Source organism: Pseudophryne corroboree, chromosome 1 (assembly GCF_028390025.1).
Source record: "Pseudophryne corroboree isolate aPseCor3 chromosome 1, aPseCor3.hap2, whole genome shotgun sequence".
Classification (NCBI taxonomy): domain Eukaryota; kingdom Metazoa; phylum Chordata; class Amphibia; order Anura; family Myobatrachidae; genus Pseudophryne; species Pseudophryne corroboree.
The window spans coordinates 549186039-549330217 of NC_086444.1; the positions used below are offsets into that span (position 1 = coordinate 549186039).

A 144179-nucleotide genomic window follows, 5' to 3' on the forward strand; every position below is an offset into this window, starting at 1 on the left:
ACTGGGCACAACTAAAGAAAGCTTTAGGACTACCTGGTGTGCACTGGCTCCTCCCTCTATGACCCTCCTCCAGACCTCAGTTAGGATACTGTGCCCGGAAGAGCTGACACAATAAGGAAAGGATTTTGAATCCCGGGTAAGACTCATACCAGCCACACCAAATAACTCGTGATACTATACCCAGTTAACAGTATGAAATATAACTGAGCCTCTCAACAGATGGCTCAACAATAACCCTTTAGTTAAACAATAACTATATACAAGTATTGCAGACAATCCGCACTTGGGACGGGCGCCCAGCATCCACTACGGACTACGAGAAATAGATTTACCGGTGAGTAAAATCTTATTTTCTCTGACGTCCTAGTGGATGCTGGGAACTCCGTAAGGACCATGGGGATTATACCAAAGCTCCCAAACGGGCGGGAGAGTGCGGATGACTCTGCAGCACCGAATGAGCGAACTCTAGATCCTCCTCAGCCAGGGTATCAAACTTGTAGAATTTAGCAAATGTGTTTGACCCCGACCAAGTAGCTGCACGGCAAAGTTGTAAAGCCGAGACCCCTCGGGCAGCCACCCAAGAAGAGCCCACCTTCCTCGTGGAATGGGCTTTTACAGATTTAGGATGCGGCAGTCCAGCCGCAGAATGTGCAAGTTGAATCGTGCTACAGATCCAGCGAACAATAGTCTGCTTTGAAGCAGGCGCACCCAACTTGTTGGGCGCATGCAGTATAAATAGCGAGTCAGTCTTTCTGACTCCAGCTGTCCTGGAAACATAGATTTTTAGGGCCCGGACTACGTCCAGCAACTTGGAGTCCTCCAAGTCACGAGTAGCCGCAGGCACCACAATAGGCTGGTTCAAATGAAACGCTGAAACCACCTTTGGGAGAAATTGGGGACGAGTCCTCAATTTCGCCCTATCCATATGGAAAATCAGATAAGGGCTTTTACAAGACAAAACCGCCAATTCTGACACACGCCTGGCCGAAGCCGAGGCCAACAGCATGACCACTTTCCACGTGAGATATTTTAGTTCCACGGTTTTAAGTGGTTCAAACCAATGCGACTTTAGGAAATCCAACACCACGTTGAGATCCCAAGGTGCCACTGGGGGCACAAAAGGGGGCTGAATATGCAGCACTCCCTTAACAAACGTCTGAACTGCAGGTAGTGAAGCCAGTTCTTTTTGGAAGAAAATCGATAGAGCCGAAATCTGAACCTTAATGGAACCCAATTTTAGGCCCATAGTCACCCCTGACTGTAGGAAGTGCAGAAATCGACCTAGCTGAAATTCCTCCGTTGGGGCCTTCCTGGCCTCACACCACGCAACATATTTCCGCCATATGCGGTGATAATGGTTTGCGGTCACTTCTTTCCTAGCTTTAATTAGCGTAGGGATAACTTCCTCCGGAATGCCCTTTTCCTTCAGGATCCGGCGATCAACCGCCATGCCGTCAAACGCAGCCGCGGTAAGTCTTGAAACAGACAGGGCCCCTGCTGCAGTAGGTCCTGTCTGAGCGACAGAGGCCATGGGTCCTCTGAGATCATTTCTTGAAGTTCTGGGTACCAAGCTCTTCTTGGCCAATCCGAAACAATGAGTATAGTTCTTACTCCTCTCCTTCTTATTATTCTCAGTACCTTGGGTATGAGAGGCAGAGGAGGGAACACATACACCGACTGGTACACCCACTGTGTTACCAGAGCGTCCACAGCTATCGCCTGAGGGTCCCTTGACCTGGCGCAATATCTTTTTAGCTTTTTGTTGAGGCGGGACGCCATCATGTCCACCTATGGCCTTTCCCACCGGTGTACAACCATTTGGAAGACTTCTGGATGAAGTCCCCACTCTCCCGGGTGGAGGTCGTGCCTGCTGAGAAAGTCTGCTTCCCAGTTGTCCACTCCGGGAATGAACACTGCTGACAGTGCTAACACATGATTTTCCGCCCATCGGAGAATCCTTGTGGCTTCTGCCATCGCAATCCTGCTTCTTGTGCCGCCCTGACGGTTTACATGGGCGACCGCCGTGATGTTGTCTGACTGGATCAGCACCGGCTGGTGTTGAAGCAGGGGTCTTGCCTGACTTAGGGCATTGTAAATGGCCCTTAGTTCCAGAATATTTATGTGTAGGGAAGTCTCCTGACTTGTCCATAGTCACTCTGCAGCCACCACAACAGCGACACCCTGGTCCTTGGATACAGGGTTATCAGCCGATGCATCTGAAGATGCGATCCGGACCACTTGTCCAACAGATCCCACTGAAAGATCCTTGCATGGAACCTTCCGAATGGAATTGCTTCGTAAGAAGCCACCATCTGTCCCAGGACTCGCGTGCAGTGGTGCACCGACACCTGTTTTGGTTTTAGGAGGTCTCTGACTAGAGATGACAACTCCTTGGCCTTCTCCTCCGGGAGAAATACTTTTTTCTGTTCTGTGTCCAGAACCATCCCCAGGAACAGTAGACGCGTTGTAGGAACCAGCTGCGACTTTGGAATATTCAGGATCCAGCCGTGCTGTTGTAGCACTTCCCGAGCTAGTGCTACACCGATCAACAACTGTTCCCTGGACCTCGCCTTTATAAGGAGATCGTCCAAGTACGGGATAATTAAAACTCCCTTTCTCCGAAGGAGTATCATCATTTCGGCCATTACCTTGGTAAATACCCGCGGTGCCGTGGACAGACCAAACGGCAACGTCTGGAATTGGTAATGACAGTCCTGTACCACAAATCTGAGGTACTCCTGGTGAGGAGGGTAAATGGGGACATGCAGGTAAGCATCCTTGATGTCCAGTGATACCATGTAATCCCCCTCGTCCAGGCTTGCAATCACCGCCCTGAGCGATTCTATCTTGAACTTGAACCTTCTTATATAAGTGTTCAAGGATTTTAAATTTAAAATGGGTCTCACCGAACCGTCCGGTTTCGGTACCACAAACATTGTGGAATAGTAACCCCGTCCTTGTTGAAGGAGGGGTACCTTGATTATCACCTGCTGCGAATACAGCTTGTGAATTGCCTCCAGCACTGCCTCCCTGTCCGAGGGAGCCGTCGGCAAGGCAGATTTGAGGAAACGGCGAGGGGGAGACGTCTCGAATTCCAGCTTGTACCCCTGAGATACTACCTGTAGAATCCAGGGATCCACCCGTGAGCGAGCCCACTGGTGGCTGAAGTTCTTGAGACGGGCCCCCACCGTACCTGGCTCCGCCTGTGGAGCCCCAGCGTCATGCGGTGGACTTAGAGGAAGCGGGGGAGGACTTTTGCTCCTGGGAACTGGCTGTATGCTGCAGCTTTTTCCCCCTACCTCTGCCTCTGGGCAGAAAGGACGCGCCTTTAACCCGCTTACCTTTCTGGGGCCGAAAGGACTGTACCTGATAATACGGTGCTTTCTTTGGCTGTGAGGGAACATGGGGTAAAAATGCTGATTTTCCAGCTGTAGCTGTGGAAACGAGGTCCGAGAGACCATCCCCAAACAACTCCTCACCCTTGTAAGGCAAAACTTCCATATGCCTTTTAGAATCAGCATCACCTGTCCACTGCCGAGTCCACAATCCTCTCCTGGCAGAAATGGACATTGCGTTTATTTTAGACGCCAGCCGGCAAATATCCCTCTGTGCATCTCTCATGTATAAGACTGCGTCTTTAATGTGCTCTACGGTTAGCAATATAGAGTCCCTGTCTAAGGTATCAATGTTTTCTGACAGGGAATCTGACCACGCAGCTGCAGCACTGCACATCCATGCAGAAGCAATAGCTGGTCTCAGTATAATGCCTGAGTGTGTATATACAGACTTCAGGATAGCCTCCTGCTTCCTATCTGCAGGTTCCTTTAAGGCGGCCGTGTCCGGAGACGGTAGTGCCACCTTCTTTGACAGACGTGTGAGCGCTTTATCAACCCTAGGGGATGTCTCCCAACGTGACCTGTCCTCTGGCGGGAAAGGGTACGCCATTAGTAACTTTTTAGAAATTACCAGTTTCTTATCGGGGGAAGCCCACGCTTCTTCACACACTTCATTTAATTCATCAGAAGGGGGAAAAACCACTGGTAGTTTTTTCTCCCCAAACATAATACCCTTTTTTGTGGTACCTGGGGTAATATCAGAAATATGCAACACATTTTTCATTGCCGTAATCATGTAACGGGTGGCTCTATTGGAATGTACACTAGTCTCATCATCGTCGACACTGGAGTCGGTATCCGTGTCGACATCTGTGTCTGCCATCTGAGGTAGTGGGCGTTTTAGAGCCCCTGATGGCTTTTGAGACGTCTGGGCAGGCACGGGCTGAGAAGCCGGCTGTCCCACATCTGTTATGTCGTCAAACCTTTTATGTAAGGAGTTGACACTGTCGCGTAATTCCTTCCACATAACCATCCACTCAGGTGTCGACCCCGCAGGGGGTGACATCACATTTATCGGCACCTGCTCCTCCTCCACATAAGCCTCCTCATCAAACATGTCGACACAGCCGTACCGACACACCGCACACACACAGGGAATGCTCTGACTGAGGACAGGACCCCACAAAGTCCTTTGGGGAGACAGAGAGAGAGTATGCCAGCACACACCAGAGCGCTATATATATATATATATATATATATATATATATATAGGGATTCACACTACCCACAGTGATTTTTCCCCTATAGCTGCTGATATTACACAGGTTGCGCCTAAATTTAGTGCCCCCCCTCTCTTTTTTACCCTATGTAGTCTGGAAACTGCAGGGGAGAGCCTGGTGAGCGTCCTTCCAGCGGAGCTGTGAGGGAAAATGGCACCAGTGTGCTGAGGGAGTTAGCCCCACCCCTTTTCCGGTGGACTTCTCCCGCTTTTTTATGGAATATATGGCAGGGGATTTTACACATATATAGTCTTAATGACTATATTATGTGTTGTTTTGCCAGTAAGGTACCCTTATTGCAGCCCCAGGGCGCGCCCCCCCCCAGCGCCCTGCACCCAGCAGTGACCGGAGTGTGTGGTGTGCATGGGGAGCAATGGCGCACAGCTGCAGTGATGTGCGCTACCTTAATGAAGACCGAAGTCTTCTGCCGCCGATTTTCAGGAACATCTTCTTGCTTCTGGCTTTGCAAGGGGGACAGCGGCGCGGCTCCGGACGACCGAGGCTGGGCCTGTGTTCGATCCCTCTGGAGCTAATGGTGTCCAGTAGCCTAAGAAGCCCAAGCTAGCTGCAAGCAGGTAGGTCCGCTTCTCTCCCCTAAGTCCCTCGTAGCAGTGAGTCTGTTGCCAGCAGATCTCACTGAAAATAAAAAACCTAAAATAAACTTTCTTTTTCTAAGAGCTCAGGAGAGCTCCTAGTGTGCATCCAGCTCAGCCGGGCACAAAATTCTAACTGAGGTCTGGAGGAGGGTCATAGAGGGAGGAGCCAGTGCACACCAGGTAGTCCTAAAGCTTTCTTTAGTTGTGCCCAGTCTCCTGCGGAGCCGCTATTCCCCATGGTCCTTACGGAGTTCCCAGCATCCACTAGGACATCAGAGAAAATATGATTTACATCAGGCATGTCCAAACTGCGGCCCTCCAGCTGTTGTGAAACTACATATCCCAGCATGCCCTGACACAGTTTTGCTGTCAGAGAATACTAAAGCTGTGTCAGGGCATGCTGGGATGTGTAGTTTCTCAACAGCTGGAGGGCCGCAGTTTGGACATGCCTGATTTACATGAAGACAGCCACAGAGTCGCCCTACCCGGCTCATGCCAAATTTGAGCCATCAACATAGGCCTAAGACTTAGCATTTTATAGTAAAAGGGGTAAATCTGAAATTTAAACCGGGTTAACAAGGGTTATAATAGACATGACTTACACATGACAAATGTATGCACATTCTTATGAAACACCCTAATCTTATAGATGGGGAAAAATGCTGGCACTGCTATACTTGAATTGTGGAAATGGTGTGTGTATATATGCGCATAATAGATGAAGAGGAGAAAAAACTAGGGAAAATCTCATGTGCAGTGTTTTCCCGCTGTGTTGCGCTTTTCATAGTATTTAAATGTTTTTGACATTTATTCACTACTGTAGACACTGATGTGTGGTTCATACTTAATCTATTGAAAAGCAAAGGCATGTATTGTAGTATTTGCTCTAAGCACAATAACAAATCGCAATGTACATACACCTGTATGCAAATGTAGCACAGTCCCCACAGAAACCAATATAAATAAACTCTGTCAAGTTCCTGCTCCCTAAATAGTTTCAAAGGACCAATAGATCCCTAATATGAAGTCAAACTATGTGCCCTCCTGATCTCAGGAATTGCATCAGCTGAGTGAATGGAATAAAAGGCACAAAGGGAAGAGTGATAGGTATCCCACACCTTTTACACACCCTATGAAAATAGCAGTGTAAAGTTATTTTTGCTTTGGAAGAGTTAAGAGAAATAGGACATTGTGAAAAAACTTTTTAGAAAGTATGTAAAGGTCCATTCGCTTACATACCACACTTAACTAAAACACACACCTGCACCTTCTGTGGTGACACACAACAAATACTCTGCAAACAAGACATTGTTTTAATGAAATCCATAATGTATTCGTCAGCATATGGATAATAAACAGTACTTTAGAGATGAAAGCAATAGGAAATAATATCTGGCCCACGGATCAGCGCCTCCTTCTGCACGCCTAGAGGTGTTTGTAGATTAGACACCTGGAAATTATGTCCCTCCATATCACAGGCATTGAACCGCTCAGCGCAAACTGTGACTCGCTGGTAGAGCGTAAAGGAGACTGGAAGACCTGCGGAAGCGAGAAGGCTGCGGAGGAAGAGCAGGCGGAGCATTGAACGGGTTTCCTGATGGGAATCTGGGCTGCAGTGGGCCAGAGCCCGTGGTGAGGATGGATCAAAACCCCTTCCAGAAGGAGAGGGTGGCCTAGGGAGGCGGATTATTGGTACCTGTGGAAGCAGGGGAGGGTCCTGGAAGAAAAACAAAAATTGTCAAGACATCTCTAGGCATATAACTATAACTGCACATAAAAAGTGAAATGGCTATTTGTGTTTGACAAACCAGTTGCAGGTGTGAGATAAAGATGCTCTGCTTGTGATACATTACAGTGTACAGCAACTTTTACCAAACTCTACTCAAAGCCTCCTTACAGTCCACATTTCAAAGAAATTCATGGTTGAGGACAGATGGCTAAATCACAATTCAGAAATACTAATTGTGACCTTCGCTACAACGTTTGAGGACAGAGTTTGGGAAACTGATCTAGAGCAGACCTGGCCAACAACTACATAGAGATGTAGCCACGCTCCACTTTTCCGCAACGCATCCTATTAGTGTGCCTACAACTATGCCACATGCGCATGCCATAGGAACACATGGGGCTGTGAATAGTTGGTGGCTATTAGTGGGTTAACCATCGATACTCGCCATCCGTCGTGATACTTGATGATACATAACCATTCAAAGGGAAACCATTGATGGTTTCATCCACCGATGGTCATCCCTGCTCTATGCTTACTAAGCTTCCGGACAATCAGAGCATGGGGGCGGGGCTAGGCTCCATACCTGGCCTTAAATAGAAAAATTACAAAACGTTGGGGGACTCGCTCCTATTGATGGTAGAGAACCAATAGTTCACTGTTATTGGTGGCAAAACTATTTGACATTGGCCATTTACCATCGATGGCTTGTATTCATTGATGACTGATGGTCATCCATACATGAAAGCTATATAACAGCAAATGGAAAAGTGATAAATAAAACTGGAATAGTTAGGAAAAATGACAGCAAAGATGGACAATGAATCTGAATATACAAAAAGATAAGCTAGCGAGAGATTAGTCTGAAAGGAGGCAGGATTATAAAGAGGTGGAATGTAGGTGAAGGCTAACATGGCATAGGGCCCGATTCAGACCTGATCGCTGTTGTGTGACATCGCGCAGGGGACAATTATCAACTGACTGTGCATGCACCGCAATGCACGGGTGCAACGCCAAATAGCAATACAGATACAATAACGAACAACATTTTTCCCAGTAAATTATGTATCAACTAGATTGCGGGGGTAACTTTACTGCTGCTTGAATTCAACATATAAATTTGTGCAGTAACCATTTGATCAATGGAGGGCGCAGTGCAATCAAGTCCTTTTTAGGACTAAAATATTGTTCCTGCTGCATATAAAGCATATAGCCTGTTAAAATATAATATATTTGAAGTGAATTAATGTTATAATATCACATATTTCTGATACATTTTGCTCCCTATATACACCCTAGAAAAAGTATATATATTACAGGGGGCATCATATTTTAACGATAATTCCAATAAAGGTTATGTTTTAAAAATTAAATAATTAATACATACAACAATTTTTTCTATTTAATGAGTGCGCCAGACAAGTCAGTTTGTTAACTGACTACCAGTAGGACACTACTGAAACCTTTTGGTGCACCGCCAACAATTTCTGAAACTTGACAATACAGTGAGTAGAATCTAATAGAGTTGGCTATGACAAATATATTTTTGTAGAATTTTTTCAGAATAATATATATTTTTTCTAGTGCGGAAACACATTCTCTTTGTTTTCTGCGATGCCAAATAGCGACAGAATGGTGCGAAAATTTTGATCGCTAGGCGTATGCAAGGTGATTGACAGGAAGCGGATGTTTGGGGTGGTAACTGGGCATTTTCTGGGAGTGTCAGGAAAAATACAGGTGTTCCCATGCGTTATCAGGGAGGGTGTGTCACGTCAGCTCCGGCCCCGAACAGCCTGATTCTATCGCACTATAGGAGTAACTCCTGGGCTGTGCACAGACTGGAAAAATAATTCGATGGGAAGTGAGTTGGGAACAGATTTGCAGCTGTCTGGAGAAGTTTTCGCATGGCGTAAGCATGCATTCGCACACTTGCATGGGGCGGGTTTTCACTCTCTATGGCCGGCGACTGTCTGATCGCAGCCCTCTGCAAATCAGGTCTGAATTAGGCCTCTAGTACGAAGGAACACAAAAAAACAAAGTAGGTCTCCAATATGGGAAGAAAAAAAAAAAGCTAAAACACAAACATCTATACATAAATTCACCACTCAAATCCATAATAAAGTATGTGTGAAATTTAGAAATGATATAAAATAAATCTAAGTGTATTTGGCCCCCCAAGAATAAAATAAATATCCATATAATGCATATTAAGACGAGTTTGTTGATCATGGTACGAACAAGCAACAATTGATAGCTCATTCCGTCTGGTCAATAAGATAAGTAGTAGTTAGTATAAGACCTCATTTAACATCAAGACATAACCCCTTTAGCACTCACTAAATGGGTTGTCCTCCTTTTAGTATTGAATAAACAGCAGTAAGTTATCTTAAGGTGGGTACATACTAGGTGATGTGCTCCATGAGCGGCATCGCCTAGTGTTTCTGGCCGGGCAATATCGCACAGTGACATCATGCCGCAGCCGGACCATGAATGCATCTCTGGACGTTGAATCCAAATTGTGCTGCCTGGACAGGCAATAGCGAGCGCGTGGGGCCACTCATTGTTCATCGTTTACTGAGTACACACTGGCCAATATAGTAAACAATATACTCAGGAAAGATCAAAATGAGTGACGTTGTTTACTTTGTCGACTAGTGTATATGGGCCTATACAGCTATTTGTCTCTGTACCGTTTACATTAGATTACACCATATATAGATAGTGATACGACTGGTCCCCTTGGGGACCCAGCAACATAATTTCTGGCTTCAACAAAACCTTGCAGCATTGCTAAGTCCCGGCTGAGTGAAAGTGGAATGCGCAGGCTTGCCAGCATGAATGTGCATGACACAACAGAGTGGAGGATGTCACTGAAGTAGGGATGGCCATCGGTGTGTTTGCCATCGATGGCGAAACTGTGAGTGTCCATCAATGGTCACCAACTATGCTATGGAAGACCATCAATGGATTCACTCATCGATGGTCATCTCTGTTATTTCAGTGAATGACCCGTGGGCCAAACACAGCCAGGGTGCAGGGCTTTGCCGGTGTCAGGGGCGGAGCTATGCTCCGAGTGCTGATTATTATGCTGTGCCAGCGATGGAGGGAAACCATCTGGTTCTCTCCCATCGATGGCAAATGCATTCAACATCGGCCACAAACCATCAATGAATAGGAATCATCGGTGGTCGATGGCCATCCTTACACTGAAGAGGGGGTGTTGCCGAATCTGAACAAGTGGTAAGTAACATTAAATACCAATGGCATATTTGTTAGTATAACTGATACTAAATAAAATATGCCACATTGTAAATGGCGCTCACAGTATGGATCTTTCTCTTCCTAGCATGAAGGTTTAGAGGTAATGTGACAGTGCAGCAACGTCGCTACATTTGGCAGCATAGTAACTGCGGGATGTCATGCCCAGGTGCCTCTCATCTTTTTAGCACATAAGAAAGGAACATTCCCCTAGAGGACAGGGGTTGGCCAGCTGCAGGTTAAACCACTTTAAAGCAAGAAATACGTGAAAAACCCACATTATACACAGCCTACAGCAGCGGTTCTCATCTCCAGTCCTCATGGGCCAATAGGGCATGTTTTGAGAATTTCTTCACTCATGCGCAACAGCACAGGTGAGTTAATGTATGTTGTTGGATCAGTAGTTACCACACCTGCTTCCATAGACAGAAATCCTCAACACCCGGCCTGGTAGGTGTAATGAAGACTTGAGTTGAGAGCCACTGGCCTCTGAGGACACATGTAGCATACCCTCCAACATTTTACACATAAAAATTGGTACAAATTAGAAAAGGGGCGTGGTCATGAGTAAAGTAGGCGTGCCCACATCCCTTTTCCTACAGTAGATGCTAGATTCAAGTGGCCTAAGGGACCTTTTACGTCAGGGGGAGGAGCTAGGCCAGCAGGATAATTTGTCTACTATCCAACTATTACCTTTAGTAACCCGGTGGCGAGCGAACCGTGGCTCCTTCCCCTGGTGACGTCAGAGGCCCCTTACCCCACTCTGATTTAGAACCAACCCTTTTCCTATACTTTCAATGGAAGTTTGGAGAGTGAAAAATCGGTACAGACCATAAAAAAAAAAAGGTCTTGTACCTGCCAAAAAGGTACAGTTGGAGAGTATGATGTAGCCTATGTGGTGAGCAATCTGCATAGGAAGTGCAGCCCCAGCCTGGCGCTATACAGGGAGCAGAGACACCCAGTGACGGTGGGAATAGGTGACAGACTCACGATTTCCGCGGCACTCATGCTCTCAGTGTGGATGCAGCTACAGAGACTCCGCCGCCACTACGCAATCGCTCCTGTTCGTACTTCGAAGCCCGATGTCACATGACTAGAACATCCAATAGTAGCTTCAGAAATACCGGTGTCACTTCGCTTGTTGTTCCCCGAACGTCAGTCCTCTAACCGCTGCGCATTACACAGTAACACATATGCAGACAGTTGTGGTTTACCCAGTGTATGATTGGCGGTGCTGCTTTACGGCAAGGACGTGGCTGCTGGGCTGGATGTGGCAGTCACGCTTCCCTTACCAGACATGGCTCCGCTGGCTTCAGTATGACGCGACGAGTGCGTCCGGTAACCTTGGAGACGGGTAGCAGTGGGGCTGCTGCGATAGGTTCCCTGGCCGCCTGGCGTTGTTGATTATGAGCGCCGTGCTGTGGCTGCTGGGAGCGCACTAGTCTTTCGCTTGGCCCGACTCCCTGAGGGCACCGCCGCCGCTGCTGCAGTACCTCAGTCCCCTGCCAGCCCGCTACACGCCGCTGTTCGGCCACAGGTGTCACCAGCAGCCTGTCGCCGCCATGACCGGGGGGAAGAAAAGTTCTAAAGAGAAGAAGAGACGGAGGAGGTCAGACTCGTGTGACACCGGACCCCAGACGGAGAGGAAGAGGAGGAGCACCGAGCTCAGCAGCAGCACCCAGGTAGCAGCTGCCTCTCTGCCCTATATCCTACTGCTGTGTAGTCTGCAGGGCTGATGACTGAATTGTTTTACAGTATCTTTATGTACCAGGCATTAGTCCCCCCCCCCCCCCAATAAAGCGGGTCCGATGGGGTTTTTTATTTACATATTTAATATGGATGGAATGATCTCTATGTAACATGAGCATTAAATATCCTGCTCTTACTCACCTGGAAGGTGTGCGTTAGAGCTTACTGTAACTAACAATTATTATTTCCATAAACTGACTTATTAAGTGTGGTGAAGTTAAAAGCATCAATGTATGTAACTATCTTAGTGAAGAAAAAATATTTCTAGGAGTGTCTACTCCAACCCCCCTCCCGTGTCCATATGCCTCCATTTTAAAGTCACAACTCCCCCAGAATGGTTTCCACCAACCAGTGGTGGAGGATTTATCACAAGACAACCACAGCGGCTGCTTATCCAGCGGACCACTAACGTCGCCTAAACTTTCCGAGAGCTGAGCTGGCAGGCTGTCACTGATTAGACAGCTGTTTGGTGCTGGCTCCAGTCCTGCAGTACTGTGCGTGTGGACAAACAATTTGGAAGCTGCTCAATCATACCTGGAAGTAATTGTATATCGGGTGCTGGAGTGGGGAGAGGTCACAGACAAACAAAGAGGAAGGGGGGTGCAAATCCCCACCCCCAAATCCCCTTCCGCACACTGAAAATTACCTGTAACCATCCCTGAATCTATCTGGTAATAAAATTCAGAGAATTCGTCACAAATGTTTGCAAACACATGTTTAGCTGCTGGCCACTTCACGGCTTCTCTGATACAGCAGTCCTAACTCTACTTGATAGCAGTGCCCACATAGGGCCATGTAATTTGTTACAGTACGCCTCATGATAAAGGCTATTACTAAAACACTTCCAGACAGAGAGCTAACTTACCCGGGAGCCACCCCCAGGATCTCTCATTGGCACTACAAGGAACAGCATGCCTTCCAAATGCTGCTCCCATTCAATGCCTCATGCACACAAGCAGACAAACAATTTGGAAGCTGCTCAATCATACCTGGAGATAATTATATATCAGGTGCTGGAAGGGGGAGGGGTCACAGACAAACAACAAACAAAGAGGAAGGGGGGTGCAAATCCCCACCCCCAAATTCCCTTCCGCACACTGAAAATTACCTGTAACCATCCCTGAATCTATCTGGTAATAAAATTCAGAGAATTCGTCACAAATGTTTGCAAACACATGTTTAGCTGCTGACCACTTCACTGCTTCTCTGATACAGCAGTCCTAACTACTTGATAGCAGTGCCCACATAGGGCCATGTAATTTGTCACAGTACGCCTCATGATAAAGGCTATTACTAAAACACTTCCAGACAGAGAGCTAACTTACCCGGGAGCCACCCCCAGGATCTCCCATTGGCACTACAAGGAACAGCATGCCTTCCAAATGCTGCTCCCATTCAATGCCTCATGCACACAAGCAGACAAACAATTTGGAAGCTGCTCAATCATACCTGGAGGTAATTATATATCAGGTGCTGGAAGGGGGAGGGGTCACAGACAAGCAAACAAAGAGGAAGGGCGGTGCAAATCCCCACCCCCAAATTCCCTTCCGCACACTGAAAATTACCTGTAACCATCCCTGAATCTATCTGGTAATAAAATTCAGAGAATTCGTCACATATGTTTGCAAACACATGTTTAGCTGCTGGCCACTTCACGGCTTCTCTGATACAGCAGTCCTAACCTACATAATAGCAGTGCCCACATCAAGTAGAGTTAGGACTGCTGTATCAGAGAAGCCGTGAAGTGGCCAGCAGCTAAACATGTGTTTGCAAACATATGTGACGAATTCTCTGAATTTTATTACCAGATAGATTCAGGGATGGTTACAGGTAATTTTCAGTGTGCGGAAGGGAATTTGGGGGTGGGGATTTGCACCCTCCTTCCTCTTTGTTTGTTGTTTTTACTGTGCGTGTGACCAGTCATGACACACGTGTATGACGTCAGATGCTTAGAGAGAGGAGCCGGGACGTGCACAGAAAAAAAAACATGAGGTCTTCCAGTGTACTTTAGTACAGAATTTTTTTCATTTTATATACTATCCACCTATTTTAAATTCCAATCAGGCGGGAGTGGGGGGGTGGGGGTGGACAGTGTTATCTTAAGTGCAGTGTCTAACATCCGCCTGCTACAGTCATGGCTGGGTGGGAGGCACACACTGACTGGTGATATACCATAAATAGGATATGCCTGCTACAATCAGTGGGGCACTGATATAGAATCAATACAGTCACACTGACTGAGGGGTGTAATAATGGGCATTTTAGGGGACCTGCTAGGCTGCTACAATCAGTAAGGGGGGGGGGCACACAGATTGTAAGATTGCGAACAGGGCCTTCCTACCTCTGACTGTTTGTTATTACCCAGTTTTGTCTTATCATTGTGTCTAGTTGTAAAGCGCAACGGAATTTGCTGCACTATATAAGAAACTGTTAATAAATAAAACAATAATAAATATATAATGCAATGAACACTAATGCATTGGGTGTAATAATAAGTATTCTAAGGTATGGGTGCTTGCATTATACTGTATATCAGTGTGGCCCCCCCACTGATTGCTGCAGGTCCCCCAACCCTTATAATAACCATTATTGCACCCCTCAGTCAATGAAGGTATTGACTATATATCGGTGCCTTTAGTGTGACTCAATTATGCGAGGTCTGACAATTAAGTTAGCAAACTCAGCACTGTGCAGTAGCAGATTTACCACTATGCAACCAAAGCAGCGGCAAGGGCCCGGCAGGTCCCAGAGGGCTTGCCGACAGATTATGTAATCGGGAGGGCATTTCTGATTTCCGCCGAAAATGTCAGAGTGCTGGGCTGGCTGAATACTCCCGGCAGGCTGTCAGTGGCTAGATAGCTACCAGGTGCCACTTGTCTGCACCGGCCTGTGTGCAGTGTCTACAGTGTGATTTTACGTGCACTAGTACAACTACCATCCACCTGCTGTAATCGGGCGGGGGGCAGATTGGGGAGAATACACTGACTTGGGGGCAGCATAATGAGTGGGGGATTGCTACAATTGGTGGGGGGATTATTATTATTATTATTATTATTATCCTTTATTTATATGGCACCACAAGGGATCTGCAGCGCCCAATTACACAGTACATAGTCAAATGAGCAAACAAGAAAACAGCACTTACAGTTCAAGACAATATAGGACAGGTATAGAAAACCAGGGGTTAGGTGCCATCAAAGGGAGTATAAGTGTAAGTAAGAAAAGGAAAGGCGCATGAGGAAAGAAGGCCCTGCTCTTACGAGCTTACAATCTAAAAGATGAAGGGCTGACAGACCAGGGTGACACAGAAGGGGTAGACAGTGAGCATAGATAAGAGGGGATCACACTGAAGATTGTTTGATGAAGGGGGGCCCCAAATTGGTGTCTTGCTTAGGGCCCCATGAGGTCTAAATCCTCCTCTGCCACCAACTCGCTGTGTTTAGGTAATTCCTGACGACTTTGAAATTGTAGATACAGCTGATCACTAGGGTGGGTGCTTCCTGATGAAGCAGTTCCCTGAGAATTGTGTAATCGTGCCTCTTCTCTCCCGTTTCACTAAGGCAGTGATTTTCAACCTTTTTTTTACTCGCGGCACACCGAACAATATTTTAAAATTGCCAAGGCATACCATCAGTTCACCCACAGGAAAAAACAAAACAAAAAAAACATACATTGGCCCTCATAGTAAAAAAACAAATCCACACATACATTGGTCTACACAGAAAAAACAATCACATTGCTCCCCACTTAAATCATGTTGATCCCTACATAAATCCTATTGCTTCCCACATGAATTATTCACATTGTTCCCCCCATATTTTCTATTGCTCCCGACAGGAGAAATAACATAACAAATATTAGTCCCTACCGGTCAACTGTCCCTCAGTCGCGGGGGTTGTTCATGGTGGAGTACTGCGAATATTGAGCAGTGAACGGTCGGGCAGGTGTGAATGTGGGTGGGCAAGGAAAGCTGTGTATGCAGGCGGGAACTGGAAGTTGTGTATGCAGGCGGGTGGGCTGGCTGAGTGGTGTGACGCGGTGGCCGTGACCTATGATATCACACCGCCGCGTCATCAAGGCATAGGTCATGGCTGGAGCATGACTGATCCTCTAAGAAGAGCCTGGGCCAACAGTTCACTCTGAAGGTGCAGGAAGCTGCTCTGGCTCCGCGGCACACTTTGCAACTGGTCGCGGCACACTGGTTGAAAAAGCCTGCACTAAGGGGTTCGAGGGGCATCTCAAATATTTGAGTCTCCTGGATGATTCAACAGACTATGGTTTAAGCGAATAAGGTTATGGCAGTAAACTTATTTCTCTATCGTCCTAGTGGATGCTGGGGTTCCTGAAAGGACCATGGGGAATAGCGGCTCCGCAGGAGACAGGGCACAAAAAGTAAAGCTTTAGGATCAGGTGGTGTGCACTGGCTCCTCCCCCTATGACCCTCCTCCAAGCCTCAGTTAGATTTTTGTGCCCGGCCGAGAAGGGTGCAATCTAGGTGGCTCTCCTAAAGAGCTGCTTAGAAAAGTTTAGCTTAGGTTTTTTATTTTACAGTGAGTCCTGCTGGCAACAGGATCACTGCAACGAGGGACTTAGGGGAGAAGAAGTGAACTCACCTGCGTGCAGGATGGATTGGCTTCTTTGGCTACTGGACATTAGCTCCAGAGGGACGATCACAGGTACAGCCTGGATGGTCACCGGAGCCTCGCCGCCGGCCCCCTTGCAGATGCTGAAAAGAGAAGAAGGTCCAGAATCGGCGGCAGAAGACTCCTCAGTCTTCTTAAGGTAGCGCACAGCACTGCAGCTGTGCGCCATTGCTCTCAGCACACTTCACACGGCAGTCACTGAGGGTGCAGGGCGCTGGGAGGGGGGCGCCCTGGGAGGCAATGTAAACCTATTTTTTGGCAAAAAATACCTCACATATAGCCTCCGGGGGCTATATGGAGATATTTAACCCCTGCCAGAATCCGTTGAAGAGCGGGAGACGAGCCCGCCGAAAAAGGGGCGGGGCCTATCTCCTCAGCACACAGCGCCATTTTCCCTCACAGAAAGGCTGGAGCGAAGGCTCCCAGGCTCTCCCCTGCACTGCACTACAGAAACAGGGTTAAAACAGAGAGGGGGGGCACTAATTTGGCGTTAGAAATATATAAAAAGATGCTATAAGGGAAAACACTTATATAAGGTTGTCCCTATATAATTATAGCGTTTTTTGGTGTGTGCTGGCAAACTCTCCCTCTGTCTCTCCAAAGGGCTAGTGGGTCCTGTCCTCTATCAGAGCATTCCCTGTGTGTGTGCTGTGTGTCGGTACGTGTGTGTCGACATGTATGAGGACGATGTTGGTGAGGAGGCGGAGCAATTGCCTGTAATGGTGATGTCACTCTCTAGGGAGTCGACACCGGAATGGATGGCTTATTTAGGGAATTACGTGATAATGTCAACACGCTGCAAGGTCGGTTGACGACATGAGACGGCCGACAAACAATTAGTACCGGTCCAGACGTCTCAAAAACACCGTCAGGGGTTTTAAAACGCCCGTTTACCTTAGTCGGTCGACACAGACACGGACACTGAATCCAGTGTCGACGGTGAATAAACAAACGTATTCCTTATTAGGGCCACACGTTAAGGGCAATGAAGGAGGTGTTACATATTTCTGATACTACAAGTACCACAAAAGAGGGTATTATGTGGGATGTGAAAAAACTACCTGTAGTTTTTCCTGAATCAGATAAATTAAATGAAGTGTGTGATGATGCGTGGGTTCCCCCCGATAGAAAATTATTGGCGGTATACCCTTTCCCGCCAGAAGTTAGGGCGCGTTGGGAAACACCCCTTAGGGTGGATAAGGCGCTCACACGCTTATCAAAACAAGTGGCGGTACCGTCTATAGATAGGGCCGTCCTCAAGGAGCCAGCTGACAGGAGGCTGGAAAATATCATATAAAAGTATATACACACATACTGGTGTTATACTGCGACCAGCGATCGCCTCAGCCTGGATGTGCAGAGCTGGGGTGGCTTGGTCGGATTCCCTGACTAAAAATATTGATACCCTTGACAGGGACAGTATTTTATTGACTATAGAGCATTTAAAGGATGCATTTCTATATATGCGAGATGCACAGAGGGATATTTGCACTCTGGCATCAAGAGTAAGTGCGATGTCCATATCTGCCAGAAGATGTTTATGGACACGACAGTGGTCAGGTGATGCAGATTCCAAACGGCACAAAGGTGTATTGCCGTATAAAGGAAGAGGAGTTATTTGGGGTCAGTCCATCGGACCTGGTGGCCACGGCAACTGCTGGAAAATCCACCGTTTTTACCCTAAGTCACATCTCTGCAGAAAAAGACACCGTCTTTTCAGCCTCAGTCCTTTCGTCCCTATAAGAGTCATATTTGCCCAGGGATAGAGGAAAGGGAAGAAGACTGCAGCAGGCAGCCCATTCCCAGGAACAGAAGCCTTCCACCGCTTCTGCCAAGCTCTCAGCATGACGCTGGGACCGTACAGGACCCCTGGATCCTACAAGTAGTATCCCAGGGGTACAGATTGGAATGTCGAAACGTTTCCCCCTCGCAGGCTCCTGAAGTCTGCTTTACCAAGGTATCCCTCCGACAAGGAGGCAGTATGGGAAAAAATTCACAAGCTGTATTCCCAGCAGGTGATAATCAAATTACCGTACCCCTCCTACAACAAGGAAAGGGGTATTATTCCACACTATATTGTGGTACTGAAGCCAGAAGGCTAGGTGAGACCTATTCTAAATCTAAAAAAATTTGAACACTTACAAAGGTTCAAATCAAGATGGAGTCACTCAGAGCAGTGATAACGAACCAGGAAGAAGGGGACTATATAGTGTCCCGGGACATCAGGGATGCTTACCTCCATGTCCCAAATTTGCCCTTCTCACTAAGGGTACCTCAGGTTCGTGGTATAGAACTGTCACTGTCAGTTTCAGACGCTGCCGTTTGGATTGTCCACGGCACCCCGGGTCTTTACCAAGGTAATGGCCGAAATGATGATTCTTCTTCGAAGAAAAGGCGTCTTAATTACCCCTTACTTGGACGATCTCCTGATAAGGGCAAAGTCCAGGGAACAGTTGGAGGTCGGAGTAGCACTATCTCGGATACTGCTACAACAGCACGGATGGATTCTAAATATTCCAAAATCGCAGCTGATCCTGACGACACGTCTGCTGTGCCTAGGGATGATTCTGGACACAGTCCAGAAAAAGGTGTTTCTCCCGGAAGAGAAAGCCAGGGAGTTATCCGAGCTAGTCAAGAACCTCCTAAAACCAGGAAAAGTGTCAGTGCATCATTGCACAAGGGTCCTGGTAAAAATGGTGGCTTCCTACGAAGAAATTCCATTCGGCAGATTTCACGCAAGAACTTTTCAGTGGGATCTGCTTGACAAATGGTCCGGATCGCATCTTCAGATGCATCAGCGGATAACCCTATATCCAATGACAAGGGTGTCTCTCCTGTGGTGGTTACAGAGTGCTCATCTTCTAGAGGGCCGCAGATTCGGCATTCAGGATTGGATGCTGGTGACCACGGAGGCCAGCCCGAGAGGCTGGGGAGCAGTCACACAAGGAAAAAATTTCCAGGGAGTGTGATCAAGTCTGGAGACTTTTCTCCACATAAATATACTGGAGCTAAGGGTAAATTTATAATGCTCTAAGCTTAGCAAGACCTCTGCTTCAAGGTCAGCCGGTATTGATCCAGTGGGAAAAACATCACGGCAGTCGCCCACGTAAACAGACAGGGCGGCACAAGAAGCAGGAGGGCAATGGCAAAAACTGCAAGGACTTTTCGCTGGGCGGAAAATCATGTGATAGCACTGTCAGCAGTGTTTCATTCCGGGAGTGGAAACTGGGAAGCAGACTTCCTCAGCAGGCACGACCTCCACCCGGGAGAGTGGAAACTTCATCGGGAAGTTTTTCCACATGATTGTGAACCGTTGGGAAATACCAAAGGTGGACATGATGGCGTCCCGTCTGAACAAAAAACGGGACAGGTATTGCGCCAGGTCAAGAGACCCTCAGGCAATAGCTGTGGACGTTCTGGTAACACCGTGGGTGTACCAGTCGGTGTATGTGTTCCCTCCTCTGCTTCTCATACCTAAGGTACTGAGAATTATAAGACGTAGAGGAGTAAGAACTATACTCATGGCTCCGGATTGGCCAAGAAGGACTTGGTACCCGGAACTTCAAGAGATGCTCACAGAGGACTTATGGCCTCTGCCGCTAAGAAGGGACTTGCTTCAGCAAGTACCATGTCTGTTCCAAGACTTACCGCAGCTGCGTTTGACGGCATGGCGGTGGAACGCCGGATCCTAAGGGAAAAAGGCATTCCGGAAGAGGTCATTCCTACCCTGGTCAAAGCCAGGAAGGAGGTGACCGCACAACATTATCACCACATGTGGCGGAAATATGTTGCGTGGTGTGAGGCCAGGAAGGCCCCACGAAGAAATTTCAACTCGGTCGATTCCTGCATTTCCTGCAAACAGGAGTGTCTATGGGCCTCAAATTGGGGCCCATTAAGGTTCAAATTTCGGCCCTGTCGATTTTCTTCCAGAAAGAATTGGCTTCAGTTCCTGAAGTCCAGAAGTTTGTCAAGGGAGTATTGCATATACAACCCCCTTTTGTGCCTCCAGTGGCACTGTGGGATCTCAACGTAGTTCTGGGATTCCTCAAATCACATTGGTTTAAAACCAGTCAAATCTGTGGATTTGAAGCATCTCACATGAAAAGTGACCATGCTCTTGGCTCTGGCCTGGGCCAGGCGAGTGTCAAATTGGTGGGTTTTTTCTCAAAAAAGCCCATATCTATTTGTCCATTCGGACAGGGCAGAGCTGCGGACTCGTCCCCAGTTCTCTCCCTAAGGTGGTGTCAGTGTTTCACCTGAACCAGCTTATTGTGGTGCCTTGCGCCTACTAGGGACTTGGAGGACTCCAAGTTGCTGGATGTTGTCAGGGCCCTGAAAGTATAGGTTCCAGGACGGCTGGAGTCAGGAAAACGTGTTATCCTGTATGCACCCAACAAACTGGGTGCTCTTGCTTCTAAGCAGACTATTGCTAGTTGGATGTGTAATACAATTCAGCTTGCACATTCTGTGGCAGGCCTGCCACAGCCAAAATATGTAAATGCCCATTCCACAAGGAAGGTGGGCTCATCTTGGGCGGCTGCCCGAGGGGTCTCGGCTTTACAACTTTGCCGAGCGGCTATTTAGTCTGGGGCAAACACGTTTGTAAAATCCTACAAGTTTGATACCCTGGCTAAGGAGGACCTGGAGCTCTCTCATTCGGTGCTGCAGAGTCATCCGCACTCTCCCGCCCGTTTGGGAGCTTTGGTATAATCCCCATGGTCCTTTCAGGAACCCCAGCATCCACTAGGACGATAGAGAAAATAAGAATTTACTTACCGATAATTCTATTTCTCGGAGTCCGTAGTGGATGCTGGGCGCCCATCCCAAGTGCGGATTATCTGCATTACTTGTACATAGTTACAAAAATCGGGTTATTATTGTTGTGAGCCATCTTTTCAGAGGCTCCGCTGTTATCATACTGTTAACTGGGTTCAGATCACAGGTTGTACAGTGTGATTGGTGTGGCTGGTATGAGTCTTACCCGGGATTCAAAATCCTTCCTTATTGTGTACGCTCGTCCGGGCACAGTATCCTAACTGAGGCTTGGAGGAGGGTCATAGGGGGAGGAGCCAGTGCACACCACCTGATCCTAAAGCTTTACTTTTTGTGCCCTGTCTCCTGCGGAGCCGCTATTCCCCATGGTCCTTTCAGGAACCCCAGCATCCACTACGGACTCCGAGAAATAGAATTATCGGTAAGTAAATTCTTATTTTCTGAAGCATTCTTTCTGTCTCCTAACCTTGATGTTAATATAATGAATACTAATTAATATATACTCCAGTATTCTTATGATTAAGATGTGTGCTTTTAATTCATGCTATGTAGGCCTAAATTTAATGGGGAAGGAAAATGTCTGTTACAGAATGCAAATTTTAATGAGCCTTCTTGTGCCCATGTGATGAGAATGAAATACATTCCTAGGCTATTATCCTGAGCTTTGCCACATGTGCCTCAGGCCCATATCACAAATAGCGGTTTAGTGCCAGGGGCATTGTGTACTTTGTCAAGGATGGAAGGAGAGTGAGGTTCTAGGCGAGGCTGTGTCTTCCCTAGCTGACTGGGCTGGGAGGGGGAGTGAGTTTTATGGCAGGAAGAAGAAAAGGTATGTTCACAAGGGAGGAGTCAGTCCAGGCGTAACTGCTGCTGAATTGCATACATCTATATATGTCTTGATTTTATAATAAAAGCTTAAAACTTTGGATCTCTGACTGTGCCAGTTGCTTGAGAATGGCACAACTGTTTGATAAGGGGTTAATGTATTTTATAGCAGACATATCTACTTCAGCAGCAATCTTTGTCATCGTACCATGATGGAACTCGTATGCCCTGTGTTAAAAATGAATGTTTCAGTTTTACTTTAACTCAGTTTCAAGTGTGCAGCAAAGGAGTATTGACATAAAGAAGGAATAATAACTAACAAGGGGGCATAATTATAACCCACAAAGTTAAATGTAAATTCCAGCTTTTACAGCGAGTGCAAGAAATCCCAGACAATATACCTAAATCTCTCTGAGGCCTTTATTGGAAGGGGTACAGGGCAATTGTAAAGTACAAAGCAGATATTTTAAAGTACTGCTAATGAGACTTGTATACTTCTAATGATGCGCTACTTTAAATGTACCATGTGTAAGCATTACATACACTGATGGATTGCAGCGGTACTGCTTAGTCAAATTTAATTTAATGCTTTTTTTGTTCGTTGACAAAGGAGGACGCAAAGGTGTATTGCTCCAATCACATACTGTACAAGGAGCATTTCTCTAACGTCCTAGTGGATGCTGGGGACTCCGAAAGGACCATGGGGAATAGCGGCTCCGCAGGAGACTGGGCACAAAAGTAAAAAGCTTTAGGACTACCTGGTGTGCACTGGCTCCTCCCCCTATGACCCTCCTCCAAGCCTCAGTTAAGATTTTGTGCCCGAACGAGAAGGGTGCAATCTAGGTGGCTCTCCTGAGCTGCTTAGAGTAAAAGTTTAAATAGGTTTCTCTAACGTCCTAAGTGGATGCTGGGGACTCCGTAAGGACCAAGGGGAGCAGCGGCCCCGCAGGAGACTGGGCACATCTAAAGAAAGCTTTAGGACTAACTGGTGTGCACTGGCTCCTCCCCCTATGACCCTCCTCCAAGCCTCAGTTAGATTTCTGTGCCCGACGAGAAGGGTGCACACTAGGGGCTCTCCTGAGCTTCTTAGTGAAAGTTTTAGTTTAGGTTTATTATTTTCAGTGAGACCTGCTGGCAACAGGCTCACTGCATCGAGGGACTAAGGGGAGAAGAAGCGAACTCACCTGCGTGCAGAGTGGATTGGGCTTCTTGGCTACTGGACATTAGCTCCAGAGGGACGATCACAGGTTCAGCCTGGATGGGTCCCGGAGCCGCGCCGCCGGCCCCCTTACAGAGCCAGAAGAGCGAAGAGGTCCGGAAAAATCGGCGGCAGAAGACGTTCCTGTCTTCAATAAGGTAGCGCACAGCACTGCAGCTGTGCGCCATTGCTCTCAGCACACTTCATACTCCGGTCACTGAGGGTGCAGGGCGCTGGGGGGGGGCGCCCTGAGACGCAATAAAACACAATAAAAATACCTTACATGGCAAAAAATGCATCACATATAGCTCCTGGGCTATATGGATGCATTTAACCCCTGCCAGAATATACAGAAAAACGGGTGATAAGGCCGCCGAAAAGGGGGCGGAGCCTATCTCCTCAGCACACTGGCGCCATTTTCCCTCACAGCTCAGTTGGAGGGAAGCTCCCTGGCTCTTCCCTGCACTACAGAAAGGGTTAAAAAAAAGAGAGGGGGGCACTAATTAGGCGCAATATTAAAACATACAGCAGCTATAAGGGGAAAAACACTTATATAAGGTTATCCCTGTATATATATATATATATAGCGCTCTGGTGTGTGCTGGCATACTCTCCCTCTGTCTCCCCAAAGGGCTAGTGGGGTCCTGTCCTCTATCAGAGCATTCCCTGTGTGTGTGCTGTGTGTCGGTACGTTTGTGTCGACATGTATGAGGAGAAAAATGATGTGGAGACGGAGCAGAGTGTCTGTAACAGTGATGCCACCACCTAGGGGGTCGACACCTGAGTGGATGTACTGTTGAAAATTACGTGACCGTGTCAGCTCTGTATAAAAAAACAGTGGTTGACATGAGACAGCCGGCTACTCAGCTTGTGCCTGTCCAGACGTCTCATAGGCCATCAGGGGCTCTAAAGCGCCCGTTACCTCAGATGGCAGATACAGACGCCGACACGGATACTGACTCCTGTGTCGACGGTGAAGAGACAACCGTGATTTCCAGTAGGGCCACACGTTACATGATTGAGACAATGGAAAATGTTTTATACATTTCTGATAATACGAGTACCACCAAAAAGGGGTATTATGATGAGGGAAAAACTACCTGTAGTTTTCCTGAATCTGAAAAATAAAATGAGGTGTGTGATGATACGTGGGTTTCCCCCCTATAACAATTGATAATTTCTTAAAAAGTATTGGCTGTATACCCTTTCCCGCCAGAGGTTAGGGTGCGTTGGGAAACACCCCCTAGGGGGGATAAGGCGCTCACACGCTTGTAAGAACAAGGGCTCTACCTTCTCATGAGATGGCCGCCCTTAAGGATCCTGCTGATAAAAAGCAGGAGGGTATCCAAAAATGTATTCACACACATACTGGTGTTATACTGCGACCAGCAATCGCCTCAGCCTGGAGGTGCAGTGCTGGGTTGGCATGGTCGGATTCCCTGACTGGAAATATTGATATCCTAGATAAGGATAGTATATTATTGCCTATAGAGCATTTAAAAGATGCATTTCTATATATGCATGATGCACAGCGGAATATTTGCCGACTGGCATCAAGTATAAGTGCGTTGTCCAATTCTACCAGTAAAATGGTCAGGTGATGCGGATTCCAAACGGCATTTGGAAGTATTGCCTTTAAAAGGGGACATTTGGGGTCGGTCTTTTAGACCTGGTGGCCACGGCAACAACTGGGAAATCCACGTTTGTACCCCAGGTCGCCTCTCAAAATAAGACGCCGTATTATCAGGCGCAGTCCTTTTGTTGGCAAGCGGACAAAAGGTTCCTCTTTTCTGCTCGTGACAGAGGGAGAGGAAAAAGGCTGAAGAGATTACCCAGTTCCCAGGAACAGAAATCCTTTCCCGCCTCTGCAAAAGCCCTCAGTATGACGCTAGGGCCTTACAAACTCAGGCACGGTGGGGGCCCGTTCTCAATGAATTTCAGTGCGCAGTGGGCTCACTCGCAAGTAGACCTCTGGATCCTTCAGGTAATATCTCAAGGGTACATATTGAAATTCGAGACGTCTCCCCCTCGCCGTTTCCAAAAGTCGGCTTTACCGACGTCTCCCTCTGACAGGGAGGCAGTTTTGGAAGCCATTCACCCAGCAGGTGATAATCAAGGTACCCCTCCTGCAACAGGAAACGGGGTATTATTCCACACTATTGTGGTACCGAAGCCAGACGGCCCGGTGAAACCGATTCTAAATCTAAAATCTTTGAACACTTACATACAGAGGTTCAAATTCAAGATTGAGTCACTCAGAGCAGTGATTGCGAACCTGGAAGAAGGGGACTACATGATGTCTTGGGACATCAAGGATGCTTACCTTCATGTCAAAGTTTACCCTTCTCACCAAGGGTACCTCAGGTTATGGTACAGAACTGTCACTATCAGTTCAGACGCTGCCGTAGGGATGGTCCACGGCACCCCGGGTCTTTACCAAGGTAATGGCCGAAATGATATCCCTTCGAAGGAAGGGAATTTTAGTTATCCCTTACTTGGACGATTCCCTGATAAGGGTAAGATCCAGGGAACAGTTGGAAGTCGGTGTAGCACTATCTCAGGTAGTGTTGCGGCAGCACGATTGGATTCTCAATATTCCAAAATCGCAGCTGGTTCCGACGACTTGTCTTCTGTTTCCTAGGGATGTTCCTGGACACAGTCCAGAAAAAAGGTGTTTCTCCCGGAAGAGAAAACCAGGGAGTTATCCGAACCAGGTCTCAGTGCATCAATGCACAAGGGTTCTGGGTAAAAATGGTGGCTTCCTACGAAGCAATCCCATTCGTTAGATTCCACGCAAGAACTTTCCAGTGGAACTTACTGGACAAATGGTCCGGGTCGCATTTTCAGATGCATCAGCGGATAACCCTGTCACCAAGGACAAGGGTATCCATCATGTGGTGGTTGCAGAGTGCTCATCTTCTAGAGGGCCGCAGATTCGGCATTCAGGACTGGGTCCTGGTGACCACGGATGCCAGCCTGCGAGGCTGGGGAGCAGTCACACAGGGAAGGAATATCCAGGGCTTAGGGTCAAGCCTGGATACATCACTTCACATAAATATCCTGAAGCTAAGGGCCATTTACAATGCTCTAAGCTTAGCAAGACCTCTGCTTCAAGGTCAGCCGGTGTTGATCCAGCGGACAACATCATGGCAGTCACCCACGTAAACAGACAGGGTGGCACAAGAAGCAGGAGGGCAATGGCAGAAGCTGCAGGAATTCTTCGCTGGGCGGAAAATCATGTGATAGCACTGTCAACAGTATTCATTCCGGGAGTGGACAACTGGGAAGCAGACTTCCTCAGCACGACCTCCACCCGGGAGAGTGGGGACTTCACCCAGAAGTCGTCCACATGATTAAAAAACTCGACAGGTATTGCGCCAGGTCAAGAGACCCTCAGGCAATAGTTGTAGACGCTCTGGTAACACCGTGGGTGTACCAGTCAGTGTATGTGTTCCCTCCTCTGCCACTCATACCCAAGGTACTGAGATTGATAAGATGGAGAGGAGAAAGCACTATATTCGTGGCTCCGGATTGGCCAAGAAGGACTTGGTAACCGGAACTTCAAGAGATGCTCACGGAGGATCCGTGGCCTCTACCTCTAAGAAGGGACCTGCTCCAGCAAGGACCCTGTCTGTTCCAAGACTTACCGCGGCTGCGTTTGACGGCATGGCGGTTGAACGCCGGATCCTGAAGGAAAAAAGGCTTTCCGGAGGAAGTCATCCCTATCCTGATCAAAGCCAGGAAGGATGTAACCGCAAAAACATTATCACCGCAATTGGCGAAAATATGTTGCGTGGTGCGAGGCCAGTAAGGCCCGACGGAGGAAATTCAACTGGGTCGATTCCTACATTTCCTGCAAACAGGAGTGTCTATGGGCCTGAAATTGGGGTCCATTAAGGTTCAAATTTGCGGCCCTGTCAATTTTCTTCCAAAAAGAACTAGCTTCAGTCCCTGAAGTTGACGTTTGTAAAAGGGGTACTACATATACAGCCTCCTTTTGTGCCTCCAGTGGCACTTTGGGATCTCAATGTAGTTTTGGGTTCCAAAAGTCACATTGGTTTGAACCACTTAAATCTGTGGAGTTAAAATATCTCACATGGAAAGTGGTCATGCTGTTGGCCCTGGCCTGGGCCAGGCGCGTGTCAGAATTGGCGGCTTTATCCTGAAAAAGCCCTTATCTGATTTTCCATTCGGACAGGGCGGAATTGAGGACTCGTCCTCCGTTTCTCCCCAAGGTGTTTTCAGCGTCTCACCTGAACCAACCTATTGGTGGTGCCTGCGGCTACTAGGGACTTGGAGGCCTCCAAGTTGCTAGACGTTGTCAGTGCCCTGAAAATATATGTTTCCAGGACGGCTGGAGTCAGGAAATCTGACTCGCTGTTTATCCTGTGTGCACCCAACAAGCTGGGTGCTCCTGCTTCTAAGCAGACTATTGCTCGTTGGATTTGTAGTACAATTCAGCTTGCACATTCTGTGGCAGGCCTGCCACAACCAAAATTCTGTAAATGCCCACTCCACAAGGAAGGTGGGCTCATCTTGGGCGGCTGCCCGAGGGGTCTCGGCTTTACAACTTTGCCGAGCAGCTACTTGGTCAGGAGCAAATACGTTTGTAAAATTCTACAAAATTAATATCCTGGCTGAGGAGGACCTGGAGTTCTCTCATTTGGTGCTGCAGAGTCATCCGCACTCTCCCGCCCGTTTGGGAGCTTTGGTATAATCCCCATGGTCCTTACGGAGTCCCCAGCATCCACTTAGGACGTTAGAGAAAATAAGAATTTACTTACCGATAATTCTATTTCTCATAGTCCGTAGTGGATGCTGGGCGCCCATCCCAAGTGCGGATTGTCTGCAATACTTGTACATAGTTATTGTTACAAAAATCGGGTTATTATTGTTGTGAGCCATCTTTCAGAGGCTCCTCTGTTATCATACTGTTAACTGGGTTCAGATCACAGGTTATACGGTGTGATTGGTGTGGCTGGTATGAGTCTTACCCGGGATTCAAAATCCTTCCTTATTGTGTACGCTCGTCCGGGCACAGTATCCTAACTGAGGCTTGGAGGAGGGTCATAGGGGGAGGAGCCAGTACACACCAGTTAGTCCTAAAGCTTTCTTTAGATGTGCCCAGTCTCCTGCGGGGCCGCTGCTCCCCTTGGTCCTTACGGAGTCCCCAGCATCCACTACGGACTATGAGAAATAGAATTATCGGTAAGTAAATTCTTATTTTTTTTATTTTCAGTGAGACCTGCTGGCAACAGGCTCACTGCATCGAGGGACTAAGGGGAGAAGAAGCAAACTCACCTGCGTGCAGAGTGGATTGGGCTTCTTAGGCTACTGGACATTAGCTCCAGAGGGACGATCACAGGCCCAGCCATGGATGGGTCCCGGAGCCGCGCCGCCGTCCCCCTTACAGAGCCAGAAGACTGAAGAGGTCCGGAAAATCGGCGGCAGAAGACGTTCTGTCTTCACTAAGGTAGCGCACAGCACCGCAGCTGTGCGCCATTGCTCTCAGCACACTTCACACTCCGGTCACTGAGGGTGCAGGGCGCTGGGGGGGGACGCCCTGAGACGCAATAAAAACACCTTTTTTGGCAAAAAATACATCACATATAGCTCCTGGGCTATATGGATGTATTTAACCCCTGCCTATTTTTACATAAAAAAGCGGGAGAAAGGCCGCCGAAAAAGGAGCGGAGCCTATCTCCTCAGCACACTGGCACCATTTTTTCCTCACAGCTCCGTTGGAGGAAGGCTCCCTGACTCTCCCCTGCAGTCCTGCACTACAGAAACAGGGTAAAACAAGAGAGGGGGGGGCACTAAATTGGCATATAAATATATACAGCAGCTATATTAGGGAAAAACACTTATATAAGGTTATCCCTGTATATATATAGCGCTCTGGTGTGTGCTGGCAAACTCTCCCTCTGTCTCCCCAAAGGGCTAGTGGGGTCCTGTCCTCTATCAGAGCATTCCCTGTGTGTGTGCTGTGTGTCGGTACGTTGTGTCGACATGTATGAGGAGGAAAATGGTGTGGAGGCGGAGCAATTGCCTCTGTTAGTGATGTCACCCCCTAGGGAGTCGACACCTGACTGGATGGTCTTATGGAAAGAATTACGTGATAGTGTCAGCACTTTACAAAAGACTGTTGACGACATGAGACAGCCGGCAAATCAGTTAATACCTGTACAGGCGTCTCAAACACCGTCAGGGGCTCTAAAGCGCCCGTTACCTCAGGTGGTCGACACAGACCCAGACACGGACACTGACTCCAGTGTCGACGGTGAGGAAACAAACGTATTTTCCAGTAGGGCCACACGTTACATGATCACGGCAATGAAGGAGGTTTTGAACATTTCTGATACTACAAGTACCACAAAAAAGGGTATTATGTGGGGTGTGAAAAAACTACCCGTAGTTTTTCCCGAATCAGATGAATTAAATGAGGTGTGTGATGAAGCGTGGGTTTCCCCCGATAAAAAACTGCTAATTTCTAAAAAGTTATTGGCATTATACCCTTTCCCGCCAGAGGTTAGGGCGCGTTGGGAAACACCCCCTAGCGTAGATAAGGCGCTCACACGCTTATCAAAACAAGTGGCGTTACCGTCCCCTGATACGGCCGCCCTCAAGGAACCAGCTGATAGGAAGCTGGAAAATATCCTTAAAAGTATATACACACATACTGGTATTATACTGCGACCAGCAATCGCCTCAGCCTGGATGTGCAGTGCTGGGGTGGCTTGGTCGGATTCCCTGACTGAAAATATTGATACCCTGGACAGGGACAACTATAGAGCATTTAAAGGATGCATTTCTATATATGCGAGATGCACAGAGGGATATTTGCACTCTGGCATCAAGAGTAAGTGCGATGTCCATTTCTGCCAGAAAAGGATTATGGACGCGACAGTGGTCAGGGGATGCGGATTCCAAACGGCATATGGAAGTATTGCCGTATAAAGGGGAGGAGTTATTTGGGGTCGGTCTATCGGACCTGGTGGCCACGGCAACGGCTGGAAAATCCACATTTTTATCCCAAGTCACCTCGCAGCAGAAAAAGATACCGTCTTTTCAGGCTCAGTCCTTTCGTCCCCATAAGGGCAAGCGGGCAAAAGGCCACTCATATCTGCCCCTGGGCAGAGGAAGGGGAAAAAGACTGCAGCAGACAGCCTCTTCCCACGAACAGAAGCCCTCCCCCGCTTCTGCCAAGTCCTCAGCATGACGCTGGGGCCTTACAAGCGGACTCAGGCACGGTGGGGGCCCGTCTCAAGAATTTCAGCGCGCAGTGGGCTCACTCGCGGACCCCTGGATCCTGCAGGTAGTATCTCAGGGGTACAAATTGGAATTCGAGACGTCTCCCCCTCGCCGGTTCCTGAAGTCTGCTTTACCAATGTCTCCCCCCGACAGGGAGGCGGTATTGGAAGCCATTCACAAGCTGTATTCCCAGCAGGTGATAATCAAGGTACCCCTCCTACAACAGGGAAAGGGGTATTATTCCACGCTGTTTGTGTTACCGAAGCCGGACGGCTCGGTGAGACCCATTTTAAATCTGAAATCCTTGAACACTTACATAAAAAGGTTCAAGTTCAAGATGGAGTCACTCAGAGCAGTGATAGCGAACCTGGAAGAAGGGGACTATATGGTGTCTCTGGACATCAAGGATGCTTACCTCCATGTCCCAATTTGCCCTTCTCACCAAGGGTACCTCAGGTTTGTGGTACAGAACTGTCACTATCAGTTTCAGACGCTGCCGTTTGGATTGTCCACGGCACCCCGGGTCTTTACCAAGGTAATGGCCGAAATGATGATTCTTCTTCGAAGAAAAGGCGTCTTAATTATCCCTTACTTGGACGATCTCCTGATAAGGGCAAGGTCCAGAGAACAGTTAGAGGTCGGAGTAGCACTATCTCAAGTAGTACTACGACAGCACGGATGGATTCTAAATATTCCAAAATCGCAGCTGATTCCGACGACACGTCTGCTGTTCCTAGGGATGATTCTGGACACAGTACAGAAAAAGGTGTTTCTCCCGGAGGAGAAGGCCAAGGAGTTATCCGACCTAGTCAGGAACCTCCTAAGACCAGGCCAAGTGTCAGTACATCAATGCACAAGGGTCCTGGGAAAGATGGTGGCTTCTTACGAAGCGATTCCATTCGGCAGATTCCACGCAAGAACTTTTCAGTGGGATCTGCTGGACAAATGGTCCGGATCGCATCTTCAAATGCATCAGCGGATAACCCTGTCTCCAAGGACAAGGGTGTCTCTCCTGTGGTGGTTACAGAGTGCTCATCTCCTAGAGGGCCGCAGATTCGGCATTCAGGATTGGGTCCTGGTGACCACGGATGCCAGCCTGAGAGGCTGGGGAGCAGTCACACAGGGAAGAAATTTCCAGGGCTTGTGGTCAAGCATGGAAACGTCACTTCACATAAATATCCTGGAACTAAGGGCCATTTACAATGCCCTAAGTCAGGCAAGACCTCTGCTTCAGGGTCAGCCGGTGTTGATCCAGTCGGACAACATCACGGCAGTCGCCCACGTAAACAGACAGGGCGGCACAAGAAGCAGGAGGGCAATGATGGAAGTGGCAAGGATTCTTCGCTGGGCGGAGAATCATGTGATAGCACTGTCAGCAGTGTTCATTCCGGGAGTGGACAACTGGGAAGCAGACTTCCTCAGCAGACACGATCTTCACCCGGGGGAGTGGGGACTTCACCCAGAAGTCTTCCACATGATTGTGAACCGTTGGGAAAAACCAAAGGTGGACATGATGGCGTCCCGCCTCAACAAAAAACTGGACAGATATTGCGCCAGGTCAAGGGACCCTCAGGCAATAGCTGTGGACGCTCTGGTAACACCGTGGGTGTACCAGTCAGTGTATGTGTTCCCTCCTCTTCCTCTCATACCAAAAGTACTGAGAATCATAAGAAGGAGAGGAGTAAAGACTATACTCGTGGCTCCGGATTGGCCAAGAAGGACTTGGTACCCGGAAATTCAAGAGATGCTCACGGAAGACCCGTGGCCTCTACCTCTAAGAAAGGACCTGCTCCAGCAGGGACCATGTCTGTTCCAAGACTTACCGCGGCTGCGTTTGACGGCATGGCGGTTGAACGCCGGATCCTGAAGGAAAAAGGCATTCCGGATGAAGTCATCCCTACCCTGATCAAAGCCAGGAAGGATGTAACCGTACAACATTATCACCGTATTTGGCGTAAATATGTTGCGTGGTGCGAGGCCAGGAAGGCCCCTACAGAGGAATTTCAACTGGGTCGTTTCCTGCATTTCCTGCAAACAGGACTGTCTATGGGCCTCAAATTAGGGTCCATTAAGGTTCAAATTTCGGCCCTGTCAATATTCTTCCAAAAAGAACTGGCTTCTGTTCCTGAAGTTCAGACGTTTGTCAAGGGAGTACTGCATATACAGCCTCCTTTTGTGCCTCCAGTGGCACCTTGGGATCTCAATGTAGTTTTGGGATTCCTAAAATCACATTGGTTTGAACCACTCACCACTGTGGACTTAAAATATCTCACATGGAAAGTGGTAATGCTGTTAGCCCTGGCTTCAGCCAGGCGTGTCTCAGAATTGGCGGCTTTATCCTATAAAAGCCCTTACCTAATTTTTCATACGGACAGGGCAGAATTGAGGACTCGTCCTCAATTTCTCCCTAAGGTGGTTTCAGCTTTTCACTTAAACCAGCCTATTGTGGTGCCTGCGGCTACTAGGGACTTGGAGGATTCCAAGTTGCTGGACGTAGTCAGGGCCCTGAAAATATATGTTTCCAGGACGGCTGGAGTCAGAAAATCTGATTCGCTGTTTGTCCTGTATGCACCCAACAAGCTGGGTGCTCCTGCTTTTAAGCAGACGATTGCTCGTTGGATTTGTAGTACAATTCAGCTTGCACATTCTGTGGCAGGCCTGCCACAGCCAAAATCTGTAAAAGCCCATTCCACACGGAAAGTGGGCTCATCTTGGGCGGCTGCCCGAGGGGTCTCGGCTTTACAACTTTGCCGAGCAGCTACTTGGTCAGGGGCAAACACGTTTGCTAAATTCTACAAATTTGATACCCTGGCTGAGGAGGACCTGGAGTTCTCTCATTCGGTGCTGCAGAGTCATCCGCACTCTCCCGCCCGTTTGGGAGCTTTGGTATAATCCCCATGGTCCTTTCGGAGTCCCCAGCATCCACTAGGACGTTAGAGAAAATAAGAATTTACTTACCGATAATTCTATTTCTCATAGTCCGTAGTGGATGCTGGGCGCCCATCCCAAGTGCGGATTGTCTGCATTACTTGTACATAGTTATTGTTACAAAAATCGGGTTATTGTTATTGTGAGCCATCTTTTCGGAGGCTCCTTCTGTTATCATGCTGTTAACTGGGTTCAGATCACAAGTTGTACGGTGTGATTGGTGTGGCTGGTATGAGTCTTACCCGGGATTCAAAATCCTTCCTTATTGTGTACGCTCGTCCGGGCAAAGTATCCTAACTGAGGCTTGGAGGAGGGTCATAGGGGGAGGAGCCAGTGCACACCAGGTAGTCCTAAAGCTATTTACTTTTGTGCCCAGTCTCCTGCGGAGCCGCTATTCCCCATGGTCCTTTCGGAGTCCCCAGCATCCACTACGGACTATGAGAAATAGAATTATCGGTAAGTAAATTCTTATTTTTAAGACTGTTTTATCTTGAAATGTAAGATCCCATTATGTTTTTAAGAAGTTTTCTCTGGGATCTTCCATTGTTGTTAAAGAAGAGAACACCATTGGATTCGGCAAAATGAATGCCTCCCGTTTCAATTATCAGTCGGTGCTTTTTCTCTTACGACCTAGAGGATGCTGGGGTCCACAATAGTACCATGGGGGTATAGACGGGTCCACTAGGAGCCATTGGCACTTTAAGAGTTTGAGAGTCGGGTCCACTAGGAGCCATTGGCACTTTAAGAGTTTGAGAGTGTGGGCTGGCTCCTCCCTCTATGCCCATCCTACCAGACTCAGTTTAGAAAATGTGCCCGGAGGAGCCGGTCACAGCTAGGGGAGCTCCATAGGAGTTTTTCTAGTTTTATTAGAGTCAGGCACAGGGAGGCTGCTGGCAACAGCCTCCCTGCTTCGTGGGACTTATGGGAGGATTAGTGTCCAACCCTGAGAGGTTAATGGCCACTATCTCCGCTGACAGGACACTGAGCTCCTGAGGGTGATGATCGTTAGCTGCCCCAGGCGACCGCTCACTCTCGCAGCATGCCGCCACCCCCTAACAGAGCCAGAAGATTCAGGTGGCCAGTGAGTCACCGGCGCCCTGACAAGCGGGGATCCGGTGTGAAGATGGCAGCAACAGGGTAGGAGCGCAGTACTAACTGCACTCCGGAGGCTCAGCGGTAAATCAGTGCGGCGTCAGGAGGGCGCCCTGAGCCAGCGACGAAATACCCTACACTGGTCACTACTGGGCTTTCAGGGCCTCGGTAATGCTGATTGCTACAAAACCTCCGGCCACTATAAAATTCAAAAGTGCGAGAAGATGCACCATCAGCAAGGGGGCGGAGCTTCTCCTCAGAGCGGACCCAGCGGCGTTCAGCGCCATTTTCTTCCCTGCAGTTCCAGTGACAGAGACGCTGACAGGGGAGTGCTGTCCCTCCACACGGCTCCAGCTACCATGTGCGGTACCAGGGGGTTGTAGAAGAGGGGAGGCTGTGTATATTACTGTGTAGTCGATTAGGTACACAGTCAGTGACAGGTATTTCTGTTATAATTACCTAAGTGAAGTGCTGTGGGTGTGCTGGCTCCAAACTCTGTGTTTCTCTGAAGGTACTTGGAAGGGAAACTGTGTCTGACATTTTCCTGTGTGTGTGTGTGTGGATGTATGTTTTTCACATAGCCATGTCCAGGGATTCTGTGTCTTATGCTGCGGAGGACATTTCTTCTCCTGAGGAATCCATTCCATGTACCCAATATTGTAATGTCTTGTCCCAGATCCCTATTAATGAGCCAGAATGGCTGACTTCTATTAAGGGAATGATCTCTCAGATATCTGCTAGGGTAGCTCATACTGAGACTGAAACTCAGGTTTTAAAGAGTTCTATGGCTGTTTAGTCAGGTTCTGCTCCTATTTCTTCTAAATCCTCTAACATATACTCACAGAAACGTGCACTTGCCCAGATTATGCAAGATGACACGGATACCGACTCTGACATGGTAGACGGTGATGGGGATGTGCTGAGGGGGGCGGCATCTGTGGCAAAGGGGCTGCAGCTCATGATTGAGGCCGTGAGAGATGTGTTAAACATTGCTGACATGCAACCTGTGCAGGTTGAGGAGGCTTTCTTCACAGACAATAAGAAAGCCTCGCTAACCTTCCCTGCGTCAAAAGAATTAAACGCTTTATTTGAAAAATCCTGGGAAGCCCCGGAGAATAAAATTCCAGATCCCCAAAAGGATTCTGGTTGATTTTCCCTTCCCTGAGGAGGATAGGAAAAAATGGGAAAACCCACCCATAGTTGACGCATCTGTTTCCAGACTGTCAAAAAAAGGTGGTTTTACCTGTCCCTGGAACTACAGCGTTACAAGAAACGGCTGATCGTAAAATTGACACTACACTCAAATCCATATACACTGCTTCAGGGGTGGCATTAAGGCCTACTATTGCCTGTGCATGGATGTCTAAAGCTATAGTAAAGTGGTCAGGCACGTTACTAGAGGACTTCGATACAATGGATAGAAGTGACATTGAACTGTTTTTTCGTAACATACAGGATTCTGCGGAGTTCATGGTGGAATCCATGAAGGACCTGGGTACGCTGAATGCACGGATTTCTTCCATGTCGGTCTCAGCTCACAGGGGACTCTGGCTACGCCAATGGTCTGCAGACGCGGAATCCAGGAGAAGTGTGGAGAACCTACCCTACACAGGTCAGGCTCTATTTGGGGAAGCGTTGGATGCGTGGCTCTCCACCGCAACCGCGGGTAAGTCACCCTTTCTTCCCTCAGCTACGCCTTCTATGAAGAAACCCTTTTTCTTCATCTGTATCGCAGTCCTTTCGGACCGCTAAAACAAAAAGTCCAAGTCCCCTACCACCTTTTTTAGAGGTGGGCATGCAAAATCCCAAAAACCTGCACCTGCGGGCTCCCAGGACCAGAAGCCTGTGTTTGGTACCTCAAAATCCTCAGCATGACGGTGAGCCGCAAAGCCTGGAAGACGGTTTGGTGGGTGCGAGACTCAGACATTTCAGCCACGTCTGGGTGTCGTCCGGCCTGGATCCATGGGTATAAGATATTATGTCCCAGGGATACAGACTGGAGTGTCAAGAACTTCTGCCTCACCGATTCTTCAAATCAGGCTTGCCAGCGTTGCTGACAGACAGGGCTGTCCTACAGGAAGCCATCCAAAAATTGGAAAAGTCACAGGTCATTATCCCAGTTCCAACTCGTATGCAAAACAAGGGTTACTATTCAAACCTGTTCGTGGTACCGAAACTGCATGGTTCAGTCAGACCGATTTTGAACTTGAAATCGTTAAACCCTTACCTGAGGGAGTTCAAATTCAAAATGGAATCTCTGAGAGCGGTGATCTCAGGGCTGGAGGAGGGAGAGTTTCTGATGTCCTTGGACATCAAGGATGCGTACCTCCACATTCCGATTTGGTCGCCACATCAGGCTTATCTCAGATTCGCACTGTTAGACAGTCACTATCAGTTCCAGGCACTGCCATTTGGTCTCTTCACGGCACCGAGGGTGTTCACCAAGGTGATGGCAGAGATGATGGTTCTCCTACGCAGACAGGGGGTGAACATAATTCCATATCTGGATGATCTGCTGATAAAGGCATCATCCAGGGAGAAGTTGTTGCTGTCCATTGCTGTCACGACTCATCTGCTCAGGGAACATGGTTGGATCCTGAACCTTCCAAAGTCACATTTGGAGCCGACAAGAAGATTGTCTTTCCTGGGGATGATCCTCGACACGGAAGTGCAGAGGGTATTTCTACCAGTGGAGAAAGCGTTGGTGATATAAACAATGGTCCGGGATGTCCTGAAGCCGGCTCGGATATCGGTTCATTCGCCTTCTGGGGAAGATGGTTGCCGCCTACAAGGCTCTTCAGTACGGAAGATTTCATGCACGGTCCTTTCAACTGGATCTCCTAGACAATTAGTCGGGATCTCACCTACACATGCACCAGTGGATACGTCTGTCGCCGAAAGCAAGGATTTCACTCCTCTGTTTGCGGCAAATGCCTCACCTTCTGGAGGGCCACAGGTTCGGGATTCAGGACTGGATCATTCTAACCATGGATGCAAGCCTCAGGGGTTGGGGCGCAGTCACTCAGGGGGAAACATTCCAAGGAAGGTGGTCAGGTCTGGAATCCAGTCTTCCAATAAACACTCTGGAACGAAGAGCCGTATACAACGGTCTCCTTCAAGCGGCGCACTTCCTGCGACATCAGTCCAGTCAAGTACAGTTGGACAATGTAACGACGGTGGCCTACATAAACCGACAGGGAGGGACAAAGAGCAGAGCTGCTATGTCAGAGGTATCAAGGGCAGAAAAGCTGGCGTTGTCAGCAATATTCCTTCCAGGAGTGGACAACTGGGAAGCGGACTTCCTCAGCAGGCACAATCTCCATCCAGGAGAATAGGGCCTCCATCCGGAGGTGTTCACAGACGTGACCAGTCGCTGGGTCGTGCCTCAAATAGACATGATGGCCTCACGTCTTAACAAGAAACTTCGGAGGTACTGCTCCAGGTCGATAGACCCACAAGCAATGGCTGTGGATGCCCTGGTAACTCCGTGTGTGTTCAGGTCAGTGTATGCGTTCCCTCCACTTCCACTTATTCCAAGAATCCTAAAACTCATAAAGAGAACAAGGGTTCAGGCAATTCTGATTGCTCCGTACTGGCCAATGCGAGCTTGGTACGCGGATCTTCTGGATTTACTGATGGAGGATCCAAGGCCCCTTCCTCTTCGCAAAGGATCTTCTGCAACAGGGGCCGTTCGCTTATCAAGACTTACAGCGGCTACGTTTGACGGCATGGATGTTGAACGCCAGATCTTAGCCCGGAAGGGTATTCCGAGCAAGGTTATTCTTACCCTGGTATAGGCTAGGAAAGGAGTAATGTCTAAACATTATCATTGCATTTGGAAAATTGTGTCTTGGTGTGAATCCAAGAAGTTTCCTACGGTGGAGTTTCAACTTGGATGGTTTCTCCTCTTCCTGCAAGCAGGTCTGGATATGGGCCTGCGGTTGGGATCCATTAAGGTCCAGATTTCGGCTTTATCCATTTTCTTCCAGAAACAATTGGCTGCCCTCCCTGAGGTTCAGACTTTTCTGAAAGGGGTTCTGCACATCCAACCTTCCTTTGTGGCGCCGACGGCACCCTGGGATCTTAACGTGGTGTTGCATTTCCTGCCATCGGATTGGTTTGAGCCTCTACAAGAGGCTGAGGTCAAGTTTCTCACGTGAAAGGCTGTCACTTTGTTTGCCTTAGCTTCTGCTCGACGTGTGTCAGAATTGGGGGCTTTGTCCTGTAAAAGCCCCTCCTTAATCTTCCATGAAGATAGAGCTGAGCTCAGGACGCGTCAGCAGTTCCTTCCAAAGGTTGTGTCGTCTTTTCATATCAACCTACCTATTGTGCAGTTAGAAATTTTACTCACGGTTTTTTCTTTGTTCTGGTGATCGTAATGTGATTGACAGGAAGTGGGTGTTTCTGGGCGGAAACTGGCCGTTTTATGGGTGTGTGTGAAAAAACGCTACCGTTTCTGGGAAAAACGCGGGAGTGGCTGCAGAAACGGAGGAGTGTCTGGGCGAACGCTGGGTGTGTTTGTGACGTCAAACCAGGAACGACAAGCACTGAACTGATCGCACTGGCAGAGTAAGTCTCGAGTTACTCAGAAACTGCACAGAGATGTCTTATCGCAATATTGCGAATCTTTCGTTCGCAATTTTAAGAAGCTAAGATTCACTCCCAGTAGGCGGCGGCTTAGCGTGTGCAAAGCTGCTAAAAGCAGCTTGCGAGCGAACAACTCGGAATGACCCCCATAGTCCGTAGAGGATGCTGGGCGCCCGCTCAGCGCTTCGTGATCCTGCAGTGGTTTCTTAGTTCAGTACTGCTTAGTTCTTGGTTTAGTACTGTTTTGTTACTTAGTTAAGTAATCTTGTTCAGCTGTTGCTGAGTTTTCAGGCTGGTTAGCTTGGTTTGCCTTGTATGTGTGAGCTGGTGTGAATCTCTCGCCACTATCTGTGTAAAATCCTTCTCTCGAAGTTGTCAGTCTCCTCGGGCACAGTTTCTAGACTGAGTCTGGTAGGAGGGGCGTAGAGGGAGGAGCCAGCCCACACTGTTAAACTCTTAAAGTGCTAATGGCTCCTAGTGGACCCGTCTATACCCCATGGTACTAAAGTGGACCCCAGCATCCTCTACGGACTATGAGAAAAGGATTTACCGGTAAGTAATTAAAAACCTATAGTCAAAACTAGTGATAATCTGTGTTTTATGCTGTGATGATTTTATTTACGTGCAGTAATTTCCTGCCCCCCCAGTAGTTATGCCCCTTAGTGGTACTGGGTGTGCGTGCGCGCCAAAAAATGGGTGTGGCCAATTAAAATAGGACGTGATACACATATACCCCCAATAGTGCATTGCCAGATACACAAATGCCCCACAGTGGCAGATACACATGTGCCGCCACAGTGGCAGATACACGTGCCGCCACAGTGGCAGATACACATGTGCCCCACACATGCGTCCACCCCCACCCCACTGTGCTGCTCACCGCTGCTGCTGTGTGTCAGGGGAGGAGAGCGCAGCATGCACCTCTCCTGCCCCTTAGTGCTCTGTCCGGCGGCGGCGTCTTAGCTGTCAGGGCAGGGAGGAGAACTCAGCTATGTCGGGCGGCGGCGTGTAGGACCTCAAACCAGCCGCCGGTTCGTGAGCCACTCAAAGCTCGCGGACCGGCATCTCCTGATTGCCTGCCGGTCCGCGAGTTCTGATTGGCTCACGAACCGGCGGCTGGTTTGAGATCCTACCCATAGCTGCGCTCTCCTCCCTGCCCTGACAGCTGAGACACACCGCCGCTGGACTGAGAGGCGGCATGTCTCGCTGAGTGGGCTGGAACAAACTGCTTTGCGAGCCTTATATTGCCTGCGGGCCGGAGGCTCCCCACCCCTGCTTTACAGTAATAGCAGTTTGTCATGTTAGCTGCGGTATTGTCCCTTTCTCATACGTCCTAGAGGATGCTGGGGTCCACTTCAGTACCATGGGGTATAGACGGTTCCGCAGGAGCCATGGGCACTTTAAGACTTTTCTAAAGTGTGAACTGGCTCCTCCCTCTATGCCTCTCCTCCAGATCTCAGTTTAGAAAATGTGCCCAGGCAGACTGGTCACACTCCAGTGGAACTCTACTGAGTTTCACTGAAAGACTTTGTTAGGTTTTTTTTATTTTCAGGGAGACTGCTGGCAACAGTCTCCCTGCTTCGTGGGACTTAGGGGGAAGACGTAGGAACCAACTTTCTGAATAGTTTCATGGCTCTGCTTCTTGCTGACAGGACACCATTAGCTCCTGAAGGGTACTGATCACTAGCTGCGGCTATGCGCTCACTCCCACAGCACGCCGTCACCCCCCTAACAGAGCCAGAAGTCAGAAGACGCGTGAGTATTATTACCGGAGATCTGCAAGAGGGACCTCCGGTCATCGTGACGGCTCAAGGTACCGCGCAGCGAGCGGGAACGCTGCGCGGACATGCTATCCATACACAGCGCACAGCAGGGCGCGGGCGCCCTGGAAAGCATGAAAACCTACTCTGACTGGCAAAAAGGTAGCATATTGGCCCGTGGCACAATCCTACACCCCTGCCAGTATAAATATTACCGCATGTTTGCTGAGGAAAAACGCGCCATTGCAGGGGGCGGGGCTTCTTCCTCAGGCAGCCAGCACACTGTTCAGCGCCATTTTCTTCCAGCAAAAAGCAAGGGAAGAAATGCTGATCCTCCTCTCAACTTATGATTTTTGTATCAGAGTGAAAAAAGGGGGGGAAAGTGTATATTGTGGTATTATAACCTATTATTGACAATATATAGAGAGCGGAAAGTCTCTGTGTACAAAGTACACGACACAGGGATTTTTTATTTAAGCGCTGTTTTGTGGACTGGCAATTCCTTTCTGTGTCCCTCTGACAGATTTTACTGTGGGTCTGTCCCCTATAAGCCCCGGAGTGTCTGTGGTGTGATTGTGCACGTGTGTGACATGTCTGAGGCAGGGAGCTCTTCCTCTGTGGGAGCCATGTTAGGGACACAGAGTTGTAATGTGACACCAAGAGCCTGACTGGGTGAAAGATTTACGTGATAGTGTGAATCATATCAGTAAGAGATTGGATAAGTCTGAGTCTCATGCAGAAAAATGAAAATAATCTGTTGAAGATGTGATTTTTAATAGTTCTGCCTTTCATCCACAGGGGACCCCTCTGGGTCACATAAACATTTGCACAAGTAGTATGAACTGATACCGACACGGACGCTGATTCCTGTGTCGACAATAGTGATTCCAGGGGAATAGGTCCTAAGTTAGCGAAAAACATTAAAAACATGTTTTTAGCTATAAAGGAGGTATTAGAAGTTACGGGGCCCCCTCCTTTACCACAGGAGCAGGCTTACTTTAGTAAAGAAGTAATGTAACTTTCCCTCCACCTCATGAGCTGAACAGTCTCTTGGAGGGAGTCTGGTTTAATCCAAAAAGAAATTTTCAGATTCCCAAAAGATGTCAGACAGCTTAGCGTTTTCCATGCAGAGGACAGGAAAAGGTGGGAGTCACCCCCCATTTTAGACAGTGCCCTGTCACGGTTAAAGAAAAAAGGTGTTTCTCCCTGCGCCTGGGACGGTTTCACTTAAGGAGCCGGCAGACCGCAAGTTGGAGACTACGTTGTAATCTATTGATGTGGCCAATGGGACACTACTCAGGCCTACCATTGCTTGTGCGTGGGTGAGTGGTGCTATTGAAAAGTGGTCAGAAAACTTGTCATCAGACATTGACACAATAGAGACGAGATATTCCTAAATTAAGGTCATATCAAAGACGCTGCTGCGTACATGCTAGAAACCATGAAAGATATTGGTCTCTTGGGATCAAGAGCTTCTACAATGGCAATCTCAGCATGGAGGGCGTTGTGGATTCGCCAATGGAATGCTGACGCAGATTCCAAAAGGAATATGGAGGCTCTCCCGTATTAAGGTGAGTCCTTATTTGGAGATGGGCTGGATGCTTTAGTTTGTGCGGCTACCGCATGTAAGTCGACATTCTTGCCTATTGCTCCTACGCCGGCGAAAAAGACACATCAATCTCAGATACAGTAATTTCGGCCCAAAAATTACAAAAAAGGGTAAAGGTTCCCCTTTTTTTGTGGGGAAAAGGAAGGGGAAAAGGAAATAAAGTCCACAGTGTCTCCAGGATCACAGGAGCAGAAATCAACCTCTGCTTCTGCCAAATCTTCAGCATGAAGCTAGGTCTGCCTTGCGGGAGTCCGCTCAGGTGGGGGCACGTCTGAAACTCTTCAGTCAGTTCTGAGTTCAATTTGGCCTAGACCCGTGGGTCATACAAATAGAGTCCCACTGGTACAAACTGGAGTTTCAAGACATTTCCCCAGGCCGTATTTTCAAATCGACCTCACCAGCTTCTATCCCAGACAGGGAAGTGGTGGCAGCAGCAATACAAAAATTGTGTCGGGATCAAGTTTTTGTCCTGGTTCCCTTGTTACAACAAGGAGAAGGGTTTTATTGCAACCCTATTCGTGGTTCCGAAGCCGGACGGCTCGGTCATACCGATTCTAAACCTGTATACTCTGAATATCTACCTGCAAAGGTTCTAGTTCAAGATGGAATCTCTGAGGGCAGTGGTTTCCAGTCTGGAGGAGGGGGACTTCATGGTGTCAATAGACATAAAAGATGCCTACTTACACGTTCCCATTTATCCTCCACATCAAGCTTATCTGGGATTCGCAATACAGAATTGTTATTACCAATTTCAGGCGTTGCCGTTCGGACCTTCCACGGCACCGAGGGTTTTCACCAAGGTGATGGCAGGAGATGATGGTCCTCCTTCGACAACAAGGAGTCAATATAATTCCTGTCCTGGAAGATCTCCTGATAAAATCGAGATCCAGGGAAAAGTTGATGCAGAACATGGCACTCTCCCTGACAGTACTTCAACATCACGGTTGGATCATAAGTTTTCCAAAGTTGCAATTGGAACCGACGACAAGATTGTCCTTTCTGGGGATGATACTGGACACAGAAGTACAGAGGGTATTTCTTCCAGTAGAAAAGGCTCTGGAAATCCAGAGAATGGTCAAACAAATTCTGAAACCAACAAGAGTGTTGATTCATCAATGCATTCGGGTGTTGGGGAAGATGGTAGCGGCCTACAAGGCCATACAGTTTGGCCGATTCCATGCCAGAGTGTTCCAGTGGGACCTATTGGACAAGAGGTCCGGATCCCATCTACACATGCATCAGAGGGTAATCCTGTCATCCAAAGCCAGAATCTCGCTCCGGTGGTGGCTACACGGTTCTCAACTCCTAGAGGGATGCAGGTTCGGGAGTCAAGACTGGATCCTGGTGAACACGGATGCAAGTCTCCAAGGCTGGGGAGCAGTCACACAGGGGGAATGCTTCCAAGGAAGACGGTCAAGTCAAGAAACTTGTCTTCACATAAACGTTCTGGAGTGGAAAGCCACTTACAATGGCCTTCTACAAGCGGGTTATATTCTTCAAGATCACCCCGTACAGATCCAGTCGGACAATGTAACCGCAGTCGCGTACATAACCCGTCAGGGTGGAACGAAAAACAGAGCGGCTATGCCAGAGGTGTCAAAGAATCTCCACTGGACAGAAAGACATGCAAGAGCTCTGTCGGCAGTTTTCATTCCGGGAGTGGATAACTGGGAAGCAGACTACCTCAGCAGACACGATCTCTATCCAGGAGAATGGGGCCTCCGCCAAGAAGTCTTCGTGGAGGTGACAAGTCTTTGGGGAGTTCCTCAAGTAGACATGATGGCATCTCGTCTCAACAAGAAGCTTCAGTGATATTGTTCCAGGTCAAGAGACCCTCAAACAATAGCAGTGGATGCACTGGTGACCCAGTGGGTGTTTCGGTCGGTGTATGTCTTCCCTTCACTTCCACTGATGCCAAAAGTTCTCAAAATCATAAGAACAGGAGTTCGAGCGATCCTCATTGTCCCAGACTGGCCAAGGAGGGCTTGGTATCCAGATCTTCAGGAGTTACTCATAGAAGATCCTTGGCCTCTTCCTCTTCGCGAGGACCTGCTGCAGCAGGGGCCGTTCGTGTATCAAGACTTACCGCGGCTACGTTTGACGGCATGGCTGTTGAGCGCCGAATCCTAGTTAAAAGAGTATTCCCAAAGAAGTCATTCCCACTCTTATTCAGGCCAGGAAAGGCGTAACGTCTAAACATTACACCTTATGTGGAGAAAATATGTATCTTGGTGTGAATCCAAGAAGGCTCCAATGGAACGGTTTCAGTTAGGACATTTTCTCCATTTTCTCCAGGCGGGTGTGGATGTAGGCCTACGGTTGAGTTCAATCAAGGTCCAGATTTCGGCCTTGTCTGTTTTCTTTCAGGAAAAATTGTCTCCCTTCCAGAAGTTCAGACATTCGTGAAAGGGTTTCTGCACATCAAACCTCCTTTTGTGCCTCCTGTGGCACCATGGGATCTTGACGTGGTGTTGCAGTTCCTTCAATCGGATTGGTTTGAACCTCTCCAGGAGATAGAGTTGAAGTTTCTCACTTGAAAAGTGGTCATTCTGTTGGCCTTGGCATCCGCAAGGAGGGTGTCAGAGTTATGGGCCTTGTCTCACAAGAACCGTTACTTGATTTTCCATGAAGATAGGGTGGAGTAAAGAACTCGTCAGAAATTTCTTCCAAGGGTGGTTCCTTCTTTCCATATAGACCAAACTATTGTGGTGTCAGTGGCTACTGGCACTTTCGCTGCTTCAAATTCTCTGAATGTGGTCAGGGCTTTGAGAATTTATGTCACAAGAACAGCTCGGATACAGAAAACAGAGGCTCTGTTTGTCCTGTATGCTTCCAACAAGATTAGGTGTCCTGCTTCTAAGCAGACTATTGCGCGCTGGATCAGTGGTACGATTCAGCACGTTCATTCCACGGCAGGATTGCCGGTACCGAATTCGGTGAATGCCCATTCTACTAGAAAGGTGGGCTCATCCTGGGCGGCTGCCCGGGGGGGTCTCGGCATTGCAACTTTGCAGAGCAGTTACTTGGTCAGGGGCAAACACACGTTTGCTAAGTTTTACAAGTTTGCCACCTTGGCCGATGAGGACCTACAGTTTGGTCAATCGGTGCTGCAGGGTCATCCGCACTCTCCCGCCCGTACTGGAGCTTTGGTATAACCCCATGGTACTGAAGTGGACCCCAGCATCCTCTAGGACCTATGCAAAAACAGGATTTTAATACCTACTGGTAAATCCTTTTCTCCTAGTCCGTAGAGGATGCTGGGCACCCAGCCCAGTGCGTACTTTACCTGCAGTTGTTATTTTGTTTGAAAATGTTTTCAGCATGTTTGCTGTAATGTTCATGCTGTTGGCATGTGTTTTGTTGAATACCATGTTGTGCGGCATGGTTGAAGTGTGAGCTGGTGTAAATCTCACCGTTAACTTTAAAGTAAATCCTTTCCTCGAAATGTCCGTCTCCCTGGGCACATTTCCTATACTGAGGTCTGGAGGAGGGGCATAGAGGGAGGAGCCAGTTCACACTCTAGAAAAGTCTTAAAGTGCCCATGGCTCCTGCGGAACCGTCTATACCCCATGGTACTGAAGTGGACCCCAGCATCCTCTACGGACTAGGAGAAAAGGATTTACCGGTAGGTATTAAAATCCTGTTTTTTATTTGCACTTGGCTGTAGCATTGTACGAGATGTGTGTTCATTTTGTATGTGGAATAATTAATTAAGAGATCACTACACTGTACAGAAGCATAATTTAATTTAGGGTTCTATATATGCAAATATACTATTCTTGAATAAAGGGCTCCCCTTCAGAACTCAATGGCAGTCCTAGATCCTTTCTAACTTAGGTAGAGACAGTGGGTAAAGGAATTATAGGTAATTATAATCTTCTGTTATCCTAGTGTTAACAGTAATCATATATGGGGTTTGACATTTCTATAGTTATGATAGTGCAATTGTTCAATACTCCAGCTGTTTATTGCATTTTGTTACTTCAGTTCCGTTGTGCTTGTTAAATGATTCGTATATGGGCCCTCATTCCGAGTTGATCGGTCGCAAGGCGAATTTAGCAGAGTTACACACGCTAAGCCGCCGCCTACTGGGAGTGAATCTTAGCTTCTTAAAATTGCGACCGATGTATTCGCAATATTGCGATTACTAACTACTTAGCAGTTTCAGAGTAGCTTCAGACTTACTCTGCCTGTGCGATCAGTTCAGTGCTTGTCGTTCCTGGTTGACGTCACAAACACACCCAGCGTTCGCCCAGGCACTCCCACCGTTTCTCCGGCCACTCCTGCGTTTTTTCCGGAAACGGTAGCGTTTTCAGCCACACGCCCCTGAAACGCCGTGTTTCCGCCCAGTAACACCCATTTCCTGTCAATCACATTACGATCGCCGGAGCGATGAAAAAGCCGTGAGTAAAAATACTATCTCCATTGTAAAATTACTTGGCGCAGTCGCAGTGCGAATATTGCGCATGCGTACTAAGCGGATTTTCATTGCGATGCGATGAAAAATACCGAGCGAACAACTCGGAATGAGGGCCATGGTTTCTGCTAATATTTTGTAGAGGTATATTTCCTTAGAGCAGGCCTTGCCAACCCGTGTCTCTCCAGTTGTTGTGAAACTACACATCCCAGCATGCCATGCCACAGTTTAGCATTCACTAATAGCAAAATTGTAGCAGTGCATGCTGGGACTTCGTTTCATGACAGCTGGCGGGCCACAGGTTAGTCAGGTCTGCCTTAGAGCATTATCCCAGGTTAAGAAGACTTACTACTGCTGTTAAACAACATTCTTATTTTCAGGAACCAGAAACCTCCGTTCCATGTGCTATAGTTAAAGAAGAAGAAGAAGAAGAAGAAGAAGAAACAGAAGAGCTAACTGATATAGAAGAGGGAGGACTAGACTTGAATATACCACTGCAGCCTATTAGCTTCTATATCGCGGACAGGATGGAGATGCTCCAGCAATGCTTTCGGGTACTTGGGGATAAGAAACTAAAGAAAATGCTCCCTGATATGCTAAAGGTGAGGATATTTATTACACACAGTTTGTAGAAAGTAATAAGATAAATCTGCAACACTGATAATGCACAGGTGGAAAGCAGAGCTGTTCCTCACAGTAGGAGAGCTGACAACCTCTTCTTTGTAAGCATTCTGCTTGCCTTTAGGCGCTTAACGTTTCTCTCTCCACGTGTTTTGTTTCTTCACTTGCTGCATGTGGAAATATTAGGATTCATCTGTGAGCAGAGTAAAGACAGAAGTACCTTTCCTCTTCTAGTCCTACTCCTGTCATTGTGTCTAGTCCCCAACTCTTGCTTGTGCAGTGAACTGTTGACCGATTGTCATTGGATTGACTGCAAGGGACAATCTGAGTGACATAGGGGTTCCTCAGATGGCCGATGGTCTCACAGATGACCTGATGCTGCATCTTAGGACGTAGCCCTTGGACCTGTGATGCCGGCAGGAGGCATCTTATTTTCCCTCGGACGCCTCCTGCTGCATTAGCATATTTTCACATTTCTGCTACCTCCACCCCCGATATACACAATGACAACATAATTATCCACTTTTAGCTGCGTTTTCAGTCTTCTGTAAAGACATTATTGTTGATTAGTGTTCACAATATTTTCCCCTAATATGCTACTATATATATATATATATATATATATACACAGGTTGAGTATCCCTTATCCAAAATGCTTGGGACTAGAGGTATTTTGGATATCGGATTTTTCCGTATTTTGGAATAATTGCACACCATATTGAGATATCATGGTGATGGGACCTAAATCTAAGCACAGAATGCATTTATGTTTCATATACACCTTATACACACAGCCTGAAGTTAATTTTAGCCAATATTTTTAATAACTTTGTGCATTAAACAAAGTGTGTGTACGTTCACACAATTCATTTATGTTTCATATACACCTTATACACACAGCCTGAAGGTCATTTAATACAATATTTTATATAACTTTATGTATTAAACAAAGTTTGTGTACATTGAGCATCAAAAAACAAAGGTTTCACTATCTCACTCAAAAAAGTCCGTATTTCGGAATATTCCGTATTTCGGAGTATTTGGATATGGGATACTCAACCTGTATATATGTGTGTGTGTGTGTGTATATATATATATATATATATATATAATGTGTGTGTATAATAAAATTTCTCTGACGTCCTAAGTGGATGCTGGGACTCCGTAAGGACCATGGGGATTAGCGGCTCCGCAGGAGACTGGGCACAACTAAAGAAAGCTTTAGGACTACCTGGTGTGCACTGGCTCCTCCCACTAAGACCCTCCTCCAGACCTCCGTTAGATTCTTGTGCCCGGCTGAGCTGGATGCACACTAGGGGCTCTCCTGAGCTCCTAGAAAGAAAGTATATTTTAGGTTTTTTATTTTACAGTGAGATCTGCTGGCAACAGACTCACTGCAGCGAGGGACTAAAGGGAGAAGAAGCGAACCTACCTAACTGGTGGTAGCTTGGGCTTCTTAGGCTACTGGACACCATTAGCTCCAGAGGGATCGACCGCATGGAACCGGCCATTGATGTTCGGTCCCGGAGCCGCGCCTCCGGCCCCCTTACAGAGCCAGAAGCAAGAAGTGTTCCGGAAAATCGGCGGCAGAAGACTTCAGTCTTCACCAAAGTAGCGCACAGCACTGCAGCTGTGCGCCATTGCTCCTCATGCACACCTCACACTCCAGTCACTGATGGGTGCAGGGCGCTGGGGAAGGGGGGGGGGGGGGCGCCATGAGCAGCAATATAAACACCTTGCCTGGCAAAATCATCACAATATATAGCCCCAGAGGCTATATATGTGATAAATACCCCTGCAATCCATAAAAAAGCGGGAGAAAAGTCAGCGAAAAAGGGGCGGAGCTATCTCCCTCAGCACACTGGCGCCATTTTCTCTTCACAGTGCAGCTGGAAGACAGCTCCCCAGGCTCTCCCCTGTAGTTTTCAGGCTCAAAGGGTTAAAAAGAGAGGGGGGGCACTAAATTTAGGCGCAATATTGTTTATACAAGCAGCTATTGGGGGAAAAATCACTCAGTTATAGTGTTAATCCCTGCATTATATAGCGCTCTGGTGTGTGCTGGCATACTCTCTCTCTGTCTCCCCAAAGGACTTTGTGGGGTCCTGTCCTCAGTCAGAGCATTCCCTGTGTGTGTGCGGTGTGTCGGTACGGCTGTGTCGACATGTTGGATGAGGAAGGTTACGTGGAGGCGGAGCAGAGGCCGATAAATGGGATGTCGCCCCCTGTGGGGCCGACACCAGAGTGGATGGATAGGTGGAAGGTATTAACCGACAATTTCAACTCCTTACATAAAAGGTTGGATGACGTAACAGCTGTGGGACAGCCGGCTTCTCAGCCCGCGCCTGCCCAGGCGTCTCAAAGGCCATCAGGGGCTCAAAAAACGCCCGTTACCTCAGATGGCAGACACAGATGTCGACACGGAGTCTGACTCCAGTGTCGACGAGGTTGAGACATATACACAATCCACTAGGAACATCCGTTACATGATCTCGGCAATGAAAAATGTGTTACGCATTTCTGACATGAACCCAAGTACCACATAGAAGGGGTTTTATTTTTGGGGAGAAAAAGCAGCCAGTGTTTTGTTCCCCCATCAAATGAATGAATGAAGTGTGTAAAGTAGCGTGGGTTCCCCCGATAAGAAACTGGTAATTTCTAAAAAGTTACTGAGGGCGTACCCTTTCCCGCCAGAGGATAGGTCACGTTGGGAGATATCCCTTAGGGTGGATAAGGCGCTCACACGTTTGTCAAAAAAGGTGGCACTGCCGTCTTAGGATACGGCCACCTTGAAGGAGCCTGCTGATAAAAAGCAGGAGGCTATCCTGAAGTCTGTATATACACACTCAGGTTATATACTGAGACCTGCAATTGCCTCAGCATAAATAGTGCTGCTGCAGCGTGGTCTGATACCCAGTCAGATAATATTAATACTCTAAGACAGGGATAATAGTTTGCTAACATAGAGCATATTAAAGACGTCGTCTTAGATATAAAGGATGCACAGAGGGATATTTGCCGGTTGGCATCCAGAAGTAATGCAATGTCCATTCTGCCAGGAGGGTATTAGAAACCCGGCAGTGGACAGGTGATGCTGCCTATAAAAGGCACATGGAGATTCTGCCTTATAAGGGTGAGGAATTGTTTGGGGATGGTCTCTGGGACCTCGTATCCACAGCAACAGCTGGGAAGAAACATTTTTACCTCAGGTTTCCTCACAGCCTAAGAAAGCACTGTATTTTCAGGTACAGTCCTTTCTGCTTCAGAAAAGCAAGCGGGTCAAAGGCGCTTCCTTTCTGCACAGAGACAAGGGAAGAAGGAAAAAGCTGCACCAGCAGCCAGTTCCCAGGATCAAAAATCTTCCCCCGCTTCCTCTGAGTCCACCGCATGACGTTGGGGCTCCACAGGTGGAGACAGGTGCGGTAGGGGCGCGTCTCGGGAACTTCAGGGACCAGTGGGCTTGCCCACAGGTGGATCCCTAGGTTCTGCAAATAGTATCACAGGGATACAGGCTGGAGTTCGAGGCGACTCCCCCTCGCCGTTACCTCACATCAGCCTTGCCTGCTGCCCTCGGAGAAAGGTAGTACTGGCGGCAATTCACAAGCTGTACTTCCAGTAGGTGAAATCAAGGTACCCCTCCTTCAACAAGGCCGGGGTTACTATTCCAAAATGTTGTGGTACCGAAACCAGACGGTTCAGTGAGACCCATTCTAAAATTGAAAGCCTTGAACACTTATATACGAAGGTTCAAGTTCAAAATGGAATCGCTCAGGGCGATTATTGCAAGCCTGGAGAATTTCATGGTATCACTGGACATCAAGGATGCTTACCTGCATGTCCCTATTTACCCTCTTCACCAGGAGTACCTCAAAATTGTGGTACAGGATTGTCATTACCAATTCCAGACGTTGCCGTTGGTCTGTCCCCGGCACCGAGGTATTTACCAAGGTAATGGCCGAAATAATTATCCCGTACTTGGACTTATAAAGGCGAGGTCCAGGGAGCAGTTGTTCGGTGGAGTAGCACTATCTCGGGAAGTGCTACAACAGCACGGCTGGATTCTGAATGTTCCAAAGTCGCAGCTGGTACCTACGACGCATCTACTGTTCCTGGGTATGGTTCTGGACACAGAACAGGATAAAAAGGGTTTCTCCCGGAGGAGAAGTCCAAGGAGTTGTCGTCTCTAGACAGAGACCTCCTAATACGTATACAGGTGTCGGTGCATCAATGCACGCGAGCCCTGGGAAGGATGGTAGCTTCTTACGAAGAAATTCCATTCGCCAGGTCCCATGCAAGGATTTTCCAGTGGGTTCTGTTGGACAAGTGGTCCGGGTCGCATCTTCAGATGCATCGGCGGATAACCCTGTCTCCAAGGGCCAGGGTGTCGCTGTTGTGGTGGCTGCAGAGTGCTCATCTTCTAGGGGGCCGCAGATTCGGCATACAGGACTGGGTCCTGGTGACCACGGATGCCAGCCTTCGAGGCTAGGGCAGTCGCACAGGGAAGTAACTTCCAAGGCTATGGAAAAGTCAGGAGACTTCCCTACACATAAATATTCTGGAACTAAGGGCCATTTACAATGCCCTAAGTCAGGCTAGACCCCTGCTTCAACACCGGCCGGTGCTGATCCAGTCAGATAACATCACGGCGGTCGCTCATGTAAACCGACAGGGCGGCACAAGAAGCAGGATGGCGATGGCAGAAGCCACAAGGATTCTCCGATGGGCGGAAAATCATGTGTTAGCACTGTCAGCAGTGTTCATTCCCGGAGTGGACAACTGAGAAGCAGACTTTCTCAGAAGACACGACCTCCACCCGGGAGAGTGGGGACTTCATCCAGAAGTTTTCCAAATGATTGTACACCGTTGGGAAAGGCCACAGGTGGACATGATGGCGTCCCGCCTCAACAAAAAGCTACAAAGATATTGCGCCAGGTCAAGGGACCCTCAGGCGATAGCTGTGGACGCTCTGGTAACACCGTGGGTGTACCAGTCGGTGTATGTGTTCCCTTCTCTGCCTCTCTTACCCAGGGTAATGAGAATAATAAGAAGGAGAGGAGTAAGAACTATACTCATTGTTCCGGGTTGGCCAAGAAGAGCTTGGTAACCAGAACTCCAAGAAATGATCTCAGAGGACCCATGGCCTCTGCCGCTCAGATAGGACCTGCTGCAGCAAGGGGCCTGTCTGTTCCAAGACGTACCGCGGCTGCGTTTGACGGCATGGCGGTTGAACGCCGGATCCTGAAGGAAAAGGGCATTCCGGAGGAAGTTATCCCTACGCTATTTAAAGCTAGGAAAGAAGTGAACGCAAACCATTATCACCGCATATGGTGGAAATATGTTGCGTGCTGTGAGGCCAGGAAGGCCCCAAAGGAGAAATTTCAGCTAGGTCGATTTCTGCACTTCCTACAGTCAGAGGTGACTATGGGCCTAAAATTGGGTTCCATGAAGGTCCAGATTTCGGCTCTATCGATTTTCTTCCAAAATAGAACTGGCTTCACTGCCTGAAGTTCGGACTTTTGTTAAGGGAGTGCTGCATAGTCAGCCCCCGTTTGTGCCTCAAGTGGCACCGTGGGATCTCAACGTGGTGTTGGATTTCCTGAAGTTGCATTGGGTTGAGCCACTTAAATCCGTGGAGCTACAATACCTCACGTGGAAAGTGGTCATGCTGTGGGCCGTGGCGTCGGCCAGGCGTGTATCAGAATTGGCGGCTTTGTCATACAAAAGCCCTTATCTGTATTTTATATGGATAAGGCGGAATTGAGGACTCGTTCCCAATTCCTTCCTAAGGTGGTATCAGTTTTTCATGTGAACCAACCTATTGTGGTGCCTGCGGCTACTTGGGACTTGGAGGATTCCAAGTTACTGGACGTAGTCAGGGCCCTGAAAAGTATATGTTTCAAGGACGGCTGGAGTCAGGAAAACTGACTCGCTATTTATCCTGTATGCACCCAACAAGCTGGGTGCTCCTGCTTCTAAGCAGACTATTGCTCGCTGAATCTGTAGCACGATTCAACTTGCACATGCTGCGGCTGGACTGCCGCACCCTAAATCTGTAAAAGCCCATTCCACGAGGAAAGTGGGCTCTTCATGGGCGGCTGCCCGAGGGGTCTCGGCTTTACAACTTTGCCGAGCTGTTACTTGGTCGGGTTCAAACATTTTTGCAACAGTATCCAAGTTTGATACCCTGGCTGAGGAGGACCTAGAGTTTGCTCATTCGGTGCTGCAGAGTCATCCGCACTCTCCCGTCCGTTTGGGAGCTTTGGTATAATCCCCATGGTCCTTACGGAGTCCCAGCATCCACTTAGGACGTCAGAGAAAATAAGATTTTACTCACCGGTAAATCTATTTCTCGTAGTCCGTAGTGGATGCTGGGTGCCCATCCCAAGTGCGGATTGTCTGCAATACTTGTTTATAGTTATTGCCTAACTAAAGGGTTATTGTTGAGCCATCTGTTGAGAGGCTCAGTTATATTTCATACTGTTAACTGGGTATAGTATCACGAGTTATGCGGTGTGATTGGTGTGGCTGGTATGAGTCTTACCCGGGATTCAAAATCCTTCCTATTTGTGTCAGCTCTTCCGGGCACAGTATCCTAACTGAGGTCTGGAGGAGGGTCTTAGTGGGAGGAGCCAGTGCACACCAGGTAGTCCTAAAGCTTTCTTTAGTTGTGCCCAGTCTCCTGCGGAGCCGCTAATCCCCATGGTCCTTACGGAGTCCCAGCATCCACTACGGACTACGAGAAATAGATTTACCGTTGAGTAAAATCTTATTTTATTTAATCACGCTACAAGATGCTTTTTACAATGCTACTCTGGGGGGGGGGGGGGGGGGGTATTCAGTTGGACGAGGGGTTTGCTCTGCAACAAATTGCCTGCAATAAATAGCCTTTGTTCCGCTCCAAACCCCCCCACCCCCCCCAAAAAAAAACGGGATTCACGCACACAAAAAACACTGATTCTGTGTAAACTGGTGAATTAGTGGGGGGTTTTGAGCGCGTAACCAGATTTTTAGGGTTTTTACGAGGACTTTACCTTGCACCTGCACAGTTCAGTGTGTCTGCGGGTCTCTCATGGGGTAAACCTTCTTAATTGAAAAAGGCCGGCGCCTGCAATTAGCGGCTAGGGTAAACCCCACCACTAACTGAATCCCCATCTATAGCTGCCAAAGTGTCTAAATATTTTATCTTTCCGAGTCTGGGACTTTAGGTATGGTACATATTACCTGGAATGTTTTCGATGTAAAATTTACTAGATGAGAGGTTTGGCCAAAATATACTAAATGACTTTGAAAAATAATTCATGTCACTCTTTGGTATTTATTAACATTTAAATTAGATCAATCAATCTTTGGAACAGTTGCTCTTAAGAAGGTGTTCATTGTGCAAGTAAGCAACGCTTCAGGCACAAATGGCCCGTTCTTAAGCTAATAACAGCGCGGGAAAGGGCCATTTGTGCCTGAAACTTGCTGAAAATAGAGGACTCTTTTTATCCAACATAGAGATGTATAATGACCGCCTGGCAGTATTCATTTCTATCTTAATCTAGCCCCATGATGATAGCTAAGATTTAATACATACACACACTATTGTAAATATTTTTCTCACTGAATTCTTTTTTCTGATACAAGCAGTACCTTGTCTGCCTTTCCTGAATTTTGACATTCATTCTTTCTCTGAAATGGCATTTACTTTAAAATAACACCAATTGTCTCTTATCTTTATCTTTTTTTGTTAATACAGTAGCTTTTCCTCTGTTTAACTTTGCATTTTACATTTTAATAAAGGTCCTTTTAAATTTGCTGTGCTTTGGTTTAGGAAAATTATTATTGTTTTTGTATGTTGATCATTTGTACTGCAGGACCTACCTCTTGATGAGATCAAACAGCTTTGCCTGGAGCAGGTAGAAATGGAAAGCGATGAATGTTTGCTGAGTATTCTTCAGGGTAAGCCAGAAAGATCATTTCCGTTTTATAGTAAATTTGTAATATTTTTGTTCTACTAGCATAACTCATATGTGGTTCCACATGGAGTATCTGCGTTCCATCATTCTGTTGCTGGAGCTGGGGAATATTATGGTCTCTTTGGACATCCAGGATGCCTATTTGGATGTTCCTGTCCTCCTCCGTCACCTGCGCTTCCTCAGGTTTGTTGTCTGGGAGGAACATTTTCGGTTTCAGGCATTGCCATTTGGTCTTTCCACAGCTCATTGTGTCTTCACGAAAGTCATAGCGGTCATGGCAGCTCATTTCAAGTGCAGGGGTTTCAGGATTCTACCTTATCTGGATGAGCTACTTATCCTGGCAGAGTCACTGGATGTCCTCAGGGAACACCTCTGGCTCAAGATAGATCTCCTCCAGTACCATGGATTGATCATCAATTGGCAGAAATACTCCTTAACTCCTTTAACTCCCTCCATGCTGTCAAACTTCAGGACCTACAGGCCAACATTTGCAAGTTCTTACATTGCCGCCTAGTGTCAATGTACTCTTGTATGCAGATCCTGGGCTCTCTCGTCTCCACTTTCGACATGGTGGAGTTTGCCCAGTTTCACTCCCGGCCTCAATAGCTGGAATTTCTGACACTGTGGAACAAATATCATCATCTGCATTTTTGGATTCTGGACTGGGTCCTTCTCACCACCGATGCAAGTTTTTGTGGGTGTGGGGCAGTAACCTGTCGACAGACCTTACAGGGCCGGTGATGGCTCAGAATCCAGCATTACCTTAAGTACAATATATAGCTGCACGTATTTGTACTCACAAGTTAATTGCAGCTAAATAGATTGACCCCTTAAAATGGTTTCATCTTGATCAGTGGTAAATTTTCATGAGTAAACCCGTTTTCCTTCCATGGTATCAAAAGATCCCAAAGAGGATAAATACTGTACATTTTATAGCTACTGTATATTAACATAATTTCTCTGACGTCCTAGTGGATGCTGGGACTTCCGTAAGGACCATGGGGAATAGCGGCTCCGCAGGAGACTGGGCACAAAGTAAAAGCTTTAGGACTAGCTGGTATGCACTGGCTCCTCCCCCTATGACCCTCCTCCAAGCCTCAGTTAAGATTTTGTGCCCGGCCGAGAAGGGTGCAATCTAGGTGGCTCTCCTGAGCTGCTTAGAAGTAAAAGTATACTTAGGTTTTTTATTTTCAGTGAGTCCTGCTGGCAACAGGCTCACTGCAGCGCGGGACTAAGGGGAGAAGAAGCGAACTCACCTGCGTGCAGAGTGGATTGGGCTTCTTGGCTACTGGACATTAGCTCCAGAGGGACGATCACAGGTTCAGCCTGGATGGGTCCCGGAGCCGCGCCGCCGGCCCCCTTACAGAGCCAGAAGAGCGAAGAGGTCCGGAGAAAGCGGCGGCAGAAGACGTTCCTGTCTTCAGATAAGGTAGCGCACAGCACTGCAGCTGTGCGCCATTGCTCTCAGCACACTTCACACTCCGGTCACTGAGGGTGCAGGGCGCTGGGGGGGAGCGCCCTGAGACGCAATAAAACTTGATAAAAACCTTATGTGGCTAAAGAAATGCATCACATATAGCTCCTGGGCTATATGGATGCATTTAACCCCTGCCAGTTTTCCAGAAAAAAGCGGGAGAAAAGGCCGCCGTGAAGGGGGCGGAGCCTATCTCCTCAGCACACAAGCGCCATTTTCTTTCACAGCTCCGCTGGAAGGACGGCTCCATGACTCTCCCCTGCAGACTACACTACAGAAACAGGGTAAAACAAGAGAGGGGGGCACTATTGGCAGCTAATATATAATACAGCAGCTATAAAGGGAGTAACACTTATATAAGGTTATCCCTGAATATATATAGCGCTCTGGTGTGTGCTGGCAAACTCTCCCTCTGTCTCCCCAAAGGGCTAGTGGGGTCCTATCCTCTGTCAGAGCATTCCATGTGTGTGTGCTGGGTGTCGGTACGATTGTGTCGACATGTATGAGGAGGAAAATGATGTGGAAGCAGAGCAATTGCCTGTGTTAGTGATGTCACCCCCTAGGGAGTCGACACCTGACTGGATGGTTGTATTTAAAGAATTACGTGACAATGTCAGCACTTTGCAAAAAACTGTTGACGACATGAGACAGCCGGCAAATCAGTTAGTGCCTATTCAGGCGTCTCAGACACCGTCAGGGGCGCTAAAACGCCCGTTACCTCAGATGGTCGACACAGACCCAGACACGGATACTGAATCCAGTGTCGACAGTGAGGAGACGAACGTAATGTCCAGTAGGGCCACACGTTACATGATCACGGCGATGAAGGAGGCATTGAACATTTCTGACACTACAAGTACCACAAAAAAGGGTATTATGTGGGGTGTGAAAAAACTACCAGTAGTTTTTCCTGAATCAGATGAATTAAATGAGGTGTGTGATAAGGCGTGGGTTTCCCCCGATAAAAAACTGCTGATTTCTAACAAATTATTGGCACTATACCCTTTCCCGCCAGAGGTTAGGGCACGTTGGGAAACACCCCCTAGGGTAGATAAGGCGCTCACACGCTTATCAAAACAAGTGGCGTTACCGTCTCCTGATACGGCCGCCCTCAAGGAACCAGCTGATAGAAGGCTGGAAAATATCCTAAAAGGTATATACACACATACTGGTGTTATACTGCGACCAGCAATCGCCTCAGCCTGGATGTGCAGCGCTGGAGTGGCTTGGTCGGATTCCCTGACTGAAAATATTGATACCCTGGATAGGGACAGTATATTATTAACTATAGAGCATTTAAAGGATGCATTACTATATATGCGTGATGCACAGAGGGATATTTGCACCCTGGCATCAAGAGTGAGTGCGATGTCCATTTCTGCCAGAAGGGCGTTATGGACGCGACAGTGGTCAGGTGATGCAGATTCCAAACGACATATGGAAGTATTGCCGTATAAAGGGGAGGAGTTATTTGGGGTCGGTCTATCAGACCTGGTGGCCACGGCAACGGCTGGAAAGTCCACCTTTTTACCCCAGGTCACCTCTCAGCAGAAAAAGACACCGTCTTTTCAAACTCAGTCCTTTCGTTCCCATAAGAACAAGCGGGCAAAAGGCCACTCATTTCTGCCCCGGGGCAGAGGAAGAGGAAAAAGACTGCACCAGGCAGCCTCTTCCCAGGAGCAGAAGCCCTCCCCCGCTTCTGCCAAGTCTTCAGCATGACGCTGGGGCTTTACAAGCGGACTCAGGCACGGTGGGGGCCCGTCTCAAAAATTTCAACGCGCAGTGGGCTCACTCGCAAGTGGACCCCTGGATCCTGCAGGTAGTATCACAGGGGTACAAATTGGAATTCGAGACGTCTCCCCCTCGAAGATTCCTGAAGTCTGCTCTACCAACGTCTCCCTCCGACAGGGAGGCAGTATTGGAAGCTATTCACAAGCTGTATTCCCAGCAGGTGATAATCAAGTTACCCCTCCTACTACAGGGAAAGGGGTATTATTCCACGCTGTTTGTGGTACCAAAGCCGGACGGCTCGGTGAGACCAATTTTAAATCTAAAATCCTTGAACACTTACATAAAAAGGTTCAAGTTCAAGATGGAATCACTCAGAGCAGTGAAAGCGAATCTGGAAGAAGGGGACTATATGGTATCTCTGGACATCAAAGATGCTTATCTCCATGTCCCAATCTTCCCTTCTCACCAAGGGTACCTCAGGTTTGTGGTACAAGACTGTCATTATCAGTTTCAGACGCTGCCGTTTGGATTGTCCACGGCACCCTGGGTCTTTACCAAGGTAATGGCCGAAATTATGATTCTTCTTCGAAGAAAAGGCGTCTTAATTATCCCTTACTTGGACGATCTCCTGATAAGGGCAAGGTCCAGGGAACAGTTAGAGTTCGGAGTAGCACTGTCTCAGGTAGTGTTACGTCAGCACGGGTGGATTCTAAATATCCCAAAATCACAGCTGATTCCAACAACACGTCTACTGTTCCTGGGGATGATTCTGGACACAGTCCAGAAAAAGGTGTTTCTCCCGGAGGAGAAGGCCAGGGAGTTATCCGAGCTAGTCAGGAACCTCCTAAAACCAGGCCAGGTGTCAGTGCATCAATGCACGAGAGTCCTGGGAAAAATGGTGGCTTCTTACGAAGCGATTCCATTCGGAAGATTCCATGCAAGAACGTTTCAGTGGGATCTGCTGGACAAATGGTCCGGATCGCATCTTCAGATGCATCAGCAGATTACCCTATCTCCAAGGACAAGGGTGTCTCTCCTGTGGTGGTTACAGAGGGCTCATCTTCTAGAGGGCCGCAGATTCGACATTCAGGATTGGATGCTGGTGACCACGGATGCCAGCCTGAGAGGCTGGGGAGCAGTCACACAGGGAAGAAATTTCCAGGGCTTGTGGTCAAGCATGGAAACGTCTCTTCACATAAATATCCTGGAACTAAGGGCCATTTACAATGCCCTAAGTCAAGCAAGGCCTCTGCTTCAGGGTCAGTCGGTATTGATCAAATCGGACAACATCACGGCAGTCGCCCACGTCAACAGACAGGGCGGCACAAGAAGCAGGAGGGCAATGGCAGAAGCTGCAAGGATTCTCCGCTGGGCGGAAAATCATGTGGTAGCACTGTCAGCAGTGTTCATTCCGGGAGTGGACAACTGGGAAGCAGACTTCCTCAGCAGACTGGTAACACCGTGGGTGTACCAGTCGGTGTATGTGTTCCCTCCTCTGCCTCTCATACCAAAGGTACTGAGAATCATAAGAAAGAGAGGAGTAAGAACTATACTCGTGGCTCCGGATTGGCCAAGAAGAACTTGGTACCCGGAACTGCAAGAGATGCTCACGGAGGATCCGTGGCCTCTACCTCTAAGAAAGGACCTGCTCCAGCAGGGACCTTGTCTGTTCCAAGACTTACCGTGGCTGCGTTTGACGGCATGGCGGTTGAACGCCGGATCCTGATGGAAAAAGGCATTCCAGATGAAGTCATCCCTACCCTGATCAAAGCCAGGAAGGATGTAACCGCGAAACATCACCGCATTTGGCGAAAATATGTTGCGTGGTGTGAGGCCAAGAAGGCCCCCACAGAGGAATTTCAACTGGGTCGTTTCTTACATTTCCTGCAAGCAGGACTGTCTATGGGCCTAAAATTAGGATCCATTAAGGTTCAAATTTCGGCCCTGTCGATCTTCTTCCAGAAAGAACTGGCTTCAGTGCCTGAAGTTCAGACGTTTGTCAAGGGGGTACTGCATATACAGCCTCCTTTTGTGCCACCAGTGGCACCTTGGGATCTCAATGTAGTTTTAGGGTTCCTAAAATCACATTGGTTTGAACCACTCACCACTGTGGACTTGAAATATCTCACATGGAAAGTGGTAATGCTGTTAGCCCTGGCTTCAGCCAGGCGTGTCTCAGAATTGGCGGCTTTATCATATAAAAGCCCTTACCTAATTTTTCATTCAGACAGGGCAGAATTGAGGACTCGTCCTCAATTTCTCCCTAAGGTGGTTTCAGCGTTTCACATGAACCAACCTATTGTGGTACCTGCGGCTACTAGGAACTTGGAGGACTCCAAGTTACTGGACGTAGTCAGGGCCCTGAAAATATATGTTTCCAGGACGGCTGGAGTCAGAAAATCTGACTCGCTGTTTATCCTGTATGCACCCAACAAGCTGGGTGCTCCTGCTTCTAAGCAGACGATTGCTCGTTGGATTTGTAGTACAATTCAGCTTGCACATTCTGTGGCAGGACTGCCACAGCCAAAATCTGTTAAAGCCCATTCCACAAGGAAAGTGGGCTCATCTTGGGCGGCTGCCCGAGGGGTCTCGGCTTTACAACTTTGCCGAGCAGCTACTTGGTCAGGGGCAAACACGTTTGCAAAATTTTACAAATTCGATACCCTGGCTGAGGAGGACCTGGAGTTCTCTCATTCGGTGCTGCAGAGTCATCCGCACTCTCCCGCCCGTTTGGGAGCTTTGGTATAATCCCCATGGTCCTTACGGAAGTCCCAGCATCCACTAGGACGTCAGAGAAAATAAGAATTTACTTACCGATAATTCTATTTCTCGTAGTCCGTAGTGGATGCTGGGCGCCCATCCCAAGTGCGGATTGTCTGCAATACTTGTATATAGTTATTGTTACAAAAAATCGGGTTGTTTATTGTTGTGAGCCATCTTTTTAGAGGCTCCTAAGTTTTATCATACTGTTAACTGGGTTCAGATCACAGGTTGTACGGTGTGATTGGTGTGGCTGGTATGAGTCTTACCCGGGATTCAAAATCCTTCCTTATTGTGTACGCTCGTCCGGGCACAGTATCCTAACTGAGGCTTGGAGGAGGGTCATAGGGGGAGGAGCCAGTGCACACCAGCTAGTCCTAAAGCTTTTACTTTGTGCCCAGTCTCCTGCGGAGCCGCTATTCCCCATGGTCCTTACGGAAGTCCCAGCATCCACTACGGACTACGAGAAATAGAATTATCGGTAAGTAAATTCTTATTTTTTTGTTTGTTTGTTTATATTTGATGATGATTTTTTATCTCAAGGTATATGGCCAGCAGCTTCATATTTTGTTGTAATTTAACTACCTTATACATTTTGGAATCCCAGTATTTGCTTTATTACTACTAGAGTGGAGAAATATGTTCTGTGTTAGTTTATTGTCCTAATGCTTTGTAAGCATCGAAAACTAGGTTCATTATAGTTAATAGACATTGATATAAACCATGGTATACTATATTTGGTCCTTGCTGACCCATTTATATGCCCTCTTTTGCATACTTTATTAAAAAATTAGTTTCTATATAACTAGGAGACTAATTTCTGTCTTTTTTTTTTTTTTTTTTAATCTCCTTTGTCTAGGTGACCATGGTGTAGATTCTGCCACAGAAGAGGAAACTGTAGGACATGTTACACAATCCAGAGCAGGTCTAAGCAGTCAGTAAGTGTAGTTTACATTACTCTTATATATATAAATATATATAGGGCGGTATCCTATTAGCACTGGTACTTTACCGCTGTTAATAGGATGGCCGGGGGCTATCCTATTAGCCCCAATGCCAGCATTTATCGGGGATTATGCTCGTAATCCACGATAAGTGGCTGCCAGAGCTGTGATAACACATGGAATTGGAGTTTTAACCCCAATCCCATGTGTTTTTGTGCGATCGGGAGTTAAATTTCGGCCGATCAAAACAGCCTCTAATTGCGTGAAGTTTAAATATTAATGTATGTAAGTCACTTCTTGTTATGACCCACTACAACACAGGAATTACTTCTCACCTATTTTCATTGTTTAAACATATATACATTGGGTTCGGTATGTATTACCGCCACATGGGATGCCAAATGTCAGTATACTGGCATAGGCATCCCGAGCTGTAGAATGGCGGCAGGGGGCGAGCGCAACAAAGCCACTTGTGGGCTCGCCACGCTGCGTGCTTAGAGGGCTAATCGGATTCCTCGCCGGTATACCGACTGCATACCTATACATTGTAGTGATATTTTCTGCATCTAAAATCTGTAAGATGTGTTATGTTTTGTTATCTTTAACAAACTACCAATATTGAATAATGTTCGAGCATGTTATAATATACAGGGTGTCCCTAAAGTCTAGACGCAGAGTTATTGCTCCGAGTTCATGTGAATCTTGAAAAACGCATCAACCTTGGTATAATAATCAGCTCTCCTTTGGCCTTAATAACCGCTAACTGACATTGCATGTTAACAACTTGTCTGGCTACCAAAACAAGTGTACTTATTCTGGGAAAAATTGTATGTGTGTTTTCTGTATTATTGTTTATTGTTAATTTGTTCTGCTCATGTGCACAAAAAAATTCTTAATTCATATGAATATTTGTATGCTTTTTGTGCTTATGCTGCCTTACGCTTAGGGAAGCCGGAGTGCAAGTGTTGGCTGAGTACTGTGAGGACGTTTTCATCAAATCACATCTGATGCAGACTGCAACAAAAATGCCCCATAAGGAGGGGCAAAATATGTACTATGAAGTGACCTACTGACACTTTTGTTGCCTGAGTACATCTTTATTTCCCCTACTAGTACTATTACTACTTTTAGAGCTTGCTTGTGGTTTGTACGTAAACCGATGGTTTACATACAAATGGTGGGGGATTTGCGCTTGCACACGAGTACTGCATGATTGCTCGCAGTCCTCCCTTAGCTGCAGCATTATTGACATCCTATGGCGTTTGGGGTGCAGAGTGAGGATGGCAACTGGGGCCGTTCTACAAAACAGGTGTGTGTTGCTCAGTTTGGTAGGTGTGTCGAGCAGATACAGACTTTCTGGACCTGGCAGAGAAGTTCCGACAGCAAGACTGAACAAGCTTCATCTTACGCAGATTGACAATAGTGGTGATGGTGATCTGATGCTGCATCTTCGGACACAGCACTCGGATTGCAGATGCTAGGAGGAGGCGTCTTTTCCCCACAGATGTCTCCTGTAGCATCAGAGTATTAGTACGTAGTATCGTACGTATCCGTATCAGGACCTTATTGTATTTGCATTTGTTTTTTTTACTGTATTTTACATGGACAATGTTTATTTAGTTACAACTGTTCATCTCCAGACGCTCTAAAAAAATAACACTTTGTTTAAATTATTATGCGTGCTAGTATTGTACTGTAACTTTCGTTCACTCCTAACACTGCCAGGCCACATCTCCTAGCGTAAACCAGCAATGTACAGATCTAGCCACGCTCATCTGCATGCAGTTTGCCATATTCACAGCAATCCAGGGCTGGTAAGTGTGCCCACGGCTAGGATGCGCGCATTTCTAAGTACGTGTGCCCATAGGAATACATGCCCTGCGTACTAAGTCGCACCCACGCCTTGGCGCAGGGCGTGTGTCTGAGCTGCAGGCTGGATGAGCATGGCTATTTCTGCATATACCACATAGTCCCCTTGTAGAGCTGGATGCATAGTGAGATTTGTACAGGTCTGCATTCTGGGCCTGATTGAGATCCAATTGCACCTGCTGTTTTAGTCGCAGAGTACCAGTGTTCGTCACTTTGTACTTATGCAGTAGGGGTCCTGCATCATTGGAAGCAGAACGGCTGCAGACTGTCAAGTGATCACAAATGCATGCTTCTACTTATACCAGACGCCTCCTGCTGCATTACCATATCTGTGCATTGCTGCTGCTTCCGAGTACGCAGCAGCGATGCTCACTCCAACCATATCTCAATCAGGCCCCCTTTGTAGAATTACTACTTTTATTATTGTTCCTCTAGTAAACTGTATGACGCCAACTCCAGCAGGGCCCCCATCATGCTGAATGATCAGGGCTAGTGGTGAATCGCGTGAGCGTTTCAGTTTTCAGAGTAGATCACCAACTCTAAAAGTCTGGCCACCCCTGGTATATACAGTTTCCTATATTTACAGATACGCGTAGCCTCAACTTACGGTAAATAGACTTGTTTGATGATCCACCAATTTTGCAACTCACCTGCGCCATGCAATTTTTTCTTAATATATCTTAATCGGCTACTGTATACCAGTACATTTGAAACAAAAATACTAATCCTGAATTCTTAGTACACTGTTAACAACTTAGGGCCTAATTCAGACTTGCACGCTAACCCGATGGTTAGCATACAGGATCAATGGTGCGGACACTGCGCGTGTGTAGAACGGCTACTGCGTCCTCGCACGCAGTGCCCCCTAAGCCTCAGCCTGATTGACAGGATGAGGGAGTTTGAGGGTGGGGAAGAGGCGGCGACCGGCTCCGTTTCTCAAAACAGAGGTCTTCTACAAGTGACTCGCAGCACAAATCATTATGCTTCATCTACTACTATACTGATTCCTTTGTGACAAGCAAACTAATCTCCAAGTACATTCCTTAGTACAGTACAGGTTGAGTATCCCATATCCAAATATTCCGAAATACGGAATATTCCGAAATACGGAATTTTTTGAGTGAGAGTGAGATAGTGAAACCTTTGTTTTCCGATGGCTCAATGTACACAAACTTTGTTTAATACACAAAGTTATTCAAAATATTGTATTAAATGACCTTTAGGCTGTGTGTATAAGGTGTATATGAAACATAAATGAATTGTGTGAATGTAGACACATTTGTTTAATACACAAAGTTATTAAAAATATTGACTAAAATGACCTTCAGGCTGTGTGTATAAGGTGTATATGTAACATAAATGCATTCTGTGCTTAGATTTAGGTCCCGTCGCCATGATATCTCAGTATGGTATGCAATTATTCCAAAATACGAAATAATCCGATATCCAAAATACCTCTGGTCCCAAGCATTTTGGATAAGGGATACTCAACCTGTATTAGCGAATTAAGATGCAAAGTTTAGGAAAAAACTACTCAAGCACGGGAGGAGCATGTAAGTGATGTCAGGTGTCTCATGCCATACAGTATGTAAGATAGGTGTATGAGGACACATCTTTATATGCTGTACTGCTCTCACTGTATCATTGGGAACGTGTGTATTAAAACTGCCACGAGATGGCTCTGCAAGCCTGTTTTTAATATTCAATGTTTGTTCTACAGTACTTTAATTTATATGTCTACTGCAAGCTTTAAAGCACGGAGTAGTGTGCAGAAAATAACAGTCAAGGGACCTGAAAAGCAGATGGTTATGTTTCTCCTATTCCATTTCACATTGTGTGCAAGTAATAGCATCTTGTGTAAGTTATTGCCTATTGTACCTATAATAGAAATGATGGTCCTTATAATGGCAGAGCCAAAGAGTGTGCATTGAAAAAAGGCAAATTACATATCGCCGCCTCACAAGCTTCTTCCAGAACATACTGAGAAGATATGCTGTGCTCTTAGAAATTGTTTTAATTTTTTTACCGTAGGCCATGCAAACAGCATTGTGTTATCTTCAGACACAGGGGGCGATGTATGATATAGTGGTATGTGTTATGTGCACTAGATCTAACACAGACAGTAAATGCACAGAACCCTGCAGCTCTCTCCAGTCACTGTATGTGTCAACTCTTGCGTTGTAGTGCAAGCATGCATCTTACTGTGTTATAGAAATTGCATTAAAACTCAAGTGAAATAATCTTTCTGGAATTGTCAAAAGTTATTGCCACTCTACCAGATCAACGCGTGCCCCACTTTAAGATCCATACACTCTGTTTCATCTTGGCCATTCACATACTGGCGGAAATGTATTAAAGGGGCACATGCCCATGTATCGGCTCTTGCTTTAATGAATTTAGATGTGAGGCAGGCAGCGTTAACACCTGAATGCACCTGTCCCTAATTGAAACAGGCAAAAGATTACATACCCCTCCAGTAATATAATCCTGTGAAGTAGCACATAAGCCATAAGTCATCTCCCAATATACCTAAACTGTCCTTGCATGAGATTTATGGGCGACGCATGCACAGAAAGCTTGCGACAAATTAAGAAAAAATGCAATCATTTCATTGAGAACAAACAGAAGACAGAGGACCACCACCATTGGAGTCACTAAACATACTCTGAGCTTATCAATATTTTTATTAAGAGCTGCTGGATTGTATTGTGACGGCCATAGCATTACTTTTCTCTATAGTCTCTGTATACACCTAATAACACATATGGAAGATCAATATAAGTGTCAAATTGTGGTGGATCTAGCACATTTGACACTTATCTACTGATAGCACATCTTCCCCACTGAGCTCAGGTCAGACATCTGGACTGTATGATGCTTGTCTGATGGTGATTACACAGCTGACCAGCTGCAGTTTCAGCAATGAACTGTTAGGTACCAGGTGTACATTCTTTGACATTTTTGTGGATGTTACAGCCCCTTACTGCGTTAGAGTGTTCTAATATGTCAATATTATAATAACCAATACAATTATTGCTTGTGTGATAAGTTCCCCTTCCACTGGTTAAGAGTCCGGTTTGTCTCTCTCTCTCTCTCTCTCTCTCTCTCTCTCTCGCTACCCGCACGTGAACTGGTTATAGGGGTCAGATCTCACCAAGGGGTATATTTACATACAATAAGTTAATGCAGTGGCAAATGTTTTATGCTGCAGCGATACAAAACAAGTTACCACCTCAGTTCACAGAAAGAGCCACCTACTGCAATAAACTGCTAATAAATAAAAAACCTCTACTGGGAGAGTTTACATACTAATGAAATATGGAGAATGGTTATTACATTTCCATGATCCTTACTGACAGTTTGGAATAGAAATGTATTACAAACCAGCGCTTAAAGGAATTATAAGTATCTCCAATATACCGCAACGTGACCATTTATTAAAACTGCACATAATAAAATATATTGTATAAATTCAACCCTGACAGTAGAGTTTCAGCAGCAGCAGAATGTAAAAATACATTTTCCATTGGGAAATATTTATGATTAAATGTAAAGAGAGGTATAAGCGATAGTCTGTGAAAGTGTTCTTATGTAACACTGTGGCCCAGATACCCCCTTTCAGGTTTCTGGGTCCCTCTGGCATCTCCGTTCCATGGGTGCAGGATTGTACCGTCACAGAAAGCATTCCGAGGAGAAAACAGGAGTATATAGTGCAGCTGAATCGCTGCACTGTCAGTAAAAGCAGGGAATGGTTTTTACATCTTTTTGCATTTAACCATGAATATTTCCGATTGGAGACTTCATTTTACATTCTGTTGATCTGTGACTGCACTTATAAACTGAAATTCTTTGTTCACCACATAATCCACATATTTTCTGAAAGTTACGCAAATGAATCTATATTGCTTTTATGTGTTTTCAGTTCAAAGAGTTTTTCCCACTTGTCAGTATTGGTTTTATTTTTTATTATGTTACTTTATGTTCTGCTTTAATAAATTGTCACTGGCGGTACATTGGACATACTTATAATTTATTCCAAGGCTTATTATTTATTTCTGCTGCGGGGTACACTGGGCTCCACAGGGAATGACATTGGGGGTGTAGAGTAGGATCTTGATCCGAGGCACCAACAGACTCAAAGCTTTGACTGTTCCCAGAATGCATAGCGCTGCCTCCTCTATAACCCCGCCTCCATGCACAGGAGCTCAGTTTTGTAGTTGGTGCAATGCAGTAAGTAGGCATACAACAGGGGGGCTGCTCTAGCAGCCCTGAGAAGAAGCTTTAAATGAAAAATTAAGACTTCAAGGGCTGCAGCAGAGACACTGTCTGTGTTAGATGTCAGTCAGACATCTCCTGCTGCAGCTCCATCACCTCCCCCAGCGGCGCTGTATACTCCAGCGCCCTGGTTGCTGGGTACTTACAGTGGAGGCTCCGTTTTTTCTTCCAGTTAGTCACACACACTGCCGCTGTTCTGGATCGCGTGGCCACACTCAGGGAGGAGGTAAGTGGGTCCCCCCGCGGGATCAGCTGTAAATCGCGATCCCGCGAGGCCGGTGGGAGGCGGGCCGCGCACGCTGGCGTGGACACTGTGGCAGTACAGGGACCCCACTAGACCACCAGGGCAAGGGCACAGGTCGGTTTTCTCTCATAAACCGTTTATATAAGCCCACAGTACCCGATGGTGAAGTCCAGCAGGGGGATAAGGCTTTGACCTGTAACCCTTCCCCCAGCCCCAGGGCGCCATTTAGAGTAAATGTTCCCGCCCTGGAGCTGCATATCTCTCTCCCTCACTCCCTGTCGTCGTTTGGGCGCCATTAGGACAAGCTGAGCTGATCCTGGGACTGTAAAGCCGCCTGCATGTCAGCGCTGTGCATTTTACAGGACACGTAAGTATTCTACATGCCTGCTGACAGTGTTAGTTAAAAAAGAGTGCATTTAGTCAGGGTTATATAGTACAAGTACCCTGTGATATACATCCAGTATTTACTGTGCATTGTTATATCTATTGAGTGTATAGCTATACTTAGTATTACTCTGTGTTGCTAGTCCAGTGCAGTTTTATTGCATGTCATAATTTCTGCATTGTACAATGTGACTATGTGTGTGTGCATATAGCTGCTGTGTGACCTCCATTCCGTGTATCTCAGATTGCTATCCCTATATTCTATAACCTGAGCGGGTTAAGTGCGTCAGGTTTGTCAGTTAATATAGGTGTTTAACAAGATATACTCAGTGTGTATTTTTCTCTGTGATTTTTAGTCCCCATATACCACTTGAGTCCCCTGTTTGTGCTAATACACTGCACAGGGGGTTCTTGTCTGGGTTGTGCTGCTGTTATTGTACTGGGTTGCCCTGTATTGAGCTTTCAGATATGTCCGTTACAAGGGGCGACGGTGCTGGGGCTGATCCCACATTGCGTGGTGGTGACGCTGCAGACACATTTGAGGAAAACATTGCAGCCAAGGGTTCAGGTTCGGAGAGTTCCTTACCCCCCAGTGGGACCGTAGCAACGGGGGTTCATAATGACCCACCTTGGGCTACTTTCTTCACGTTATTGAATACGCTAGTAACTAGACTTGTGCTCCCTATGGGACCTCCTGTGCCTGTACAACCGCTTATGGCCCCTGCGGTTAACCCGTCATAGGCAGATCAGCTGTCTGCTCAGTTACAGCAATTGAACCAATCACTGACTACACAGAAAACTAACTCTCGCTCGCCTAAGACCTAGGGGTCCTCTAAGCAGGCCATTACTTCCTCACAATCCACCAACGTCCCAGACACTTCGTCTGATGAGGATGGCGTATATACTGACCCCACAGATTCTGACCCTGATACTTCTGATGGGGAGTCTGTTTCACAGGTGGATGTCCCTGACTTGCTGGAGGCTATCAGGTTAATTCTCTGAATTACTGATGAACCGGAGCCTGATGCTGCCCCTAAGAAACCGGACAGGGTTAAACGTCAGAAAGTGATTAAACCGGTTTTACCTCACTCTGACCATCTAGTTGACATACGTCAGGAATCCTGGGAAAATCCAGGAAAGAAATTCACACCTCACAAGAAGATGCTGGCTCGCTACCCCCTCGCGGCGTAGCTAAGTAAAAATTGGGAGACACCCCTGCCAGTGGATTCGCAAGTGGCGCGGCTGGTTGTATCCTCAGCTCTGCCTGTAACCACCGTCACTTCGCTGAAAGAACTGACGGATAAGCGTGTGGAGGATTGTTTAAAGGTGATTTACACCCTAACTGGTGCAGCGCATAGGCCCACTATTGCAGCGACATGGGCTGCAGAGGCTGTCGAAGCGTGGGCTCAGGAGCTGGAGGCGGAGCTGCCTTCCAATGCTTCTGATCATGCCAGACAATGTCTGTCGTATATTGTCACAGCTTCTCATTACATTAAGGAGGCGGCTTCTGATGCCGGTATTCTGGTGGCCAAGGCTTCTACTACGTCCATATTGGCTCGCCGGATTCTCTGGTTGCAGTCCTGGTCGGTGGATCTGGACTCTTAAGAAAACCCTGGAGGTGCTCCCTTTTGAGGGAGACATTCTTTTTGGAGAAGACCTCAAGAAGATAGTGGCTGACTTAGCTTCTGCTAAGACGGCATGTCTACCTAGTACTGCTCTTTCAGTGCCGAAGGCTAAGAGTACTCCCTTTCACTCCTTTCGTCCTTCAGGGAAAGCAAAAGGTCAGGCGTACCCAAAACAGGTTTGCACTTCCAAACCCAATAGGCCCAAACCCAAACGGGCCTGGGCTGCCCGTCAGCCTGCTTCCAAAACTGACAAGCCTGCCGCATGACGGGGCAGGCCTCCCTCTGGGGGATCTCAGGGTAGGGGGCCGACTTCTAGGGTTTACCCAGGAATGGTTGAAGACCACTTCCGATGCCTGGGTACGGGAAGTCGTCACTCGAGGTTACGCCGTATCCTTCAGAAATCGCCCCCCTCATCGATTTTGCCTGAAAAGACAGTCCTTCAGATCAGGTGAAGGCAAAAACTCTTCATTCGATGGTACAGTCCCTCCTGGACACAGGAGTGGTAGTACAGGTTCCTCTGGCTCAGAAGGGCAAGGGGTACTATTCATCGCTGTTCCTAGTCCCGAAACCGAATGGGTCCTCTCTGCGCATTCTCAACCTCAAGTCCTTGAACAAATTTGTGAGGGTCTCCAAGTTTCGTATGGAAACTCTTCGCTCTATTGTTCTGGCCTTGGAACATGGGGATTATATGGTCTCCCTGGACATACAAGATGCTTACCTGCATGTTCCCATTGCAATGTCACATCAGCAGTACCTGAGGTTTGCGGTTGGCAACCACCATTACCAATTTCGGGAGTTACCTTTTGGTTTGACCACGGCTCCGCGAGTCTTCACCAAGGTTATGGCGGTAATGACGGCTGTACTCCGTTGTCAAGGGGTCAGGATCCTGCCGTATCTGGACGACTTATTGATCCTGGGAAATTCCCCAGAAATTCTCCTACGCCATCTAGATCTGACTGTCCAGTTTCTGCAAGCCCAGGGGTGTCTCATCAACTGGAAGAAATCTTCCCTGGTCCCTGCTCAGAGCATGGTGCACCTGGGGGCATTGTTGGACACTCGCAACCAACGGTTGTTCTTGTCTCAGGAGAAAGTCCTGAAGCTTCAGGACAGGATTCGTTGCTTCCTGTCTCGTCCGCAAGTGTCGATACATTCGACAATCCAAGTGCTAGGTCTCATGGTGTCGGCTTTTGACATGGTAGAGTACGCTCAATTCCATTCCCGCTCTCTGCAGAAGTTGATTCTTGCCAAGTGGGATGGCCTGCCTCACCGGATCAGGTCTCACATGATCTCCTTGACTCCGGAGGTCTGTCTGTCACTGAGCTGGTGGCTTCAGGACCAACGATTGAGCAGGGGTCGTCCCTTCTGGATCTCCAACTGGGTCCTTCTGACGACGAATGCCAGTCTGAGAGGTTTGGGCGCCGCGTTTGAGCAACACTCTCTTCAGGATCATTGGACCAAGGAGGAGTCTCTCCTCCCGATAAACATTCTGGAATTGCGGGCGGTGTTCAACTCACTAAACTTGGCTCAGTATTTAATACAGAACAGACCTGTGGCGGTGGCATACATCAATCATCAAAGCGGCACTCAAAGCCGCATGGCAATGAGGGAAGTATCCAGAATTCTTCAGTGGGCAAAACGCCATCTGCCAGCCATATTGGCAGTGTTCATTCCGAGAGTCCTAAACTAGGAAGCGGACTTTCTCAGTCGACAAGACTTATACGCCGGAGAGTGGAGCCTCCATTCAAAAGTGGTTTCAACTCCTCGTGGACAGGTGGGGCCATCCAGATGTGGACCTGATGGCGTCTCGACACAAAGGTTCCGGTCTTCGGAGCAAGGACGAGGGATCCTCAAGCAGCGTTCGTGGACGCACTGGCAATTCCATGGAACTTTCAGCAGCCATACGTGTTCCCTCCGGTGTCACTCCTGCCCACAGTAATAAGGAAAATCAAGCAAGAAGGAGGAATCCCACTTCTGATCGCTCCCCCGTGACCCAGACGGCATTGGTTCTCAGACCTTCAGGGTCTCTCGATAAAGCGCCCCCTTCTACTTCCACATCGCCCAGATCGCCTTGTTCAGGGCCCCTGTGTATATCAGGATTTAGCCCGGTTGGCTTTGACGGTGTGTGTCTTGAAGCTTACGTCTTGAGGGCCAAAGGATTTTCTGAGGCGGTCATTCAAAAGATGTTTAAGGCCCGTAAGCCGGCTTCTGCTCAGATTCACCATAGGGTCTGGAACTCTTGCTTTGCTTGGTACGCATCTAACGATTATGACGATTACAAGTTTAGTATGGCCAAACTTGTGGCCTTTCAACAACAGGGCCTGGACTTGGGCCTTTGTCTGGCCTCCATCAGGGTTCATATTTCTGTCTTGCTGGTTTGGTTCCAGAGAGAGATTGCGACTTTACCTGATGGGCATACGTTCACTCAGGGTGTGTTTTGGATTCAACCTCCCGCCTGTGGCTGCTTGGGACCTGTCGGTGGTTCTGGAGGCGTTGCAAGGGTCTCCGTTTGAGCCTCTTGAATCTGCAGACCTTAAGTGGCTTTCTCTTAAGGTATTGTTTCTGCTGGCTATTGCCTCTGCTAGATGGGTGTCGGATTTGGGTGCCTTGTCTTGTAGGTCACCTTATCTGATTTTTCATCATGATTGGGCGGTTCTTAGAACACGTCCCGGGTGTTTACCGAAGGTGGTGTCTTCTTTCCACCTTAATCAGGAGATCGTGGTTCCGGCCTTTGCCACTCCTGACTTGTCTTCCAAAGAGAGGTCTTTGGATGTGGTATGGGCTCTCCGTATCTACGTGAAGAGAACTGCCTCCATCAGGAAGTCGGATTCTCTCTTTATTCTGTTTGGTTTTCACAAACGTGGCTGGCCTGCTCACAAGCAGACCCTGGCCAGATGGATTAGAATGGTGATTGCACATGCTTATGTACAGGCTGGCCTTCCAGTTCCTGCTACCATAAAGGCCCATTCCACTCGGTCGGTTGGACCTTCTTGGGTGGCCCGCCGTGGTGCGACCCTTGAACAATTGTGCAAGGCGGCTACGTGGTCCTCAGTGAACACGTTCATAAGGTTCTATGCCTTCGATACTTCCGCCTCCCAGGATGCTTCCTTTGGACGCTGGGTTCTTGTGCCCGCTACAGTGCGTCCCCTCCCATAAGGAACTGCTTTAGGACATCCCCAATGTCATTCCCTGTGGAGCCCAGTGTACCCCGCAGCAGAAAACGAGATTTATGGTAAGAACTTACCATTGTTAAATCTCTTTCTGCGAGGTACACTGGGCTCCACAGAGCGCCCACCCTGACGCACTTAGCTTCTTTGGGTTGGTATGGCATTAGCTGTTGACAATTTCTCCTGTCGTGAGAATGTGGTGTATGTGGCTACTAACAGTTGTCGTCTCTTTTGCCTGCTACTACATAGGACTGGTTAACAAAAACTGAGCTCCTGTGCACGAGGTGGGGTTATAGAGGAGGCGGCGGTATGCATTCTGGGAACAGTCAAAGCTTTGAGTCTGTTGGTGCCTCGGATCAAGATCCTACTCTACACCCCCAATGTCATTCCCTGTGGAGCCCAGTGTACCTCGCAGAAAGAGATTTAACAACTGTAAGTTATTACCATAAATCTCGTTTTTTGTTCCAAGTTTAGAAGCTTCCGCTGTTTCTTTAGACTTGCAGCTATAGTGCACATCACATACGGTATGCTTAGCATGTAAACCTTGTGTCCCAATGGCAAGTTTTGTTGTTTCTATATTTACTGACAGTTTATCTTATATGGGCTTATCAGGATGTGACAATCAGAAGAATTGTGCATTGCAAAGAGTACTAGTGTGGAGCGTCATATACTTCCTGCTGGGGGATGGAGTGAAAATGCGCTTTCTTTTCTTTTCCGGCACCTACATCACAGACGTAACGTCAGCTTCTGCTGTTGTACTTTTGGGAAAAGCTAAGCATTTCACAGTTTACTAAACTGACCATTCGCCACTATCCCTGTGATTTTCTACGAGTACACAGATTTCTCTGTTTATTGCCAACAGCAGTGCTGTGTACTATGATTTCTCTGCGGAAGCCCAATTTGTAGATTAATACTATGGCAATAACCTCTATTTCCACTGAAAAAAGGATTATTGTAATGTAAAAAGCCCCCAAATATGATCACATCATGAAAAAACATTTGTACAGTATGTTGGCACAGCAATTTTTAGATATTAGGCATAAGGATCAGCAGGCTGGAAAAATAGTGTTAAAGGGAGGGGGAATTACAAGCGGAAATCAATTTAATGAGAACAAGTCGTGAGGGTTTTTTTGGACTGTAAAGGTCATTTGTATTTTAAAGGATTATACTTAACCGACTTCGGTCCTGATTTGCCGTGGATGAGGGGTGGAGTAAGAGAGGTATTTAACGCCATGCTGATTTGGAGGCTGTCAGTCTCCTTCCTGCATGCAACCGTCACTATAAAACGTAGTCGTATCAAATTACCCCAGAAGCAGTTTTTTACATTTCCATTGTAATTAAATGTAATTCTTTTGTTTTTTACATTATTTACTCTTTTAAAAATATACACACATCCTCCATTTGACAACTTTTTAAACGCATCTAGTATTTTCCTTATGCCCACTAACAGCCTTCTATATGATTCTGGCCACTTTTTAATGCACTTCTCCCAGATCACATTTTGTCAAGAATTTGCACCCCCTTGCCACGAGTGCTGCAAATATGCATTTCTAATTGGATCTTGTATATCTCGGATGTGCACATTCGTGAGACGTCTGCATGTTTCATGAAACAAAAGCTCATTTGCAGACTCACACCTAATTGGATTTCCCCCACTGTGTCCATTCACGAAGAAGCAGGTCATGTAATGCCTCTGAAATAACTGCGTCCTCTCCTGTATAAAATCCAGTTAGGACACTGCCGGAAAGATTCAGCATCCAGTAATGGAATGGGTGGGAAGTATTTTTCTTTTTAAAAGAGCTGCAGTGGGATTCAAGAATAGCATGTACTGTATGTATTTTAGCTTAATGGGCAATAGCTGAGGATTTGCATTTTGAGGTATGGTGCTGTTAATGATTATATATTGAATACCATGTAGAAAATATCATTTTGAAATTTACATTGCATTATTTTAAAATCACCTTGAACATATTCTATTCAGAATGTACAGCCGTACTTCTAACTTCTTAAAACTGCACCTGGCCACTAACGATACATACTGCACCTATTCTTGCATTATCCCCGTTCATGTTTACAGTGCAGCTGAACTTGCAGTGATTGGCATGGCCTTCCGACAGAACTGCCAGCCAGTCTTGCCTGTGATGTTTTAAAATGCAGTCCCATTACTGTTTATTAATATGTATTCTTAATGTACCGTTTACTTTACAGACATGACAGCATGGTAGATTCCTCTTCTTCCATGAGGGATAATGCAGGACTGGAAGAAGCAGATGCGAAAGTGGGTATGTAGAGCTAGGTCATCTGCAGCTGAACAAGATTTGTTTTTAGTTTTAATTATTTAGATTTTGAGTTTTATAGATACTATCAAGGGAAGTAGGTACAGAGGATACAGGCAGTGGGAATACACATTGGAAATTATATTTTGAATACTTTATTGAACTCTTATTTAAAATTATTTCGGTGTTACTTCAATTTTGATTAGATTTTAAAGTCATATTCATCTAATATCGATGTGAGTCTTCCTGAAAAGCCAGTAGAAAATACAAGTGAGGAAAGATGGGAGGGGGTTGCGTGATAAGCGGAGTATAGCAATCATCAGAAAAGGAATGAAGGAGGGTTGGAGTCCTCCAGTCAGGCAGGGTATATAAACGAGGTCAGGACAAGGTTAGGCTGTAGAGTAGGAGGAGCCTCCTGAGTATATGTTCCTAGTCCTAGCAAATGCATTTGCGGTTTAATGAATAAAACCAAATATATTACATTCAGTAAACCTGTCATATAGTGTTGGAAAGAGAGGGGATTAATGGTAGTTTTTTTGTTTTTCCAATTTTTATTTTTATTTTTTTGCATTTAAAACAGATTTAATTAGGTACTGGGTGCACTTGGAGATTTATCATGGTAAGAGAGTGGGAGAGAAATTTAGGCATACATATTTATGATAGGGCATTCTCACCGATAAGATCTCCACCATGGGGATTGAGGCTGGAAAAGTTTGGAGACATAATAATCATATGTAATCAATCTCAAGTAAACTAGCCTTTCGATTATATCAGAGGGGAGATCTCCGCATTTTAGAGCTTTGCGGTGGTTATGCAATCAATTAGCATTAAATCTATACAGACATAAGTTTTGAGGATTTAGTAGTGAGAATTGCCTGTACAGTACTTGTGACTTAAAAAATAAATGTAATCATATTGATTATGAGTTAAAAAGATTGGGGCTTGTTTTTTGGTTTGCAGGGAGGGCCTTATTTGGGGGATTAGATACGCTATATGGACAAAAGTATTTGGACCTCTGACCATTACGCCAACAGGGACTGTAGTGACATTGTATTCAAATACATATACTTTAATATGGAGTTGGTCCCCTTTTTGCCGCTATAACAGCTTCCACTCTTCTTGGAAGGCTTTCCACAAGATTTGGAGTGTTTCTGTGGGAATCTGTGCCCATCCATTCTGTAGAGCTTTTATGAGTTCAGGCACTGATGTTAGATGGGTAGGCCTGGCTCGCAATCTCCGTGCCAGCTCATCCCAAAGGTTCTCGATGGGGTTGAGGTCAGGGCTCTGTGGAACAGTCAAGTTCTTCCACACCAAACTCATCAAACCATGTCTTTATAGTCCTTGCTTTGTGCACTGGGGCACAGTCATGTTGGAATAGAAAAGGGCCTTCCCCAAACTGTTGCCACAAAGTTGGAAGCATAGCATTTTTCAGAATGTCTTGGTATGCTGAAGCATTAAGATTGCCCTTCACTGGAGATAAGGGGTCTAGCCCAAACTCTTAAAAACAGGCCCATACCATTATCCCTCCTCCACCAAACTTCACAGATGCAGTCAGGCAGGTAACGTTCTCCCGTTCTTCCGCCACACCCAGATTCGCCCATCTGACAAACAGAGAATCGTGATTTGTCACTCCACAGAACACGTTTCCACTGCTTCACAGTCCAGTGTTGATGTGCTTTACACCATTCGATCCGATGCTTGCCATTGGATTTGGTGATGTGAGGCTTGCATGCAGCTGCTCGGCCATGGAAACCCAGTGGAAGTACGGAACTCTTCAGCTATGTAATCAGCAGAGTGTTGGTGACTTTTACGCACCATGCAGTCGTTTGACACCACTCTCTGATGTTACGTGGACTTCCGATTCGCGGCTCAGTTGTTGTTCCTAAATGCTTCCACTTTCTAGTAATATCACTTACAGTTGACTGTGGAATTTCCAGCAGCGATGAGATTTCACAAACTGTCTTATTGCAAAGGAGGCATCCTATCACAGTACTTAAAGTCATTGAGATCTTCAGAACGACCCAGTGATAGTGGCCCAGCCTAGCCAATTATGATGATATATATATTTTCTCTATCATCCATAAGGGATACTGGGGACATATATTACGATGGGTATAGAAGGGGTCCATAGGAGCCGGTGCACTTCAGTTTTCTTCCACAGGGTGTGCTGACTCCTCCCCTCTATGCCCTCCCTCACAGCTCAATTTAGCAAAAAGTGTCAGTAGTACGTCAATCCGAAATTCTGACAAGGACATTTATGGATGATCCTGGACACGGTGGCTCAGAAGTACTTCCTCCCTATGGACTAGGCGAACGCAATTCAGGAGTTGGTTCAGGCCGTTCTGCAGAAGGACCGGGTCTCAGCACATCTCTGCACCCGTCTGTTGGGGAAGATGGTGGCCTCCTTCGAGGCCATTCAATTTGGTAGATTCCATACGAGGATATTCCAACTGGATCTCCTGAAGACATAGTCGGGTTCACATCTGCAGATGAACCAGGTCATACGTCTCTCAGCACAGGCCAGGATCTCCCTCCTGTGGTGGTTGCAATCCTCCAACCTCTTGGAGGGGTGGAGCTTCGGGATCCAGGATTGGATTCTCTTGACCACAGATGCCAGCCTTCGGGGCTGGGGAGCGGTAACCCAGGGACAACAGTTCCAGGGCCGGTTGTCACTCCTCGAAAGCTGCCTCCCTATTAACATACTGAAACTCAGAGTGATCTACAATGCTCTGCTACAGGCAGCTCATCTGCTCCAAGGCCTGGCCATTCAGGTACAGTCGGACAATGCCACGGCTGTGGCTTACGTTTATCGGCACGGTGAAACAAAGAGCAGGGCCTGCATGAGGGAGGTATCCGAGATTCTCCGCTGGGCCGAACAGAATGCAAAGGTGGTGTTGGCCATATTTATTCCAGGAGTCGACAACTGGGAAGCATACTTCCGTAGCCATCACAACCTCCACCCAGGAGAGTGGAGTCTTCACCTCAGGTGTTTCAACTGAACACAGATCAGTGGGGCTGCTCACAGATCGATCTGATGGCCTCTTAGCTCAACAACAAGCTTCAGTGCTATTGTTGCAGAACGAGGGACCCCCTGGAAATTGGCAGTGGATGCGCTGACAACTACATGGGGTTACCAACTGGTTTACCTGTTTCCTCTGATTCTGTTGCTCCCCAAGATTCTAAAACTAATCAGAAGAGAGGGAGCTCAGGCGATTCTCATCTCCCCCGACTGGCCTCTGAGGGTTTGGTACGTGGATCTTCTAGCCGTGGCCATAGAAGACACCTGGCCCCTGCCGCTAAGGGAATATCTTCTTTAGCAAGGACCGTAAGTCTACCCGGACTTACGCCGGCTTGGCGGTTGAGCGGAACCTTCTAGCGCTAGAAGGGCATTCCGGGAAAAAGGTTATTACCTCAATGATTCAAGCCAGGAAAGCGGTCATGTCGAAGCATTACCACCACATCTGGAAACGATACGTCTCCTGGTGTGAGGGCCGAAATTATCCTCCTGCGGATTTCAACCTGGGCTGCTTTTTGCGCTTTTTACAGGCTGGGGTGGATATGGGCCTAAGATTGGGCTCCATAAAGGTTCAGATCTTGGCCTTGTCCATTTTCTTTCAGAATAAATTGGCTGTTTTACCTGAAGTTCAGACATTCCTGCAAGGTGTCTGCACATCCAACCTCCTTTTGTGCCACCCACGGCACCATGGGATTTAAACGTGGTTTTGTCCTTTCTACAGTCATCTTGGTTTGAACCTCTGATGTCGGTGGAGGACAAATATCTTACGTGGAAGACTGTTATGCTCTTAGCCTTGGCTTCCGCTAGGCACGTTTCAGAACTTGGCACTTTGTCCTGTCAAAGCCCTTACCTGGTCTTTTATGAGAACTCCGGACTCGACAACAGTTCCTTTCTAAGGTGGTATCTGCATTCCACTTGAATCAGCCTCTTGTGGTTCCAGCGGCTTCAAACTCTTCCTCGATTCCTGAGTCATTGGATATGGTGCGAGCCCTTAAGATTTATGTCAAGAGAACTGCCACTGTCAGGAAATCGGATTCCCTTTTTGTGCTGTATGATGCTCTCAAAAAGGGTCGTCCTGCTTCAAAGCAGTCCAGTGCCTGTTGGATTGGGCTTACTGCTCAACAGGCCTACACTTTAGCGGCCTTGTCTATTCCTCGGTCTATCAAGGCTGACTCCACCAGGTCTGTGGGTTCTTCCTGGGCGGCAGACCCGGGTTGTATCGGCCCTACAACTGTGTCGGGCCACTACCTGGTCAGGGACAAACACGTTGGTCAAGTTTTTACGGGTTTGATGCCTTTGCTGCAGAGGACGTCCAGTTTGGTCGTACGGTGTTACAGGCGTCTCGGCACGTTCCCACCCGTTTTGTTAGCTTTAGGACGTCCCCATCATAATTAGTGTCCCTAGTATCCCTTATGGATGATAGAGAGAAGAGGATTTTAATTACCTACCGGTAAATCCTTTTTTCGTAGTCCATAAGGGATACTGGCCGCCCGCCTCTGTGCTGCAACATTCCTGCAAGTTATAATTCTTCTGTGCAGTTGTTTACAGCAGCTGTTGCTGTTTATGTTTCGTTAGCTGTTACTAGTTGGTTGTTTTGATGTGTGCTGGTTCATTACCTCACCACTCGTTTATCTTGTATCCTCCTCTCAAGTATGTCCATCTCCTTCGGGCACGGGTATCCTAGACTAAGCTGTGAGGGAGGGCATAGAGGAGAGGAGCCAGCACACCCTGTGTAAGAAATTTGAAGTGCACCGGCACCTATGGACCCCTTCTATACCCATCGTAATAAGTGTCCCCAGTATCCTTTATGGACTACGAGAAAAGGATTTACGGTAGGTAATTAAAATCCTCTTATCTATCACGCAGGTGTAACGTAATTTTTGGATAGTGATTCATCATTTGTAAAAGGAACTCTATTTTAGATCAATATATTTTTGTATACAATCAGCAAAAACTGCAGTGTAAACGGTAGCCAGGATCTCCAAGTGCCGCCCCTGCTGCATCATCTGCTACGTCACCAACCCGGCAATAAGCCGGGTTGGAGATGGCAGTGGGAAAGGGGGCTGATGCGGATCGCAGCTGGGTAGCACCCGTGTCAGGCTCCCGGCTGCAACCCACGATCACGGTATAAATGAGGTATAATATACTGAACCTAATAAATGATATGCAGGGTGGGAGCATGAGTGAGATTTGGCTCTCAAGGTTTTTGTTCTTAGTGGCATTTGCGGTAGTGAGGTGGCTTTGTAATAAATATATATCTTGAAAAATTCAAATGCAAATAAAACCTTGTGTTCGAAGTGATCAAGGCAGGGCTATTTGTGTGAGTCTGTGTATTGCTAAGGTATAAACGCCTCTGTGTGTCATAGTCTAAGCCAATGGTTTTAAACTCCAGTCTTCAAGTGAAACAGCAGGTCACGTTTGTGGATTTCTTTAACCATGCATAGATGAGTTCATCTATTTTATTGTATCGTTATCATATCTGCTCTACAGGCAGAAATTCTGAAAACAGGACCTGTTGGGAAAACTTGATTATTGAGGTTGAGAACCACTGGACTAGGCAAATCAGTGCACATAAAATATTCTTGCAACTTCTACTTCTCAGGAGTGCTGACAGTTGAGAATTGAGTCATTGAATTGCCTTGCTTTATACTGTAGAACTTTAGTCTTGCACATATTCTGTTAGTTGTAATACACTTGGAAATGAGTAGTATAAACTTAAGATCCTTTTAGTAGACTTTGTCACAGTACAGAGGGTCAGTATCGATAATCAGTGAGACCGGTTGTTGTAGGCTTAAATAGCAGTGCTACAAAAATGTATCTAGACTTTAGGTTGGTATATAATCAACTGACTCTACAGAATAATTAATGAACAGATAAAAGAAGTCGTAATTGCGAGACTAGAAGAGGCAATCAAAATTGATTGATAAATACATATAAGCCTTCAGTAAGCAATTTATGTTGCCTATAGTTATGCAACAGGAAAACTATTAAACAAACATGACCAAAAAAAGTAATCTTGTTTCCAGTAAAGATTTACAGAGTGTAAATGGAGAATGATGAGACTAACCAAAGTAAATGCAGTTATATACTTGAATATCCAGTGAAGACATGAAGAATGTTCACTGTTGTTGCAGGTGATCAGTTTGGTGTAGTTTGAGCTAACTGAGATGTAAAGCTATAGATCAAGCTTGTGTGTATTCTGGGGAGAGATTTTTTCTGTTTTGCTTTTAGATTCCCAGATTCTAAGGATCTTGGTTAAATTGATGAGGCCACACTTTTCCCAAAGGAGCTAGGGCCCGGAACCTGAGGTGATGGAATCCATGATATGAGAATTATGGCGTATTTCTTTTTCATCCACTAGGGGTCACTGGAGTACTCTTGGGATATGGACGGCTTCCACCGGAAGAAGGCACTGAATAAATTAATTTTTGAGACTACTCCTCCCCTCCATATCCTCGAGCACTTCAGTGTTTTTTCTGTGCTCGACACAGTTAGAAGGCATAGTGGAGCTCGTCCACAAAGTATTGGAATTTTTTCTAAGTTTTTTTTTTTTCCTTTCAAGGATTTCCACGTCCTTTCCCCCCTTCTAACAGGCGTGGGTCAGGGACAGTGGAAGCGGCTGAGAACAGCCGTGAGTGTCGGACCTCTCTGTAAAGAGCTCCCTCACTCCACCTGCAGGCTGCCTGCAAAAAGCTGGACGGAGCTTGGATGAGAAGCCCCGTCATAGACTTTTGTTACGGTCCAGGTATGTTGGGTAGGGGCGGTCAGCTTATGCTGCCGCCCCACTATTGGGGATTGTATTGGGCATGTTTTACTCACTAACGACCGCTGCCCGGAGCGCGTGTGCATAGGCCGCTTCACGGCTCTATGCAGCGCGCTCTCACTCTCCGCCGCTCCCAGCACCTTAAGTTACCTAGCAGACCGCTGCTCCCTGCGCCGCAGCAGCCGATATGTTCCCCGCTGCCTGGCTACACAGGAGGCCACTCCACTCTATGCTGTGTGTGGCGGGCCGGGAGCGCGTGTGCATAGGCCGCTCCACGGCTCTATGCAGTACGCTCTCTGCTCCCGCTGACCGCCCGCATCAGCCGAGGAGTTCCCCGCTGCCTTGGCATACAGGTACAGGCCGCTCACACGGCCCTATGCAAAGTTCCACAGGCCCCGACCCGGTGCTGTACACGGAGGTCGTGGGGGTGGGGGGAGACATTAGCAGTATTGGCAGTGTTAAGCTTTGTAGAAAAACTTGGTACTTAACATGTTTAATGTTCTCCTGTCTGTTCCAGGATTCCTATATTACATCTCGGCTTAAGAGTGGTACTAGGGGAATTTGGGGGTCAGTTTTCTTATTGCTGGCAGGCACTGCACTTGCCTGATATATACAAGGAACTTTGGTGTTATTACTGAGTCGTGCAGACTGTCTGTGTGTAGTTTGTATTGTCTGTCTTTATAATGAGTAAGACACCAGCAAAATCTAAGAAACATTTTTCATGTCATGTCTGTAAGAGTGTGTTGCCTGATGGATCCACCACATGTACAGCATGTGTTGTTAATACAGCCACAAATACGATTTCCACAGAAGTAAAGCCAGCATCTCTGGACCCTCCATGGGCTTTACTTGCAGATGTATTAGTTGGTTTACAATCAGAGCTGGCCGCCTCTCGTGAAGAAAGAGAGGCGGCAAGATCTGAGTTTAAAATGAGACCATTTGAGTTACCAGGGGAGTCTCAATCTGGTCAGAGGTCCACCTTGAGTGGAAAAGATAAGTTTCCTTTTCCTAATAATTTTCCAGTCTCTGGGATACTAGACCTCACTGAACATGAGTATGAGGAGGGCGAAATAGACCAACAGTCAGATAGTGACGATTTTGACAGCCCAGGTATTGATAATCTCATCAGAGCAGTACGTCAGTCGCTGGAGTTTACGGAAACTGAGGAGCCCCTGACGAATGATGAGGTAGTCTTTACTAAACGACAGAGATCTCCGATGTGTTTCCCTATTTCGGAATCTCTTAATAAAATGTTACTGGAAACACGGAAGAATCCGGATAAACGGTTTTCTATACCTCGTAGATTTAAATCGAGTTACCCGTTTCCAGAGTCCATGACAGCTACATGGGAGAACCCACCATCGGTGGATTCATCCGTATCTAAACTTACAAGGAAGTTAACCATACCAGTACCAACTGCTACTACGCTTAAAGACCCTGCAGATCGTAAAATAGAGGCTATGCTAAGGTCCATGTATACAGCAGCTGGAGTGCTGCTGAGACCTGGGTTGGTTGGCATTTGGGTTACTAAAGCATTAATGGTATGGATAAAAGAGCTCAAGTCGGCTCTGCAAGATGACCATCTTATACTTCTCGCGGATCAAATCTGGGAAGCTGCTGAATATCTATGTACAGCTTCTACTGACGTCTGTCAGCTTACTTCTCGCCTGTCCTCATCGCTAGTCATAGTACGACGAGCACTTTGGCTGCGTTCTTGGCAGGCGGAGACGGAGGTTAAAAAAGGTATAGAGGCATTGCCTTATGATGGCGAGAAGCTTTTCGGTCCTGAATTGGACAAATGGATTTCTGAGGCTACTGGAGGAAAGTCTGTGTTTCTTCCATCGCCTACAACTATACCTAAACGGAAATATTCTGGTCCGGCGTTCAAATCCTTTAGAACTCAGCCCTTTCGTGGGCAGGGCACAGGAGCAGTCACGCCTGGTAGAAGAGGTCGGGGACGTAGTGCCCGACAATCCAATGCACGTCGTCAAGACACTAAGACCACTAACAAACCAGTGGCATGACGGGCTCCCAGCCCATCTCGGATCTCCAATTGTGGGAGCACGCCTTCAGAGCTTTCAGGGGGCGTGGCTGCAGACGTCCACAGATGGGTGGATCCGCAATTTAGTATTAGAGGGTTACAAAATAGAGTTCGATTATCTTCCGACAGGAAGATTTTTCACGACAGGACTGCCTGTGTCGGACGACAAGAAAGCAGTTCTGCAGGTTGCCATTCAGTCTCTGCTGAATGCTGCAGTTGTAATTCCGGTCCCCGTGCAGGAACAGGGGCAGGGTTATTATTCCAGTCTGTTTCTGGTACCAAAACCAGATGGCTCAGTCAGGCCAATATTGAACCTAAAAGGTCTCAATCATTACGTCACTTACCACAGATTCAAGATGGAATCTCTCAGGTCAGTAATTGCAGGGTTAGAGCCACAGGAATTCATGATTGCACTGGATCTCAAAGATGCGTACTTACACATTCCGATTTGGCCACCTCACCAGAGTTTCTTAAGGTTTGCAATAAGGCGAGACCATTACCAGTTTCAGGCTCTGCCGTTTGGCCTCTCATCAGCGCCTCGGGTATTCACCAAGGTAATGTCCGTGATGATAGCTCATCTCAGGTCCCTAGGAGTAATAATTGTTCCGTATTTGGACGATCTACTCATAAAGGCTCCGTCTCAACAATTGCTTCTCCAGCATGCTTTGCTAACGTACAATGTACTAGTTCAGCACGGTTGGATAGTCAGTTTAAAGAAATCACATCTAATTCCGTGTCAACGACTTCAATTCCTAGGGATGATTCTCGATACAGTAAATCAAAAGGTTTACCTGCCACAACAGAAAGTACAGGTCATTCGTCATCTGGTGCAATTAGTGCTCAAGCCACGCACAGTCTCAGTACATTTGTGCATTCGCCTTTTAGGCACAATGGTGGCGGCTTTCGAAGCACTTCAGTTCGGAAGATTTCACTCACGTCCGTTTCAACTGGAGGTGTTAGCGCAATGGTCGGGATCACATCTGCAGATGCACCACAGGGTGAGATTGTCGCCACAAGTCAGGGTGTCTCTTCTCTGGTGGTTAAAAATACACAATCTATCTGCAGGGAGACGATTCGGCGTCGTGAATTGGATAATTCTGTCAACAGACGCAAGTCTCAGAGGTTGGGGAGCTGTAGTTCAGAGTTATCGGCTCCAGGGCCTCTGGGCAGATCACGAAAGATCGCTATCCATAAATGTTCTGGAACTCAGGGCGATTTACAATGCTCTAAAACAAGCAGTGTACATGTTTCGTTTTCAGACTGTTCAGGTGCAGTCAGACAATGCGACGGCAGTCGCATACATAAACAAACAAGGAGGAACGAGAAGCCGCATGGCAATGCGGGAAGTAGCTCGGATCCTCAGATGGGCCGAATATCACCAGGTGATATTGTCGGCAGTGTTCATTCCGGGAGTGGACAACTGGGAGGCAGATTTTCTCAGTCGTCGGGATTTTCATCCAGGAGAGTGGGCATTAAATCCAGAAGTGTTTCAGATGTTGATCCAGAGGTGGGGTTACCCTCAGGTGGATCTGATGGCATCCCGCCACAATCATCAGGTGTCACGATATGTGTCCAGAACAAGAGATCCAAGGGCAGTGGCGGTGGATGCTCTCACAGCCGCGTGGCCGTACAGCCTCGTGTATCTGTTTCCACCGTTTCCGCTGCTCCCGCTGTTGCTAAAACGGATCAAGAGAGGGTCCGTCACAGTCATACTAATAGCGCCTCATTGGCCTCGGAGAACTTGGTTCTCGGATCTCCTCGGTTTACTCGCAGACGATCCGTGGCCACTCCCACTACGTCCGGACCTGTTACAACAGGGTCCGTTCCTTTACCCCGATTTAGCGCGGCTGCGTTTGACGGGGTGGCTGTTGAAAAGGCCATCTTGAGAAGAGAGGGCATTCCGGAGTCTGTTATACCAACCATGGTACGAGCTAGGAAGCCGGTTACGGCAGCTCATTATTACAGAATCTGGCGTACTTATATAGGTTGGTGTGAAGCTCGGAAGTTTCCGACATCATCTTTTAATTTATCCCGTCTTTTGTTATTTTTACAGATGGGGTTAGATGGAGGACTACGTCTTTCCACTCTAAAGGTGCAGGTATCTGCGTTGTCAATTTACTTTCAAAGGAAATTGGCCTCGTTGCCATCAATACATACGTTTCTACAGGGTGTAATGAGGATACAGCCTCCTTTCATTCCACCTACAGCACCATGGGACTTGAATCTGGTTTTAGATTTCTTACAGTCCGATTACTTTGAACCCTTACAACAAGTGGATATTAAATTTCTCACTTGGAAAACGATTTTTCTTTTAGCCTTAGCTTCGGCTAGGCGAGTTTCAGATCTGGGTGCCTTGTCGTGCAAGTCACCGTATTTAGTTTTTCATGATGACAGAGCGGAACTTCGGACGAATCCCGCTTTTCTACCAAAGGTAGTGTCGTCTTTTCACATCAATCAACCAATAGTAGTTCCGGTATTAATAGAGAATGCTGAAACGTTGGATGTGGTTCGCGCATTACGCGTCTATGTATCCCGAACGTCTACGGTTCGTAAGACGGATACGTTGTTTGTTCTCTATGATGCGGCTAAGAGGGGTTGGCCAGCCTCTAAGCAGACCTTATCCAGATGGATCAAACTGACCATACGTCAGGCTTACCTTCATGCTAGGTTACAGCCACCTACATCAGTAACAGCTCATTCCACACGTTCTGTGGGAACGTCATGGGCAGCGAGTCGTGGGGCTTCTACGACACAGCTTTGCCGTGCGGCTACTTGGTCTTCAGTGCACACGTTTGTGCGCTTTTACAAGTTTGATACGTTCGCGGCATCAGCATCTAGCTTTGGCCGTTTAGTGTTACAAGTGCCAAACAGCTCTCCCGCCACGGAGGAAACTTTGGTACATCCCAAGAGTACTCCAGTGACCCCTAGTGGATGAAAAAGAAAGTAGGATTTTGGTACTTACCAGGTAAATCCTTTTCTTTGAATCCATAGGGGGCACTGGACGCCCACCCAGAGCAGTTTATCTGTTTTAGGAAGTTCAGTGGTTCTTATGGTAACACACTTTCACGACTGGTTTAAATTTAACAAAGGTTAATCAGTTAGGGTGTCAACTGTTTAGTTGTCTGTTACGTTTTGTGTCAACTTTATTGTTGTCCGTGAGATTATAGGTAATTCTCCTTTTGTCAATCTCTCTATCGATCCTGTTCGGCTCAGTAAAAAACACTGAAGTGCTCGAGGATATGGAGGGGAGGAGTAGTCTCAAAAATTAATTTATTCAGTGCCTTCTTCCGGTGGAAGCCGTCCATATCCCAAGAGTACTCCAGTGCCCCCTATGGATTCAAAGAAAAGGATTTACCTGGTAAGTACCAAAATCCTACTTTCTGATTTTCTTAAAATCATGTTTTATTTTACCTTGTAATAATGGTACCAATTCATTATACCACAGGGAGAATCTATTTTTTTTTCTTTTTTTTTTCTTTGAAGATAAGAAAATGAAAGATAGTATCTGGTTCCTAGGAATAATGCGGGGTATACACCATACAGTTATCTGGCAGACCTATCCTATCTGGCTGGTAGGAATGGAAATCTAGTAATGTAAGGGAGCAAATGACAATCAACCATTTGCTCCCAAACACTGTAAACAGCCATTCATACAAAATTAGTTAAATCTGTGATTTAACCAATTTGTCTGAACAACCATTTTTGGCCGTTTTCCAGTATTTCAGAGCAAATGGTTGATTTGCCATTTGCTCCCATATGTTACCAGATTTTCAGTCCAACCAGACAGATTGGACAGATGGTCTGCCAGATAATTGTATAGCGTATGCCCAGATTTACTTTTTCAAATATGTTCTTTTATTGATAATTTATATCACTGATTCCATGCGTATTCAGTATGCCAAGTATATACTAATATTGGAAGGGCCTGTTAAATTTTTTTGTCTGGGCATTTATATCTTCTTTACTATACACTCTTCATCATTGCATGGCTTGTCCAGCCGCACCCTTCATTATCCTCTCTCTGTGTGTGCACATTGGCTGGGCTTTTTTGTTGCACCAACAACTACACAACCCAACTGTGTAGTAGAACATTGTTGACATTTTCTGTGATGTCTTTGAGAAGGGAGGCCAAACCGTTTGTATCCTGGCTTTTTCCAGATGGATAGTTATTTATGTCATGTATAAAGTGGAATTAGCTTGTTTTTTCCAGTATCCGGAAGTGCATGCTGAATTTAATTGTTGTAGACTTTTGAGCGACTAAAACTGGCAGTGAATTTTTTTAACGTCAAAATTAGTAAAATAGTTGAATCACAGGAACATCCCCAGAAATATAGGAGCAATCTTGAAAATCTACTTAATTCAGATTTTGGCAGCACACGCAAATGAGCATACCTGTTTTTTATTGTAGGAATTCTGTCTGCATACAGCTTGCAGTATTCTCTATCTGTATCAAATCTATTTTCTTTTGAGCATGGCTATCCAAAACTTTGCTTTTATGCATGTAACTGGGTTAAATAATGATGAGTCTGCAATTTGTAGATTTACAAAAAGATGAGTAAAACCAAAATATTAATTAGTGTCCATTCTTATAATTTGATACTAAAGAAATAATCAGGAGGCATAAGTATCTAATAAACAGGGAAGTTTTAATGATATTTTATAAAATTGTCAATACGAGACTGCTTTTTAGAACACCATACAAATATATGGAAACATTTTACATTACATGTGTAATGGAATATTATTCAGTAGCACATTAATTGATCACCTTACCTCCTCACATTACTGTATACTAACCGACCCCAGTTGCCCCCTCATTAATAATAATCTAGTTTAAATATGGAAAATAGGTTAGGTCTGCGGAAGGGATGGCAGTGGGTGGTAAGGGAAGGGCTGCTGGGGACAGGGGTGTTGGGTTTAGGCAGCACTGGGAAGGGTTAGGTTTAGGCTGCAGGGCGGGTGGTTTAGGGTTAGGCTGTGGGGAAAAGGAGGAGGGTCAGGCTGCGGTGCGGGGAGGGGTAGAGGGTTAATGTTAGTATACTTACAGAACAGGTGTCTGGATCCTGCGCGTCGGGATGCCGCTGTCAGTATTATGACCACCAGGGTCCCAAACGCTGGGATCCCGATACCAACCCCTTTTAAATGGCTTAGTAATCCATGGCAACAGTGTTCAAAAGATAATTCTTCAATTTACTGATTTAAAAGTTATAATTAATCCTGTATCCAAAGCTAACATTGCACTGTTTAAGTACAGTTACTTCTCATGTAAGATTTTTGTCTTGTATAGCTTAGAGTTATCATCCCCTTGGAATTAGGAGGGAATTTCTAGGGAGAATACATTTAAAATCTTATATTACTATGTCTCAGAAAATGGATTACTTATTTCAAGCAGTTTTTCGTATGTGTCAGGCTTCTGTTTATTTTACTATGTAAGTAATTTAATCTGACACAGAAGAGAAAACTAGAGAGATTAAATCAGATTTTCCTGTTCCTATGTGAAGGTAAATGGCAGTGTTTCTTGTATTGGCTAGGCAAATTAAATGAATGTTTAGGAAACAAGATGGCTTCAGGAGGATTGGTGCTATGTTCTCCATTCCGATATACAGTATTGCGGCGTTTGCTAATCCTTGTATATCTGGAAACTTAGAACTAAGACACTATCATAAATTCAGAAGAATAGTTGGCAATTTGCAAGTAATTATGGATTGATATGATTTCTTCATAATTAAAAGAGGAGCATTAAATATAGGACACAGGAGGTTAGACAAACAAATGCAATTTACTATTAGCAATAAGTGGCTTGACACAATTCCATCTTGGATGCTAATTTCTTATGAATAGCAAAAGTTGTCTTGATTTATGTGCTAATAATTATATGTTGCTACTGTTTATTATTATTATGTTTAACTTGATAATATTGATGAGCCGAGAACTGGGTGGAATAATTATTCAAATTAATCTGTGTGAATAATCTGAGATCTCATCTCCTGCATGTAAATAATGTCTTAATATTAGCAGTTTGCAGGAGTTCAGAAGAGAAGACAAGAATGTCTGTTTGATGTATTAACTTAAACAGATTACATTTTATGATCAAATTTATCAAATGGAACTTTGTATTATTTATTGCTATTTCTTAACTTTATATTAGATTTTGTAATGTATTGCTCATCCAAATTTAGGAAACTTTTGCTAAGAGAGCTGCTAAGACTATAATATAAGTTGTAACACTACAGAATTTGAAACAAGGAGTTCTGTTGGATGAGTAAGTTTAAAGCTTTATGGGTGGAATTCAGTTACCCATGGTAAGTAACCTACCGCAGGCTAATTGATCCTCCAGGGCTATCCAATTAGCCCCGAATGCAACCCAACGCCAGTGCTTAATGGGGATTTTCTTTCACGAACTGCTGAGGTCTGATAAGTACCCTGTTTTTGCAGTATGTGCAGGGAAAACACACAGGTCCGAGAACTTAATGCTGATCATATGTGGTTTCGCCCCAAGCACACGTTATTTTTTCAGACTGGGCAAACAAAAATTATTCTGGTTAAGTCCTGTTTTTATGGCCAAAAATATTACTACGGGCGATTGAATCCTCTCTGTGTTCGTAAGTATTTGGTGACCTTTACCAAAAAGTTAAAGTAGTCTTTTATTGTAATTAATATTTGCATACTTAACCTCCTTTTCCTACTTGGTTCAAAATAAGGGTTTTACAGTGTCATTACCTTTTTTTCTCTGACGTCCTAAGTGGATGCTGGGGACTCCGTCAGGACCATGGGGATTAGCGGCTCCGCAGGAGACAGGGCACAAAACTAAAGCTTTAGGATCAGGTGGTGTGTACTGGCTCCTCCCCCCATGACCCTCCTCCAAGCCTCTGTTAGGTTTTTGTGCCCGTCCGAGCAGGGTGCAATCTAGGTGGCTCTCTTAAGGAGCTGCTTAGAAAAAGTTTTTAGGTTTCTTATTTTCAGTGAGTCCTGCTGGCAACAGGCTCACTGCATCGAGGGACTTAGGGGAGAGAAGTTCAACTCACCTGCGTGCAGGATGGATTGACTTCTTAGGCTACTGGACACCATTAGCTCCAGAGGGAGTCGGAACACAGGTCTCACCCTGGGGTTCGTCCCGGAGCTGCGCCGCCGACCCCCCTTGCAGATGCTGAAGATTGAAGGTCCAGAAACCGGCGGCAGAAGGCTTATCAGTCTTCATGAAGGTAGCGCACAGCACTGCAGCTGTGCGCCATTGTTGTCACACACTTCACACCAACGGTCACGGAGGGTGCAGGGCGTTGCTGGGGGCGCCCTGGGCAGCAATGTATAATACCTTATTCTGGCTAAAAATACATCACATATAGCCCCTGGAGGCTATATGGATGTATTTAACCCCTGCCAGGTCTCAGAAAAACGGGAGAAGAAGCCCGCCGAAAAGGGGGCGGGGCCTATTCTCCTCAGCACACAGCGCCATTTTCCCTCACAGAAAGGCTGGTGGGAAGGCTCCCAGGCTCTCCCCTGCACTGTACTACAGAAACAGGGTTAAAACAGAGAGGGGGGGCACTTATTTGGCGATATGTATATATATATTAAAATGCTATAAGGGAAAAACACTTATATAAAGGTTGTCCCTGTATAATATAGCGTTTTTGGTGTGTGCTGGCAAACTCTCCCTCTGTCTCCCCAAAGGGCTAGTGGGGTCCTGTCCTCTATCAGAGCATTCCCTGTGTGTGTGCTGTGTGTCGGTACTTGTGTGTCGACATGTATGAGGACGATGTTGGTGAGGAGGCGGAGCAATTGCCGGTAATGGTGATGTCACTCTCTAGGGAGTCGACACCGGAATGGATGGCTTATTTAAGGAATTACGTGATAATGTCAACACGCTCCAAGGTCGGTTGACGACATGAGACGGCCGGCAAACCAATTAGTACCTGTCCAGGCGTCTAAAACACCGTCAGGGGCGTTAAAACGTCCTTTTACCTCAGTCGGTCGACACAGACACAGACACGGACACTGACTCCAGTGTCGACGGTGAAGAAAAAAACGTATTTTCCTTTAGGGCCACACGTTACTTGTTAAGGGCAATGAAGGAGATGTTACATATTTCTGATACTACAAGTACCACAAAAAAGGGTATTATGTGGAGTGTGAAAAAACTACATGTGGTTTTTCCTGAATCAGATAAATTAAATGAAGTGTGTGATGATGCGTGGGTTTCCCCCGATAGAAAATTATTGGCGGTATACCCTTTCCCGCCAGAAGTTATGGCGCGTTGGGAAACACACCTTAGGGTGGATAAGGCGCTCACACGCTTATAAAAACAAGTGGCGTTACCGTCTCCAGATACGGACGCCCTCAAGGAGCCAACTGATAGGAGGTTGGAAAATATCCTAAAAAGTATATACACACATACTGGTGTTATACTGCGACCAGCGATCGCCTCAGCCTGGATGGGCAGCGCTGGGGTGGCTTGGTCGGATTCCCTGACTGGAAATATTGATACCCTTGACAGGGACAGTATTTTATTGACTATAGAGCATTTAAAAGATGCATTTCTATATATGCGAAACTCTGGCATCAAGAGTAAGTGCGATGTCCATATCTGCCAGACGATGTTTATGGACACGACAGTGGTCAGGTGATGCAGATTCCAAACGGCACATGGAAGTATTGCCGTATAAAGGGGAGGAGTTATTTGGGGTCGGTCCATCGGACCTGGTGGCCACGGCAACAGCTAGAAAATCCACCTTTTTTACCCCAAGTCACATCTCAGCAGAAAAAGACATAGTCTTTTCAGCCTCAGTCCTTTCGTCCCCATAATATCTGCCCAGGGATAGAGGTAAGGGAAGAAGACTGCAGCAGGCAGCCCATTCCCAGGAACAGAAGCCTTCCACCGCTTCTGCCAAGTCCTCAGCATGACGCTGGGGCCGTACAAACAGGTGCGGTGGGGGGTCGTCTCAAGAGTTTCAGCACGCAGTGGGCTCACTCGCAAGTGGACCCCTGGATCCTACAAGTAGTATCCCAGGGGTACAGATTGGAAATTCGAGACGTCTCCCCCTCGCAAGTTCCTGAAGTTTGCTTTACCAACGTCTACCTCCGACAGGGAGGCAGTATTGGAAACAATTCACAAGCTGTATTCCCAGCAGGTGATAATCAAAGTACCCCTCCTACAACAAGTAAAGGGGTATTATTCCACACTATATTGTGGTACTGAAGCCAGACGGCTCGGTGAGACCTATTCTAAATGGAGTCACTCAGAGCAGTGATAGCGAACCAGGAAGGGGACTATATGGTGTCCCTGGACATCAAGGATGCTTACCTCCATGTCCAAATTTGCCCTTCTCACAAAGGGTACCTCAGGTTCGTGGTACAAAACTGTCACTATCAGTTTCAGACGCTGCCGTTTGGATTGTCCACGGCACCCCGGGTCTTTACCAAGGTAATGGCCGAAATGATGATTCTTCTTCAAAGAAAAGGCGTCTTAATTATCCCTTACTTGGACGATCTCCTGATAAGGGCAAGGTCCAGAGAACAGTTGGAGGTCGGAGTAGCACTATCTCAAGTAGTTCTACGACAGCACGGGTGGATTCTAAATATTCCAAAATCGCAGCTGTCTCCGACGACACGTCTGCTGTCCCTAGGGATGATTCTGGACACAGTCCAGAAAAAGGTGTTTCTCCCGGAGGAGAAAGCCAGGGAGTTATCCGAGCTAGTCAGGAACCTCCAAAAACCAGGAAAAGTGTCAGTGCATCATTGCACAAGGGTCCTGGGAAAAATGGTGGCTTCTTACGAAGCGATTCCATTCGGCAGATTTCACGCAAGAACTTTTCAGTGGGATCTGCTGGACAATCGCATCTTCAGATGCATCAGCGGATAACCCTGTCTCCAAGGACAAGGGTGTCTCTTCTGTGGTGGCTGCAGAGTGCTCATCTACTAAAGGGCCACAGTTATGCATTCAGGACTGGGTCCTGGTGACCACGGATTCCAGCTTGAAAGGCTGGGGAGCAGTCACACAGGGAAAAAATTTCCAGGGAGTGTGATCAAGTCTGGGGACTTCTCTCCGCATAAATATACTGGAGCTAAGAGCAATTTACAATGCTCTAAGCTTAGCAAGACCTCTGCTTCAAGGTCAGCCGGTATTGATCCAGTGGGACAACATCACGGCAGTCGCCCACGTAAACAGACAGGGCGGCACAAGAAGCAGGAGGACAATGGCAGAAACTGCAAGGATTCTTCGCTGGGCGGAAAATCATGTGATAGCACTGTCAGCAGTTTTCATTCCGGGAGTGGACAACTGGGAAGCAGACTTCCTCAGCACGACCTCCCCCCGGGAGAGTGGGGACTTCATCGAGAAGTTTTTTCCACATGATTGTGCACCGTTGGGAAAGACCAAAGGTGGACATGATGGCGTCGCGCCTGAACAAAAAACTGGACAGGTATTGCGCCAGGTCAAGAGACCCTCAGGCAATAGCTGTGGACGTTCTGGTAACACCAGGGGTGTACCAGTCGGTGTATGTGTTCCCTCCTCTGCTTCTCATACCAAAGGTACTGAGAATTATAAGACGTAGAGGAGTAAGAACTATACTCGTGGCTCCGGATGGGCCAAGAAGGACTTGGTACCCGGAACTTCAAGAGATGCTCACAGAGGACTCAGGGCCTCTGCCGATAAGAAGGGACTTGTTTCAGCAAGTACCATGTCTGTTCCAAGACTTACCGCGGCTGCGTTTGACGGCATGGCGGTTGAACGCCGGATCCTAAGGGAAAAAGGCATTCCGGAAGAGGTCATTCCTACCCTGGTCAAAGCCAGGAAGGAGGTGACCGCACAACATTATCACCACATGTGGCGAAAATATGTTGCGTGGTGTGAGGCCAGGAAGGCCCCACGAAGAAATTTCAACTCTGTCGATTCCTGCATTTCCTGCAAACAGGAGTGTCTATGGGCCTCAAATTGGGGTCCATTAAGGTTCAAATTTCGGCCCTGTCGATTTTCTTCCAGAAAGAATTGGCTTCAGTTCCTGAAGTCCAGAAATTTGACAAGGGAGTACTGCATATACAACCCCCTTTTGTGCCTCCAGTGGCACTGTGGGATCTCAACGTAGTCCTGGGATTCCTCAAATCACGTTGGTTTAAACCGCTCAAATCTGTGGATTTGAAATATCTCACATGGAAAGTGACCATGATGTTGGCCCTGGCCTCGGCCAGGCGAGTGTCAGAATTGGCGGCTTTGTCTCACAAAAGCCCATATCTGATTGTCCATTCGGACAGGGCAGAGCTGCGGACTCGTCCCCAGTTTCTCCCTAAGTTGGTGTCAGCGTTTCATCTGAACCAGCTTATTGTGGTACCTGCGGCTACTAGGGACTTGGAGGACTCCAAGTTGCTGGATGTTGTCAGGGCCCTGAAAATATAGATTTCCAGGACGGCTGGAGTCAGGAAAACTGACTTGCTGTTATCCTGTATGCACCCAAAAAACTGGGTGCTCTTGCTTCTAAGCAGACGATTGCTAGTTGAATGTGTAGTACAATTCAGCTTGCACATTCTGTGGCAGGACTGCCACAGCCAAAATATCTAAATGCCCATTCCACAAGGAAGGTGGGCTCATCTTGGGCGACTGCCCGAGGGGTCTCGGCTTTACAACTTTGCCGAGCTGCTACTTGGTCAGGGGCACACCCTGGCTGAGGAGGACCTGGAGTTCTCTCATTCGGTGCTGCAGAGTCATCCGCACTCTCCCGCCCGTTTGGGAGCTTTGGTATAATCCCCATGGTCCTGACGGAGTCCCCAGCATCCACTTAGGACGTCAGAGAAAATAAGATTTTACTTACCGATAAATCTATTTCTCGTAGTCCGTAGTGGATGCTGGGCGCCCATCCCAAGTGCGGATTGTCTGCAATACTTGTACATAGTTGTTGTTACAAAAAAATCGGGTTGTTATTGTTGTGAGCCGTCTGTTCAGAGGCTCCTACGTTTGTCATACTGTTAACTGGGTTCAGATCACAAGTTATACGGTGTGATTGGTGTGGCTGGTATGAGTCTTACCCGGGATTCAATATCCTTCCTTATTGTGTACGCTCGTCCGGGCACAGTATCCTAACTGAGGCTTGGAGGAGGGTCATGGGGGGAGGAGCCAGTACACACCACCTGATCCTAAAGCTTTAGTTTTGTGCCCTGTCTCCTGCGGAGCCGCTAATCCCCATGGTCCTGACGGAGTCCCCAGCATCCACTACGGACTACGAGAAATAGATTTATCGGTAAGTAAAATCTTATTTTTTTATTTGACCTTTCTTATTTTAAAATAAACAGGAACATTTTTCATATGTAACAGTGGTTTAACCATGAACAAGAAATTAGTATTCAAGCAGAATAAATATTTTAACTATATGGTAGGTAATATGATCGAAAAACATTGGGAATTAAATTAGTTTGTACCCAGCCTTAAGATGGATACAACCAATAGTGTGTATTTAGCTTTAGGCTGGGTACATACCTGAACAATATTGGGCTGATTTGCCTATTTGGAACAACAAATGACAATTGACCATTTGCTCCCAAAAACTGGAAAACAGGAAAAAAATTTACAAATTGGTTAAATCCGTTTGATTTAACCAATTTATCCAAACGACTATTTTTGACTATTTTGGGAGCAAATGGTTGATTTATTATTTGTTCCTATACATTATCAGAATTTTGCTTCAACCAATAGTTTGTATCCAGCTTAAGGCTGGGTACACACCTGAAGAATATTGGTCCGATTTGCCGTATTGGAACAACAAATCGTCGACTTGGTCTAGTGTGTACGCACAATCGCGCGCTACCATGGGTCGTATGCAACATCATCTGGTTGGCCATGCTGCATGGCCAACCGGAAGATATTGCCTGCAACCCGGCTCTTTGTAATGAAGGACAAAACAGTGATAATTCCGTCCTTCATGTTACAATGGGACTGGTGTGTACAGGCAATCGTGCATGGTACGTGCTGAATTTGCTCTGACCATTGGCCTGATTTCCCATCGTTCAGGTGTGTACCCAGCCTGAGGCCCAAATGTATTAAGCCTTAACAAGATAAAGTGGAGAGAGATAAAGGGTGGATTTCAAATATTCTGTCCCACCCCCATCGCTCCCGCCGGCAGTATTCAAATGTTGCTGCTGATGGGTGCAATATCAGCATTTCAGCTCACCACCCCCAGGGGTGGTGAGCTGAAATGCGTGAAAAGTTACCTGTTTGGACTTTCCGCAATCACGCCCATGACTTTAGTCTGGTTTAGCCGCTTTACACGGCTCAACCCGTCTCTTATGGGCGCGATCAGCGCGATAACGGGGGTCAAAAGAATATCGCCCCACGATCTCCCTTCACTTTAGACGGGAGATCGGGGGCAATAAAACATTTGAATCCCGCCCTAAGAGTGATAAAGTACCAGCCAACCATCTCCTGTCATTTTTCAAACACAGCCTGTGACATGGAAGTTAGGAAGCTGATTAGATGGTCATTTATCACTTTTTATCCATCTCCAATGTATCTCTTGTTAAGGCTTAATACATTTGGGCCTAAGACATTGCTGAATGGAATTGTTAATAGAAAGCCAAAGTCTAGGGATGTGTTTTTATAGGATTTCAGATGCTGTCATGTGAAAGCAATTTCTGGAGATTCCTGTTGAAAGATTAGCCTTCAACATGTGGACCTATGTATCGAAGACATGTTTTAGGCTTAAATAAAATGAGGTTGCCAGTGCAGAGGAAATAATAGTAACAGTAGTAATTCATATTTTAGAATTGACAACCATATAACATGAGAAAAGTCATGAATCGTGATCGTGTAAACACACGCTGGACACCATAGGATACGTGTAATAAATATGTTGCATAATCCCTGAATATAAAGATAAATTAAATCATACAGTCCCTACGGTGTGGACATTTTTAATAAAACTCAGAGTAGAATGCAAAACTTTTGTGTTTAGCCCCTGGGGAGTGTTATCGCTAGGATATAGGCAGGGCTCAGAGGCACGGGATCACTGTGTGATCCCAAAAAGAGGGTAAGGCTGGCCATGGAGAGGGGCATGGCCTTGTCAGCGTCACTTTTGGTGGTGTGCTGGGCTTCCCCCAAGCTCTGCCCTCACTAAATAGATGCTGCACATGCCATTTATTCATCAGTGGTGATTACTACACCACAACTTAAACCACCAGCTGGACACTGCAGCCCGTGGGTGGGGACAGCATCGGGCAGACTGCATTAGCATAGTGCCGTGATTAAGGCAAGGCACCTTTTGCCACATTAAATTAGGGCAGGGCATTGCTAAAACAGCCTAGCATGAACACTACCAGAGCCTGTATTTCACTTAATTTGCTAATATTATCCTTCATCTATTTCTTTGTAGGTGCATATGATTAGGGTAAGAGTATCTATTAGCATTATTATTTTGTCCTACTCTGTGTAGACAGTTTTGAAGTTTGCATAGCTTCAGTTAAAACGCGCAATGAAAAGCCAGTTTATCAAATTAGCTGCTTTCATGGTTTTTGTACTCCTTACTGTTTTTGTATTCCTTACTGTTCTCTGCCCTACTTGCACCTTGCCAGACTCGCCAAGAAGGAGCATTTTCTCCCTCATCTCCTTATTTTGTAGTTCAGTGAAACAATAATATTACTGAAAACCTGTCCTACTGAGGACCAAACACAATTACAGTATCCATTCGAGATTATACTTCTATGTATCATTATGAAACAATCTGTTACTCTATCCTATCATATTGGTGGATTGATTTGGCACTGTTACACATTGCCATATCAATACATCCAAAATTTGTGCAAAAAATACTTCACAATATTTTTGATTTGATTCTTCCTTTGTATATCCACAATCTTAAATGGTCTGTAGTTGCTGTTCACTTACAGTATATGCATCTTGTCTTATTTTCCTTCCTTCCAGGTAAGGGAGAGGACTATGATGCGCTCAGTATTAATGCAGATACATATGACAGCGACATAGAAGGTGCGAGCTGTGAAGATCGTGTCCATGAGACACCTGTTGCAACTGTTCCTAAGGTGCCAGGACAGCCTGACGATCTTGTGATGGACATTGAGAAAAGTGTTAATGAAATCCTGGGTCTGGCTGAGCCAGTAGCAGAAGTGCCCTCAGCCACCGTTGCTGTGCTCCCTGAGGACGCTCAACCATCGGCTCAGCAGCTTGAACTGCTTGAACTGGAGATGAGAGCTCGTGCAATTAAAGCCCTGATGAAGGCTGGCGATGTGAAGAAGTCCTGACTTAATGAAAGGCAAACCTTATTTAATAGGATTTTTTAATCTGTATTGCATTGTACTGTAGATAAGTTACAGTAACTGAAAGTCCAAGTTGAATTTTTACTTACAGAAATTTTTTAATTTAATTAGACTTTATTGTAAAATTATTTTCAAATTGTTTTTGACTTGTGGACACTACTTTTAGAAATGAGCTTTTCACATGAATATCACACTCGGTTACTAAAAGAAATCTATATAGTTCTGGCTAATAAAGTTAGACAAAGTTTACCCAGTTGCCATTTTAAAAAAATGTCTACTTGTGTTTTATAGTGAAATACTACGGTCATACAAATTGCATGTATGGTGCTTGCTATATACCATAAACCAACTACTAATTCATCTTTCCACAATGTATGTTATTACTTGTGATATAACAAGGTAGCTAAGAGTTAGTGAACGTTTCTGTATTGTGGGTTTACGTTTTTGCCTTTACTTATTACAAATTTTAAGCCAGTGCCTTACAGTACATGTAAAAGTTCCAATCCATAACGAATTATGTATATGTATATTTTAAGGTATTTCTGTTGATGCATTTATGGTGTAAACATGGTGTCAGATGCAATTACTACTAATACATTTACAGAAGAACTCTGTGCCAATAAAGCATTTTATTGGTATTATTATGATGATTCTTTTATTTATATGGTTCCACAAGGGATCCGCAGCGCCCATTACACAGTACATAATCAAATGAGCAAACAAGAAAACAGCACTTACAGTTCAATACAATATAGTACAGGTATGGAAAACCAGAAGAGTATGGAGAACAAGAAGATAGTGTAAGTAGGAAAAGGAATGGCACATGAGGAAAGAAGGCCCTGCTCTCGTTTGCTTACAATCTAAAAATTTCCTCAATAAACACTCTTCATCCCCAATTGTAGAACCAATATTCACAATCAATGCATGTTACCCACTAGCTCCCGCAACATAAATGTTTTAAGGTGTAAAAACACATACTTTACATTCACAATATTTGCGGTCTATCATTAGCTAATTTTGCTTGTTGCACCATTGTTTACTTAAAATTTTATATTGGGTAATTGTTTAATTATAAGTTCTGTTATTTCCTGCAGTCTTTTATCATGCTACTTATTTTTTTTCACTGTCACAAATCTAACCAGAACAAAATGGGATGAAAGCAGCATGTTAAATAATATGAGTAATCTCACACTTCTCTTAACACTTGGAAAATAAAATTTCATTAGACCATACAATTATTTTGTTTTAAAGCTCTTTATCCTATGAAATATATTAAATGAATATCAAGATAATAATGGTCAAAATTACAGTACAACGGTAAAGGACCATTACACGAAAATAATGAAAAAAATGTCCCATACATGTGACACGGTAAAAAAAATATATCTATGGCTGTGTATCTATTGAGGTTTTTTTTTTACATAGGTTGACGTGTTCAATTATAGCACTTATAGGTTTAATTAAAAAAATCAACCTGGCTCTAAATTCGGAATTGATGGGAATTATCAAGTTGTTGTGTTGGGTATAACGGAGACTATTTTTTTTTCAACCTTTTTAAACTTATTCGTGTTAAGTTTTAACAAAAATGTATATGTTGAAACTTGTACAAATTTCCCGTACGTGACAGATGAATGGCCCCAAAGTGATCAAACTAATTATTGGAAATATACTGTATTGTATAGAATAATTGGATTTGTGGGGATGAAGACAAATGTCAAACATCCGTGCACTAGCACGGAACAATTTTCTATTTAGTTATTAAAAGTACCAAGTAATGTTCCAAAAAATGACAGGCTAATGCCTGGAAGTGTTGAAAGGGTGTGCACAAGGATATAATCTGGGCTCCTTTATAAAGCACACAATTTGGGCATATTCAGTTTGGAGTGAATTTTAAAAAAAATCTTGCACTTGATTTTTGGTATACAATTGGGTGCCAAGTGTCACTGACCTAGGTTGGGGGTGTTGTGAACTCGGGGGTTCTCCCGATGGTAGGGGAGAGGAACTACAGTTAGGTCGGAACAGGGATGGCTTAATATAGGTCTTCCTCATACCGTAAAGCTTGGTGAAAATATTAAGGAACTTTATTGCAGGAACAATGTCACATAGCAGAGAAGGAACGTATAGGGTTTGTCCAGGCCTATAGGAGAACTTGTAAGCAATGCTAAGGATTCCAGGAAAAGAAGTACTTGTGAGTGTTGGTACAAGATAATAATGACTGAAGAACTTGTAAGTGATGTTTTTAAAGATACTGGTGATTTGAAGAACTGGTGAACGGTGGTTAAAGACTCTGACGATTTGAAACACTTGTGAGCGGTGGTTAAAGACACTGATGATTTGTATGACTTGAGAGCGGTGACTAAAGACACTGATGATTTATAAAACTTGAGAGCGGTGGTTAAAGACACTGATGATTTGTAGAACTTGAGAACGGTGGTTAAAGACACTGATGATTTGTAGAACTTGAGAACGGTGGTTAAAGACACTGATGATTTGTATGACTTAAGAGCGGTGATTAAAGACACTGATGATTTGTAGAACTTGAGAGCGGTGGTTAAAGACACTGGCAACTTGCAAAACTTGGGAGCGGTGATTAAAGACACTGGTGATTTGTATGACTTGAGAGCGGTGACTAAAGACACTGATGATTTGTAGAACTTGAGAGCGGTGATTAAAGACACTGATGATTTGTATGACTTGAGAGCGGTGATTAGCCCGCAGCACACGCTGACTCCAAGAAGCACTGGTGACCGGATTGCAGGGAAACACACCAGCCGCAGTATACGTTGAACTGTGCAGCAACTGGCACCTGGAAGTGCCGGAGACACTGGGGTACGACTGCAGAGAGATACGTCGAGAACAAGAGCACTGGCATCCACATCAGGGGAAAAGACGATACTCAGGTGCTGAGGCTCTGCCCGGCGTCTGACTTTGAATCTCGCGCCTCCGCTGGATTGGCGGAACAGTCTGATGACGTCACCTGCTCCCCGCCCACATGATGCCGGGTGTCATGGCGGCGCCCCTGCCCCGGGGAACCGCCGGGAGCCTCGCCAGCCAGACGCCGGAGCCCGTGGACCACCGAAGGCGGAGGCCGCAACACAGACCAGCAGGCACGCAGGGGTAAGCATGGTGAACGCCGCCTATGCCGTGTGACAGTACCCCCTCCTCCAGGAGTGGCCCCCGGACACTTTCCAGGTTTTGTTGGATGTCTGGAATGGAAAATCCGCACCAGTCAGGGAGCCATAACTTCAGTAGCATTGACCCAGCTCCTCTCCTCGGGGCCAAAACCTTTCCACTCCACTAAATACTGTAGATTCTTGTGAAGATAAAGAGAGTCAAGAATAGCTTTGATTTCAAAGTCTGTTCCAGCTTCAGACTCTGCAGAGGTTGGCCTCGGGGACTTTAAATGGAACCGGTTTAAAATAAGGGGGCGAAGGAGAGAAACATGAAAGGAGTTCGGTATCCAGAGGTGGGAAGGCAATCCCAATTTGCAGACAACCGGATTCAGGACTTGTAACACGGGATAAGGACCAATAAACTTTGGGGCGAACTTCATAATGGGCACTCTTAACCGGAGGTTGCGGGTGGAGAGCCATACCCTATCACCAACCTTGTATTGGGGAGCTGCTCGTCGCTTCCTATCCGCAAAGAACTTATAGCGGCCGGAGACTCTCTTGAGATTAGCATGAACTCGACTCCAAATTTGACTGAAGTGCCGAAGAGTAGAGGCTGCAGCAGGAACATCCTCCGGAGGACAAATGGGTAATTCAGGAACTTGAGGATGGAACCCATAATTAATGAAAAATGGGGACTCACCAGTCGAAGAGTGGTACAGATGATTATGGGCAAACTCGGCCCATGGCAACAGTTCCACCCAATCATCTTGCGAGGGGGAGAGATAAACACGGAGAAAAGTCTCTAAATCTTGATTGACGCGTTCAGTTTGCCCGTTGGTCTGTGGATGGTAAGCGGATGAAAACTTGAGTTTTATTTGTAAGGCCGTACAGAGAACTCTCCAGAATCTTGCAGTGAATTGTACCCCTCGGTCAGAGACGATTTCCTGAGGTAAACCGTGCAGGCGGAAGTGTTCTCGGATAAATAACAAAGCCAACTTGGGCGCAGATGGTAACCCGGTCAAAGGTACAAAATGTGCCATCTTAGAGAAATGGTCGATAATTACCCAGACAGTATTGTGACCCTTGGAGAGGGGCAATTCAGTGACAAAGTCCATAGAGATATGGGTCCAAGGCCTCTGAGGAATGGACAGTGGATGCAACAACCCCGCAGGAGGCAAACGAGGAATTTTGTGCTGAGCACACCGAGGACATGAGTTGACATAATCTTGAATATCCTTCTTCATAGTGTCCCACCAGTAAGACCTTCGTAGAAACTCCCACATCTTTTGGACTCCAGGATGACCGGAAAACTTGGAAATATGAGCCCACTGCAACAACCTTGGTCAAAATTTAGCTGGCACAGACATTCTCCCAGGAGGAGGACCCAGAGCGGTGGGAGCCGCCGACATAGAAACTGGACTGAGAATCAAAGCCTTCTCAACTGAATTCTCCTCATCCGAAGCTGTTAAGGAACGGGATAAAGCATCAGCCTTGGTGTTAAAAGTCCCAGCTCGGTACTTAATGACAAACGAAAACCGAGTAAAGAAGAGCGCCCATCTAGCTTGACGTGGATTCAAGCACTGGGCCGTCTTGAGGTACAGCAAATTCTTATGATCAGTGAAAATTGTAATTAGGTGTTTAGCACCTTCCAAAAGATATCTCCATTCCTCCAAGGCAGATTTTATTGCCAAAAGTTCTTTGTCTCCAATGGTGTAATTCTGTTCCACAGGAGAGAATTTGCGAGAATGGTAAAACCACATGGATGTAACCTCCCATCTGGAGCGTATTGCGAAAGCACGGCACCTATGCCTACCGTGGAATCATCAACATCCAAAAAGAATGGTTTTGAAAAATCTGGTTGCTGAAGTACTGGAGCGGACATAAAGGCTGCCTTTAACTGAGTGAACGCTGCTATAGCTTCGGAGGACCAATGACTTGGGTCAGAACCCTTCTTGGTTAGGGCAGTAATAGGTGCCACGATGGTAGAGAATCCCTTTATGAATTTCCGGTAGTAATTTGCAAAGCCCAGAAATCGTTGTACCGCTTTCAAAGAAAGAGGCTGAGTGCAGTCCTGGATGGCAGTGAGTTTCTCTGGATCCATACGAAGCTCCGTGCCCGAAATGATGTAACCAAGAAATGGAATAGAAGAAACCTCAAAGGTACATTTGGAAATCTTGCCATAAAGATGATTCTCTCATAATCGAAGAAGTACCTCTTTGACCTGTATTCTGTGCTCTGTGAGATTTTTATAAAATATCAGAATGTCATCCAAATATACCACGACACTTAGGTATAGCATATCCCGAAAGACTTCGTTAATGAATCCCTGGAAGACGGCAGGAGCGTTGCTGAAGCCAAACGGCATTACCAGGTACTCGTAATGCCCGTCCCTGGTATTGAAGGCCGTCTTCCATTCGTCTCCCTGTCGGATACGTATCAAATTTATAAGCTCCCCTTAAATCAAGTTTGGTGAAAACTCGGGCTCCGCGAACTCTATCAAAGAGCTCCGTAATGAGCGGCAAAGGATACTTATTCTTAATGGTGACATCATTTAGACCACGATAGTCAATACATGGTCTTAGCCCTCCATCCTTCTTCTTCACAAAAAAGAAACCCGCCCCTGCCGGGGAGGTAGAGGGGCGGATGAATCCTTTCTGCAGATTAGACTTGATATAGTCTGACATAGCTTGGGTCTCGGGTAATGATAAGGGATAACTGCGACCCGAGATGGCATTTTCCCCGGAATGAGCTCAATGGGACAGTCCCAGGGTCTATGCGGTGGTAGCAGATCGGCCGCTTGCTCCGAGAACACGTCCGAAAACTCCCGATAGGCCTCCGGAATGAGCCCTTCATCTGACTTGGAAGATACACGGAGCGGATAGACAGGGGTGAGACAATTTGAATGACAAAAAGGACTCCAAGATGTTGTCAAAGTCAGAAAAATATCATGCTACACGTTGCCATATATTCACCTCATGCGCGTGCCTGCTGCACGTGCACATTCACTCCCGTGCGTGCGGATACTCACAGCCGCGTGATGGCGCCTCGGCCATGCGCTCGTGCGCGTGGTATGTGCATTTACGGTAGAGTTTGTGTGCGTCTAGCGGGCGACTCAATCGTTAAATAATAACACCAAATAGTATGTTTTATAGATAATGTTCCCCTTAATAATGACTGTAAGTTTGTTTAATGTAAATGGTCGCTGGACAGAGGAATTCCTCTTTGTATGGTACGAAGGGTCAGACAGGGTTTGAACAGCTGTGTCTGGTACCTAACTAAAGAACATTTTATTAGAAACAATCCGGTGCTGGTTAGGTAAAGATTAATCGCTCCTGCGTATAGATATGGCCATTAGTATTTTCTGGACATTTACTATATTTGCGATTCATTACCCATGCGGCGGGAATCTTCAGATTCCCTCCCACCTGAGCAGTTTGATATAGTCACAGCCCACCTGTTCAAACTAACCTATGGCCTTTTGTTATGATACGAGGAGACATTCCTGTGTCCAATGAACAATGAGATTATAGGTCCCTTTGTAGTATACTGTACTCAGTGTATATAAGATCAGCCAGCCTGGGCAGCTCTCTCACTCTCCACAAACGGTTTTCATCTTGACTAACTCGGAGCTGGTACCAGAAAGCTGCGCAGCGATCATTCCCAGTGTGTGTAAGTAATTCTCTGTAATCATCTCGCTCTTTGCTTGTATTGGCCATATTCTCTCTCTCTCTGTTATAGTATAAGATTGTAAAGTTATTGTATATTTTTGTCTAGATATTCTGTTAGAATTATATGTTAGTTTGTAGTGTATGACTTGTGAACTGTTTTACCTTTTTCGATATAACTTAAAAGCTTGTTAGTAAAGGTGTTGGAACCTTAGCACGGTATCGTGTGTTCATTACATTGCAGTGGGTAATAGGAGCGTCTCGATCGCTCAAACAGCTTTAGTATTAACAAGGTTAAGCAGCGTTATATCGCTACAGTGTTTCAGTACAAGGTTTACAGTATAAGAGTATCCTTTCTGTGTATTACATTCAAGGTTTACTGATTGTCATCTTGTGAGCCTCTGCACCGCTCGTGATCTCCTCGTGGTCTCGAGCGTCCGCTACGCTGGTAGCGTAGCATTACGGTAGTCGCCCGCCTATAGCGTGCTCGACACCACGCATTAAGCTGTGAGCGAGCGTGCCGCATGTGCGTCTCGATCATGGCCGAGCGTATGCTACGCTAAGTGCGTACCCTTACGGTACCCCATATGCCAATTGCGTACTGAGTCTCTTACCCATATAATGAAAGTTATAAGGTAATCAAATCGGCATTATCAATTGAGGGCTCGTCCGTCCTCCACATATCCGCACTAACGAAAACAAACGTTATCTGTCAGCAAGGGCAGGAAGGCAGTATCCCTTCGTATCGGGATACAGTAGTGCTGGCTAGATAAGCGTCTGTTTCGCTACGTTGAAGGAGTGCTGGTGGAATCCGGAACCGGAGGTAAGAACAATACGCTAGTGTCTTTTAAAACTGTTTTATTTCTGTTTCTTTTCATTTGTGTATTTTCACATATCACTTTCCTGGTTGCCATTTCACAATTGATAACGTGCTGAGAAAGATTTGTTGCTATTGGTAGTTAAAGAGTAAAAATAATACGTTAAGGAGTAATTTGTAATACACGCGCACGGCTTGCCTAAGATACAAGGAAGTTTGGTGTGGTGTTCAGTAGATGATTACAGTTAAAGATCATCTACATTGATATAAACGTGTTAAATTGTATTTCTGTGGATATACCTGGCTGGCGTACACGTGTCTCTAACAAAGGGCGGGACTAGTGTACGCGACGCAAGGGCCGACGCACGGAGCGTATATTACGCAACGGAGCGTCTGGGTACGCCCACATAATACAAATCACACGATAGTATTGTTTTAATTAGGCGATAAGGAGGCAACGCGAAAATAGCGCAAATCGATCTCAGTGTCTAAAATTTTAAGCTAATAGATCCTTCTCTAGTTGTAACTCCTCGGGTTTAGCCTGCGATACTGAATGAAAGGGATTTCTGCGCAGAAACTAAAGTAAAGAGTACATGAGGTGAAAGAGTGTGTATACATATATATAAGTTTCTAATTTTTGGGGTTGAACCAAAGGAAATCATCGAGTTCTCGTGAAGGTACATACGTGTAAGTGACTGCATGGTGGCTTGGGAGGCATCCCTTGTTAAACATTTAAAAAAGAGCATTAGAGTATAGCGGACCAGGAGGTCTACTGTAGCACAGACCAGGAGGTCCAGACAGACCAGGAGGTCCAGGTACAGCAGACTAAGAAGTCCGCTATAGATAAAGAGTAAAAGAGCACAACACCAGAAAGGGTTGGTGTGGTACCCATATAGGCCATTAAGCTCAGGCTGAAGGAATTCGCAGCCACAATTTTCGATTCCACTGGTCGCTCCGCACATAAGATTAGTTGCTTATGTGCAGAACGATTGTACCGCACGTAATTGTGTGCATTAGTTAGTAACTTGACCCAGTACCATTTGCGTACGCTAGAGGGGTCATAAACGCTATTTGTACATTCTAACGTGATTTGTGTAATTTTTTATTTTAAGGGAAGTTCGCTAGTCACTTGGGAACTAGCCAACAACCAATAGTTACTGGAAAGGGTTAAGTGCTCTTCGGATCACACCCACATGTTCCAGTAAATAGAGGTTCAGGTCGCAGGGGCCCTAGGTCGAGTACGCCAGCGCTAGAGCAGTGTGTGGGCGTATTGGTCGACGTGGGCGAGTGAGTGGAGTACTCGGTAAACTGCCACCGCCGGCCTACCCCGGACATCTTGGTTTTTGTAAGGGTTCGCTGAAGACCCTGATTTGAAGGTCAGAGGTAGTGAAAGCAACACCTGCAAAGATGGGGGCCAGTTGTTCAGGTAGGGGGCGATCAACCTCGGTTCGGGTTGATTTAGTAAACCGACCAATCGGGTCGGCAAGGTATGTAATGTGTGAGAAATACGGTTCACACACAGAAGTTTTGTGCGATGAATGGGAAAGAATGACTGTGCACGATGGGGAAAAGTTCCCACTGGTAGGCAGTTTTAGTCCCGAGGTGTTACAGAATCTAAGGAGAAGGATATGTTTCATTAAATCTGCAAAGAGACGGATCAAATATTATGATTGTTTACAATTATGGCAACAGGAAGGTGAAATACAAGGAGGATTAGCTTATACAGCTGACTCTCACTTTGGTAAGAAAAATATGGCAGCGAGAGAGAGGGTGGTTACAGAGAATGGCACACTGGTGTTTGATAAACATGCACTTAGCAACTGTATTATAGATGATAAGAACAATTGTAATAAATGTAACAAGAATAATTGTAATACTGTTAAATGTACAACTATTAACCCATGCAAGTTGCACCCCATGTTAAACTTCCCTCAGGATTACCAGCAAGAAAGTGAACCTAGCACAATGTCGGCATCTTTTCCAGCAGCCATCACACAAGACGTCCAGGTGGACACGACCAATTCGGTAAAGGCAATAATCAAACCCCCTAACGGAGGATCAGGTGAGGTCGTGTCAACAGGTAAGTACGGTATTGTATGTTACTCACAGACAAATGCATCTTACACCGAAGAGTTAACACAAAATAGCATAATGGAACAAAATCCTGTCAGGGTTAACACAATCCCCAATGAAAGGACTAATAGTCACAAGGTCACTCCCATCAGAGACATTGCTATGCAATGTCCCTGGTCCAGGATGGAATTGATGACAATTATGTCTGAATTCCCTGATCCCAGGAGAAATCTAGCCGCATGTCAGAAGTACATTAGAGAGTTCGGTAATTCTGCAGAACCCACCAACAAAGGTTGGCGGGCAGTGCTGAGGGCATGTCTGCCCTCCAAAGTTGACTCTGCGAAATTTATTACTGATTGTGAATTAGACACCGAAGTACCTTGTACGGAGGAACACAATCAGGAGAATATCAAGCAGATCAATCAACAGTTAGGAGTATATTTCCCATCCGATGTGGAATGGGAAGAAATCTCCATAAGACAAAGAGAGGGGGAAATCACTTCTAATTACTTTCATCGGGCACTGCAGGAAATGGCTAGATACACTGGTATAGAAGATATTAAAACAAATGTACACTACAGGAAAGTAGCAGTTTATGTGTTAATAAATGGTTTAAAGGAAGTATTAAGAACGAGTATACAAGCCTCTCTACCTAACTGGAGAGATATCTCAGTGGCCGATTTGAAAGAGTCCGCTATTAATCATGACCGGAACATTAAAAGCAAGCCACAAACCCCTGTGAATAGGTCAAAAGTAAGAAGGTGTTACAACTGCTTAAGGGAAGGTCATGTTGCACGAGATTGTAGGTCTAAAAACACACACAAGATATATACACCCCCTAGACAACGACATGACCATAATAGTCAAAGAACCAGGGAAACACAGGAAGAGCGGTTGATGGTGATGAGCATCCAAGCATTAGAGGAGGCATCAAATCAACCAAAACCCCAGGCCATTGGCACATGGAGGAAACCAAGGATTTGTTATCTTTGTAAAAGAGAAGGGCATTATGCCAGTAACTGCAACAGCCCACATAAAGTCAGACCCCCTAGACAAGAACACGAGCAGAGTTACGACACTCGGAAGTATAATCAGGTATCACACATGTCAAATTTTGGTCCACACATATAATTTATGATTAGGAAAGTTGATCATTAACCTTGATAAAGCCTGAGGTAACAGTTAATAAATTGGGAGGTCATTCCTTGAAGACACAGGAATGACCGGGTAAAAATTTGTAATGTATCTGTAAAATGTTTCTTTTTCCCCATCTCTGACGTTCACCACAACAGCTCCAACATCACCTGACTACCTGACCTTTTCAGAAGTCTACCAAACCCCAGTATGACCTACCAGCATCGAAGTATCCTGGCCAGATACAAAGGGTGGAGTATGGAAATACTGGTGGGAGAGACTATGCAAAGATACCATTGGACATGTAGATGTGACAGCCTGATGGTGAACGGAAGATCTGACAATGTTTTTTTTGCCCTGAAAAAAATGTTTTTTTTCCCTGTTGTTTATTGTTGGTTTATGTAACATATATATATGAATTGTTCTCTCTCTCTCTTTTTTTTTTTTTTTCTTCTTTCTCATGTTCTCATACTTTACAGATGGTATGTCACACATCAGTTGGATAAATGGTAATGCAAGATTTATTCTCCTCACAGAAAGAGCACTGAGCTAGAAAGAATATTGTATCACCAGAATGTTTAGAAGACTGAGAGATAGCACCTTTGAGATGACAACAGAACAAGAAGAACAACAAGACTAGAGAACTAATTATCGTAACAAGTTTCTCTCCCCCTCAAACTGTTTTTCTGTACCCCCATTACAAATTTCTCCTTTCTCCTCCTGTAAGATGGACTCGCCTCAAGAGACTGATCCGTGTTTTCATGTTAACCCTGATGTTGACCAGAGCAGTCTGTTTTGGTGAGAGTACCAGTGAGGTCGAGAAAGGATCCAGAAAGGTTCTGATGACAGAGATGGAGGCGTAGATTTCCAAGAACAACATGATCACCAAGCAAAGGCGAGTATCAGAAAATGATCTGGTAGCATTGACCATAGAAGGAATTGTGAATGATTGTTAGCTGAAGAAAATTGCATCTGTAGGCATTGTGATAACTTAGTTGAGGATGGGTGCATCAAGAAACGTCAGTCCAGTTTTTAATGTCCACATGGACCGGCATCCATTGAGTGACTATCACTCCTTAGTGGGTAAAGTGTTAAACCAGACAGACTGTTGGGTATGCTCTCAAGTACCTCAAGGCCATAGCAAATCAGGACTAGTACTATTCCCTTTAATTGTAGGAGAGGTACTTGAGCTAAGTGGTGGGAGGCCGGTGGACAAGAGGTTTAATATCTCTAGTCCTCCTAGTTTGAAGCTCCACCAATATCATGTGGATAGGTCTTTAGTATGCTTTAACATTTCCAATCCCCGAAAGCCGGGAAATTGGGAAGTGTCATGGAGTAATCAAACCATGGCATTTTCACATAGAGCCGACCGAATGCCCATAGACACAGAGCTTATACGCCAGATAGCCGACCATGGAAAATATTTCCGGTATAGGTACACTTTAGGAAGTAGGACCATGAGAGTTGGAGAAGTATCACCAGGATACTGTGCACATATCATACAACCGGATACGTGTACTAGACAGATGGGAGAATTAGGGTTAGGAGAGTTCACATGGAAAATGTGTAACATGGTTTTGACATATTCAGTCCCATATGTTCTCCCCGATGATGCATATTTCATATGCAGGAGAAAGGCGTATGAGTGGCTTGCCCCAAACTCAGAGGGATTATGTTATATTGGAAAGGTACCGCCTGAAGTAATGACTGTATCGCATAACAAAATTGATTTGATTTGCGACCCAACCATTGAGACCCCGCTGTGATAAAATGTGATTCCACTATCCGTTTCTTTCACCCGTTTCTCCTTTGTTTTTCTCCAAGGTACAAAGACTCGCTTGGAAGAAGGATTTGAAGACCACATTTATACAAAGATTTTTTTTTATGGACTATGTTGCCGGCCCCCAATATCCCTAGTGACTTTAATGAAAACGCTAGCCCAGAACTTCAGTGATTTAAAATTTTATGGACATTGAAACGGCTTTGCTCGCATTATAGCAAAAGCCCAAAGAGACATCAGGCAACATGTACATCGAGACCAGACTTCAGACAAGACTTCAATCGGCGGAATGTAAATTAACCTCACATAATGGTATCTCTACCCCGTAACGACACTTCTTATTTTCACCTCTACAACCTCTAGGTAACGACACACATAGTTGATAGGGAATATAGGCACAGATATCAGCACTCACATATCCCCCCAATCATGTATCATCCACTAAAATGTGCTCCCCCATTTTGTTACAACAAAAAGCCGAAAAGAGCTCGGTAAAGTTTGACAGCCCATCCACAGACCCGTAATACGGGATAAGAAGGAATTCAAATGTATACTTCGCAATACCTCGAAGCTTAATTTAAAACACGTACGGCACGATGATACATGACCCCTCAAACATGGATTCATACACACATGCTTCTACTATCTCACTAGGTCATACCTTTTTCCCACCTTCCTCTCTTCTCCCTTACCCAATCATAGAAATGTATTTATACATGACATATATTTTTCTCTTTTTGAACTGTTTTAGGAAGTGGCAGTTATTGATGACTGCCAAAGGGTGGACTGTCAAAGTCAGAAAAATATCATGCTACACGTTGCCATATATTCACCTCATGCGCGTGCCTGCTGCACGTGCACATTCTCTCCCGTGCGTGCGGATACTCGCAGCCGCGTGATGGCGCCTCGGCCATGCGCTCGAGCGCGTGGTATGTGCATTTACGGTAGAGTTTGTGTGCGTCTAGCGGGCGACTCAATCGTTAAATAATAACACCAAATAGTATGTTTTATAGATAATGTTCCCCTTAATAATGACTGTAAGTTTGTTTAATGTAAATAGTCGCTGGACAGAGGAATTCCTCTTTGTATGGTACGAAGGGTCAGACAGGGTTTGAACAGCTGTGTCTGGTACCTAACTAAAGAACATTTTATTAGAAACAATCCGGTGCTGGTTAGGTAAAGATTAATCGCTCCTGCGTATAGATATGGCCATTAGTATTTTCTGGACATTTACTATATTTGCGATTCATTACCCATGCGGCGGGAATCTTCAGATTCCCTCCCACCTGAGCAGTTTGATATAGTCACAGCCCACCTGTTCAAACTAACCTATGGCCTTTTGTTATGATACGAGGAGACATTCCTGTGTCCAATGAACAATGAGATTATAGGTCCCTTTGTAGTATACTGTACTCAGTGTATATAAGATCAGCCAGCCTGGGCTGCTCTCTCACTCTCCACAAACGGTTTTCATCTTGACTAACTCGGAGCTGGTACCAGAAAGCTGCGCAGCGATCATTCCCAGTGTGTGTAAGTAATTCTCTGTAATCATCTCGCTCTTTGCTTGTATTGGCCATATTCTCTCTCTCTCTGTTATAGTATAAGATTGTAAAGTTATTGTATATTTTTGTCTAGATATTCTGTTAGAATTATATGTTAGTTTGTAGTGTATGACTTGTGAACTGTTTTACCTTTTTCGATATAACTTAAAAGCTTGTTAGTAAAGGTGTTGGAACCTTAGCACGGTATCGTGTGTTCATTACATTGCAGTGGGTAATAGGAGCGTCTCGATCGCTCAAACAGCTTTAGTATTAACAAGATTAAGCAGCGTTATATCGCTACAGTGTTTCAGTACAAGGTTTACAGTATAAGAGTATCCTTTCTGTGTATTACATTCAAGGTTTACTGATTGTCATCTTGTGAGCGTCTGCGCCGCTCGTGATCTCCTCGTGGTCTCGAGCGTCCGCTACGCTGGTAGCGTAGCATTACGGTAGTCGCCCGCCTATAGCGTGCTCGACACCACGCATTAAGCTGTGAGCGAGCGTGCCGCATGTGCATCTCGATCACGGCCGAGCGTATGCTACGCTAAGTGCGTATCCTTATGGTACCCCATATGCCAATTGCGTACTGAGTCTCTTACCCATATAATGAAGGTTATAAGGTAATCGAATCAGCATTATCAATGTTATTTGTGTCGAACTCCAGTCGACGTGAGGGTTGTGAAGTTTAAGCCAAGGAAGGCCAAGAACCAGATCGTGGGGCATCTCCTGAATCACTAGGAACTCCAGAAGTTCTTGATGCAGAGCTCCCACTTGCAGTTTGATTGGTACTGTACAACTTGAAATCAGACCGTTAGAAATTTGGGTACCATTGATAGCAGTCAACGTAATAGGTCATTCGACCGACCGTAGCTGAAAACCCAGATTCTGAGCACAGAAAAGGGAAATAAAATTTCCTGCAGCCCCTGAGTCCAGTAGAGCCTTAACGGGTTTGGCTATTGACTCGGAGAACAGGGACACGTAGAGTAAACAGTCCACTGACGGAGAAGGTTTAGAAGAAACCCCTAGCTCGACTCCTCCGGAACAAGCTAGGACTGCCCGTTTCCCGGACGAGACTTGCAAAACTTGAGAAAATGATCCGCGGCTCCACAGTAGAGGCAGAGTCTACCCTCATGACGACACTGACGTTCTTCTGGGGACAGCCGAGATCGATTAATCTGCATGGGTTCAACAGGAATAACCGTTTGCTTAGACGGAAAAGATCGGACCCTTGATCGATCTGACCGACTACGTTCGCCACCTCGTTCCTGCATGCGAAGATCCACCTTTACACAGAGCGAGATCAACTGTTCTAAAGAATCCGGCAAATCTCTAGTGACCAACTCGTCCTTTAGACGATCGGAGAGCCCGTTCCAAAAGGCAGCCCGAAGGGCATCATTATTCCAACGCAGTTCTGAGGCTATGGTCTGAAAATTAATCACATACTGTCCTACTGAACGAGAGCCTTGTCGTAAACGAAGCAAGTCTGCAGAGGCAGCGGTCGTCCTGCCTGGCTCATCAAAGATCTCCGGAATGACGCAATGAAATTGGTGTAACTAGAAACCAATGGATCAGATCGCTCCCATAACGGAGACACCCAATCCAACGCTGAACCCTCGAGCAAAGAAATAATGTATGCCACCTTGGACCGATCAGTAGGGAAGTTATGTGAAAGAAGTTCAAAGTGTACCTCGCACTGATTGAGAAAACCACGGCAATTCTTAGGATTCCCATTATAGCGAGAAGGAGTAGGGAGCTGAAGGCGTGACCTGGTTCCAGAGGAGGATGGAACATTACTAGAAAAAACCACTGGAGCAGGTACTGGAGCTGGGGCCGGTACTACTGAAGCCAGAGAAGTCTGAATTTGATCCAGCCGACCAGACAATTCCTGGAGATAATGCATCACCTGGCCCTGTGCTGCTTCCTGACTTTGTACTCGAGAAATCAAGTCCCGGATGGTACTTGCCTCTGGGCTCCGATCCCCCGGGTCCATGGGGCCTGAGTATACTGTCACTGACCTAGGTTGGGGGTGTTGTGAACTCGGGGGTTCTCCAGATGGTAGGGGAGAGGAACCACAGTAAGGTCGGAACAGGGATGGCTTAATATAGGTCTTCCTCATACAGGACTCTGACAGTAAAGCTTGGTGAAAATATTAAGGAACTTTATTGCAGGAACAATGTCACATAGCAGAGAAGGAACGTATTGGGAATGTCAAGGCCTATAGGAGAACTTGTAAGCAATGCTAAGGATTCCAGGAAAAGAAGTACTTGTGAGTGTTGGTACAAGATAATAATGACTGAAGAACTTGTAAGTGATGTTTTTAAAGATACTGGTGATTTGAAGAACTGGTGAACGGTGGTTAAAGACTCTGACAATTTGAAACACTTGTGAGCGGTGGTTAAAGACACTGATGATTTGTAAGACTTGAGAGCGGTGACTAAAGACACTGATGATTTATAAAACTTGAGAGCGGTGGTTAAAGACACTGATTTGTAGAACTTGAGAACGGTGGTTAAAGACACTGATGATTTGTAGAACTTGAGAACGGTGGTTAAAGACACTGATGATTTGTATGACTTGAGAGCGTTGATTAAAGACACTGATGATTTGTAGAACTTGAGAGCGGTGGTTAAAGACACTGGCAACTTGCAAAACTTGGGAGCGGTGATTAAAGACACTGGTGATTTGTATGACTTGAGAGCGGTGACTAAAGACACTGATGATTTGTATGACTTGAGAGCGGTGATTAGCCCGCAGCACACGCTGACTCCAAGAAGCACTGGTTACCGGATTGCAGGGAAATACACCAGCCGCAGTATACGTTGAACTGTGCAGCAACTGGCACCTGGAAGTGCCGGAGACACTGGGGTACGACTGCAGAGAGATACGTCGAGAACAAGAGCACTGGCATCCACGTCAGGGGAAAAGACGATACTCAGGCGCCGAGGCTCTGCCCGGCGTCTGACTTTGAATCTCGCGCCTCCGCTGGATTGGCGGAACAGTCTGATGACGTCACCTGCTCCCCGCCCACGTGATGCCGGGTGTCATGGCGGCGCCCCTGCCCCGGGGAACCGCCGGGAGCCTCGCCAGCCAGACGCCGGAGCCCGTGGACCACCGAAGGCGGAGGCCGCAACACAGACCAGCAGGCACGCAGGGGTAAGCGCGGTGAACGCCGCCTATGCCGTGTGACACCAAGTTATTATTTTTCAGGTGGCATTCAATTATTATTTGCTTTAGCACCTCCAGAACAAGTCCAAAATTTCCTAAAATACTTATTTTTTGGTAAAATTGTAGGGACTTGCTTTGAAATCCCTTGGACACCCCCTAATGAATAATTAAGATTTTGAAAGTTTCCAGTTAGCTAAATTAGTACAATAAATTATTGTGCTATCCTCCTCCTATGCTTCCCTGACTTGCTTGAAGTCATCACTTAGCGTTGCAGATAGTAGGGCTTCCCACGCTGAGTACAGGTACTACTCACCCTGCGCCATCTTCCGTCACACGCTGCACTACCGTTCATCCTGCACCCCCTCTTCCATGGATTTTTGCAGTAAAAATCCTGATACCATTGTTTTCAATTGCATGCCGCTGGTATCTGGAGAATGCATACCCAAGGTAATGGAAAATCGGTTGCGAGGTCTGCTGTAATTTTTTAGTAAAAGCCTTGCTCCCAATTGAAAATACCAGAATGAGTTTACATTAGTGTGCCTTTATGATTTCCCATGTCTGCTCTAAGGTTCAAAGCAACTCCATGTTAGATATGTAGATATGAATAGTGTACATTTAGTACTTTCTCAAGTGACAAATGAATGTGGAATAAGAAAAGAAATACAATAGTGTGTATTGTCTCTCACAATTTAATCCATTCAATACACAATGCACTTTTTTAATCTAATTTTTGATTGCACTGAGGGATATCCATTTACAATCATGTACACTCGGTAAACAAGTGATTTAACCCCTCACCCCCCCACACACGCAAGTGAAATGGTGTGTTCCTGCAGTAGACGCGTGTTTGTGAAGTTATAAAATGGGAAGAGGGGCACTGATTAGATTTACTAACAAAATGGCTTGCTGGAAAGATTTAACAGGGTTTGAGTAGGGATCATCGTAGGCTTACAATGTCATGTTTTCAGGGCGACACTGTACTGGTATACAGAACATTTGCTAACCCAGATAGACTGGCCAGCTCAGAGTCCAGATCTTAACCCCACTGAGAACCTCTGGGATGAATTGGAGTGACGGGTGTGTTCTAGACCAACTCAACCTTCAGTGTCCCAGTTTGTCGCTGTACTTAAGGTGGAATGGCAACACATACCGCCTGATGTTGTCCAGGAAGTTGTGGACAGTTTGCCAAGAAGGGTGTTTTCCGTAATCACTGCACGTGGTGGACCTGCAAAGTACTGACGTCAATAAAATCTAGCCGAAGAGAACAAAGAGGTTTTCCACACTAGGATGTATATGATTATTGGGGAACTTGGGACTAGATAGTTGGGACAGTTATCTCCATACATAATTAAACTATCCCTATTGGGTGCAACCCACCAATTAGCAGAATATCATGAATTACAAACAAGAAGAAGGAATTGGTTTCATATAGGTGCACTCCTTCCCCTTACAGTTAATTACTGTTAAAATACATTTTATTAATTTAAAACCAAATAACAAGGTATACTCAATTAGAAGCCTGTATGGCTGTCAATTATTTCACATATTTATTGTATCATTAGCCTTAAATAGGCTGTTTGAGCGAAGTAAAAGAAGTTAGAAAGATGTGTGAGAAAACATAGAATTGTGAATAAAGATTTAAAACTATTATTTTTGTCCCGTCTCTTATTTTATCTTATTTACAAATGTATGTTACGAGTTTCCTTGTACATGCTACCAATGAATTATATGCACAAATTGTTGCTGGTATTATATTGTGGTTAGGAATTAAAGATGTATGATCCCTAGACTGGAAAGTAGGTATCTAATTTGATATATAATGTCACCCAAAGTGGTTACATTTGCAAGACACCAATTATTATATATCCATAATGGTCACTTCAGTTGCCAGAATTATGGCTCATATACCTAACTTCTAATGGGTGTGGATATATTCTGTGAACAATAGCCTGCAGCTAAACAGTATTAGAGTAAAGTAGTTATGTTAGTTATGTCTGGGATTTAAATCCTCAAATCAGATCTCCTGCACACTGCTCCGATATCACAAGGCTGTCTCCACCGCTGTCTTAATAAAGATGGCAGTGAGGCACAAGCAAAATAGGTTAATCATAAGTCGTACTATTATTGAATATATATAGCATTAGTGACGTGACATATGTCCACCAATGCGCATTTCGCTCCAGTATCGGGCTTCCTCAGGGCATAGGGAAGCCCGATACTGGAGCGAAATGCGCATTGGTGGACATATGTCACGTCACTAATGCTTTATATATTCAATAATAGTACGAGTTATGATTAATCTATTTTGCTTGTGCATGTGCCTCACTGCCGTCTTTATTAAGACAGCGGTGGAGACAGCCTTGTGATATCGGAGCAGTGTGCAGGAGATCTGATTCTAACGGTCCCAGACAGCGGGACGCCCGCTGATTTAAGTGCACAAAACACAACTCTCATACATGCTTTACCTATAATAATAGTTGCTGATAATAGAATAAAGAACCATAAGCATTCTGGAATAAAAGCCTTGTATACTGATGCGGATTGTGAAAAACCATAAACCTGTACAGTGCCCGATAAGAGTGACTAGTAACATAGAATCTGATCTGTAGCAAGTTTACAGGCAAGCACAGGAACTGATGTATAGTACTATCGCCACATGGCTGGAAGAAATTAATGTGTAATATCTCTCACTGTAAGGGGAATAACACAGCATCAAAATTATAAACATCAAAGGATGTATTTTTGTGGATTTAAATCCCAAACATGATTAACATAACTACTGTACTCTAATACTGTTTAGCTGCAGGCTATTGTTCACAGAATATATCCACACCCATTAGAGGTTAGGTTACATAGTTGTTGCATAGTTGTTGAGGTTGAAAAAAAACAAATGTCCATTGAGTTCAACCTATCGTACATTACATTATTTTATTTAATTATTTATTTTTTATAAATATTAATGAAATGCTGTATCCCTGGAAAAAAATTCCAGCTAGGAATTTATCTAATCCATTTTTAAACTTATTGATTGTGTCCACCATTACTACCTTCTCTGAAAGAGAATTCCAAATCCTATCTGCTCTTACTGTGAAGAATCCTTTTCCCTGTTGGGTATGGAATTTTTTCTCCTCTAACCTCAGTGGGTGTCCTATGTAGTGTTTTTTTGGTAAACAAATCGTTTGATAGATCCTTGTATTGTCCCTTAATGCATTTATAAATATTAATGATGTCCCCTCTCAGTCGCCTCTTTTCCAGTGTGAATATATCAAGCCTTCTAAGTCTTTTCTCATAGTCCAATACCTCTAACCCCTTAACCAGTTTGGTGGCTCGCCTCTGAACCCTTTCGAGTTTCAAGATATCTTTTTTATAGTATGGTGCCCAAAACTGTACACAATATTCCAGGTGTGGTCGCACCAATGATTTATACAGTGGCATGATTACACTCTCATCCCTTGTCTCCATACCCCGTTTTATGCATGATAACACCTTATTAGCCTTTGCTGCTGCATTTTGACATTGCAAACTGCTACCAAGTTTATTATCGATGAGCACACCCAGATCCTTTTCAACTACCGTTATCCCTACATTTTCCCCATTTAGTTTATAGGCTGCCTGATTGTTCTTAGTCCCAACGTACATAACTTTACATTTGTCTATATTGAACCTCATTCCCCATTTGTCTGCCCAGGCCTCCAGTCTAGTTAAGTCATTCTGTAGAGACTCAACATCCTTGTCTGAATTAATTCTACATAATTTAGTGTCATCTGCGAAAATTGACACTGTGCTTTCCAGTCCCTCACCTAGGTCATTAATGAATTTATTAAACAGCAATGGCCCGAGTACTGAGCCCTGCGGTATTCCACTGAGTACTGAAGCCCATTCAGAGTACATCCCATTAAGACCCACTCGCTGTTCCCTATTAAACAGCCAATTACTCGCCCAAGTACAGATAGTATTTCCCACCCCAAGCTCTCTTAGTTTGAGGATTAGTCTCCTGTGTGGAACTTTGTCAAAAGCCTTAGAGAAATCTAAAAAGATCACATCCACTGCTTGACCCTTATCAATATTACCGCTCACTTTCTTGTAGAAGCTTATTAAGTTAGTTTGACATGACCTGTCCTTCACAAATCCATGTTGATTCCTAGTAATAACCTTGGAGGTATCCAAGTACTCTAGAATGCTATCCCTTAATATACATTCTAGTATTTTTCCCACTATAGATGTCAAGCTAACCGGTCTATAGTTCCCAGGGAGCGTTTTAATACCCTTTTTAAATATTGGGACTACCTCTGCTATACACCAGTCCTTTGGTATCATTCCTGATCTAATTGACTCGATGAAGATCAAATATAGAGGTTTGGCTATCTCTACGTTGTGTTCCATAAGAACCCTGGGGTGGAGTCCATCCGGCCCAGGAGATTTATTTATCTTAATTTTACTCAGTCTCTCCTGGATTACTCCCTTATTATTTCTGTTATGCTCTATTCTTGTCAACCTGTCCTCTTTCGTGAATACTGATGAAAATAATTTATTAAATAAATCTGCTTTTTTCCCTATCATCATTAATCAACACATCCAGCTTACCCTTTAAGGGCCCAGTATTCTCCCTTTTCAACCTTTTACCATTTATATACTTAAAGAACTTTTTCGGATTTGTTTTACTCTCCTTTGCGATTTGTTTTTCGTTTTCTATTTTAGCTGCTCTATTCGCTTTTTTGCATTTATTGTTACATTCCTTGTAGAACTAGAATGATTCCACCTTTCCGTCAGACTTAAATGCTTTGAAAGCATGCTTCTTTTTATCCATTTGTTCCTTGACCTTTTTATTAAGCCACATCGGTTTGGATTTCCTACTTCTGTTTTTGTTGACTTTGGGAATAAATAAATTAGTGTACTTATTGAGTGCAGTTGTAAAAATGTCCCACATTTCAGCCGTATTCTTACCATGAAATACAATTTCCCAATTAATCCCCTTCATCGCTTGTTTCAGCAATGTGAAATTTGCTTTCCTAAAGTTAAAAATCTTGGTTAAACCCTTATATTGTTGTTTTTGAAAGCCGATATCGAATGTGATCATATTGTGATCGCTATTTCCTAGGGTCTCCCCTACTTTAGTATTTGTTATTATTTCCTCATTATTTGTTAGTACTAGGTCCAGTATAGCCAGTGCCGTAACTAGGCATTTTAGCGCTGTGTGCAAGAAACGACATTGCCCCTCCCATGTAAGATAGGGGCGTGGCTTCATGTGGAAGGGGCGTGGCCACAAAATAATAGCAATTCATACTACGGTGCACAGTAGTCTACATTATTCAAATTACGCTGCACAGTAGCGCCACTACACCAGGTAGAGCCCCTTTTATACATTACATTACAGCAGACAGCGTCCCCCTTTTTACACATTACAGCAGACAGTCTCCCTTTTAACACATTGCGGCAGCCAGTCCCCCTTTTTACACATTGCAGCAGACAGCGTCCCCTTTTTTACACATTACAGCAGACAGCGTCCCCTTTTTTAACATTACGGTAGACAGCGTCCCCTTTTTACACATTACAGCAGACAGCGTCCCCGTTTTTACACATTACGGCAGACGGTGTCCCCCTTTATACACATTGCGGCAGCCAGTCCCCCTTTTTACACATTACGGCAGCCAGTCCCCCTTTTTACACATTGCGGCAGCCAGTCCCCATTTTTACACATTGCGGCAGCCAGTCCCCCTTTTTACACATTGCGGCAGCCAGTCCCCCTTTTTACACATTGCGGCAGCCAGTCCCCCTTTTTACACATTGCGGCAGCCAGTCCCCCTTTTTACACATTGCGGCAGCCAGGCCCCATTTTTACACATTGCGGCAGCCAGTCCCCCTTTTTACACATTGCGGCAGCCAGGCCCCCTTTTTACACATTATGGCAGACGGTGTCCCCCTGAGAGAGAGATACATACTTACCATCTCCCCACTGACAGGCTCTTCGTGCAGCTCCCTCGGTGCAGGCAGGTGAGAAGGAGGAGGAGGGAGGGGGACTGGAGCCGCAGCAGCGCTATTTCATTGGTAGTAAGCGCCGCTGCAGCATCCCCCTCTCCTTCCATATTGGCTGCCCGGCGCTGCTGTGGATGCTGGGATGGAGGAACCGCATCCCAGCATCCACAGCAGCGCCGGGCAGCCAATACGGAAGGAGAGGGGGATGCTGCAGCGGCGCTTACTACCAATGAAATAGCGCTGCTGCGGCTCCAGTCCCTCTCCCTCCTCCTCCTTCTCACCTGCCCGGCGCTGTAGCTCTCCTCCGCAGCGCGGCGGCGGCGCACGGCGCAGACTTCAGAGGCATGTAATGAGTCAATTTGACTCATTACATGCCGCTGGCCGTGCGCCCTCAGGGCAACTGCGCTGTGTGCCAAGCCCACTTGGCACACACGTAGTTACGGCCCTGAGTATAGCCCCTTGCCTAGTTGGCTCCTCAATTACCTGTGACAAGTAATGATCTTTTAGCATGTTTAAGAACCTGTTACCCCTAGCTGTATTTAATGTTTCGGTGTTCCAGTTTATGTCCGGGTAATTGAAGTCCCCAACAATAACGACGTCGCCCATACCTGCAGCTTTTTTACGTTTTGCTGCAAGAGTAGTAATTCGTCAGCCACACTTATATCTGGCAGTTTATAGCATGTCCCTATTAAAAGTTTTTTTGTATCTTTATCCTCACTCGAAATCTCAACCCATAAAGACTCTACGTTATCTCCAGTCCCCTCGTAACTGACCTCCTTTAAATATGGTTTTAAGAATGGTTTAACATAGAGACAAACACCCCCTCCCTTTTTATTAATCCTATCTCTCCTGAAGAGAGTGTATCCCTCGATGTTTGCCGTCCAGTCATGAGAATTGTCCCACCATGTCTCAGTAATGCCTATTATGTCATAATGGTCATTATGTGCAATTGCCTCTAATTCCCCCATTTTATTTGTTAGGCTTCTTGCATTTGCAATCATACACTTAAGTTTATTAATTCCCTGATCCGCAAGTTCTGTTGTACATGACATTTCCTTAGGAACCATGGTATCCCTTAAATTACCATTGCTGACTCTTTCACTCCATTCCACCTCTCCACCCCCATTATACTTTATACATCCCACTATTCTATTCTACAAGCCATAATTCTGGCAACTGAAGTGACCATTATGGATATATAATAATTGGTGTCTTGCAAATGTAACAACTTTGGGTTACATTATATATCAAATTAGATACCTACTTTCCAGTCTGGGGATCACGCATCTTTAATTCCTAACCACAATATAATACCAGCAACAATTTGTGCATATAATTCATTGGTAGCATGTACAAGGAAACTCGTAACATACATTTGTAAATAAGATAAATAAGAGACGGGACACAAATAATAGTTTTAAATCTTTATTCACAATTCTATATTATCTCACACATCTTTCTTTCTAACTTTTACTTCGCTCAAACAGCCTATTTAAGGCTACTGATACAATAAATATGTGAAATAATTGACAGGCCATACAGGCTTCTAATTGAGTATACCTTGTTGTTATCTGGTTTTAAATTAATAAAATTCATTTTAACAGTAAATTAACTGTAAGGGGAAGGAGTGCACCTATATGAAACCAATTCTTTCTTCTTGTTTGTAATTCATGATTGTCAATAAAATCTAGTTGATCTATTTGCTGTTTGTGTCTATCACTTTTGTCTACATGGGGCGGTATCCTATAAGCCGCGCTAACCCGTTTTTATGCGATAAACCAGACTTTGACCGCGTATCGTGAAAAACCCCTATCCTATTAGCAGAGAAAACTTTTCCCACAATAATTTTTTGCAAATTTCACTTCACCTACTCTGAACAGGTGATAACTTGGGGAAAATTCCTATTTGAAGGTAAAAATGTCGGAATTTGGCTCAGGACCCCCCGGGACACCCCTCCTAATGACTAATAAGGTACTTAGAAATTTTTAATTGCCCAATAATGATGGAATTTGCAGTTTAAGGTATCGGATAGTTATATTGGAGAGCTTTATAAGTGGAACACGTGTTTCCACTCATAAAGCACAGGGCGGAGTAGTCGGTCTGCTTACACTTTTTTTTTAAGTACCATAAAATGACCCAAATATATACTTATACCCATTTTAATGTACCCGAAATTAAGTTTGACCACTTATTTTGCTGGAAAAAAAAACTTAAATGCATTTTTTTTATGAAAAAGTATTATAACAGCTTTTTGACCCAATTTAAGGACCCCAAATATATTTAAAATGACCTATAATACACTTTTATACTGTTGTCCTATGTTAGTTTAGCATTTATTGAGGTACAGGCTGACTTCCACATTTTCACCCTTATTTTTAACTTCTTTTTTGCCCATGTCCTGTTTTCACACATTTGGAATAGGATAGGGCGAATAAACGGGAGCGCGTATACCTGCAAAATGCAATTTTTGTCGCAATTTTCACATGATAGATGCTGGAAAAGCCTACTAATCTCCAAGAACTGCGAAGATGGACTACCTCAAAATGCATTATTCTTTTTGGTGCTAATTCTTTCAGGATGTAAAGGATTATACTCTTCTAGATGTGTCACATCGTAGTCCATCCTACCACATTAGTTTCACCTCTTTCTTCAAATTAAACAAATCAGTTTTTCTTTAACATTATTTTTGCATACATACATAGTTTATGGGTAAACTGAATTATGCAAGGGAATTTTGGGACTATATTACATGCGGCACTTTTGTGAATGAAACTGTTTATTACATTACTAAACGTTCTCAGAAATGTGCTTCTCTGTTGAAGTGCAATACAGATAACCATAGAGGTCCCTATTAAAAGTATTGTCTTTTATTTAATTTCAATATTCTCTTTGCACATGGAAATCCCATTTTACTTTGCATAGATGTGCTTTGCAAACAACCTTAACCGACAACAACCTTACTGCGCCCACTTCAATTTGTAAAAACTTCTGCTACTCCGCATACACAATCATATTGCTTTGCTAATTTATGAATTTTCGCATAAAATCTTATTGCATTTGTGCAAATGAAGGTGTGCCATGAGATCAAAGTCTGCATAGTGTTGCCAATTTGTTAATTTGTGCTGTGCAAATGACTGATTCCTCTCTTTATACACTTTTATCCCTTAAAATATCTCCTAAACTTGGAATGCAAATTTGCTGTTGCTGAAGAATTTTTACCAAATGCTGTACTGAAAGTTCAGAACAGAAGATATTTGAGATACGACCAATAACATTTTCAAATCATTGTCTTAGAGTTTAAATTAGTGTTACTTTAAGTTTAAAACTCAGCATTTTATATGCTTAAAATTAAATATTGATTTTATTTTTTTTTGTAAATTACTCTTTTTATTATTAAAACATTACAAAGTAGTAAAAATTTTATATTTCAGTATACTGGTAGTACTACTGCTGTTGATCCAGAGATTAAACCCTTTACACTTACACATACAAACAATATATATATAGATATATAAGCAGGTTTGTTTACCTTGACAAAAGGGCGGCGTTGCCCCAAAACGGTGTCTGCTGTAATGCTCTGAAATATGCGTTCTTTTGCTTAAGTCTACGAGTGCCACTGCTGTTTTTCCTGCAATATATATATATATATATATATATATATATATATACACACTGTTCAAAAAAATAAAGGGTACACTAAAATAACACATCCTAGATCTGAATGAATTAAATATTCTTATTAAATACTTTGTTCTTTACATAGTTGAATGTGCTGACAACAAAATCACACAAAAATTATCAATGGAAATCAAATTTATTAACCCATGGAGGTCTGGATTTGGAGTCACCCTCAAAATTAAAGTGGAAAAACACACTACAGGCTGATCCAACTTTGATGTAATGTCCTTAAAACAAGTCAAAATGAGGCTCAGTAGTGTGTGTGGCCTCCACGTGCCTGTATGACCTCCCTACAATGCCTGGGCATGCTCCTGACGAGGTGGCGGATGGTCTCCTGAGGGATCTCCTCCCAGACCTGGACTAAAGCATCCGCCAACTCCTGGACAGTCTGTGGTGCAACGTAGCGTTGGTGGATGGAGCAAGACATGATGTCCCAGATGTGCTCAATTGGATTCAGGTCTGGGGAACGGGCGGGCCAGTCCATAGCATCAATGCCTTCATCTTGCAGGAACTGCTGACACACTCCAGCCACATGAGGTCTAGCATTGTCTGGCATTAGAAGGAACCAAGGGCCAACCGCACCAGCATATGGTCTCACAAGGGGTCTGAGGATCTCATCTCGGTATCTAATGGCAGTCAGGCTACCTCTGGCGAGCACATGGAGGGCTGTGCGGCCCCCCAAAGAAATGCCACCCCTCACCATTACTGACCCACTGCCAAACCGGTCATGCTGGAGGATGTTGCAGGCAGCAGAACGTCCTCCTTGGCGTCTCCAGACTCTGTCACATGTGCTCAGTGAGAACATGCTTTCATCTGTGAAGAGCACAGGAAGCCAGTGGCGAATTTGCCAATCTTGGTGTTCTCTGGCAAATGGCAAACGTCCTGCACGGTGTTGGGCTGTAAGCGCAACCCCCACCTGTGGACGTCGGACCCTCATACCACCCTCATGGAGTCTGTTTCTGATCATTTGAGTAGACACATGCACATTTGTGGCTTGCTGGAGGTCATTCTGCAGGGCTCTGGCAGTGCTCCTCCTGTTCCTCCTTGCACAAAGGTGGAGGTAGCAGTCCTGCTGCTGGGTTGTTGCCCTCCTACGGCCTCCTCCACGTCTCCTGATGTACTGGCCTGTCTCCTGGTAGTACCTCCATGCTCTGGACACTATGCTGACAGATACAGCAAACCTTCTTGCCACAGCTCGCATTGATGTGCCATCCTGGATGAGCTGCACTACCTGAGCCACTTGTGTGGGTTTTAGACTCCGTCTCATGCTACCACTAGAGTGAAAGCACCGCCAGCTTTCAAAGTGACCAAAACACCAGCCAGAAAGCATAGGAGCTGAGAACTGGTCTGTGGTCACCACCTGCAGAACAACTCCTTTATCAGGGGTGTCTTGCTAATTGCCTATAATTTCCACCTGTTGTCTATTCCATTTGCACAACAGCATGTGAAATTGATTGTCAATAAGTATTTCTTCCTAAGTGGACAGTTTGATTTTTACAGAAGTGTGATTGACTTGGAGTTACATTGTGTTGTTTAAGTGTTCCCTTTATTTTTTTGAGCAGTGTGTGTATGTGTATATATATATATATATATATATATATATACTGTATAAGCAACAATGGAGCCGGCACTAGGTGTAAATCATCCACAAAACGCAGGTAAGTGCAACAACGTTTCGGGATCTTTATACACCCCGTCGTCAGGTTCCCAATGTACAAACAAACACATACCTTTTTATCTATACCATGTGCTGCTCCGGCGTGGATCTGGTGTGGCGACACCCACTGATGATGTCAACACCCCTCGCCGCGTTACCAGGGCAACTAACAAAAAAAAACAACACAATATGTGACAGCACAGTAAAACCTAACCCACAATACAGATTTGCATTAGAATCAATAAAGACATTGGGGGTCATTCCGAGTTGTTCGCTCGTTATATTTTTTCTCGCAACGGAGCGATTAGTCGCTAATGCGCATGCGCAATGTCCGCAGTGCGACTGCGCCAAGTAAATTTGCTATGCAGTTAGGTATTTTACTCACGGCATTACGAGGTTTTTTCTTCGTTCTGGTGATCGTAATGTGATTGACAGGAAATGGGTGTTTCTGGGCGGAAACTGGCCGTTTTATGGGTGTGTGCGAAAAAACGCTACCGTTTCTGGGAAAAACGCGGGAGTGGCTGGAGAAACGGAGGAGTGTCTGGCCGAACGCTGGGAGTGTTTGTGACGTCAAACCAGGAACGAAACTGACTGAACTGATCGCAGTTGCCGAGTAAGTGTGGAGCTACTCAGAAACTGCTAAGAAGTGTCTATTCGCAATTTTGCTAATCTTTCGTTCGCAATTTTGATAAGCTAAGATTCACTCCCAGTAGGCGGTGGCTTAGCGTGTGCAAAGCTGCTAAAAGCAGCTTGCGAGCAAACAACTCGGAATGATGGCCATAGTGAGCAGCCATATTATATGTCCACAAAATGCAATGTAGTACAAAAGACAAAACATATATAAAAAATAACATACAATAAAGAACTAGATAAATAGAAAATAAAGACCTGTAGACTAGACCCAGACATGAATAGTAAATTACCATGAAGATTGCAAACACTATAAAGTTAGTCAAAATATACCATTATTATTCTTAATCTATTAAAGTGCTTATCACCACAAATACATTCTCATATCGTACGATCCGTCTTGCCGACATAATTCAGCCCGCATGGGCACGTGATCAAATAAACAAATTTTGTTGTACATGTAAACCTAGGTTGGATCATATATTTCCGCCCGCTATAGGGATTACAAAAATACTGGCCAACAGTTAATGCTCTACAGGTCGTTCAATTCAAGCATATGAAACAGCTTTTTTCAAGTGATAGAAAGGTATTTTATTCACTCTGTGTAGTATCAAGACCGGTGATATCTGTACGCATCACCCAGTCTCTAACACTCTTTCCTCTTGTATAAGATGGCATAATCATAGTTTTACTCAAGTTTAGATCTTTGTCAGTGCCCACAATGGGCCACATACGTTTAGCTGTATGTCTAATGTCACTACTGTGAGTATTGAAATTATTGATCCAAGGCATCCGTTTAGTTCTATTTTTTACGGGGATTCAGGTTTTTTTTTGACAATAAACTATCTCTACTGCAATTCAAAGCCTTAGCCTAAGTAGTTTCTCCAAATCATATCCTCTCTGCCTGAATTTTGTGATCATGTTATTGATCTGTATACTTGCAGTATTGGCATCACTGCATATCCGTACTGCTCTCAAAAATTGGAAGTATGGTAACCCAAATTTTAGTGACTTAGTGTGAAAACTGTAAGAGTGCAACAATGTATTTCTATCTGTTGGTTTATGATATAACTCAGTCACCAATCGTCCCTTCACATTTCTGACCAATACATCCAAATAATTAACACTATACATGTTTTTATTGTATGTGAATTAAAAGGTTGTTCAGTCATGTTGTGTGTTTCAATGCATCGAATAAATTTGTCTTGTTTACCAGACCAGACTATAAACAGATCGTCTATGTTCAAAGAAAATTTCCTGTTCAGCTGTGCACATATACGCGTGGGCATACGATGGAAAGTATTTGTACGTCAATACCATTTCAAGCAGATACAGGAAAAAATCTATGTCGGGACCAGTGTATAGCGGGTTGTTGAAAATCAATTTGCGTACAGCAGCCAGTCCCTGTACATTAGGGATTACCGTGTACAGGCTAGATATATCAACACTACACATAAAGCTCCCAATCGGCATCTCACCAACTCAAGCAATTTGTTTAAAAAGGATGTTGTATCCAATAAGTACCTGTCATGGTTAACAATGCAAGGCTGTAGAATCGCATCAAGATATGTAGATACTGTCTGGGAAAGTCCATCACGTGCCGCAATTATAGGGCGGCTAGAGGGCGTTCAAGGGACTTATGGATCTTAGGCAGAGAGTATAAGACCAGTACTGCCAGATGTTCTATAGATAAAGCATTCATAAGTGTACTGGAAATGACTCCAGCATTGACAGCAATCTGCAGTTTAGTTCTCAACACTCTAGCAAATGACTGAGTTAGATCACCCTGCAATGCCTTGTACACAGAGTCATCACTCAATTGACGCAATAATTCAGCTTTAGAATCATCTAAATTCGGTATCATGATTATCAGCGGGCATATCGTGATATCAGTGTACCCAGATAAATCAGAGTATTAAATTCTGCCTTGCTCAAATTATTGCAACATTTTATACTTGAATTAGACAAAATTTCACATGACACTGTATGATCCAACATACAGCCAGAAGTTTTGGTAGACGCACTATTAGATACGGGGTTAAATCGGCTATGTTTCTGTAGTTTGGACAATTGTTCAGGGATAATGTCAGGATTAGGCAACAACGGTTTAAATTTGGACTTAATCACATTAAAATGTTCGTGAAGTCTAAGTTGTCTATTAAGTTTATACTTTTCAATTTCCCATTGCATAGGGGCAAAACAAACAGTAGGGACAAACGACAAGCCTTTACTTAATATGCTAGTCTCTGCTGGTGTCAGTTGGTGCGATGAAAGATTAAATATTATTTCCTCCGTGCTAGCGGAGGCCGACCAGCTATTCCTCTTCCACGTTCTTTGCCACTGGCCACCTCTATGCGTCCATCTTCTCCTCCTTCTCGGGCCCGACTCGTACAGCCCCCTTAAGGGGAATTGGATGCAGGAGGCCCATTGGGGGTAATTCAGACCTGATCGCTGGGCAGTGATTTTTGCAGCCCTGCAATCAGATAGTCGCCGCCTACAGGGGGAGTATTTTTGCTGTGCAAGTGTGCGATCGCATGTGTAGCAGAGCTGCACAAACTGATTTTGTGCAGTCTCTGCGCAGCCCAGGACTTACTCAGCCGCTGCGATCACATCAGGCTGTTCAGGATTGGATTTGACATCAGACACCCTCCCTGCAAACACTTGGACACGCCTTCATTTTTCCAAACACTCCCTGGACATGGTCAGGTGCCACCCACAAACGCCCTCTTCCTGTCAATCTCCTTGCGAACGGATCCTTCAAGAAAAAACCCGTCGCTGACCGGCAATCCACTTTGCAGCTGTCCGTCGCGCCTGCACACTGCAGTTCATACGCATGCGCAGTTCGGATCTCATCACCCGCTGTGCGAAAACGCACACCAGCGATCAGGTCTGAATTGCCCCCATTATCAGGTGCACCATCAGAATCGGTAGTTGTATTCCTATGGCATGATGAATCGGATTACCACATTTGTTTGCATGTACGTTGGCGATATCGTCAATATATATATACACTGCTCAAAAAAATAAAGGGAACACTAAAGTGACACATCCTAGATCTGAATGAATGAAATATTCTTATTAAATACTTTGTTCTTTACATAGTTGAATGTGCTGACAACAAAATCACACAAAAATTATCAATGGAAATCAAATTTATTAACCCATGGAGGTCTGGATTTGGAGTCACACTCAAAATTAAAGTGTAAAAACACACTACAGGCTGATCCAACTTTGATGTAATGTCCTTAAAACAAGTCAAAATGAGGCTCAGTAGTGTGTGTGTGTGTGTGTGTGTGTGTGTGTGTGTGATTTTGTTGTCAGCACATTCAACTATGTAAAGAACAAAGTATTTAATAAGAATATTCCATTCATTCAGATCTAGGATATGTTGTTTAAGTGTTCCCTTTATTTTTTTGAGCAGTGTATATAAATATATATATATATATATATATATATATACACTGAGTCACTGACTGGCTCACCTTTAAATCCATAAGTTAGTTGGCAGGTGAGCTGCAGTTAACACATCCATGGCATCTGAAAGCACCAGTTTGAAGTTGCAGCCACTGAGTTCCCCTGCCCACGCGTGGGCTAATGTCAGAGAAGGTTACTTTCTCTTTCATATTACGGCTGCGTCGGTAACAGAACAGTGGCAACTGTTCACAGCATTGTCTCATCACAGGGTCCGTTTGCAGGATATGCCAATGTCTGCGGATAGATTGTCGGGCATTACTTGAGGAGATCGAATACGTACTGGCAAAAACCAGTCGATCAGACTCCAATTTGGCCCGAGGTTTCAATAAATCATCTCGTGAGAGCTGCATGCATTTATCAATGGCTTGTCGTACTTCAGTGCTGTGATAACCCCTGTTGATAAAGTTATCCCCCATCTTCATAAGTGCCTCATGTAATGCCTCACGGTTAGAGGTAATTCTTGCCACGCGGACCAACTGGGAGTAGGGTAAACCCTTTTTCAGTGCTACGGGGTGAACACTTGATGCAAGAAGGAGAGAATTTTTGTCAGTGGGCTTCCTATAAATCCCTGTGGTTAACATCCCATCCTGTACTCGTATGGACACATCGAGAAAGTTGATCTCAGAAGCATTATGGGTACTTGTGAATCTGATGGACCCCGGAATACTATTGAGCTTAGCAACAAAATCAGACAAGAGCCGGTCACCCCCAGTCCACAGTATAAACAGGTCATCTATATAGCGCACATAGAATTTGATATATTTCGAAAAAGTTAAATCACCCATAATATGTTTCTGTTCATATTGATGCATGAACAGATTGGCATACGATGGGGCCATATTAGACCCCATCGCGGTGCCTTTAAGTTGTAAATAAAATGAGTTATTAAACAGGAAATAGTTTTTATGAAGCACTACTTCCATCAATAAAAGAAAAAATTCTAACGGAGGACCCTTATACTGTGGACTAATTGCGATGGACTCTTTTACAGCAGACAATCCCTCAGCATGCCCAATATTAGTGTACAAACTGGTGACATCCAAGGTCACCAGTGTACAGTCTGCTGAAAGTGGACCAATAGCATTAAGTTTACAAAGAAAATCGGTGGTGTCCTTAATGTAATGAGGGGTAGCCTGAACCACCGGTTGAAGGTGGAAATCGATAAATTGAGAAATTGGTTGACCTAAAGACCCACGAGAAGAAATAATGGGCCTACCAGGTGGTTTAATGAGCAACTTATGCACTTTAGGCAAAATATATATTAGAGGGATCTTCGGGAAATCCTGTCCTAGAAAGTCAAAGGTGGATTCATCAATCCAACCATTAGAAAGTCCTAACGAAATAATCGAATCGATTTCCTTCTTAAATTGTTCAGTAGGATCAAGGGGGAGAAGTTTGTAACATTCCATGTCAGACAACTGACGTAGAATCTCATCGATGTAATCCTGATGATTCATTATGACAATCGCCCCGCCCTTATCTGCGGGACGTATAATGATGTCAGGGTTATCTCGTAAACATTTGATGGCCTCGGACTCCTGTTTGGACAAATTAGAAAAGTGCATTCGACCTTTCTGTATTGAGGCCAAAGTCTCATTGCGAACTAACCTCATGAATGTCTCAATCAACGCATTACTAGGTGGTGGATCAAATGTGCTCCTACCCCTGAAGGTCGATTGTTGTCCAATTGATTCACCCTTTCGTAGAAAGAAGTCCTTTAACCGCAATTGTCGTTGGAATTTATATAGCTCTACTTCGCAGTCAAATTTATTTTGGCGGTGCGTCTGTACATAAGAAAGACCCTTAGATAGAACCGCCATTTCTAACTCAGAGGGTGAATAAGAGGACAAATTTACTACTGTTACTTCCTGCCTCCCTTCAAGTTTTTGCCTGTGGTTTTTGTGTCTCCTCCCCCCTCGCCTACAGGATTTTTTGTGTTCTTGTTGCCCCTTACCAAACTCCTTGTATTGGCTCTTTTGTCTAAAAAAGCAGCTGAATTCTTACTGTGAGAGGAGTGATCAGAGTCGCTCTGTGAGGTATGCGACTCAATATCAGTAAATTGTGGGTCAATCCTTCTCCTATAGCCTGATCCAACCCTCCAGGGTCGTCGACTAGAGGAGGAAAATACCCACGGGTAAACCCTTGATTCCTTGTAATCGTCTTTGACCTTCCTATATTTAGTTTTTTTGAAGGTCAATAAATCGCTTTTGAAAGATGCCAAGTTATCTTCCAACTGTGTCAACCAATCAACAGAACTGTCAGCTTTCAATACTGCAAGACCCTGCGCTTCACAAGCTGTAATCTCTCTTTTCACACTATCAATGTCACTATTAACTTGTTGAACAATCAAAACCATCAGATCAAAGCTGCACTGGTTGAGTATCTGACACCACTGCCTGCAAAACTCCTTATTGTTACGACCTATGGTAGGCTGATTCCTAATTCTTAGGCCACGTGGTATGAGGTTTTCTTTGTGATATTGGGAAAGGGTAAGCCCATGTAATTCCAATTCAATTAGCCTCCTACATAACTTAAGTAGGTCACAATTAATCTCAGATGGTGTGTCGATATCAAAAGCAAGTTGATCTGTGGTATTAAACAAAATACGAGTCACATCCTTATCGAAAAAATCTCTTGGTGCCCGTCAGGTCACCAATGTCATTCTCCATTCTATATTGAATGATGCAAAAAGTGCAACTAGTGCAAACAATTATAATACAACAGTACACACAACAAAACACACATAGACCAAACAGCACAAATAATTAAAAAATCGATGGTGGTGCAGCTCCAATGAATCAAATAGCCAAATCACAGAACAAAGTCCCGGGAAGCCGCACTGACACTCTCCATTAGAAAAAAGCAGGTGTCCGGTTAAATAGAGGATAATAGAGTCACATGCCAATACCTCGGAATGATGTTTGAGACAGAACCAGCACTCTGCGTGATATTCAAAACAAATTTTACTCCAAGTTGAACTTCATTCATAGAATAATTACATCGACATCAGCATGTATCGACAACAGCATATACTCATCGCATTGTAGTAATATTTCATCACTGGCAAACTCCCAAAAAGCCGTTTTCGGTAAGTAACCTTCCTCAGGGGAATAACCAGACAAAATGTCAAACTGCCATGTCAGACAGTGCTTGCGTGCCGTGCAACCCTTGCAACACCTGTGAGCGCATTATATGTGCTCACAGTGCCATACTCACCACCTGGAGTCCATCACCGCCCACAGTGACCGGTCCCGCCGCTGCACATACACCAGGAAGCACACGCCGTGGAACGCACGCCGCTCCCCACGAATCCGGAAGTTCCGGTACGTGGAACGCAGGCTGCGTGTCACTCGGCGGAAGTCCTAGCGTCAGTGCTGCGCTAGCGGGCACAGCGTCCCGGGGCAACAAGTGTATGTATCCCATGGTTCTGGTAGTAGTATTGGCAACAATACAGTAACGAACATAACTATTGAATAACCATACAGAAAAAATGTTACCAACAGGACTAGCAAAAAAACAGTAAAAATCATAAAAGAGATCAAGGTTTCAATAATAGGGCACCCAAATGCCACCAATAATAAATTAACCCTAAATAACAAATAGTATTCTCATATGATCAAACGTCAGAGAAGTCCTGTACATGAATATTAATAAGGAAACATCTAACTAACATACAACAAAAATCAAACATCATGAAGAAGGACAAAATAGACTTGCAGACACGTGAATACAGGGTCAATATGTACAAAAAAATATATCGTATTATTATTAAGAAGGGCACCATTACTCATAGTGCCCACAAACAATACCCGGGATCCATCAGATCACAGCACCCTAAAGAAAAGGGATTAAAGAAAATTCTTCGCTGAGACCATGGGGAGCCATAGACTCCATCTGGTATATCCATCGACACTCTTGCTGGAGTAGGAGTCTGTGTCTATCACCTCCCCTCCTCAAGGGTGGTACATGATCAATTGGCATGTAAGTAAACTCGCTCAATTTGTGTCCAGCAGAGACAAAATGCCTGGCAACAGGGGGAGTACTGCCATCGATTTTCTGGTATGCCTTTTTTATCGAGGACCTATGCATGGCGATCCTCTCCTTCAGCATTCGTATCGTTTTCCCTATGTAAATTTTCTTACATGGGCAGACAATCATGTAAGTCACAAATTTAGTTTCACAGGTCATCCTATGTCTTAGGGTGTATTTTGTACCTTTAGACGGATGACAACAGATCTTGCCTGTCGACATGAAGCTGCAGTTAACACATCCATGGCATCTGAAATCACCAGTTTGAAGTTGCAGCCACTGAGTTCCCCTGCCCACGCGTGGGCTAATGTCGGAGAAGGTTACTTTCTCTTTCATATTACGGCTGCGTCGGTAACAGAACAGTGGCAACTGTTCACAGCATTGTCTCATCACAGGGTCCGTTTGCAGGATATGCCAATGTCTGCGGATAGATTGTCAGGCATTACTTGAGGAGATCGAATACGTACTGGCAAAAACCAGTCGATCAGACTCCAATTTGGCCCGAGGTTTCAATAAATCATCTCGTGAGAGCTGCATGCATTTATCAATGGCTTGTCGTACATCAGTGCTGTGATAACCCCTGTTGATAAAGTTATCCCCCATCTTCGTAAGTGCCTCATGTAATGCCTCACGGTTAGAGGTAATTCTTGCCACGCGGACCAACTGGGAGTAGGGTAAACCCTTTTTCAGTGCTACGGGGTGAAAACTTGATGCAAGAAGGAGAGAATTTTTGTCAGTGGGCTACCTATAAATCCCTGTGGTTAACATCCCATCCTGTACTCGTACGAACACATCGAGAAAGTTGATCTCAGAAGCATTATGGGTACTTGTGAATCTGATGGACCCCGGAATACTATTGAGCTTAGCAACAAAATCAGACAAGAGCCGGTTACCCCCAGTCCACAGCATAAACAGGTCATCTATATAGCGCACATAGAATTTGATATATTTCTAAAAAGTTAAATCACCCATAATATGTCTTTGTTCATATTGATGCATGAACAGATTGGCATACGATGGGGCCATATTAGACCCCATCGCGGTGCCTTTAAGTTGTAAATAAAATGAGTTATTAAACAGGAAATAGTTTTTATGAAGCACTACTTCCATCAATAAAAGAAAAAATTCTAACGGAGGACCCTTATACTGTGGACTAATTGCGATGGACTCTTTTACAGCAGACAATCCCTCAGCATGCCCAATATTAGTGTACAAACTGGTGACATCCAAGGTCACCAGTGTACAGTCTGCTGAAAGCGGACCAATAGCATTAAGTTTACAAAGAAAATCGGTGGTGTCCTTAATGTAATGAGGGGTAGCCTGAACCACCGGTTGAAGGTGGAAATCGATTAAATTGAGAAATTGGTTGACCTAAAGACCCACGAGAAGAAATAATGGGCCTACCAGGTGGTTTAATGAGCGACTTATGCACTTTAGGCAAAATATATATTAGAGGGATCTTCGGGAAATCCTGTCCTAGAAAGTCAAAGGTGGATTCATCAATCCAACCATAATGCTTCTGAGATCAACTTTCTCGATGTGTCCGTACGAGTACAGGATGGAATGTTAACCACAGGGATTTATAGGAAGCCCACTGACAAAAATTCTCTCCTTCTTGCATCAAATTTTCACCCCGTAGCACTGAAAAAAAGTTTACCCTACTCCCAGTTGGTCCGCGTGGCAAGAATTACCTCTAACCGTGAGGCATTACATGAGGCACTTACGAAGATGGGGGATAACTTTATCAACAGGGGTTATCACAGCACTGATGTACGACAAGCCATTGATAAATGCATGCAGCTCCCACGAGATGATTTATTGAAACCTCGGGCCAAATTGGAGTCTGATCGACTGGTTTTTGCCAGTACGTATTCGATCTCCTCAAGTAATGCCCGACAATCTATCCGCAGACATTGAAATATCCTGCAAACGGACCCTGTGATGAGACAATGCTGTTAACAGTTGCCACTGTTCTGTTACCGACGCAGCCATAATATGAAAGAGAAAGTAACCTTCTCCGACATTAGCCCACGCGTGGGCAGGGGAACTCAGTGGCTGCAACTTCAAACTGGTGCTTTCAGATGCCATGGATGTGTTAACTGCAGCTTCATGTCGACAGGCAAGATCTATTGTCATCCATCTAAAGGTACAAAATACACCCTAAGACATAGGATGACCTGTGAAACTAAATTTGTGACTTACATGATTGTCTGCCCTTGTAAGAAAATTTACATAGGGAAAACGATACGAATGCTGAAGGAGAGGATCGCCATGCATAGGTCCTCGATAAAAAAGGCATACCAGAAAATCGATGGCAGTACTCCCCCTGTTGCCAGGCATTTTGTCTCTGCTGGACACAAATTGAGCGAGTTTACTTACATGCCAATTGATCGTGTACCACCCTTGAGGAGGGGAGGTGATAGACACAGACTCCTACTCCAGCAAGAGTGTCAATGGATATACCAGATGGAGTCTATGGCTCCCCATGGTCTCAGCGAAGAATTTTCTTTAATCCCTTTTCTTTAGGGTGCTGTGATCTGATGGATCCCGGGTATTGTTTGTGGGCACTATGAGTAATGGTGCCCTTCTTAATAATAATACGATATATTTTTTTGTACATATTGACCCTGTATTCACGTGTCTGCAAGTCTATTTTGTCCTTCTTCATGATTTTTGATTTTTGTTGTATGTTAGTTAGATGTTCCCTTATTAATATTCATGTACAGGACTTCTCTGACATTTTGATCATATGAGAATACTATTTGTTATTTAGGGTTAATTTATTATTGATGGCATTTGGGTGCCCTATTATTGAAACTTTGATCTTTTTTATGATCTTTACTGGTTTTTTGCTAGTCCTGTTGGTAACATTTTTTCTGTATGGTTATTCAATAGTTATGTTCGTTACTGTATTGTTGCCAATACTACTACCAGAACCATGGGATACATACACTTGTTGCCCCGGGACGCTGTGCCCGCTAGCGCAGCACTGACGGGAGGACTTCCGCCGAGTGACACGCAGCCTGCGTTCCACGTGCCGGAACTACTGGATTCGTGGGGAGCGGCGTGCGTTCCACGGCATGTGCTTCCTGGTGTATGTGCAGCGGCGGGACTGGTCACTGTGGGCGGTGATGGACTCAAGGTGCTGGTGGTGAGTATGGCACTGTGAGCACATATAATGCGCTCACAGGTGTTGCAAGGGTTGCACGGCACGCAAGCACTTTCTGACATGGCAGTTTGACATTTTGTCTGGTTATTCCCCTGAGGAAGGTTACTTACCGAAAATGGCTGTTTGGGAGTTTGCCAGTGATGAAATATTACTACAATGCGATGAGTATATGCTGTTGTCGATACATGCTGATGTCAATGTAATTATTCTATGAATGAAGTTCAACTTGGAGTAACATTTGTTTTGAATATCACGCAGAGTGCTGGTTCTGTCTCAAACCTCATTCCGAGGGATTGGCATGTGACTCTATATATATATATATATATATATATAGTCATTTAGTTGTTACAGACAATGCACTGGCATATATGTAGTACTGCCAGCTATATTCTAATAACTGTAGTTTGGGTCAAGTTAAAGATATATTAATCTACTCCCATTTTGCACTTATTATGATGAACAGCATAATCTGTTTTGATCATTGTAATTTCTTATTGTTGTTTGGAAGAATTGTACAATGCAATATGCAGTAAGTTAAAAGCAAAGGATATAGGGTCAACACCGCATGCTGGGAAAAGCTAATCACACTAGTACTGCTTTCCATCTCACAGGCAGCTGGAAATTGGTTTTGTTTAAGTGGTGTGTACTAATATAATTTATTGATGTTCCATCCATTGGCTGTTTATAGGGTGATTCAGTTTTTAGTGTGGCTAGACGAAAGTGTGGACATAATAGCATATAAATCCTTAACAATAGCCATAATTAGACAGCAAATAGATAATGTGCTTGGGTTTTTATATTATATTTTAGATCCTTTCCTGTGTTAGTGCTACATCTAATTTGTTTCTGTTTTTAATTACCTAACTACTGGTGATGTGGTGCTTTGAAAAAGAAAATTAAGTATACAGTATTTTTAACTACATTTTCTGTTTAGAAATGTGTCTGTACATATCCATTTTGCACAAGTTATTGTTATGTTAATGTGATGGATGAGGGAGTACTGTGAAACTGGGAATCCAGTCACATGGTCAACAGTTACCATGTCAAAATTCATAATGTCACCATGGTTCAACATGGCGACGAGCACCATGTCAGCATCTTCAGAATGCGACATGTTCACAATGTCTACATCTGAAATGTCGACATTCCTAGAATGTAGATGGTTGGGGTTAGGAACCAGAATGCCACTGCTGGAACGAAGATGCTGAAACTGCTCATGTGACCACCAGGATCTGAAAGATGACAATAAACTTACCAGTGCTGCCAGGAGAAGGTAAGACACCACTAATCCACCAGGGCTGTTTCTTGGTAGTTTATCATGTTGACATAGCATCCTTGTAGACGTGATGAATGTTTACATTCTCATGTCTACCATATGCATGTTGACATGATATCTGTTGAAACATAGAAAAATAGAACTTGAATGCAGATAATAACCACTTGGCCATGATGTCTGCCCCTTTTTTTTAACCATATTGTTGCCTCAAACCCTATTTCATCCTTATTTCTTTGTAAGGATATCCTTATGTCTATCCTAAGCATGTTTAAATTGCTCTATTGTCTTAGTCTCTGCAACCTCTGATGGAAGGCTACTCCACTTGTCCACTATCCTTTCTTTCTGTAAAATAATTGTTCCTCAAATTTCCCCTGAACCTACCTCCCTCCAGTTTTAGTGCATGTCCTTGTGTTCTAATACTTCTCTTCCTTTAAAGAATGTTTCCCTCCTGTACCTTGTTAAAACCCTTGATATGTTTCCATCATGTCCCCCCTTTCCTTCTCTGTTCCAAACTATACATATTAAGATCTTTTAGTCTTTCAGGGTAAGTTTTGCGATGTAGGCCATGCACGATTTTAGTTGCCTTTCTTTGTACAGTCTCTAAAGCATTAATATTCTTCTGGAGATGTGACCTCCAGATCTGAAAACCATATTCTAGATGAGGCTGTACCAATGACCAGTACAGTGGCATTATTACTTCTTTCTTCTGCTGATTCCTCTCCCTATGCAATTAGGCATCTGAACTGCCTTCCTTATTGCTTTGTTCCATTGCTTACATTGCCTTTAAGTCCACTGAAATAGTGACACCTATATATCTTTCCTCCTCAGTAGTTTCCATTATAGTGCCATTGATACTATATTTAGCCTTTGTGCATGAGTTTGCATTTTTTAGCATTAAACTCTAGTTGCCATGCTCTTGACATTTCCTCTAGTCTACCTAGAAATCAATAATTTGTTTTACCCCTCCTGGTGTGTCTACCCTGTTGCACAACTTTGTATCATCTGCAAAAAGGCATACTTTACTTTCAATATCAATTGCAATATCACCAATAAAGATACTAAAAAGCACTGGTCCAAGTACAGTTCCCTGGTTACTCCACTGTTAATCTTTTCTTCCTGTGAATGCACTCCTTTTACTACAACTCTGTTTTCTATCCTGCAACCAAGATCTTATCCATTCATCCATTTTAGAATCCAATCCCCAGCTTTCAAGTTTATTTAACAGTCTGCGATGTGGTACAGTGTCAGAAGCCTTACTAACATACCAAACATACCACACCTTTTGAAGGAGGTAACTATGATGTATCAGGACAGTTATATATATATGTGGAAAAGTCATTTGCAGAGTTAAAATCAACCTTGAATAAATAACATGAAGTATTAAAACCTCTACCTTCTGCCAATGAAGGTGAATGTATGAGCACCTCAAAAAAAATATGCAGAATATCCCCAACTGCATCACAGCCTCTCCAACAGAGACTAGTCTGGAAAGGACAGAGTTTTTGTAATCACTCTGGAGTCCATATACAGTGCAAGTATAGCATCTAAAAACCCACTGGAAAAGCCAAATTTCTCATGTCCTAGAGGATGCTGGGGATGACATCAAGACCATGGGGTATAGATGGGATCCGCAGGAGACATGGGCACTCTTAAGACTTTTCATTGGGTGTGAACTGGCTCCTCCCTCTATGCCCCTCCTCCAGACCTCAGTTTTAGAAATGTGCCCAGGCAGACTGGATGCACTCTGAGGAGCTCTGAAAAGACTTATGTTAGGTTTTTTATTTTCAGGGAGAACTGCTGGCAATAGTCTCCCTGCTTCATGAGACTGAGGGGGCAGAAGTAGGAACCAACTTCCTAAAGAGTTTCATGGTTCTGCTTCTGGCTGACAGGACACCATTAGCTCCTGAAGGGAACTGAACGCTAGCCGTGCCTAGATGCTCACTCCCACAGCACGCCGTCACCCCCCTCACAGAGCCAGAAGTCAGAAGACAGGTAAGTGTTAGAAGACAGATCTTCAATCAAGAAAGTGATGGCGCGCCATGTTGCCCACACATACACAGGCACTGCAGGGTGCAGAGCGCGGGGGGGGCACCCTGGGCAGCATGAAACCGATGGAAACTGACATAAATAAGGGGCATAAGTTGCTGAGGCACAGTCCTACCCCCGCCAGTATAAAAAATTACCTCATAAAAGCTGAGGAGAAACACACGATTGAAGAGTGGAGCTTCCTCAGTCAGCCAGCACACTGCTCAGCGCCATTTTCTCTCTCTCCTCAGGCTGCAGAGACAACACTGGTCCTCCTCCACTACTGAACAAGTATCAGGGTGCAACACAGGGGGGGCCACAGTGAATTTGGTGCTATGTAATTGTGTGATTAGCATTATAAAAGCGCTGCATGTCAGTGGGCATTTTGTGTCCACAGACATTGTGTTACTGGCGCTGGGTTGTGAACTGGCAAATCCCATCTGTGTCCCTCTGACAGATTTTACTGTGGGTCTGTACCCTATAAGTCCCGGAGTGTCTGTGGTGTGGTTGAGCACGTGTGTGACATGTCTGTGGCAGGGAACTCTGTGGAGACATGTTAGGGACA

The 144179-nt window shown here is 45.4% G+C and overlaps 2 protein-coding genes across 2 annotated transcripts; one reads left to right on the plus strand and one right to left on the minus strand.

Moving 5' to 3' along the window:
* Positions 1-6506: 6506 nt before the first annotated feature.
* Positions 6507-11403, minus strand: GEMIN7 (gem nuclear organelle associated protein 7). The gene is made up of 2 exons (XM_063914109.1): positions 11186-11403; positions 6507-6928 (listed from the first exon to the last, which is right to left on the minus strand). The coding sequence occupies exons 1-2, from the start codon at positions 11201-11203 to the stop codon at positions 6575-6577; spliced, it is 372 nt and encodes a 123-aa protein (XP_063770179.1). The 5' UTR covers positions 11204-11403; the 3' UTR covers positions 6507-6574.
* Positions 11404-11424: 21 nt separating this feature from the next.
* CAAP1 (caspase activity and apoptosis inhibitor 1) lies at positions 11425-101056 on the plus strand. The gene is made up of 6 exons (XM_063914108.1): positions 11425-11877; positions 47408-47629; positions 55502-55586; positions 62428-62506; positions 76282-76355; positions 100066-101056. Exons 1-6 carry the CDS (start codon positions 11758-11760, stop codon positions 100398-100400), a joined length of 915 nt encoding a protein of 304 aa, XP_063770178.1. The 5' UTR covers positions 11425-11757; the 3' UTR covers positions 100401-101056.
* The last annotated feature ends 43123 nt before the right edge of the window (positions 101057-144179 follow it).

What these genes read in the sequence shown, in the direction of transcription:
- CAAP1 (XM_063914108.1), top strand. Translation starts at nt 11,758, where the DNA reads ATGACCGGGGGGAAGAAAAGTTCTAAAGAGAAGAAGAGACGGAGGAGG. An exon ending in AGCTCAGCAGCAGCACCCAG is followed by an intron (nt 11,878 to 47,407) that starts GTAGCAGCTGCC and finishes TCTTATTTTCAG; the next exon opens with GAACCAGAAACCTCCGTTCC. An exon ending in AGAGCAGGTCTAAGCAGTCA is followed by an intron (nt 62,507 to 76,281) that starts GTAAGTGTAGTT and finishes TTTACTTTACAG; the next exon opens with ACATGACAGCATGGTAGATT.